Source organism: Oncorhynchus masou, chromosome 17 (genome assembly GCF_036934945.1).
Source record: "Oncorhynchus masou masou isolate Uvic2021 chromosome 17, UVic_Omas_1.1, whole genome shotgun sequence".
Taxonomy (NCBI): Eukaryota; Metazoa; Chordata; class Actinopteri; order Salmoniformes; family Salmonidae; genus Oncorhynchus; species Oncorhynchus masou.
The window spans coordinates 8,210,634-8,351,661 of NC_088228.1; the positions used below are offsets into that span (position 1 = coordinate 8,210,634).

The following is a 141,028-nucleotide window of genomic DNA, read 5'->3' on the forward strand; positions in this document are numbered from 1 at the left end:
GCTGCAGAAGATGACGAGGCTGCAGCGGAGTTGGTGGCAGAGCCCGAGAGTCCTGGGACAGAAGTTGGACCACCTAACAACTGGCAACCTTGTGCCACGTGGATGGGAGGAGTGCCAGGCACTTCAGGGCACAGTGGGAAACAAGGGAGAGACGGGAGAGATGGGCATGATAGCCCACGAGGAGAGAAAGGAGATACAGGTAAGACTGTGCTGCTACCAGGTACATCTTCTAAAGTTCACAGTAAATCTAATCACAGTAACCCACAATGACTTACTTGTCATTTTTATCCATGAGGCACAGTCAATTAACATCAATACAGACATCTGTGAGGTTCTGTGTTATGCACTATAGCCCGTTACCATGTCATATGTGATTGAATATTATCTTCTTGCGTCGAGCAATCCCGGATCCGGGATCCTATTTATAGCCTCAAGCTCATTAGCATAACGCAACGTTAACTATTCATGAAAATCGCAAATGAAATGAAATAAATATTTTTGCTCTCAAGCTTAGACTTTTGTTAACAACACTGTCATCTCAGATTTTCAAAATATGCTTTCCAACCATAGCTAAACAAGCATTTGTGTAAGAGTATTGATTGCTAGCATAGCTATAAGCCTAGAATTCAGCCAGCAACATTTTCACAAAAACAAGAAAACCATTCAAATAAAATCATTTACCTTTGAAGAACTTCAGATGTTTTCAATGAGGAGACTCTCAGTGAGATAGCAAATGTTCAGTTTTTCAAAAAATATTATTTGTGTAGGACAAATCGCTCCGTTTTGTTCACGTTTGGCTATGAAAAAAACCTGTATCCAGTTATAGCCTCAAGCTCATTAGCATAACGTAACGTTAACTATTTATGAAAATCGCAAATGAAATGAATGTGCTAGCTCTCAAGCTAGGAGGAGACTTCGCTCTGTTGAACTTTGTAGATGCTGAGGTTATGCAGGTCTTGAAGGGAGATATTGAGACTAGGGTAGGTTGCATCATCTTTTTCCTGATTGCTCTATAGGCCTCCGTTGCCCATTGACTGGTCTGAGGGGGGAGGGGTAACAAGTTGTTTCTTACATTATTATATTTTCAAAAAGATGCACTGAATATTTTTAACTTCTCAAATGTGGGTTTTAAAATGTTGGTTCTATATCTATTGGATTCTAGCATTTAAGAGACATTAATGCAATACTATATTATATAGTATACAATTGAATAACAAAGTTGTGCACAGAAATAGCTTATGACCTAGATGGCTTTACGACTGTGTCACATCATATGGGGGCAGTGTCTGTGAAAGAAAAAATGTGTTACAGTAAAAATGAAGTCAGCTATGCTTTCTTTGTCAGATAGCCATTTTGCATCGTAGTGGTTTGTAAACAAGATTAGCAACGGAGTTTTACTTTGCTGATAAAATAGGGACATGGCAGGTTTGAGCAAGTATCCCCAACACTTCGGGAGAGTGTGACAGGCCAGTCACCCTTCAGACATTTGGTGGATCCCATTTAGCCAACCAGTCGGTTACGGTTTGTCAGTAGTATATCCTATTTCTGGTTTGATGACCATACAGCTGTGCTAAGGGGAATTACAGCCCTCCCTTCCCCTTACGCCTAGCCTGGCTGAAAAGTATCATGAGAATATTTATTTGGAAATCAACTCTACGGAGAAAAGAGACAGAATCTAAAAGCTGTAATGTACAATATCAACATTCAGTTATCTTTCTCAAAAAATAAAGTTAATTGGCAGATGCAATCCCCAAACTGACAACATCTTCATTCTAATAAAACCCTGCTCAGAAGTTTAGCTGTGCCTGTCTCTATGACAACACTGAGGCTGAAATAGAAACTGGAGATCGGTGTAAACTACTGTACTGTGTGCAGTAGCTTCTAGCAGTGACCTGGGTAATCTACCTCCAGGTCTAGAGTCAATGGGTGAGCATGTACATTGCATCACTTGCTCGTGGACCAATTAGAACTAAGCTATGTTCATTCTGGAGAATCTATCGTGCTAAGACTAAATAGTAATGAAACAACATCATGATGCTCTTGGCCACTTAAACGGTCAGACTAGTCAGGCACACAGTAGCAATAGATGTGTGTGCTAAGAAATAACTGCCTTATGGAGATTTGTGGAGACAACTGCCTTGTTCAGGGACGTGATATCAAATACTGATATACAGTTGAAGTCAGAAGTTTACATACACCTCAGCCAAATACATTTAAACTCAGTTTTGCACTATTCCTGACATTTAATCCTAGTTTTAGGTCTGTTTTAGGTTAGTTAGGATCACCACTTTATTTTAAGAATATGAAATGTCAGAATAATATTAGAGAAAATGATTTATTTCAGCTTTTATTTCTTTCATCACATTCCCAGTGGGTCAGAAGTTTACATATGCTCAATTAGTATTTGGTAGCATTGACTTTAAATTGTTTAACTGGGGTCAAATGTTTCGGGTAGCCTTACACAAGCTTCCCACAATAAGTTGGGTGAATTTGTGCCCACATTTTCTATAGGATGGAGGTCAGGACTTTGTGATGGCCACTCCAATACTTTGACTTTGTGGTCCTTTTTGTCAATTTTTTTTTGTCAAAACTTTGGAAGTATGCTTGTGGTCAGTGTCCATTTGGAAGACCCATTTGTGACCAAGCTTTAACTTCCTGACTGATGTCTTGAGATGTTGCTTCAATATATCCATATAATATTAATTCCTCATGATGCCATCTATTTTGTGAAATGCACCAGTACCTCCTGCAGCAGAGCACCCGCACAACATGATGCTGCCACCCCTGTGCTTCACGGTTGGGATGGTGTTCTTCGGCACGCAAGCCTCCCCCTTTTTCCTCCAAACATAACAATGGTAATTATGGCCAAACAGTTATATTTTTGTTTCATCAGACCAGAGGACGTTTCTCCAAAAAGTACGATCTTTCTCCCCATGTGGAGTTGCAAACCGTAGTCTGGCTTTTTATGGCGGTTTTGGTGCAATGGCCTCTTCCTTGCTGAGTGGCCATTCAGGTCATGTCGATATAGGACTCGTTTTGCTGTGGATATAGATACTTTTGTAACCGTTTCCTACGGGTTTCTTCAGAAAGTACCTTTGCAGTTGTTCTGGGATTGATATGCACTATTCGCACCAATGTACAGTCACCTCTAGGAGACAGAACGCGTCTCCACCCTGAGCGGTATGACGGCCAGGGTGTTTATACTTGCGTACCATTGTTTGTACAGATGAATATGGTACCTTCAGGCGTTTGGAATTTGCTCCCAAGGATGAACCATACTTGTGGTCTACAATTTATTTGAGGTATTGGCTGATTTCTTTTGATTTTCCCATGATGTCAAGCAAAGAGGCACTTAGTTTGAAGGTAGGACTTGAAATACATCCACAGGTACACCTCCAATTGATTCAAATGATGTCAATTAGCCCATCAGAAATTTCTAAAGCCATGACATCATTTTCTGGAATTTTACAAGCTGTTTAAAGGCACAGTTAACTTAGTGTAAATAAACTTCTGACCCACTGGAATTGTGATACAGAGAAATAATCTGTCTGTAAACAATTGTTGGAAAAATTACTTGTGTCATGCAAAACTATAGTTAACACAATTTGTGGAGTGGTGAAAAAACAATTTTTAATGACCTAAGTGTATGTTAACTTCCCACTTCAAATGTTTTTGACTGGGTTTCCTATGTGTTGGTTTTCTAGTTGACAGACACTTATTGATTGATAAGAAACCAGACCAATGACAGAAGTTACATTTAGGTCATTAAGCAAACGTTCTCATCCAGAGCAATTTACAGGAGCAAATAGGGTTAAGTGCCTAGCTGAAGGGCACATCAACAGATTTCTATTCCAGTCGGCTCAGAGACTCGAACCAGTGACCTTTCCCCGATGCTGATCTTAACACCTGCCTATCAAGGCCCCACTGGTAAATTAATTCTCCATCTCCTGTTTGATGTTCTACGTCGCCACCCACGTTATCCTAATGTTGCTAATGCAATTGTGACGATCAAAGACCATTGAAATGTGAACATGACTATTTTATGCCTCACCACAGTTCTCTTAAAATGCCATAGCTCCTTACAATAACAAATGGTAGAAAATACAGAATTGCTGGTGAATGTGCAGTATTCACACCCCTGGACTTTTTTCACATTGTGTTGTGTTACAGAATGAATATAAAATGGATTAAATGTAAATGTTTTATCACTGGCTTACACACAATACCCCATAACGTCTAAGTGGAATTATTTACAAAAAATATATAAAATTAAAATGTATAAAGAATGAAAAGCTTAAATGTCTTGAGTCATTAAGTATTCAAACCTTTTGTTATGGCTTAAATACATCATAACATAATGTGGAGTAAGTCTAGGAGTATGACTACTTTCTGAAGGCACTGTTAATTAAATGCTTATGAAATAATCTCATATTCAATGCCACCATCACATCATTAATAAAGGGGAACTATTCATGCATGTGTCCACTGATTGGATTTATAAGAATATTTGGAAGATAAATACACAAAGCAGAGAAAGAGGACGAGAGGACAATACAGTACTAGAGGTTAGGAGGACAATACAGTACTAACGATCAATGTAAATTGTGTTTTTTCTGTAATGGGGAATTATTGATTAATGGGTCAGAGACATGGGAGGAATTTGTCTATACAGTGAGCCTGAAATAGGATACTTATTTGGCCATTGGCCCAGTTTTATTGCAAGGACTTCTAATTGGTCAACCACAGGCTAGGGCTGAGTTATAAAACTAGATCCTGTCCCTTTGTTCTGTGGAGAGAATCACTGGGGACAGGGGAGCATGAACATCTACCTCTCTGCATGGATTCGCCCTCTTTGGATAAGAATAAACCTTTTTTCCTCCCCCTGATTTTCTTTGGGGTCTGTGTTATTGAAGAGTAACAAACTGCTAATATATTCATACTGTATTTCCTGAATAAAACCACACATTTAAATTCTGAGGAACATCACAATGCAAACCACGTGATGAGCTCACAGTTTAATCAGATGGAAATCAGCAGTGAAAGAGCAGGAATCAAGTCTATTCAGTAACTATGCTAAATGTGGGCCTCCCGAGTGGAGCAGCAGTCTAAGGCACTACATAGTAGTGGTAGAGGTGTCACTACAGACCCGGGTTGGTCCCAGGCTCTGTCGCAGCCGGCCGTGACCAGGAAACCCATGAAGTGGTGCATAATTGGCCCAGCGTTAGGGAAGGGTTTGGCCGGCCGGGACGTCCTTGTCCCATCGTGTTCTAGCGTCTCCTTGTGGTGGGCCGGGCTCCTGCAGGCTGACTTCGGTCGCCAGTTGTATGGTGTTACCGCCGACACATTGGTACAGCTGGCTTCCGGGTTATGCAGCGCGGCTTGGCAGAGTGGTGTTTCGGAGGACGCATGGCTCTCGACCTTCACCTCTCCTAAGTCTGTACGGGAGTTGCAGTAATGGGACAAGACTAACTACCAATTTGATAAATTAAACAAAATAATAAAATACGCAACATTTTCACAGAACAAAAAATGTAAAACGCAACATGCAACAATTAAATTCATTAAGCCCAAAATCTATGGATTTCACCTCACTGGGAATACATATATGCTGTGCGAAGTTGCTGAATATTGGCGGGAACTGGAACACGCTATCGTACACATCGATTCAGAGCATCCCAAACATGTCAATGGGTGACATGTCTGGTGAGTATGCAGGCCATGGAAGAGCTAGGACATTTTCAGCTTCCAGGTATTGTGTACAGATCCTTGCGACATGGGACCATGCATTATCAAACTCAAACATGAGGTGGTGGTGGATGAACGGCACGTCAAGGGGCCTCAGGATCTCGCCACGGTATCTGTGCATTCAACTTGCCATTGATAAAATGCAATTGTGTTCTTTGTCAGTAGCTAATGCCTGCCCATACCATAACCCCACCACGGGGCACTCTGTTCACAACGTTGACATCAGAAAACCCACTCTCCTACACACCATAAACACCGTCTGCCATCTGCCCGGTACAGTTGAAACCGGGATTCATCCGTGAAGAGCACTTCTCCAGCATGGCAGTGGCTACAACACCAAACTGCAGTCAGGTCAAGAGCCTGTTGAGGACGAGCACGCGGGTGAGCTTCACTGAGACGGTTTCTGACAGTCTGTACAGAAATTCTTCGGGTTGTGCAAACCCAGTTTCATCAGCTGTCCGGGTGGCTGGTCTCAAACGATCCTGCAGGTAAGGAAGACAGATGTGGAGGTCCTGGGCTGGAGTGGTTACACGTGGTCTGCGGTTGTGAGGCCAGTTGGACGTACTGCCAAATTCTCTAAAACGACATTCCTTCAGTCAGCATGCCAATTGTACGTTCCCTCAAAATTTGAGACATCTGTGGCAGTCTTGTGTGACAGAACCATACATTTTAGTGGCCTTTTGTCCCCAACGTAAGGAGCACCTGTGTAATGATCTTCTTGATATGCCAAACTTGTCAGGTGGATTTAATTATCTTGGCAAAGGAGAAATGCTCACTAACAGGGATGTAAAATTTTTGCACAACATTTGAATAAAATATGCATTTTGTGTTTTTCAGCTCATGAAACATTGGACCAACACTTTACATTTATATTTTTGTTCAGTGTAAATTAAAAGCCTCCAAGAGAATCTAGGAGACAATGAAAGACAAGGTCATTGCTATTGCTAGCTCAATATTGCCATCTTGTGTCCAACGAATGGATCAATTGGGCGTCATGTCATTTTAAACTGGCACAACTGTGCTTCTTATGCACTTTGCAGCATTACCAATATGCTGAATTAATGCAGCAATCCCATTTGAATGACAAACATGTTTACACCATACAGTAATACAAGTGACATTGTGCAATGTCAGTTGGAGGCAAGGCAGTGTTGTTTTTCAGTCACCATCTCTGGAACAATGCAACAGCTTCACTGAAAACGTCAGTATAAAAAGTGATAACAGTGATAGCCAACAGGCAAAAATGAGAATATCAAAAGATGTGGTAGAATAATGTATTTTATTCTCATATACTTTTAAGAAATAATATACAAAGCTATGGTCGCCCCATCCTCACAAAAACCTCTTAATCCCCAACTATCGGATAAGTGAGTTCTCCAGTTCTGAAGACCAAAGTTTTGGCCGGTACAGTAGGTCACTGATTGGTCGGAGAAGTCTGAGGATGGAGTAGCTAAGTCTGTGGATATGAAAGAGTGAGACAGCATTGTTGTGTAAAATAGTTACGTTTAATTACTGAGGCCTAAAAAAAAGTTTAACTTCAGTAAGACAAATGTAGCGAACGTTAACTACAGACTCCATTTAACTAGTGCTGTACTGGATTAGCTGGTATAGCCAAGAGAAAGGTGAGTCCCATGAACATAAGATCATCTCCACCCTCTCTTCCATCATCTTCACAAGAACGCAATTAATAATGTGCAACAATAATTTAGGTTTACATAACCACGTGAAACTAAAGACCCCTTTTTCACAATCGAGAGAAACTGCACATAAGGAATTAATTACTCAAGATGAAGACAAAACAGACAAGCTTACAAAACAAAAAAACATCAAACGTTCAGCAGAAGAGGGGGAAAATTATCAAGTACAGATGAAAGGGAGGGGAAGGGGCTTCTGATGCAGAGGTCATGGACGACGAGAACGCTGCCCTTTATCGCATGATCCCATTGGGGGTTCGTGATAGGAACTGGGAGGTGACCTAAAGGTTACGCCATGGGACAGTATGTTCTGAGAAGTATCCTGGCCCAACGTAAGAGGGGTCACAGGTAACTAAGTCTACAGACTATTCCCATCCAGGGGGGAGGGAGCGTGGACCGACACAGACATCTCATGTCAAGCATCTAAGAATCTTTGTCGGCTCACATTTTAAAAAGTACTCAGCGAACTGGGACTGCTAAATTCAGGATTCCTCACTGAATAGAAGCAACTGTATGAGTCTGGAAGGAATCAAAGTTGGCTTTTAAGAATACGCTGTTAACCTGTGGGCTGTTCGATATCCTATCTGCAATGTGATGCACCACTTCAAGTCTATGCTGAAGAAGTGTTGGCGTTTGAGTCTTCCTGGAATCAGTTGGTGATTCATACATCTCAAGTCAATCGGAGTCCCTTCAGTTCCCTCAACTTCAGTTAAGCCACAAGTCTGAGGAGAAAAAGATGCATTCCCAACCAAAACTGGCTATCAACCGCAACAAACACAGTCCAACAGCTTCTCAAATCCAAAAGGACGCCAGCCGAGTTTATCAGGTAACAAAAAAGGTATGACCTGTAGGTTTCTCAGAATCCACTGGTTTGGGTGTCCATGAAAAGCTCAACACGGCTTCTGTATTATTTTAGCCTGCGGTTTCATAGAACAATTTACATCTTGGATGCCTAGACAAAATCTACACTTTTTCAGGGGCTTGGGCAGTGGTACGCTTCATTGCGTAACCCATGACGTCTTCAACAGGCCCAGTCTCTTGTCCGTATCCTCAGACACCCTCTGGTTCATGACGGTACGGACGTGTTCAGACTGGGGCACATGGGGCATAGAGGACCGCGTTGCAGGCTTCGCCCGCAGCCTAAAGCGGTTCACCGTCTTTCATCTCCCACACAGGTTCTCAGACCATGTAAGAGTTCTGGTTCTTCAGCTTGTCCAGTTCTTTGCTCTGCTGTCTCAGGAACAGTATTCTGGGAGAAAATGGACAGTTTTAAGAAAATAAGCAATTTATTGTGAAGACGCATTCCTAGTGTGTGTGTGTGTGTGTTTGTCCTGTTCTCACCTCTGTTCCCGCAGCGTGGCCTGGATCTCACACACTCTGACTAAAGATCGGAGGTTTTTCAGTTCGGTGCAGATCTCAGACATGTAGAGACTGCCCATGTTGTGGGCATCCTCCCGTAACCGTGCTGCCTGAAAGAGAAAGGCAGAACCGGGTGAGGGGTTGCATCAAAACACACATCAACAACCTTAAAGCAGTGAGGTCAAATTTCAGAGAAAAACATTAATTTTTAATTAGCCATCTTCAGAAGGAAATATTTATCAGAAATGTATTTTAGTACTGGTTAGTCAGAGCACCAAGAAGGCTCCTGCCTAGAGTCCTAGGCCTACCTAATGGTTCCATAACCGGCTATAAATGTGTACAAAAGTTTAAGTGGGCATGCCTTGTCTGTGTGCCCCGAGGCTTACTCTCCCACTTTCTGACCAGCCAGCGGCAGCGTTGGTTGGTGGTTCAGCTCTTTATAGTAGAGGCGAGGGCTAAATATTGACTAGAACTAAAAAGGATTAGGGTCCCTCATCTGTCCACCAGGTCTCCATTAGCAACAGCAAACCAAACAACAGAATCCAACCACCACATGGCATCCCAAACAGAATCCATCCACCACATGGCATCCCAAACCAAACAGAATCCAACCACCACATGGCATCCCAAACCAAACAGAATCCAACCACCACATGGCATCCCAAACCAAACAGAATCCAACCACCACATGGCATCCCAAACCAAACAGAATCCAACCACCACATGGCATCCCAAACCAAACAGAATCCAACCACCACATGGCATCCCAAACCAAACAGTGAGCTTAGCCACGCCCTCTCTTTTATCAACTTCAAACAGGAAATGGCCTGGGTGGCCTTGGATGTGTAGCTACTGCCATCTAAGGGTACAACATTTGATTGTATGATAGTGCAGTCTACACTAAATGTAATTTTTTTTTAAAACTGCTGTTTCGTAATAATATGCACACAAATGGATTACATGCATATATCCTACTACCATCAAGGCGTGACTAGTCCAAGTCGTAATTCAACAGTAGCAGCTTCTGTGTATCACGGTTATATCAAAACAGTGTGGTAGTATTTTGGTAATGACTATTTAACCCATTAGTCATACAGTTGACAGACATCCAGACAGAAAAACGACTAACTCGACGTTCACTCATGAAGATCACCCCATTATGCACCCAAATACCTTATTCTACCATCTACTAGAAACTGTTTTGAGTTGAACGCACAAATTCCTTTCTAAACAACTAACTCAACATTGAATGAGCAAAACCCATTGTCCCCACTTCACAGTGGAGGTCCTACCTGCTTCTCGATGTGCTCTGCGGGCCAGTTCTGGATGTGCCTGACGAGGTTCTCGTCAAAGTGAGAGGCCAGCGAGGGAGTGAAGGAGCCGGGAGTGCTGGTGAGGCCTGAGGCAGCGTTGGGAACAGAGTGGCCGCCGGTGGAGTTGCTGTTAGGTCCTGGTGGCGGACTCCCCTGACTGCTGGACGAGAGAGACAGCAGAGAAGTATAAGTTGAGATGTACTTGTGTTGATTGGATAAGATGCTACTATCATAGGGCTTTCATATACACAACCCTTCCAGACATAGACAAGTACATCTCAACTAGGTCAGGGACACAGAGGTATGTGACATTAGGAATAAGGACATTTGTCCACACTCATCCAGTGATACTATTCTTCTGACAAGGGCACAAAACGGGATTGCTGTACTTCCATTTCATAAGGCTATGTATATTGTGGAGGCATACAAGTAATGCGCCGTGTCTACTAAGAACCATTCAACAAATCAAATTTTATTGGTCACCTACACGTGTTTGGCAGATGTTATTGCGAGTGTAGCGAAATGCTTATGTTTCTAGCTCCGACACTGCAGTAATATCTAACAATTTCACAACAATACACACAAATCTAAGTAAAGGAATTCAAAAAATATATATGGATGAACAATGTTAGAGCGGCATAGATTAAGATACAGTAGAATAGAATACAGTATATACATATGAGATGAGTAATGCAGAATACGTAAATATTATTCAAGTTGCAAGTGATTTCAAGTCTATGTACATAGGGCAGCAGCCTCTAATGTGTTCGTTCTGTACCTCCGCTGTTGGAGAGTTCTGGGGTCCTCTGGACGTTTCTCTGCTGAAGCCTGCTGAGAAATTGGTCCTGGTTTCACTGGGGTAACCTGCAGAGAGACAAAATAAGAAAGAAAATTAAAAGCAAGCAAGAGGGAAGGTGGGGGGGGAGAAAGACAAACACAGATCACAGGGTTAAAATGACAAAACCATACACCTCGATCATAACAATATCATTGGACAAGCTTAGAGTTTCCGTGGAGGTGCTGACCTTTGGTTGGGAGGTGGCGGGTGGCATACCGAGCAGGGGTTTCTGGGTAAGGAGGTTGGTCTGGGGCGTGCCATTCCTGGGCGACACGTATGAGCGGGGCGAGGAGGCGTCCGACGTTAGTGATATGGGCGACTGACTTGCCTGCAGGGCCGCTATTGGTTCGTGTCCAGGAGGCGAATAAGACAAAGGTACTATTTTTAATGAGAACAGCCTTAATCTCACATACACAAAGGGCATAACTACATCATAAATATGCCTAGAAAGACATGAGTCATTCTAAAGGTTGCTTTTTTTCTTATGCATCCAACACTACTGAAAAGCAGTGGCTATCGTTGCTTAGAGGACTACCCTGGTTAAATACATCCATAGCCAAATGTGATAGATTATTCAACAACAAAAATTAGCAGACGCTGCCCTGAACTGAACGATGCCCATACATCTTCTTGAAAGACATTGGTCAAATCTTCAGTTAAAGCTTTCAACAATAACAGCTACCCTGAAAATATCCAATAGGAGAATCCTCCCAACAATAACAGCTACCCTGAAAATATCCAATAGGAGAATCCGCCCAACAAGAGCTACCCTGAAAATATCCAATAGGAGAATTCTCCCAACAATAAGAGCTAACCTGAAAATATCCAATAGGAGAATCCGCCCAACAAGAGCTACCCTGAAAATATCCAATAGGAGAATTCTCCCAACAATAACAGCTACCCTGAAAATATCCAATAGGAGAATCCTCCCAACAAGAGCTACCCTGAAAATATCCAATAGGAGAATTCTCCCAACAATAACAGCTACCCTGAAAATATCCAATAGGAGAATCCTCCCAACAATAACAGCTACCCTGAAAATATCCAATAGGAGAATCCGCCCAACAAGAGCTACCCTGAAAATATCCAATAGGAGAATTCTCCCAACAATAAGAGCTAACCTGAAAATATCCAATAGGAGAATCCGCCCAACAATAACAGCTAGCCTGAAAATATCCAATAGGGGGATTTTCCCAACAATAACAGCTACCCTGAAAATATCCAATAGGAGAATCCTCCCAACAATAACAGCTACCCTGAAAATATCCAATAGGAGAATCCTCCCAACAATAACAGCTACCCTGAAAATATCCAATAGAAATACATTGGGAGGATTTGCCTATCTGAATAGAAGTGTAATTCTATATATCCTAGTTCTATACATCAACCAGGAGACACTGGAATGAAAAACCATTCTAACAGAGAGAGAGAGAGAGAGAGAGAGATCAAAAAAAGGTGATGACGTGTGACAGCAGCCATACCTTGGTTGGAGTGTTGAGCAGCTTGGGAAAGAAGAGCAGTGATGTTGAAAGCAGACGGTCCAGCAGTGAGGAGTTTATGAAGCATAGACTGCAAGGAAGCTTGAGTAACAGCAGCCGCGAGGACTAGAGGAGAAAAACAACACAGGACAATGAGAAACACACACACAGATACAGGTACCCATATGCGTGTTATGTATGTAACACAAACAGACCAGTCCATACATGAATATCAAGAGAGACGGGTTGTTGAGTGACAGTGATTTTCAAAATGGCAGCATTATACAATAATCAATTGTAGAAAATAGGTGAGCAGACATGATATTGGACTTTTACCCTACGAGGGGAACAATGAGACAAATCAGTTGTACTGGCTTTGAGGTCCAGAGTTGAGTTTGAGGGATATAGGCTACGCAAATCTGTCATTGAATGGGTAGTTTAATGAGATGATTTTATGTTCACAACCCATGTGGTCGACGAGAAGCGATTTTTTCAGAATCGCCCATGCACAAGAATAGGACCCACAAATCCCTTCCCTCAATTGAGTTACTCCTTTTACCTCGATATGGTGAATTAAGCCTATTCAATATCTGCTCCTGTCTGAGTAACAGAAACTTTATGAATCAAACCCAATGAGATGTCTTCCTGAAATATCAGACTGAGGATCAAAACGATTGTGGCCTAGATAGTGTACAGCTAGGGACCGACAGATGCATGTTCGGATAGATGGTGTACAGCTAGGGACCGACAGATGCATGTTCGGCTAGATGGTGTACAGCTAGGGACCGACAGATGCATGTTCGGCTAGATGGTGTACAGCTAGGGGCCGACAGATGCATGTTCGGATAGATGGTGTACAGCTAGGGACCGACAGATGCATGTTCGGCTAGATGGTGTACAGCTAGGGACCGACAGATGCATGTTCGGATAGATGGTGTACAGCTAGGGACCGACAGATGCATGTTCGGATAGATGGTGTACAGCTAGGGACCGACAGATGCATGTTCGGATAGATGGTGTACAGCTAGGGACCGACAGATGCATGTTCGGATAGATGGTGTACAGCTAGGGGCCGACAGATGCATGTTGGGCTAGATGGTGTACAGCTAGGGGCCGACAGATGCATGTTGGGCTAGATGGTGTACAGCTAGGGACCGACAGATGCATGTTCGGATAGATGGTGTACAGCTAGGGGCCGACAGATGCATGTTCGGATAGATGGTGTACAGCTAGGGACCGACAGATGCATGTTCGGCTAGATGGTGTACAGCTAGGGACCGACAGATGCATGTTCGGATAGATGGTGTACAGCTAGGGACCGACAGATGCATGTTCGGATAGATGGTGTACAGCTAGGGACCGACAGATGCATGTTCGGATAGATGGTGTACAGCTAGGGACCGACAGATGCATGTTCGGATAGATGGTGTACAGCTAGGGGCCGACAGATGCATGTTGGGCTAGATGGTGTACAGCTAGGGGCCGACAGATGCATGTTGGGCTAGATGGTGTACAGCTAGGGACCGACAGATGCATGTTCGGATAGATGGTGTACAGCTAGGGGCCGACAGATGCATGTTCGGATAGATGGTGTACAGCTAGGGGCCGACAGATGCATGTTGGGCTAGATGGTGTACAGCTAGGGGCCGACAGATGCATGTTGGGCTAGATGGTGTACAGCTAGGGACCGACAGATGCATGTTCGGATAGATGGTGTACAGCTAGGGGCCGACAGATGCATGTTGGACTAGATGGTGTACAGCTAGGGGCCGACAGATGCATGTTGGGCTAGATAGTGTACAGCTAGGGACCGACAGATGCATGTTCGGATAGATGGTGTACAGCTAGGGGCCGACAGATGCATGTTGGGCTAGATGGTGTACAGCTAGGGGCCGACAGATGCATGTTCGGATAGATGGTGTACAGCTAGGGGCCGACAGATGCATGTTGGGCTAGATGGTGTACAGCTAGGGGCCGACAGATGCATGTTGGGCTAGATGGTGTACAGCTAGGGGCCGACAGATGCATGTTGGGCTAGATGGTGTACAGCTAGGGACCGACAGATGCATGTTCGGATAGATGGTGTACAGCTAGGGGCCGACAGATGCATGTTGGGCTAGATGGTGTACAGCTAGGGGCCGACAGATGCATGCTCGGCTAGATGGTGTACAGCTAGGGGCCGACAGATGCATGTTGGGCTAGATGGTGTACAGCTAGGGACCGACAGTTGCATGTTCGGATAGATAGTGTACAGCTAGGGGCCGACAGATGCATGTTCGGCTAGATGGTGTACAGCTAGGGGCCGACAGATGCATGTTCGGCTAGATGGTGTACAGCTAGGGGCCGACAGATGCATGTTGGGCTAGATGGTGTACAGCTAGGGGCCGACAGATGCATGCTCGGCTAGATGGTGTACAGCTAGGGGCCGACAGATGCATGTTGGGCTAGATGGTGTACAGCTAGGGAACGACAGTTGCGTGTTCGAGTCGCGGACAACTGTAGTCTTTTAGCTTCTCCTAACCTGCAGCTTTTGTTCTCCTAACCTGCTATGAAAAGACCCGTCTGAAGCCAAACCCACTGGCTCTGTTGTACTATGATCACTTCAGACATCAGAAAATCCAAATCTGTGTTTCACATCTCAGTATAGCAAAGGCTTTTTTCAATACCTATGCTGCATCAAGTTACAACGATCACACCATACTCCAGAGTTGACCTTTGAACCCCAAGTCATATTTTCAGGCAGAGCTTATTTGGACCCAGGTCTGCTAAAGCTCAAGAAGGAGAAATGTGGTGTTGGGCGACTCACCCTCATTGATCTTGGCCATGTCCATGCTGCCATTGCTCATCTGCAGGGTGGCCTGCAGCGCTGGGAGGAGCTGCCGCAGGAGGGCGGGGTCTTGGAGCAGGCCCGAGGCCTGAGATTGGACAGAGGGGGACACGGGGACCATGGAGGAGGATGAGGAAGGGGTGGGGTTAGAGCCAGAGGCTTGGTTCAGGCCCGGATTGATGGAGGAAGATGACTGGGAAGGAGCAGTGTTGGAGGACGACTTGTCCCCTGATGTACTCTCTGTGGAGGGAAAGGAAGAACAGGACTGAAGAGACTGGCTTGATAGACAGGATGCACCTCTCTGTGGTTCAGACTGACTTGCTGTACTCATCTCCATTTTGTTCATTGAAAAGGTGATAGCCATAACGCATACAGTTGTCAAGTCTTTTCAGATCAGTGCAGAGGAAGGAGAGGACGAGGAAATAAGTCACTTCTTACCATCGACACGCGGCCAAATTCAAAGACAGTAGATGATTTCACATTTCACAAAGGTATAGTCATACTATAACAACAAAAAAGTTTTATTTAAAAAGAGGCAAACATCAAAATCCAGATGTGGTTAGTGTATCTGAATCTTAGACAACAACTCCCATAAACGACCCCCTCTGTAGATTTCATACTTACTTGTGGTGGCTGTGTCCACAGACTCTCGTCTGTAGTCCCGGTCTTTAGGGAACGTGTTGGACTCCCTCTTAGACGGGTCTTTTTGCCTTTGCTCTCTGGACACAACGAAATACAGAAACTGAAGGTCATTGTCAGGATTATGTTTAATTACACAGTGTAATTGCTGGTTGAATTCAGTATGGCAGTCTTAATTCCAGAACCTGTACTCTACCAATCTAAGTTATGGGACCTTTCAGAATGTTCAATCGATGAGGTTCAGAAATAGGGAATATTGGACCATATTGGACTGTATTGCGATTTAAGGTAGAAACGGAAGAGTTTAAGCTAAAGAGAAGAAGAGTATGATGTTTATGAGTGAGACCTTTTTTTCCCCATTGGTCGAGGCCTTACCTCTCCAGCCAGTCTTTGGGCTTCTCCCACTGAGAGACCTCAGTCCTGCAGTTGTAGTAGTACTTCTTGCCCGAGGAGCTGATGTGCTCCGACCAGTCGTCTGCAGGCTCATGAGGCTGAGGGAAGAAGGCACAATATAAAGGTCAACTAACTTAACACTAGCGTAGGTTTTGGGTTCAAGTAGGCTTACATTTGGAAAATCAGGATAAAGGCTAGTAATCAGATTCTAATGTGAAAACCGGTGTGGGAGATACAGGGGCTTGTAAGTAAGCATTTCACTGTAAGGTCGCCTGTGACTAATAAAATTTGATTTGACTTGCTCAATAATTGATTGATTCGACTTGCTATTAATAAAAGCAAGCTGATCCTGCACACTTTTTAGGCTAGTCTGCCTCAGTCAAATGTGGATGTCAGGGTGTATGTCTATATTCTGAAACTCCCGCATATCTGTGTTACCCTGCCTATATAGAGGACAGATTTACACCTGGGGCTATGAGGATGTGTCCTACAAGGCTAGCAGTGATACTTGGCTACTGGGCCACTTCAGGTCCATTCACCAGGTAATTTCTTGACACAAGTGTATGCTGAGCTAACCCTTCAGTTCCCGAGGCTGATAACTCAATGCGAAAGTAACTCAAGTCCATTGTTTCTCTGCAGATGGGGGAGGGGTTTGTTTCTGGTTGTGAATGTAGGCAATAACAACAACAAAAAAACTCTTTTTGTGAGCTGAAAAAAAGTCTCTCTTGATAGATTATCATGAGGATGGATGGAGACAAACACCAGAGAATAATCATCCTTCACACAACATCCTGACAGAGAGCCGATTGACATAAGTTGTCACACAAAACTTAACTGTAAAGAAGCAGAGTTTGTCCTGTGGCTTAGAGACCCATGTTAGAACCCCAGCCTGGTGGATGCCTACTTTCAGTAATCACTGGTTCAAGTACAACGACGTATCTTACTGTGTCTGACGCCTTGCTTTGATTTGAGTGCGAGTTGGAGCTGTGGTTGTGAGAATTCTCTTGCGGAGAGCAGCTGGTCCCTTTAAAAGAAATTATATGATGAGAACATTTACGAAGGAGACCACACTATTAGCAACCATAGACATGACAGGTTAGGCTACCCCCTATCTATTGAACAAAAGATGTTTGCAATACCATGGCATTTACAGCAGCTTTCCATTTCATGAAGCACCAAGGTACAGTATGTCAAAAATGTATACTTTAGTGCCCAAAAGAATCATAGTAATGTAGCTAGCCTAGGTGCACTACGGTTTGGTCATTCTACAATACTCTCATCTGACAAGACAACGTCGAGTTAAAAAAGCCCCTTGTGGAACATAACTTTCATGTTAATCTTGCTTTGACATCTGTGTACAGACTTGACCAACAGTTGTGTGTGGATATCTTCAGTCATGAATTGGGCCTTACAGACTCAATGTCTTGTTGTACACAAGTAGCTATGCATGTTTTGAGCAGGTGTCATGTATGCGGAAGTAGTCCAAGAGCTCTCAATAGCCCAATTTACAGTGTAAATCAACAGTTTGATGTAGGCTATTTCTAGCCTGGACCCAGATATGGTGGTGCTGTATAGCCAACTCCTATGGTTGTTTGGCATAACAAGGCCCACAGGAATTGGCTAAACAACATAAACATATCTAGGACCAGGCTAGGATACCTGAACTGGCTAATCAAAAGCAAGCTTCTCTGTGCACACAAGCAAAAACATGAAAGTAATATTACCAAAATACAGAGAAAAAGTTTCTTTTGCTAGGTTCTTTCTTTTTGGGCTTACCACCATCTTGGCCTCGGAGTGTGTGAAATGTTTTTGTTTTGCTGTGTCCGTCACTGTGCTTATTGACTGGACTTTCATCAGAGTGTCGGAGCATTTTGTAGGGTGGTGTAGGATCTGACAACCCATCTCGCATTTTATCGTGACGGTGAAGGGTGGTAGATTGACTCTTGGGCTGGGATTTGTGTGTCTGCAATACATATAGGCTTGTGTCAGTCAACATAGCAATTCAACGTTCTCTTTATGGATGGACACCTTTCCACCCACTGACATATGATACTGTAGGCCTACTTCCTACTCTTGACATTGATTGTGCTGTACTTTCCATTCCTGCCTAGCTATGTATGCACAACCGTTTGTAACGTTGTTTCTTGCACAGCTAGCTAACTAGCTTCCTTAACCCACTTATTTTTTGTCTACATTTTTCAATTTCTTGTACTGCAATTTGAGCCATTTTACGTATTCTAAGTTACTACAATGGTTACTACATCCATCCTTTGTGCAGTATTCACACCATCAACATAGATAGCTAATATATTAGATCGTTATGCTCCGTTGGTTATCTAACTGGCTATCAAGGACTGTATTTAAGTTAGCTAGCTATCGCGTAAAAATAAACATAGCTAGCTAACGTTAGTTGGCTAACAACTAGCTGGCTAATGTTACGCCAGGTGAAATACAGTCGGCAGCTAGCTTGTTGGTTAACTATAAGTTATTGTTCAGCATTAGTTAGCTAGGTAATTTACCTAACTAGTTGTAGCCCAACTTGTGTTCACTGACGTTAAGGTAATTTTTCCAAATCCTGAACCAAGGCTTTTGAGTTGCAAAACTAAAAGCCAGCTAAAGGCCTGCATGGCTTACGAGTTAACGTACGTTAGCTAGCTAACACACTTGCTAACTACGTAGCTAGCTAACGTGCTATATTCACTTGCTTTACCTGATAGGGTTGTGAATCCCTTCGGTCGGTACACCTGAAATATAGACAGAACAAAGTTAGCTAGCTATAGGCACACATTTGAAATGTTGATGCTGCATTTTTTTTAAATTATACTAGCTAACTAGTTAGCCACTGTAGCTACTGACGTTAGTTACCTAGCGACAACGTAGTTCGCTAGTTGTAACTAACTAGCTAGATAAATGAAAACCTTAGCTACATAGCTAACATTATGTCAAGGGAAGGGTAGAGCTGTCAAAGAGAAGTGACAAAATGTATTGTCGTTTACCCATCGCTGAGTCTCGGTTGTTTCCTTGTATGCATTACCATCAATGCCGTGTTGATGTGTGTGTGCGCGAAGGGGGTGAACTATTGACAACAAAATAGTATTATCGTCTTCAGTTAATTTATCTTGGTGATGTCTTGGTAATTAGTTAGCCAGCTGGGAAGGCCAGCAACTAGATTTGCACAGTGGATAGCTATGTTGGCCTTTGGTCCATTATTTGCTCGCCTAAACTGCACAATCTCTTCTGTGCAGTGCCAGTGAAAGGAAACAGGCGTAGCAATGAAATCAGCCCCGCCTCCACAGACTTAGCTATTTCCGGGATACTCCCTTGTCGAAAAAGGTTCGCAAACCCTTCAGCTAATCAATGATTTGCAATGCAGTCAGACGAATTGCAGTGGTTGAAATAACAACAAAGCCCATCTCTGAGAATGCACATGGCCGATGACTTTTGATGATTGAAAAAGTATTGATACAAAGGGTAGTATAGGTCTTTGCACTTTCCCTGCACCGGCCTAGTATGTTGGATAGTCTAAAGTTAAACAACTCAAAGGGCCCAATGCAACATGACAGAATTATAAACCAACCCCTAGTCTCTAACCTAGTGTTTTTCATTCTTCCATGGACTGTGCACAGTACTACCCATTATAACTAATCAAAGTATTGCAAGTTAATTGAATTTCATAGCACTAGGCTGAGACAAAAGCCCACATACACTGGCCCTTCGGTACCAGTAAGAACACAGCCCGGAGAGCCTATTTTTTGATTGACCCTGTTCTGGATAACCTACTGATCAGGATCGATGCTGTATTTCTGTATCCTTGTCTGTCTGTATAGGACTAATGATGAGGCGACATCAGACCATCCCTTTATCTGGCATTGATTACCAATGCCTAGTCTAGTCCACTCAGGTCTGAAGGAACCAACGACATACAACTGATTGGAAAACTTTTAAGGGGAAGGAAACTGGTGATAGTCGCATTGGGCCAATACTGTCTGGTTCAGACCGGCTCATTGCTTTTACTTGTATTTTTGCCTCCTATTCTGTTTGCATGTGGCTGTTCAAATGGACCCCCACCTTCTCGCTGGTGAGTGTTACCTTATTTGGACTGTGCTGAGCTTGCTGAATTGCATATTGACAGCAACTTTATTTACCATTATTTTAATCCTACTATTGCTCTAGAGAATTAAAAAACAAACAAATGAATTAATATTAATGACGAATAAATGCTGCACTTTAGACACGAACAGTATGCAGCTAGTCTGATTTATTAAGCACAATTTCTTAGTTTTTCCTATTCTCTTTAAATTATTAAGTAATTTTTTGGGGCCACCTAATACAATAGTTATCTTTTAATTGTTAACTTTAAATCACAAATGGACTAAGTTGCATATTAGTCAGCTGTTTAGGAATATAGGTCTTCAGCCTGTATACTTGCTTTCATGTATTCCACAGATGTTGATTGATCTGTCTCAGTGTACAATCAACCAGTGATGCCATATGAAGGACAGAAACGCTATGATTCCATGGTGAGAGCAGACTTCTATAATTGGGTCAGAGTGAACGTACACTTCAATGACATGACACCATGTGGACTGTAGACAGATTGAGGACTATTGAAAGACTTGCTTTCAATGAGGCCATGCTTACACAGACAGAGTAGTTATTTTTTCTTCACTAATTGGTCTTTTGACCAATCAGCTCTGAAGAAGATCTGATGTATAAACAGATCTGATGTGATTGGTCAAAATACCAATTAGTGTGAAAAAAATATCAGAATTGGGCTGCCTGTGTGAACCCAGCCTTAGAGTTACAGATCGATAACTCACATTTCTATCTGAAATCAGTCGGGTACCACACAAAACAAAATAATAGACCTGCAAAACAGGACATGTCCCATAGGGCAGCGCACAATTGGCCCAGCGTCGTCCGGGTTTGGCCGAGGTAGGCCGTCATTGTAAATAATAATTTGTTCTTAGCTGACTTACCTAGTTAAATAAAGGTTCAATTTAAAAAAAAGTTTAAAAAAGAACATGTCATTGCCTATCTTATCCACTTGGTGGCAGCAGTACCATACAAAGGAACACGACTTCGGATGACAGCTGTTTCCTTTCATTTTTCTACTCCTTCAAGATCGTCGGACACTTCATTACACATCTGACGCTGAGACTTCACAGAACAGGACAGGTTCACCGTATGCTCCAGTAAATGTCATCTCTGATAAGAGGTCAAATCATAATTCTGTTGTCTTTTGTTTAGGAATGACGTGCCAGCCAATGCAACTATCCAAGTTGGTCAACCAGTACATATCTAATACCAATTGACAATGAAAAAACTTGCCTTGATAGAAAATAAAGGGATGAGTGAATACAGCCAAATGTCAAGACTGCATGTAGATATCAACATTCTCACCAAGCTATCTTTCCACAGACAAGGTGTATTGCTGAGTCTTTCCATTGGACCAATAGGTACGTTTGGAGGAGAGTCTTTTTGTGATGGAGTGACCTGTGACCTGCACAGCATTAATATTTATTAAAGTCAGACTAGACCAGTGTGTGTAAAGGAAGACATTGAAGACTAATTTGGCATACTGACATGTAGATGTCATAAGATGGTATGTCTGGGAATACCTTACATGGGCTCCCCTAGCTGATGTTTTCACCACACTCTTGGTTTGACCTCTGACACCTTTTGACTCCTCCATCATGACCCTTGACCTTGTCCTCTGCTCTGATGGGTTATTTAAGCCCCTCCCACTGACCCTCTTGTAAATGGAGGGAGAGGAGTGTGTGTGTGCGTGTGTAACTCTTCTCTCCTTTGCTTCACGTGTGTTTGAACTGCTGTCCTTGGTGATCTCTGGGATGAAACCTATAATGGACAGAAATGAGGACATTGCGTTTCTAAAAAAGGTGATCATGCAAAAGGAGATTCCACCAACTGGTCAAGGTGAAACTGGCTTTATCTACTGTGATGTCACGGCAATGCTACAGTTATGATATACTAATGATATCTGAGGACGTTTATCATGTACAATTACCATATGTCATAGTGTGTAGTTATGAAAACGCAAGAGGGATGCACTGGGTAGTATTCACTAGGAACCAACTCAGGCTGAAACGGGGAGGGACTACGCTTTTTGCTGCGGTGTGCACAGTGTACATCCCTCTTGGATTTCCACAACTACACGCTATGACCTACTACTATAATAATGAATAGGACAGACGTCTGTGATGTACTGTAATGGTACCCCCACCGCCACAGCCTGAATCTGGCTTGGAAAAAGGATTGGATAATATAGAGACAGAAAGATTTTGTACAGGAGTACAAGTGTCTCCACACTGTTTATCATTGACTATGTCACTATTACCTATCTGAGGCAAAGCTTTGTTTTAAAGGGATATTATTTATTCTATACAGAGTAAAATCATGGCAGACCGTTTTCAGCATTAAGATAATTCATTTCACCCCAATGGGTCATGTTTCAGTTTGGCTACAATTGATGTCAACTCTAACATAAAGTGACACTGAATATTCCCACTCTCCCATAATCCTCTTTTTTCTTTTACCACCTACACTTTAACTCTCAACCCTTCTCCTGTTTATACTCCTTTAATTCTCAACCCTACTCCTGTTTATACTCATTTAACTCTCAACCCTACTCCTGTTTCCACTCCTTTAACTCTCAATCCTACTCCTGTTTCTTAAGTACCTTCTCCATATATCTCACTGCTCCGCTGTTCTGTAGTTTGTCCCTTGTGGGCACCCAAACTTGTTTCTAACATGCGCAGAGTTCAGTAAACATGTGGAAAAGATAGATGCTGTCAATACCTACTCATTTAATTTCACTAAGGTTCCAATAACCCCCTTGTCCTTGTTCATCCTCTCTTTTCCCATCCCATGTTCTCCTCCCATTCCCCTTACTCTGTTAGACAGCCACTCCAGGCCTGGTTTAAATCATCAATGTCTCCTGAAGCCAATGCTGCCTTTGATGAAAATTGTCTCTCACAAAATCTGGCACACTGCAAAATCTTAAATGAAATCATGTGATTGTCAGTCTTCGAACAGTTAGTTTAATGTATGCTTGGGGGCAGTTTTTTGACGCCTGGATGAGAAACGTTCCCAAAGTAAACTGCCTGTTACTCAGGCCCAGAAACTCGGATATGCATATAAATGGTAGATTTGGATAGAACACACTCTAAAGTTTCCAAAACTGTTAAGATATTGTCTCTGAGTATAACAGAACTGATTTGAAAACCTGAGGACAATTTATCCAGGAGGTGGGATTTTTTGAAGTGGGTAGTTTTCAATTGAATGCCTATTGAGTTTCTAATGGGTGAGGACCCAGATTGCAGTTCCTATGGCTACCACTAGATGTCACCAGTCTTTAGACATTGTTTCAGGCTTGTTTTCTGAAAAATGAAGAAGAATGAGACCTTGCTGTCAGTGGACTGAGGAAGCATGCAGTGCTGGTTTGCGCGCGTGACAGAGTGCCCTCCCTTCGTTGTTTTTCATTTCTATTGAATACGCAATTGTACGGTTGAAAATGTATCGATTATTTAGACAATTGACAACGTGAGGATTAATTATGAACATCGTTTCAACAAACTTTGCCGGTACTATAAGGATGTATTCGTCTGCATGATTTGACCTCCTTTGAGCCAGTGTATTACTGAAGACAATGCGCCAACAAAACAGAGTTTTTGGGATATAAAGAGGGACTTTCTCGAACAAAACAAACAATTTTTGTGGAGCTGGGACTCTTGTGACTGCATCCAGATTAAGATCTTCGAAGGTAAGTGACTAATTTTATCGCTATTTATGACTTTCGTGACTCGTCTACTTGGTTGGAATATGTTTGTATGCTTTTGTAAGTGGGGCGCTGTCCTCAGATAATGGCATGGTATGCTTTCGCAGGAAATCCTATTTGAAATGTGACAAAGCGGCTGGGTGAACAAGAAGTTAATCTTTAAACCGATGTATAACATTTGTATTTTTGTGAATGTTTATATTGACTATTTCTGTATTTTGAATTTGGCGCTCTTCAATTTCACCGAATGTTGTCGAGGTCGGTTGCTTGCAGAACACCTGCGCCAGAGAGGTTCAACCTGGAGGTTCAAAAATCCTAAAGTCTTCAGACTAAGCTGTTTTGGCTCTGGGGGTGGATTGTCCACAGGTGAAGATGTCATGGAAAATGGAAGTACAGAAAGACTGCCTCCTGAAGGAAGGTGAACATTAAAGCAACGCCCAAACAGGGACTTGAACCCTGGACCCTCAGATTAAAAGTCTGATGCTCTACCAACTGAGCTATCTGGGCTCTGCATTTGCTTATTTTCATACACTTAACCTGCCGGGCAGAGGCACGTGGTGATGGGGGTGGCAATGTCAGATGGTTAATTTCCCCAGAGAACCAGGCCTCCATTCCAAATTATACAGTCATTGAAATCTGAACTAGGCATCCTCTCCAAAGATGTGAAATGTCAAAGACCTCGTGGCGCAATGGTAGCGCGTCTGACTCCAGATCAGAAGGTTGCGTGTTCAACTCACGTCGTGGTCATGGTTTTTATGTGCGCAATCTCTGCCTTCTTTACTCAGTGAATCAGCACAAGTTCCAATGTGGCTTTACAGTACTGATCTCGCACGGAAACGAACAAACCAATGCTGCCTTTGATGAAAATTGTCTCTCACAAAATCTGGCACACTGCAAAATCCTAAATGAAATCATGTGATTGTCAGTCTTCGAACAGTTAGTTTAATGTATGCTTGGGGGCAGTTTTTTGACGCCTGGATGAGAAACGTTCCCAAAGTAAACTGCCTGTTACTCAGGCCCAGAAACTCGGATATGCATATAAATGGTAGATTTGGATAGAACACACTCTAAAGTTTCCAAAACTGTTAAGATATTGTCTCTGAGTATAACAGAACTGATTTGGCAGGCGAAAACCTGAGGACAATTTATCCAGGAGGTGGGATTTTTTGAAGTGGGTAGTTTTCAATTGAATGCCCATTGAGTTTCTAATGGGTTCGGACCCAGATTGCAGTTCCTATGGCTACAACTAGATGTCACCAGTCTTTAGACATTGTTTCAGGCTTGTTTTCTGAAAAATGAAGAAGAATGAGACCTTGCTGTCAGTGGACTGAGGAAGCATGCAGTGCTGGTTTGCGCGCGTGACAGAGTGCCCTCCCTTCGTTGTTTTTCATTTCTATTGAATACGCAATTGTACGGTTGAAAATGTATCGATTATTTAGACAATTGACAACGTGAGGATTAATTATGAACATCGTTTCAACAAACTTTGCCGGTACTATAAGGATGTATTCGTCTGCATGATTTGACCTCCTTTGAGCCAGTGTATTACTGAAGACAATGCGCCAACAAAACAGAGTTTTTGGGATATAAAGAGGGACTTTCTCGAACAAAACAAACAATTTTTGTGGAGCTGGGACTCTTGTGACTGCATCCAGATTAAGATCTTCGAAGGTAAGTGACTAATTTTATCGCTATTTATGACTTTCGTGACTCGTCTACTTGGTTGGAATATGTTTGTATGCTTTTGTAAGTGGGGCGCTGTCCTCAGATAATGGCATGGTATGCTTTCGCAGGAAATCTATTTGAAAGTGACAAAGCGGCTGGGTGAACAAGAAGTTAATCTTTAAACCGATGTATAACATTTGTATTTTTGTGAATGTTTATATTGACTATTTCTGTATTTTGAATTTGGCGCTCTTCAATTTCACCGAATGTTGTCGAGGTCGGTTGCTTGCAGAACACCTGCGCCAGAGAGGTTCAACCTGGAGGTTCAGATTAAAAATCCTAAAGTCTTCAGACTAAGCTGTTTTGGCTCTGGGGGTGGATTGTCCACAGGTGAAGATGTCATGGAAAATGGAAGTACAGAAAGACTGCCTCCTGAAGGAAGGTGAACATTAAAGCAACGCCCAAACAGGGACTTGAACCCTGGACCCTCAGATTAAAAGTCTGATGCTCTACCAACTGAGCTATCTGGGCTCTGCATTTGCTTATTTTCATACACTTAACCTGCCGGGCAGAGGCACGTGGTGATGGGGGTGGCAATGTCAGATGGTTAATTTCCCCAGAGAACCAGGCCTCCATTCCAAATTATACAGTCATCGAAATCTGAACTAGGCATCCTCTCCAAAGATGTGAAATGTCAAAGACCTCGTGGCGCAATGGTAGCGCGTCTGACTCCAGATCAGAAGGTTGCGTGTTCAACTCACGTCGTGGTCATGGTTTTTATGTGCGCAATCTCTGCCTTCTTTACTCAGTGAATCAGCACAAGTTCCAATGTGGCTTTACAGTACTGATCTCGCACGGAAACGAACAAACCAATGCTGCCTTTGATGAAAATTGTCTCTCACAAAATCTGGCACACTGCAAAATCCTAAATGAAATCATGTGATTGTCAGTCTTCGAACAGTTAGTTTAATGTATGCTTGGGGGCAGTTTTTTGACGCCTGGATGAGAAACGTTCCCAAAGTAAACTGCCTGTTACTCAGGCCCAGAAACTCGGATATGCATATAAATGGTAGATTTGGATAGAACACACTCTAAAGTTTCCAAAACTGTTAAGATATTGTCTCTGAGTATAACAGAACTGATTTGGCAGGCGAAAACCTGAGGACAATTTATCCAGGAGGTGGGATTTTTTTGAAGTGGGTAGTTTTCAATTGAATGCCCATTGAGTTTCTAATGGGTTCGGACCCAGATTGCAGTTCCTATGGCTACAACTAGATGTCACCAGTCTTTAGACATTGTTTCAGGCTTGTTTTCTGAAAAATGAAGAAGAATGAGACCTTGCTGTCAGTGGACTGAGGAAGCATGCAGTGCTGGTTTGCGCGCGTGACAGAGTGCCCTCCCTTCGTTGTTTTTCATTTCTATTGAATACGCAATTGTACGGTTGAAAATGTATCGATTATTTAGACAATTGACAACGTGAGGATTAATTATGAACATCGTTTCAACAAACTTTGCCGGTACTATAAGGATGTATTCGTCTGCATGATTTGACCTCCTTTGAGCCAGTGTATTACTGAAGACAATGCGCCAACAAAACAGAGTTTTTGGGATATAAAGAGGGACTTTCTCGAACAAAACAAACTATTTTTGTGGAGCTGGGACTCTTGTGACTGCATCCAGATTAAGATCTTCGAAGGTAAGTGACTAATTTTATCACTATTTATGACTTTCGTGACTCGTCTACTTGGTTGGAATATGTTTGTATGCTTTTGTAAGTGGGGCGCTGTCCTCAGATAATGGCATGGTATGCTTTCGCAGGAAATCCTATTTGAAATGTGACAAAGCGGCTGGGTGAACAAGAAGTTAATCTTTAAACCGATGTATAACATTTGTATTTTTGTGAATGTTTATATTGACTATTTCTGTATTTTGAATTTGGCGCTCTTCAATTTCACCGAATGTTGTCGAGGTCGGTTGCTTGCAGAACACCTGCGCCAGAGAGGTTCAACCTGGAGGTTCAGATTAAAAATCCTAAAGTCTTCAGACTAAGCTGTTTTGGCTCTGGGGGTGGATTGTCCACAGGTGAAGATGTCATGGAAAATGGAAGTACAGAAAGACTGCCTCCTGAAGGAAGGTGAACATTAAAGCAACGCCCAAACAGGGACTTGAACCCTGGACCCTCAGATTAAAAGTCTGATGCTCTACCAACTGAGCTATCTGGGCTCTGCATTTGCTTATTTTCATACACTTAACCTGCCGGGCAGAGGCACGTGGTGATGGGGGTGGCAATGTCAGATGGTTAATTTCCCCAGAGAACCAGGCCTCCATTCCAAATTATACAGTCATCGAAATCTGAACTAGGCATCCTCTCCAAAGATGTGAAATGTCAAAGACCTCGTGGCGCAATGGTAGCGCGTCTGACTCCAGATCAGAAGGTTGCGTGTTCAACTCACGTCGTGGTCATGGTTTTTATGTGCGCAATCTCTGCCTTCTTTACTCAGTGAATCAGCACAAGTTCCAATGTGGCTTTACAGTACTGATCTCGCACGGAAACGAACAAACCAATGCTGCCTTTGATGAAAATTGTCTCTCACAAAATCTGGCACACTGCAAAATCCTAAATGAAATCATGTGATTGTCAGTCTTCGAACAGTTAGTTTAATGTATGCTTGGGGGCAGTTTTTTGACGCCTGGATGAGAAACGTTCCCAAAGTAAACTGCCTGTTACTCAGGCCCAGAAACTCGGATATGCATATAAATGGTAGATTTGGATAGAACACACTCTAAAGTTTCCAAAACTGTTAAGATATTGTCTCTGAGTATAACAGAACTGATTTGGCAGGCGAAAACCTGAGGACAATTTATCCAGGAGGTGGGATTTTTTGAAGTGGGTAGTTTTCAATTGAATGCCCATTGAGTTTCTAATGGGTTCGGACCCAGATTGCAGTTCCTATGGCTACAACTAGATGTCACCAGTCTTTAGACATTGTTTCAGGCTTGTTTTCTGAAAAATGAAGAAGAATGAGACCTTGCTGTCAGTGGACTGAGGAAGCATGCAGTGCTGGTTTGCGCGCGTGACAGAGTGCCCTCCCTTCGTTGTTTTTCATTTCTATTGAATACGCAATTGTACGGTTGAAAATGTATCGATTATTTAGACAATTGACAACGTGAGGATTAATTATGAACATCGTTTCAACAAACTTTGCCGGTACTATAAGGATGTATTCGTCTGCATGATTTGACCTCCTTTGAGCCAGTGTATTACTGAAGACAATGCGCCAACAAAACAGAGTTTTTGGGATATAAAAGGGACTTTCTCGAACAAAACAAACTATTTTTGTGGAGCTGGGACTCTTGTGACTGCATCCAGATTAAGATCTTCGAAGGTAAGTGACTAATTTTATCACTATTTATGACTTTCGTGACTCGTCTACTTGGTTGGAATATGTTTGTATGCTTTTGTAAGTGGGGCGCTGTCCTCAGATAATGGCATGGTATGCTTTCGCAGGAAATCCTATTTGAAATGTGACAAAGCGGCTGGGTGAACAAGAAGTTAATCTTTAAACCGATGTATAACATTTGTATTTTTGTGAATGTTTATATTGACTATTTCTGTATTTTGAATTTGGCGCTCTTCAATTTCACCGAATGTTGTCGAGGTCGGTTGCTTGCAGAACACCTGCGCCAGAGAGGTTCAACCTGGAGGTTCAGATTAAAAATCCTAAAGTCTTCAGACTAAGCTGTTTTGGCTCTGGGGGTGGATTGTCCACAGGTGAAGATGTCATGGAAAATGGAAGTACAGAAAGACTGCCTCCTGAAGGAAGGTGAACATTAAAGCAACGCCCAAACAGGGACTTGAACCCTGGACCCTCAGATTAAAAGTCTGATGCTCTACCAACTGAGCTATCTGGGCTCTGCATTTGCTTATTTTCATACACTTAACCTGCCGGGCAGAGGCACGTGGTGATGGGGGTGGCAATGTCAGATGGTTAATTTCCCCAGAGAACCAGGCCTCCATTCCAAATTATACAGTCATCGAAATCTGAACTAGGCATCCTCTCCAAAGATGTGAAATGTCAAAGACCTCGTGGCGCAATGGTAGCGCGTCTGACTCCAGATCAGAAGGTTGCGTGTTCAACTCACGTCGTGGTCATGGTTTTTATGTGCGCAATCTCTGCCTTCTTTACTCAGTGAATCAGCACAAGTTCCAATGTGGCTTTACAGTACTGATCTCGCACGGAAACGAACAAACCAATGCTGCCTTTGATGAAAATTGTCTCTCACAAAATCTGGCACACTGCAAAATCCTAAATGAAATCATGTGATTGTCAGTCTTCGAACAGTTAGTTTAATGTATGCTTGGGGGCAGTTTTTTGACGCCTGGATGAGAAACGTTCCCAAAGTAAACTGCCTGTTACTCAGGCCCAGAAACTCGGATATGCATATAAATGGTAGATTTGGATAGAACACACTCTAAAGTTTCCAAAACTGTTAAGATATTGTCTCTGAGTATAACAGAACTGATTTGGCAGGCGAAAACCTGAGGACAATTTATCCAGGAGGTGGGATTTTTTTGAAGTGGGTAGTTTTCAATTGAATGCCCATTGAGTTTCTAATGGGTTCGGACCCAGATTGCAGTTCCTATGGCTACAACTAGATGTCACCAGTCTTTAGACATTGTTTCAGGCTTGTTTTCTGAAAAATGAAGAAGAATGAGACCTTGCTGTCAGTGGACTGAGGAAGCATGCAGTGCTGGTTTGCGCGCGTGACAGAGTGCCCTCCCTTCGTTGTTTTTCATTTCTATTGAATACGCAATTGTACGGTTGAAAATGTATCGATTATTTAGACAATTGACAACGTGAGGATTAATTATGAACATCGTTTCAACAAACTTTGCCGGTACTATAAGGATGTATTCGTCTGCATGATTTGACCTCCTTTGAGCCAGTGTATTACTGAAGACAATGCGCCAACAAAACAGAGTTTTTGGGATATAAAGAGGGACTTTCTCGAACAAAACAAACTATTTTTGTGGAGCTGGGACTCTTGTGACTGCATCCAGATTAAGATCTTCGAAGGTAAGTGACTAATTTTATCACTATTTATGACTTTCGTGACTCGTCTACTTGGTTGGAATATGTTTGTATGCTTTTGAAGTGGGGCGCTGTCCTCAGATAATGGCATGGTATGCTTTCGCAGGAAATCCTATTTGAAATGTGACAAAGCGGCTGGGTGAACAAGAAGTTAATCTTTAAACCGATGTATAACATTTGTATTTTTGTGAATGTTTATATTGACTATTTCTGTATTTTGAATTTGGCGCTCTTCAATTTCACCGAATGTTGTCGAGGTCGGTTGCTTGCAGAACACCTGCGCCAGAGAGGTTCAACCTGGAGGTTCAGATTAAAAATCCTAAAGTCTTCAGACTAAGCTGTTTTGGCTCTGGGGGTGGATTGTCCACAGGTGAAGATGTCATGGAAAATGGAAGTACAGAAAGACTGCCTCCTGAAGGAAGGTGAACATTAAAGCAACGCCCAAACAGGGACTTGAACCCTGGACCCTCAGATTAAAAGTCTGATGCTCTACCAACTGAGCTATCTGGGCTCTGCATTTGCTTATTTTCATACACTTAACCTGCCGGGCAGAGGCACGTGTGATGGGGGTGGCAATGTCAGATGGTTAATTTCCCCAGAGAACCAGGCCTCCATTCCAAATTATACAGTCATCGAAATCTGAACTAGGCATCCTCTCCAAAGATGTGAAATGTCAAAGACCTCGTGGCGCAATGGTAGCGCGTCTGACTCCAGATCAGAAGGTTGCGTGTTCAACTCACGTCGTGGTCATGGTTTTTATGTGCGCAATCTCTGCCTTCTTTACTCAGTGAATCAGCACAAGTTCCAATGTGGCTTTACAGTACTGATCTCGCACGGAAACGAACAAACCAATGCTGCCTTTGATGAAAATTGTCTCTCACAAAATCTGGCACACTGCAAAATCCTAAATGAAATCATGTGATTGTCAGTCTTCGAACAGTTAGTTTAATGTATGCTTGGGGGCAGTTTTTTGACGCCTGGATGAGAAACGTTCCCAAAGTAAACTGCCTGTTACTCAGGCCCAGAAACTCGGATATGCATATAAATGGTAGATTTGGATAGAACACACTCTAAAGTTTCCAAAACTGTTAAGATATTGTCTCTGAGTATAACAGAACTGATTTGGCAGGCGAAAACCTGAGGACAATTTATCCAGGAGGTGGGATTTTTTTGAAGTGGGTAGTTTTCAATTGAATGCCCATTGAGTTTCTAATGGGTTCGGACCCAGATTGCAGTTCCTATGGCTACAACTAGATGTCACCAGTCTTTAGACATTGTTTCAGGCTTGTTTTCTGAAAAATGAAGAAGAATGAGACCTTGCTGTCAGTGGACTGAGGAAGCATGCAGTGCTGGTTTGCGCGCGTGACAGAGTGCCCTCCCTTCGTTGTTTTTCATTTCTATTGAATACGCAATTGTACGGTTGAAAATGTATCGATTATTTAGACAATTGACAACGTGAGGATTAATTATGAACATCGTTTCAACAAACTTTGCCGGTACTATAAGGATGTATTCGTCTGCATGATTTGACCTCCTTTGAGCCAGTGTATTACTGAAGACAATGCGCCAACAAAACAGAGTTTTTGGGATATAAAGAGGGACTTTCTCGAACAAAACAAACTATTTTTGTGGAGCTGGGACTCTTGTGACTGCATCCAGATTAAGATCTTCGAAGGTAAGTGACTAATTTTATCACTATTTATGACTTTCGTGACTCGTCTACTTGGTTGGAATATGTTTGTATGCTTTTGTAAGTGGGGCGCTGTCCTCAGATAATGGCATGGTATGCTTTCGCAGGAAATCCTATTTGAAATGTGACAAAGCGGCTGGGTGAACAAGAAGTTAATCTTTAAACCGATGTATAACATTTGTATTTTTGTGAATGTTTATATTGACTATTTCTGTATTTTGAATTTGGCGCTCTTCAATTTCACCGAATGTTGTCGAGGTCGGTTGCTTGCAGAACACCTGCGCCAGAGAGGTTCAACCTGGAGGTTCAGATTAAAAATCCTAAAGTCTTCAGACTAAGCTGTTTTGGCTCTGGGGGTGGATTGTCCACAGGTGAAGATGTCATGGAAAATGGAAGTACAGAAAGACTGCCTCCTGAAGGAAGGTGAACATTAAAGCAACGCCCAAACAGGGACTTGAACCCTGGACCCTCAGATTAAAAGTCTGATGCTCTACCAACTGAGCTATCTGGGCTCTGCATTTGCTTATTTTCATACACTTAACCTGCCGGGCAGAGGCACGTGGTGATGGGGGTGGCAATGTCAGATGGTTAATTTCCCCAGAGAACCAGGCCTCCATTCCAAATTATACAGTCATCGAAATCTGAACTAGGCATCCTCTCCAAAGATGTGAAATGTCAAAGACCTCGTGGCGCAATGGTAGCGCGTCTGACTCCAGATCAGAAGGTTGCGTGTTCAACTCACGTCGTGGTCATGGTTTTTATGTGCGCAATCTCTGCCTTCTTTACTCAGTGAATCAGCACAAGTTCCAATGTGGCTTTACAGTACTGATCTCGCACGGAAACGAACAAACCAATGCTGCCTTTGATGAAAATTGTCTCTCACAAAATCTGGCACACTGCAAAATCCTAAATGAAATCATGTGATTGTCAGTCTTCGAACAGTTAGTTTAATGTATGCTTGGGGGCAGTTTTTTGACGCCTGGATGAGAAACGTTCCCAAAGTAAACTGCCTGTTACTCAGGCCCAGAAACTCGGATATGCATATAAATGGTAGATTTGGATAGAACACACTCTAAAGTTTCCAAAACTGTTAAGATATTGTCTCTGAGTATAACAGAACTGATTTGGCAGGCGAAAACCTGAGGACAATTTATCCAGGAGGTGGGATTTTTTGAAGTGGGTAGTTTTCAATTGAATGCCCATTGAGTTTCTAATGGGTTCGGACCCAGATTGCAGTTCCTATGGCTACAACTAGATGTCACCAGTCTTTAGACATTGTTTCAGGCTTGTTTTCTGAAAAATGAAGAAGAATGAGACCTTGCTGTCAGTGGACTGAGGAAGCATGCAGTGCTGGTTTGCGCGCGTGACAGAGTGCCCTCCCTCGTTGTTTTTCATTTCTATTGAATACGCAATTGTACGGTTGAAAATGTATCGATTATTTAGACAATTGACAACGTGAGGATTAATTATGAACATCGTTTCAACAAACTTTGCCGGTACTATAAGGATGTATTCGTCTGCATGATTTGACCTCCTTTGAGCCAGTGTATTACTGAAGACAATGCGCCAACAAAACAGAGTTTTTGGGATATAAAGAGGGACTTTCTCGAACAAAACAAACTATTTTTGTGGAGCTGGGACTCTTGTGACTGCATCCAGATTAAGATCTTCGAAGGTAAGTGACTAATTTTATCACTATTTATGACTTTCGTGACTCGTCTACTTGGTTGGAATATGTTTGTATGCTTTTGTAAGTGGGGCGCTGTCCTCAGATAATGGCATGGTATGCTTTCGCAGGAAATCCTATTTGAAATGTGACAAAGCGGCTGGGTGAACAAGAAGTTAATCTTTAAACCGATGTATAACATTTGTATTTTTGTGAATGTTTATATTGACTATTTCTGTATTTTGAATTTGGCGCTCTTCAATTTCACCGAATGTTGTCGAGGTCGGTTGCTTGCAGAACACCTGCGCCAGAGAGGTTCAACCTGGAGGTTCAGATTAAAAATCCTAAAGTCTTCAGACTAAGCTGTTTTGGCTCTGGGGGTGGATTGTCCACAGGTGAAGATGTCATGGAAAATGGAAGTACAGAAAGACTGCCTCCTGAAGGAAGGTGAACATTAAAGCAACGCCCAAACAGGGACTTGAACCCTGGACCCTCAGATTAAAAGTCTGATGCTCTACCAACTGAGCTATCTGGGCTCTGCATTTGCTTATTTTCATACACTTAACCTGCCGGGCAGAGGCACGTGGTGATGGGGGTGGCAATGTCAGATGGTTAATTTCCCCAGAGAACCAGGCCTCCATTCCAAATTATACAGTCATCGAAATCTGAACTAGGCATCCTCTCCAAAGATGTGAAATGTCAAAGACCTCGTGGCGCAATGGTAGCGCGTCTGACTCCAGATCAGAAGGTTGCGTGTTCAACTCACGTCGTGGTCATGGTTTTTATGTGCGCAATCTCTGCCTTCTTTACTCAGTGAATCAGCACAAGTTCCAATGTGGCTTTACAGTACTGATCTCGCACGGAAACGAACAAACCAATGCTGCCTTTGATGAAAATTGTCTCTCACAAAATCTGGCACACTGCAAAATCCTAAATGAAATCATGTGATTGTCAGTCTTCGAACAGTTAGTTTAATGTATGCTTGGGGGCAGTTTTTTGACGCCTGGATGAGAAACGTTCCCAAAGTAAACTGCCTGTTACTCAGGCCCAGAAACTCGGATATGCATATAAATGGTAGATTTGGATAGAACACACTCTAAAGTTTCCAAAACTGTTAAGATATTGTCTCTGAGTATAACAGAACTGATTTGGCAGGCGAAAACCTGAGGACAATTTATCCAGGAGGTGGGATTTTTTGAAGTGGGTAGTTTTCAATTGAATGCCCATTGAGTTTCTAATGGGTTCGGACCCAGATTGCAGTTCCTATGGCTACAACTAGATGTCACCAGTCTTTAGACATTGTTTCAGGCTTGTTTTCTGAAAAATGAAGAAGAATGAGACCTTGCTGTCAGTGGACTGAGGAAGCATGCAGTGCTGGTTTGCGCGCGTGACAGAGTGCCCTCCCTTCGTTGTTTTTCATTTCTATTGAATACGCAATTGTACGGTTGAAAATGTATCGATTATTTAGACAATTGACAACGTGAGGATTAATTATGAACATCGTTTCAACAAACTTTGCCGGTACTATAAGGATGTATTCGTCTGCATGATTTGACCTCCTTTGAGCCAGTGTATTACTGAAGACAATGCGCCAACAAAACAGAGTTTTTGGGATATAAAGAGGGACTTTCTCGAACAAAACAAACTATTTTTGTGGAGCTGGGACTCTTGTGACTGCATCCAGATTAAGATCTTCGAAGGTAAGTGACTAATTTTATCACTATTTATGACTTTCGTGACTCGTCTACTTGGTTGGAATATGTTTGTATGCTTTTGTAAGTGGGGCGCTGTCCTCAGATAATGGCATGGTATGCTTTCGCAGGAAATCCTATTTGAAATGTGACAAAGCGGCTGGGTGAACAAGAAGTTAATCTTTAAACCGATGTATAACATTTGTATTTTTGTGAATGTTTATATTGACTATTTCTGTATTTTGAATTTGGCGCTCTTCAATTTCACCGAATGTTGTCGAGGTCGGTTGCTTGCAGAACACCTGCGCCAGAGAGGTTCAACCTGGAGGTTCAGATTAAAAATCCTAAAGTCTTCAGACTAAGCTGTTTTGGCTCTGGGGGTGGATTGTCCACAGGTGAAGATGTCATGGAAAATGGAAGTACAGAAAGACTGCCTCCTGAAGGAAGGTGAACATTAAAGCAACGCCCAAACAGGGACTTGAACCCTGGACCCTCAGATTAAAAGTCTGATGCTCTACCAACTGAGCTATCTGGGCTCTGCATTTGCTTATTTTCATACACTTAACCTGCCGGGCAGAGGCACGTGGTGATGGGGGTGGCAATGTCAGATGGTTAATTTCCCCAGAGAACCAGGCCTCCATTCCAAATTATACAGTCATCGAAATCTGAACTAGGCATCCTCTCCAAAGATGTGAAATGTCAAAGACCTCGTGGCGCAATGGTAGCGCGTCTGACTCCAGATCAGAAGGTTGCGTGTTCAACTCACGTCGTGGTCATGGTTTTTATGTGCGCAATCTCTGCCTTCTTTACTCAGTGAATCAGCACAAGTTCCAATGTGGCTTTACAGTACTGATCTCGCACGGAAACGAACAAACCAATGCTGCCTTTGATGAAAATTGTCTCTCACAAAATCTGGCACACTGCAAAATCCTAAATGAAATCATGTGATTGTCAGTCTTCGAACAGTTAGTTTAATGTATGCTTGGGGGCAGTTTTTTGACGCCTGGATGAGAAACGTTCCCAAAGTAAACTGCCTGTTACTCAGGCCCAGAAACTCGGATATGCATATAAATGGTAGATTTGGATAGAACACACTCTAAAGTTTCCAAAACTGTTAAGATATTGTCTCTGAGTATAACAGAACTGATTTGGCAGGCGAAAACCTGAGGACAATTTATCCAGGAGGTGGGATTTTTTGAAGTGGGTAGTTTTCAATTGAATGCCCATTGAGTTTCTAATGGGTTCGGACCCAGATTGCAGTTCCTATGGCTACAACTAGATGTCACCAGTCTTTAGACATTGTTTCAGGCTTGTTTTCTGAAAAATGAAGAAGAATGAGACCTTGCTGTCAGTGGACTGAGGAAGCATGCAGTGCTGGTTTGCGCGCGTGACAGAGTGCCCTCCCTTCGTTGTTTTTCATTTCTATTGAATACGCAATTGTACGGTTGAAAATGTATCGATTATTTAGACAATTGACAACGTGAGGATTAATTATGAACATCGTTTCAACAAACTTTGCCGGTACTATAAGGATGTATTCGTCTGCATGATTTGACCTCCTTTGAGCCAGTGTATTACTGAAGACAATGCGCCAACAAAACAGAGTTTTTGGGATATAAAGAGGGACTTTCTCGAACAAAACAAACTATTTTTGTGGAGCTGGGACTCTTGTGACTGCATCCAGATTAAGATCTTCGAAGGTAAGTGACTAATTTTATCACTATTTATGACTTTCGTGACTCGTCTACTTGGTTGGAATATGTTTGTATGCTTTTGTAAGTGGGGCGCTGTCCTCAGATAATGGCATGGTATGCTTTCGCAGGAAATCCTATTTGAAATGTGACAAAGCGGCTGGGTGAACAAGAAGTTAATCTTTAAACCGATGTATAACATTTGTATTTTTGTGAATGTTTATATTGACTATTTCTGTATTTTGAATTTGGCGCTCTTCAATTTCACCGAATGTTGTCGAGGTCGGTTGCTTGCAGAACACCTGCGCCAGAGAGGTTCAACCTGGAGGTTCAGATTAAAAATCCTAAAGTCTTCAGACTAAGCTGTTTTGGCTCTGGGGGTGGATTGTCCACAGGTGAAGATGTCATGGAAAATGGAAGTACAGAAAGACTGCCTCCTGAAGGAAGGTGAACATTAAAGCAACGCCCAAACAGGGACTTGAACCCTGGACCCTCAGATTAAAAGTCTGATGCTCTACCAACTGAGCTATCTGGGCTCTGCATTTGCTTATTTTCATACACTTAACCTGCCGGGCAGAGGCACGTGGTGATGGGGGTGGCAATGTCAGATGGTTAATTTCCCCAGAGAACCAGGCCTCCATTCCAAATTATACAGTCATCGAAATCTGAACTAGGCATCCTCTCCAAAGATGTGAAATGTCAAAGACCTCGTGGCGCAATGGTAGCGCGTCTGACTCCAGATCAGAAGGTTGCGTGTTCAACTCACGTCGTGGTCATGGTTTTTATGTGCGCAATCTCTGCCTTCTTTACTCAGTGAATCAGCACAAGTTCCAATGTGGCTTTACAGTACTGATCTCGCACGGAAACGAACAAACCAATGCTGCCTTTGATGAAAATTGTCTCTCACAAAATCTGGCACACTGCAAAATCCTAAATGAAATCATGTGATTGTCAGTCTTCGAACAGTTAGTTTAATGTATGCTTGGGGGCAGTTTTTTGACGCCTGGATGAGAAACGTTCCCAAAGTAAACTGCCTGTTACTCAGGCCCAGAAACTCGGATATGCATATAAATGGTAGATTTGGATAGAACACACTCTAAAGTTTCCAAAACTGTTAAGATATTGTCTCTGAGTATAACAGAACTGATTTGGCAGGCGAAAACCTGAGGACAATTTATCCAGGAGGTGGGATTTTTTTGAAGTGGGTAGTTTTCAATTGAATGCCCATTGAGTTTCTAATGGGTTCGGACCCAGATTGCAGTTCCTATGGCTACAACTAGATGTCACCAGTCTTTAGACATTGTTTCAGGCTTGTTTTCTGAAAAATGAAGAAGAATGAGACCTTGCTGTCAGTGGACTGAGGAAGCATGCAGTGCTGGTTTGCGCGCGTGACAGAGTGCCCTCCCTTCGTTGTTTTTCATTTCTATTGAATACGCAATTGTACGGTTGAAAATGTATCGATTATTTAGACAATTGACAACGTGAGGATTAATTATGAACATCGTTTCAACAAACTTTGCCGGTACTATAAGGATGTATTCGTCTGCATGATTTGACCTCCTTTGAGCCAGTGTATTACTGAAGACAATGCGCCAACAAAACAGAGTTTTTGGGATATAAAGAGGGACTTTCTCGAACAAAACAAACTATTTTTGTGGAGCTGGGACTCTTGTGACTGCATCCAGATTAAGATCTTCGAAGGTAAGTGACTAATTTTATCACTATTTATGACTTTCGTGACTCGTCTACTTGGTTGGAATATGTTTGTATGCTTTTGTAAGTGGGGCGCTGTCCTCAGATAATGGCATGGTATGCTTTCGCAGGAAATCCTATTTGAAATGTGACAAAGCGGCTGGGTGAACAAGAAGTTAATCTTTAAACCGATGTATAACATTTGTATTTTTGTGAATGTTTATATTGACTATTTCTGTATTTTGAATTTGGCGCTCTTCAATTTCACCGAATGTTGTCGAGGTCGGTTGCTTGCAGAACACCTGCGCCAGAGAGGTTCAACCTGGAGGTTCAGATTAAAAATCCTAAAGTCTTCAGACTAAGCTGTTTTGGCTCTGGGGGTGGATTGTCCACAGGTGAAGATGTCATGGAAAATGGAAGTACAGAAAGACTGCCTCCTGAAGGAAGGTGAACATTAAAGCAACGCCCAAACAGGGACTTGAACCCTGGACCCTCAGATTAAAAGTCTGATGCTCTACCAACTGAGCTATCTGGGCTCTGCATTTGCTTATTTTCATACACTTAACCTGCCGGGCAGAGGCACGTGGTGATGGGGGTGGCAATGTCAGATGGTTAATTTCCCCAGAGAACCAGGCCTCCATTCCAAATTATACAGTCATCGAAATCTGAACTAGGCATCCTCTCCAAAGATGTGAAATGTCAAAGACCTCGTGGCGCAATGGTAGCGCGTCTGACTCCAGATCAGAAGGTTGCGTGTTCAACTCACGTCGTGGTCATGGTTTTTATGTGCGCAATCTCTGCCTTCTTTACTCAGTGAATCAGCACAAGTTCCAATGTGGCTTTACAGTACTGATCTCGCACGGAAACGAACAAACCAATGCTGCCTTTGATGAAAATTGTCTCTCACAAAATCTGGCACACTGCAAAATCCTAAATGAAATCATGTGATTGTCAGTCTTCGAACAGTTAGTTTAATGTATGCTTGGGGGCAGTTTTTTGACGCCTGGATGAGAAACGTTCCCAAAGTAAACTGCCTGTTACTCAGGCCCAGAAACTCGGATATGCATATAAATGGTAGATTTGGATAGAACACACTCTAAAGTTTCCAAAACTGTTAAGATATTGTCTCTGAGTATAACAGAACTGATTTGGCAGGCGAAAACCTGAGGACAATTTATCCAGGAGGTGGGATTTTTTGAAGTGGGTAGTTTTCAATTGAATGCCCATTGAGTTTCTAATGGGTTCGGACCCAGATTGCAGTTCCTATGGCTACAACTAGATGTCACCAGTCTTTAGACATTGTTTCAGGCTTGTTTTCTGAAAAATGAAGAAGAATGAGACCTTGCTGTCAGTGGACTGAGGAAGCATGCAGTGCTGGTTTGCGCGCGTGACAGAGTGCCCTCCCTTCGTTGTTTTTCATTTCTATTGAATACGCAATTGTACGGTTGAAAATGTATCGATTATTTAGACAATTGACAACGTGAGGATTAATTATGAACATCGTTTCAACAAACTTTGCCGGTACTATAAGGATGTATTCGTCTGCATGATTTGACCTCCTTTGAGCCAGTGTATTACTGAAGACAATGCGCCAACAAAACAGAGTTTTTGGGATATAAAGAGGGACTTTCTCGAACAAAACAAACTATTTTTGTGGAGCTGGGACTCTTGTGACTGCATCCAGATTAAGATCTTCGAAGGTAAGTGACTAATTTTATCACTATTTATGACTTTCGTGACTCGTCTACTTGGTTGGAATATGTTTGTATGCTTTTGTAAGTGGGGCGCTGTCCTCAGATAATGGCATGGTATGCTTTCGCAGGAAATCCTATTTGAAATGTGACAAAGCGGCTGGGTGAACAAGAAGTTAATCTTTAAACCGATGTATAACATTTGTATTTTTGTGAATGTTTATATTGACTATTTCTGTATTTTGAATTTGGCGCTCTTCAATTTCACCGAATGTTGTCGAGGTCGGTTGCTTGCAGAACACCTGCGCCAGAGAGGTTCAACCTGGAGGTTCAGATTAAAAATCCTAAAGTCTTCAGACTAAGCTGTTTTGGCTCTGGGGGTGGATTGTCCACAGGTGAAGATGTCATGGAAAATGGAAGTACAGAAAGACTGCCTCCTGAAGGAAGGTGAACATTAAAGCAACGCCCAAACAGGGACTTGAACCCTGGACCCTCAGATTAAAAGTCTGATGCTCTACCAACTGAGCTATCTGGGCTCTGCATTTGCTTATTTTCATACACTTAACCTGCCGGGCAGAGGCACGTGGTGATGGGGGTGGCAATGTCAGATGGTTAATTTCCCCAGAGAACCAGGCCTCCATTCCAAATTATACAGTCATCGAAATCTGAACTAGGCATCCTCTCCAAAGATGTGAAATGTCAAAGACCTCGTGGCGCAATGGTAGCGCGTCTGACTCCAGATCAGAAGGTTGCGTGTTCAACTCACGTCGTGGTCATGGTTTTTATGTGCGCAATCTCTGCCTTCTTTACTCAGTGAATCAGCACAAGTTCCAATGTGGCTTTACAGTACTGATCTCGCACGGAAACGAACAAACCAATGCTGCCTTTGATGAAAATTGTCTCTCACAAAATCTGGCACACTGCAAAATCCTAAATGAAATCATGTGATTGTCAGTCTTCGAACAGTTAGTTTAATGTATGCTTGGGGGCAGTTTTTTGACGCCTGGATGAGAAACGTTCCCAAAGTAAACTGCCTGTTACTCAGGCCCAGAAACTCGGATATGCATATAAATGGTAGATTTGGATAGAACACACTCTAAAGTTTCCAAAACTGTTAAGATATTGTCTCTGAGTATAACAGAACTGATTTGGCAGGCGAAAACCTGAGGACAATTTATCCAGGAGGTGGGATTTTTTGAAGTGGGTAGTTTTCAATTGAATGCCCATTGAGTTTCTAATGGGTTCGGACCCAGATTGCAGTTCCTATGGCTACAACTAGATGTCACCAGTCTTTAGACATTGTTTCAGGCTTGTTTTCTGAAAAATGAAGAAGAATGAGACCTTGCTGTCAGTGGACTGAGGAAGCATGCAGTGCTGGTTTGCGCGCGTGACAGAGTGCCCTCCCTTCGTTGTTTTTCATTTCTATTGAATACGCAATTGTACGGTTGAAAATGTATCGATTATTTAGACAATTGACAACGTGAGGATTAATTATGAACATCGTTTCAACAAACTTTGCCGGTACTATAAGGATGTATTCGTCTGCATGATTTGACCTCCTTTGAGCCAGTGTATTACTGAAGACAATGCGCCAACAAAACAGAGTTTTTGGGATATAAAGAGGGACTTTCTCGAACAAAACAAACTATTTTTGTGGAGCTGGGACTCTTGTGACTGCATCCAGATTAAGATCTTCGAAGGTAAGTGACTAATTTTATCACTATTTATGACTTTCGTGACTCGTCTACTTGGTTGGAATATGTTTGTATGCTTTTGTAAGTGGGGCGCTGTCCTCAGATAATGGCATGGTATGCTTTCGCAGGAAATCCTATTTGAAATGTGACAAAGCGGCTGGGTGAACAAGAAGTTAATCTTTAAACCGATGTATAACATTTGTATTTTTGTGAATGTTTATATTGACTATTTCTGTATTTTGAATTTGGCGCTCTTCAATTTCACCGAATGTTGTCGAGGTCGGTTGCTTGCAGAACACCTGCGCCAGAGAGGTTCAACCTGGAGGTTCAGATTAAAAATCCTAAAGTCTTCAGACTAAGCTGTTTTGGCTCTGGGGGTGGATTGTCCACAGGTGAAGATGTCATGGAAAATGGAAGTACAGAAAGACTGCCTCCTGAAGGAAGGTGAACATTAAAGCAACGCCCAAACAGGGACTTGAACCCTGGACCCTCAGATTAAAAGTCTGATGCTCTACCAACTGAGCTATCTGGGCTCTGCATTTGCTTATTTTCATACACTTAACCTGCCGGGCAGAGGCACGTGGTGATGGGGGTGGCAATGTCAGATGGTTAATTTCCCCAGAGAACCAGGCCTCCATTCCAAATTATACAGTCATCGAAATCTGAACTAGGCATCCTCTCCAAAGATGTGAAATGTCAAAGACCTCGTGGCGCAATGGTAGCGCGTCTGACTCCAGATCAGAAGGTTGCGTGTTCAACTCACGTCGTGGTCATGGTTTTTATGTGCGCAATCTCTGCCTTCTTTACTCAGTGAATCAGCACAAGTTCCAATGTGGCTTTACAGTACTGATCTCGCACGGAAACGAACAAACCAATGCTGCCTTTGATGAAAATTGTCTCTCACAAAATCTGGCACACTGCAAAATCCTAAATGAAATCATGTGATTGTCAGTCTTCGAACAGTTAGTTTAATGTATGCTTGGGGGCAGTTTTTTGACGCCTGGATGAGAAACGTTCCCAAAGTAAACTGCCTGTTACTCAGGCCCAGAAACTCGGATATGCATATAAATGGTAGATTTGGATAGAACACACTCTAAAGTTTCCAAAACTGTTAAGATATTGTCTCTGAGTATAACAGAACTGATTTGGCAGGCGAAAACCTGAGGACAATTTATCCAGGAGGTGGGATTTTTTGAAGTGGGTAGTTTTCAATTGAATGCCCATTGAGTTTCTAATGGGTTCGGACCCAGATTGCAGTTCCTATGGCTACAACTAGATGTCACCAGTCTTTAGACATTGTTTCAGGCTTGTTTTCTGAAAAATGAAGAAGAATGAGACCTTGCTGTCAGTGGACTGAGGAAGCATGCAGTGCTGGTTTGCGCGCGTGACAGAGTGCCCTCCCTTCGTTGTTTTTCATTTCTATTGAATACGCAATTGTACGGTTGAAAATGTATCGATTATTTAGACAATTGACAACGTGAGGATTAATTATGAACATCGTTTCAACAAACTTTGCCGGTACTATAAGGATGTATTCGTCTGCATGATTTGACCTCCTTTGAGCCAGTGTATTACTGAAGACAATGCGCCAACAAAACAGAGTTTTTGGGATATAAAGAGGGACTTTCTCGAACAAAACAAACTATTTTTGTGGAGCTGGGACTCTTGTGACTGCATCCAGATTAAGATCTTCGAAGGTAAGTGACTAATTTTATCACTATTTATGACTTTCGTGACTCGTCTACTTGGTTGGAATATGTTTGTATGCTTTTGTAAGTGGGGCGCTGTCCTCAGATAATGGCATGGTATGCTTTCGCAGGAAATCCTATTTGAAATGTGACAAAGCGGCTGGGTGAACAAGAAGTTAATCTTTAAACCGATGTATAACATTTGTATTTTTGTGAATGTTTATATTGACTATTTCTGTATTTTGAATTTGGCGCTCTTCAATTTCACCGAATGTTGTCGAGGTCGGTTGCTTGCAGAACACCTGCGCCAGAGAGGTTCAACCTGGAGGTTCAGATTAAAAATCCTAAAGTCTTCAGACTAAGCTGTTTTGGCTCTGGGGGTGGATTGTCCACAGGTGAAGATGTCATGGAAAATGGAAGTACAGAAAGACTGCCTCCTGAAGGAAGGTGAACATTAAAGCAACGCCCAAACAGGGACTTGAACCCTGGACCCTCAGATTAAAAGTCTGATGCTCTACCAACTGAGCTATCTGGGCTCTGCATTTGCTTATTTTCATACACTTAACCTGCCGGGCAGAGGCACGTGGTGATGGGGGTGGCAATGTCAGATGGTTAATTTCCCCAGAGAACCAGGCCTCCATTCCAAATTATACAGTCATCGAAATCTGAACTAGGCATCCTCTCCAAAGATGTGAAATGTCAAAGACCTCGTGGCGCAATGGTAGCGCGTCTGACTCCAGATCAGAAGGTTGCGTGTTCAACTCACGTCGTGGTCATGGTTTTTATGTGCGCAATCTCTGCCTTCTTTACTCAGTGAATCAGCACAAGTTCCAATGTGGCTTTACAGTACTGATCTCGCACGGAAACGAACAAACCAATGCTGCCTTTGATGAAAATTGTCTCTCACAAAATCTGGCACACTGCAAAATCCTAAATGAAATCATGTGATTGTCAGTCTTCGAACAGTTAGTTTAATGTATGCTTGGGGGCAGTTTTTTGACGCCTGGATGAGAAACGTTCCCAAAGTAAACTGCCTGTTACTCAGGCCCAGAAACTCGGATATGCATATAAATGGTAGATTTGGATAGAACACACTCTAAAGTTTCCAAAACTGTTAAGATATTGTCTCTGAGTATAACAGAACTGATTTGGCAGGCGAAAACCTGAGGACAATTTATCCAGGAGGTGGGATTTTTTTGAAGTGGGTAGTTTTCAATTGAATGCCCATTGAGTTTCTAATGGGTTCGGACCCAGATTGCAGTTCCTATGGCTACAACTAGATGTCACCAGTCTTTAGACATTGTTTCAGGCTTGTTTTCTGAAAAATGAAGAAGAATGAGACCTTGCTGTCAGTGGACTGAGGAAGCATGCAGTGCTGGTTTGCGCGCGTGACAGAGTGCCCTCCCTTCGTTGTTTTTCATTTCTATTGAATACGCAATTGTACGGTTGAAAATGTATCGATTATTTAGACAATTGACAACGTGAGGATTAATTATGAACATCGTTTCAACAAACTTTGCCGGTACTATAAGGATGTATTCGTCTGCATGATTTGACCTCCTTTGAGCCAGTGTATTACTGAAGACAATGCGCCAACAAAACAGAGTTTTTGGGATATAAAGAGGGACTTTCTCGAACAAAACAAACTATTTTTGTGGAGCTGGGACTCTTGTGACTGCATCCAGATTAAGATCTTCGAAGGTAAGTGACTAATTTTATCACTATTTATGACTTTCGTGACTCGTCTACTTGGTTGGAATATGTTTGTATGCTTTTGTAAGTGGGGCGCTGTCCTCAGATAATGGCATGGTATGCTTTCGCAGGAAATCCTATTTGAAATGTGACAAAGCGGCTGGGTGAACAAGAAGTTAATCTTTAAACCGATGTATAACATTTGTATTTTTGTGAATGTTTATATTGACTATTTCTGTATTTTGAATTTGGCGCTCTTCAATTTCACCGAATGTTGTCGAGGTCGGTTGCTTGCAGAACACCTGCGCCAGAGAGGTTCAACCTGGAGGTTCAGATTAAAAATCCTAAAGTCTTCAGACTAAGCTGTTTGGCTCTGGGGGTGGATTGTCCACAGGTGAAGATGTCATGGAAAATGGAAGTACAGAAAGACTGCCTCCTGAAGGAAGGTGAACATTAAAGCAACGCCCAAACAGGGACTTGAACCCTGGACCCTCAGATTAAAAGTCTGATGCTCTACCAACTGAGCTATCTGGGCTCTGCATTTGCTTATTTTCATACACTTAACCTGCCGGGCAGAGGCACGTGGTGATGGGGGTGGCAATGTCAGATGGTTAATTTCCCCAGAGAACCAGGCCTCCATTCCAAATTATACAGTCATCGAAATCTGAACTAGGCATCCTCTCCAAAGATGTGAAATGTCAAAGACCTCGTGGCGCAATGGTAGCGCGTCTGACTCCAGATCAGAAGGTTGCGTGTTCAACTCACGTCGTGGTCATGGTTTTTATGTGCGCAATCTCTGCCTTCTTTACTCAGTGAATCAGCACAAGTTCCAATGTGGCTTTACAGTACTGATCTCGCACGGAAACGAACAAACCAATGCTGCCTTTGATGAAAATTGTCTCTCACAAAATCTGGCACACTGCAAAATCTTAAATGAAATCATGTGATTGTCAGTCTTCGAACAGTTAGTTTAATGTATGCTTGGGGGCAGTTTTTTGACGCCTGGATGAGAAACGTTCCCAAAGTAAACTGCCTGTTACTCAGGCCCAGAAACTCAGATATGCATATAAATGGTAGATTTGGATAGAACACACTCTAAAGTTTCCAAAACTGTTAAGATATTGTCTCTGAGTATAACAGAACTGATTTGGCAGGCGAAAACCTGAGGACAATTTATCCAGGAGGTGGGATTTTTTTGAAGTGGGTAGTTTTCAATTGAATGCCCATTGAGTTTCTAATGGGTTCGGACCCAGATTGCAGTTCCTATGGCTACAACTAGATGTCACCAGTCTTTAGACATTGTTTCAGGCTTGTTTTCTGAAAAATGAAGAAGAATGAGACCTTGCTGTCAGTGGACTGAGGAAGCATGCAGTGCTGGTTTGCGCGCGTGACAGAGTGCCCTCCCTTCGTTGTTTTTCATTTCTATTGAATACGCAATTGTACGGTTGAAAATGTATCGATTATTTAGACAATTGACAACGTGAGGATTAATTATGAACATCGTTTCAACAAACTTTGCCGGTACTATAAGGATGTATTCGTCTGCATGATTTGACCTCCTTTGAGCCAGTGTATTACTGAAGACAATGCGCCAACAAAACAGAGTTTTTGGGATATAAAGAGGGACTTTCTCGAACAAAACAAACTATTTTTGTGGAGCTGGGACTCTTGTGACTGCATCCAGATTAAGATCTTCGAAGGTAAGTGACTAATTTTATCACTATTTATGACTTTCGTGACTCGTCTACTTGGTTGGAATATGTTTGTATGCTTTTGTAAGTGGGGCGCTGTCCTCAGATAATGGCATGGTATGCTTTCGCAGGAAATCCTATTTGAAATGTGACAAAGCGGCTGGGTGAACAAGAAGTTAATCTTTAAACCGATGTATAACATTTGTATTTTTGTGAATGTTTATATTGACTATTTCTGTATTTTGAATTTGGCGCTCTTCAATTTCACCGAATGTTGTCGAGGTCGGTTGCTTGCAGAACACCTGCGCCAGAGAGGTTCAACCTGGAGGTTCAGATTAAAAATCCTAAAGTCTTCAGACTAAGCTGTTTTGGCTCTGGGGGTGGATTGTCCACAGGTGAAGATGTCATGGAAAATGGAAGTACAGAAAGACTGCCTCCTGAAGGAAGGTGAACATTAAAGCAACGCCCAAACAGGGACTTGAACCCTGGACCCTCAGATTAAAAGTCTGATGCTCTACCAACTGAGCTATCTGGGCTCTGCATTTGCTTATTTTCATACACTTAACCTGCCGGGCAGAGGCACGTGGTGATGGGGGTGGCAATGTCAGATGGTTAATTTCCCCAGAGAACCAGGCCTCCATTCCAAATTATACAGTCATCGAAATCTGAACTAGGCATCCTCTCCAAAGATGTGAAATGTCAAAGACCTCGTGGCGCAATGGTAGCGCGTCTGACTCCAGATCAGAAGGTTGCGTGTTCAACTCACGTCGTGGTCATGGTTTTTATGTGCGCAATCTCTGCCTTCTTTACTCAGTGAATCAGCACAAGTTCCAATGTGGCTTTACAGTACTGATCTCGCACGGAAACGAACAAACCAATGCTGCCTTTGATGAAAATTGTCTCTCACAAAATCTGGCACACTGCAAAATCCTAAATGAAATCATGTGATTGTCAGTCTTCGAACAGTTAGTTTAATGTATGCTTGGGGGCAGTTTTTTGACGCCTGGATGAGAAACGTTCCCAAAGTAAACTGCCTGTTACTCAGGCCCAGAAACTCGGATATGCATATAAATGGTAGATTTGGATAGAACACACTCTAAAGTTTCCAAAACTGTTAAGATATTGTCTCTGAGTATAACAGAACTGATTTGGCAGGCGAAAACCTGAGGACAATTTATCCAGGAGGTGGGATTTTTTGAAGTGGGTAGTTTTCAATTGAATGCCCATTGAGTTTCTAATGGGTTCGGACCCAGATTGCAGTTCCTATGGCTACAACTAGATGTCACCAGTCTTTAGACATTGTTTCAGGCTTGTTTTCTGAAAAATGAAGAAGAATGAGACCTTGCTGTCAGTGGACTGAGGAAGCATGCAGTGCTGGTTTGCGCGCGTGACAGAGTGCCCTCCCTTCGTTGTTTTTCATTTCTATTGAATACGCAATTGTACGGTTGAAAATGTATCGATTATTTAGACAATTGACAACGTGAGGATTAATTATGAACATCGTTTCAACAAACTTTGCCGGTACTATAAGGATGTATTCGTCTGCATGATTTGACCTCCTTTGAGCCAGTGTATTACTGAAGACAATGCGCCAACAAAACAGAGTTTTTGGGATATAAAGAGGGACTTTCTCGAACAAAACAAACTATTTTTGTGGAGCTGGGACTCTTGTGACTGCATCCAGATTAAGATCTTCGAAGGTAAGTGACTAATTTTATCACTATTTATGACTTTCGTGACTCGTCTACTTGGTTGGAATATGTTTGTATGCTTTTGTAAGTGGGGCGCTGTCCTCAGATAATGGCATGGTATGCTTTCGCAGGAAATCCTATTTGAAATGTGACAAAGCGGCTGGGTGAACAAGAAGTTAATCTTTAAACCGATGTATAACATTTGTATTTTTGTGAATGTTTATATTGACTATTTCTGTATTTTGAATTTGGCGCTCTTCAATTTCACCGAATGTTGTCGAGGTCGGTTGCTTGCAGAACACCTGCGCCAGAGAGGTTCAACCTGGAGGTTCAGATTAAAAATCCTAAAGTCTTCAGACTAAGCTGTTTTGGCTCTGGGGGTGGATTGTCCACAGGTGAAGATGTCATGGAAAATGGAAGTACAGAAAGACTGCCTCCTGAAGGAAGGTGAACATTAAAGCAACGCCCAAACAGGGACTTGAACCCTGGACCCTCAGATTAAAAGTCTGATGCTCTACCAACTGAGCTATCTGGGCTCTGCATTTGCTTATTTTCATACACTTAACCTGCCGGGCAGAGGCACGTGGTGATGGGGGTGGCAATGTCAGATGGTTAATTTCCCCAGAGAACCAGGCCTCCATTCCAAATTATACAGTCATCGAAATCTGAACTAGGCATCCTCTCCAAAGATGTGAAATGTCAAAGACCTCGTGGCGCAATGGTAGCGCGTCTGACTCCAGATCAGAAGGTTGCGTGTTCAACTCACGTCGTGGTCATGGTTTTTATGTGCGCAATCTCTGCCTTCTTTACTCAGTGAATCAGCACAAGTTCCAATGTGGCTTTACAGTACTGATCTCGCACGGAAACGAACAAACCAATGCTGCCTTTGATGAAAATTGTCTCTCACAAAATCTGGCACACTGCAAAATCCTAAATGAAATCATGTGATTGTCAGTCTTCGAACAGTTAGTTTAATGTATGCTTGGGGGCAGTTTTTTGACGCCTGGATGAGAAACGTTCCCAAAGTAAACTGCCTGTTACTCAGGCCCAGAAACTCGGATATGCATATAAATGGTAGATTTGGATAGAACACACTCTAAAGTTTCCAAAACTGTTAAGATATTGTCTCTGAGTATAACAGAACTGATTTGGCAGGCGAAAACCTGAGGACAATTTATCCAGGAGGTGGGATTTTTTGAAGTGGGTAGTTTTCAATTGAATGCCCATTGAGTTTCTAATGGGTTCGGACCCAGATTGCAGTTCCTATGGCTACAACTAGATGTCACCAGTCTTTAGACATTGTTTCAGGCTTGTTTTCTGAAAAATGAAGAAGAATGAGACCTTGCTGTCAGTGGACTGAGGAAGCATGCAGTGCTGGTTTGCGCGCGTGACAGAGTGCCCTCCCTTCGTTGTTTTTCATTTCTATTGAATACGCAATTGTACGGTTGAAAATGTATCGATTATTTAGACAATTGACAACGTGAGGATTAATTATGAACATCGTTTCAACAAACTTTGCCGGTACTATAAGGATGTATTCGTCTGCATGATTTGACCTCCTTTGAGCCAGTGTATTACTGAAGACAATGCGCCAACAAAACAGAGTTTTTGGGATATAAAGAGGGACTTTCTCGAACAAAACAAACTATTTTTGTGGAGCTGGGACTCTTGTGACTGCATCCAGATTAAGATCTTCGAAGGTAAGTGACTAATTTTATCACTATTTATGACTTTCGTGACTCGTCTACTTGGTTGGAATATGTTTGTATGCTTTTGTAAGTGGGGCGCTGTCCTCAGATAATGGCATGGTATGCTTTCGCAGGAAATCCTATTTGAAATGTGACAAAGCGGCTGGGTGAACAAGAAGTTAATCTTTAAACCGATGTATAACATTTGTATTTTTGTGAATGTTTATATTGACTATTTCTGTATTTTGAATTTGGCGCTCTTCAATTTCACCGAATGTTGTCGAGGTCGGTTGCTTGCAGAACACCTGCGCCAGAGAGGTTCAACCTGGAGGTTCAGATTAAAAATCCTAAAGTCTTCAGACTAAGCTGTTTTGGCTCTGGGGGTGGATTGTCCACAGGTGAAGATGTCATGGAAAATGGAAGTACAGAAAGACTGCCTCCTGAAGGAAGGTGAACATTAAAGCAACGCCCAAACAGGGACTTGAACCCTGGACCCTCAGATTAAAAGTCTGATGCTCTACCAACTGAGCTATCTGGGCTCTGCATTTGCTTATTTTCATACACTTAACCTGCCGGGCAGAGGCACGTGGTGATGGGGGTGGCAATGTCAGATGGTTAATTTCCCCAGAGAACCAGGCCTCCATTCCAAATTATACAGTCATCGAAATCTGAACTAGGCATCCTCTCCAAAGATGTGAAATGTCAAAGACCTCGTGGCGCAATGGTAGCGCGTCTGACTCCAGATCAGAAGGTTGCGTGTTCAACTCACGTCGTGGTCATGGTTTTTATGTGCGCAATCTCTGCCTTCTTTACTCAGTGAATCAGCACAAGTTCCAATGTGGCTTTACAGTACTGATCTCGCACGGAAACGAACAAACCAATGCTGCCTTTGATGAAAATTGTCTCTCACAAAATCTGGCACACTGCAAAATCTTAAATGAAATCATGTGATTGTCAGTCTTCGAACAGTTAGTTTAATGTATGCTTGGGGGCAGTTTTTTGACGCCTGGATGAGAAACGTTCCCAAAGTAAACTGCCTGTTACTCAGGCCCAGAAACTCAGATATGCATATAAATGGTAGATTTGGATAGAACACACTCTAAAGTTTCCAAAACTGTTAAGATATTGTCTCTGAGTATAACAGAACTGATTTGGCAGGCGAAAACCTGAGGACAATTTATCCAGGAGGTGGGATTTTTTGAAGTGGGTAGTTTTCAATTGAATGCCCATTGAGTTTCTAATGGGTTCGGACCCAGATTGCAGTTCCTATGGCTACAACTAGATGTCACCAGTCTTTAGACATTGTTTCAGGCTTGTTTTCTGAAAAATGAAGAAGAATGAGACCTTGCTGTCAGTGGACTGAGGAAGCATGCAGTGCTGGTTTGCGCGCGTGACAGAGTGCCCTCCCTTCGTTGTTTTTCATTTCTATTGAATACGCAATTGTACGGTTGAAAATGTATCGATTATTTAGACAATTGACAACGTGAGGATTAATTATGAACATCGTTTCAACAAACTTTGCCGGTACTATAAGGATGTATTCGTCTGCATGATTTGACCTCCTTTGAGCCAGTGTATTACTGAAGACAATGCGCCAACAAAACAGAGTTTTTGGGATATAAAGAGGGACTTTCTCGAACAAAACAAACTATTTTTGTGGAGCTGGGACTCTTGTGACTGCATCCAGATTAAGATCTTCGAAGGTAAGTGACTAATTTTATCACTATTTATGACTTTCGTGACTCGTCTACTTGGTTGGAATATGTTTGTATGCTTTTGTAAGTGGGGCGCTGTCCTCAGATAATGGCATGTATGCTTTCGCAGGAAATCCTATTTGAAATGTGACAAAGCGGCTGGGTGAACAAGAAGTTAATCTTTAAACCGATGTATAACATTTGTATTTTTGTGAATGTTTATATTGACTATTTCTGTATTTTGAATTTGGCGCTCTTCAATTTCACCGAATGTTGTCGAGGTCGGTTGCTTGCAGAACACCTGCGCCAGAGAGGTTCAACCTGGAGGTTCAGATTAAAAATCCTAAAGTCTTCAGACTAAGCTGTTTTGGCTCTGGGGGTGGATTGTCCACAGGTGAAGATGTCATGGAAAATGGAAGTACAGAAAGACTGCCTCCTGAAGGAAGGTGAACATTAAAGCAACGCCCAAACAGGGACTTGAACCCTGGACCCTCAGATTAAAAGTCTGATGCTCTACCAACTGAGCTATCTGGGCTCTGCATTTGCTTATTTTCATACACTTAACCTGCCGGGCAGAGGCACGTGGTGATGGGGGTGGCAATGTCAGATGGTTAATTTCCCCAGAGAACCAGGCCTCCATTCCAAATTATACAGTCATCGAAATCTGAACTAGGCATCCTCTCCAAAGATGTGAAATGTCAAAGACCTCGTGGCGCAATGGTAGCGCGTCTGACTCCAGATCAGAAGGTTGCGTGTTCAACTCACGTCGTGGTCATGGTTTTTATGTGCGCAATCTCTGCCTTCTTTACTCAGTGAATCAGCACAAGTTCCAATGTGGCTTTACAGTACTGATCTCGCACGGAAACGAACAAACCAATGCTGCCTTTGATGAAAATTGTCTCTCACAAAATCTGGCACACTGCAAAATCCTAAATGAAATCATGTGATTGTCAGTCTTCGAACAGTTAGTTTAATGTATGCTTGGGGGCAGTTTTTTGACGCCTGGATGAGAAACGTTCCCAAAGTAAACTGCCTGTTACTCAGGCCCAGAAACTCGGATATGCATATAAATGGTAGATTTGGATAGAACACACTCTAAAGTTTCCAAAACTGTTAAGATATTGTCTCTGAGTATAACAGAACTGATTTGGCAGGCGAAAACCTGAGGACAATTTATCCAGGAGGTGGGATTTTTTTGAAGTGGGTAGTTTTCAATTGAATGCCCATTGAGTTTCTAATGGGTTCGGACCCAGATTGCAGTTCCTATGGCTACAACTAGATGTCACCAGTCTTTAGACATTGTTTCAGGCTTGTTTTCTGAAAAATGAAGAAGAATGAGACCTTGCTGTCAGTGGACTGAGGAAGCATGCAGTGCTGGTTTGCGCGCGTGACAGAGTGCCCTCCCTTCGTTGTTTTTCATTTCTATTGAATACGCAATTGTACGGTTGAAAATGTATCGATTATTTAGACAATTGACAACGTGAGGATTAATTATGAACATCGTTTCAACAAACTTTGCCGGTACTATAAGGATGTATTCGTCTGCATGATTTGACCTCCTTTGAGCCAGTGTATTACTGAAGACAATGCGCCAACAAAACAGAGTTTTTGGGATATAAAGAGGGACTTTCTCGAACAAAACAAACTATTTTTGTGGAGCTGGGACTCTTGTGACTGCATCCAGATTAAGATCTTCGAAGGTAAGTGACTAATTTTATCACTATTTATGACTTTCGTGACTCGTCTACTTGGTTGGAATATGTTTGTATGCTTTTGTAAGTGGGGCGCTGTCCTCAGATAATGGCATGGTATGCTTTCGCAGGAAATCCTATTTGAAATGTGACAAAGCGGCTGGGTGAACAAGAAGTTAATCTTTAAACCGATGTATAACATTTGTATTTTTGTGAATGTTTATATTGACTATTTCTGTATTTTGAATTTGGCGCTCTTCAATTTCACCGAATGTTGTCGAGGTCGGTTGCTTGCAGAACACCTGCGCCAGAGAGGTTCAGATTAAAAATCCTAAAGTCTTCAGACTAAGCTGTTTTGGCTCTGGGGGTGGATTGTCCACAGGTGAAGATGTCATGGAAAATGGAAGTACAGAAAGACTGCCTCCTGAAGGAAGGTGAACATTAAAGCAACGCCCAAACAGGGACTTGAACCCTGGACCCTCAGATTAAAAGTCTGATGCTCTACCAACTGAGCTATCTGGGCTCTGCATTTGCTTATTTTCATACACTTAACCTGCCGGGCAGAGGCACGTGGTGATGGGGGTGGCAATGTCAGATGGTTAATTTCCCCAGAGAACCAGGCCTCCATTCCAAATTATACAGTCATCGAAATCTGAACTAGGCATCCTCTCCAAAGATGTGAAATGTCAAAGACCTCGTGGCGCAATGGTAGCGCGTCTGACTCCAGATCAGAAGGTTGCGTGTTCAACTCACGTCGTGGTCATGGTTTTTATGTGCGCAATCTCTGCCTTCTTTACTCAGTGAATCAGCACAAGTTCCAATGTGGCTTTACAGTACTGATCTCGCACGGAAACGAACAAACCAATGCTGCCTTTGATGAAAATTGTCTCTCACAAAATCTGGCACACTGCAAAATCCTAAATGAAATCATGTGATTGTCAGTCTTCGAACAGTTAGTTTAATGTATGCTTGGGGGCAGTTTTTTGACGCCTGGATGAGAAACGTTCCCAAAGTAAACTGCCTGTTACTCAGGCCCAGAAACTCGGATATGCATATAAATGGTAGATTTGGATAGAACACACTCTAAAGTTTCCAAAACTGTTAAGATATTGTCTCTGAGTATAACAGAACTGATTTGGCAGGCGAAAACCTGAGGACAATTTATCCAGGAGGTGGGATTTTTTGAAGTGGGTAGTTTTCAATTGAATGCCCATTGAGTTTCTAATGGGTTCGGACCCAGATTGCAGTTCCTATGGCTACAACTAGATGTCACCAGTCTTTAGACATTGTTTCAGGCTTGTTTTCTGAAAAATGAAGAAGAATGAGACCTTGCTGTCAGTGGACTGAGGAAGCATGCAGTGCTGGTTTGCGCGCGTGACAGAGTGCCCTCCCTTCGTTGTTTTTCATTTCTATTGAATACGCAATTGTACGGTTGAAAATGTATCGATTATTTAGACAATTGACAACGTGAGGATTAATTATGAACATCGTTTCAACAAACTTTGCCGGTACTATAAGGATGTATTCGTCTGCATGATTTGACCTCCTTTGAGCCAGTGTATTACTGAAGACAATGCGCCAACAAAACAGAGTTTTTGGGATATAAAGAGGGACTTTCTCGAACAAAACAAACTATTTTTGTGGAGCTGGGACTCTTGTGACTGCATCCAGATTAAGATCTTCGAAGGTAAGTGACTAATTTTATCACTATTTATGACTTTCGTGACTCGTCTACTTGGTTGGAATATGTTTGTATGCTTTTGTAAGTGGGGCGCTGTCCTCAGATAATGGCATGGTATGCTTTCGCAGGAAATCCTATTTGAAATGTGACAAAGCGGCTGGGTGAACAAGAAGTTAATCTTTAAACCGATGTATAACATTTGTATTTTTGTGAATGTTTATATTGACTATTTCTGTATTTTGAATTTGGCGCTCTTCAATTTCACCGAATGTTGTCGAGGTCGGTTGCTTGCAGAACACCTGCGCCAGAGAGGTTCAACCTGGAGGTTCAGATTAAAAATCCTAAAGTCTTCAGACTAAGCTGTTTTGGCTCTGGGGGTGGATTGTCCACAGGTGAAGATGTCATGGAAAATGGAAGTACAGAAAGACTGCCTCCTGAAGGAAGGTGAACATTAAAGCAACGCCCAAACAGGGACTTGAACCCTGGACCCTCAGATTAAAAGTCTGATGCTCTACCAACTGAGCTATCTGGGCTCTGCATTTGCTTATTTTCATACACTTAACCTGCCGGGCAGAGGCACGTGGTGATGGGGGTGGCAATGTCAGATGGTTAATTTCCCCAGAGAACCAGGCCTCCATTCCAAATTATACAGTCATCGAAATCTGAACTAGGCATCCTCTCCAAAGATGTGAAATGTCAAAGACCTCGTGGCGCAATGGTAGCGCGTCTGACTCCAGATCAGAAGGTTGCGTGTTCAACTCACGTCGTGGTCATGGTTTTTATGTGCGCAATCTCTGCCTTCTTTACTCAGTGAATCAGCACAAGTTCCAATGTGGCTTTACAGTACTGATCTCGCACGGAAACGAACAAACCAATGCTGCCTTTGATGAAAATTGTCTCTCACAAAATCTGGCACACTGCAAAATCCTAAATGAAATCATGTGATTGTCAGTCTTCGAACAGTTAGTTTAATGTATGCTTGGGGGCAGTTTTTTGACGCCTGGATGAGAAACGTTCCCAAAGTAAACTGCCTGTTACTCAGGCCCAGAAACTCGGATATGCATATAAATGGTAGATTTGGATAGAACACACTCTAAAGTTTCCAAAACTGTTAAGATATTGTCTCTGAGTATAACAGAACTGATTTGGCAGGCGAAAACCTGAGGACAATTTATCCAGGAGGTGGGATTTTTTGAAGTGGGTAGTTTTCAATTGAATGCCCATTGAGTTTCTAATGGGTTCGGACCCAGATTGCAGTTCCTATGGCTACAACTAGATGTCACCAGTCTTTAGACATTGTTTCAGGCTTGTTTTCTGAAAAATGAAGAAGAATGAGACCTTGCTGTCAGTGGACTGAGGAAGCATGCAGTGCTGGTTTGCGCGCGTGACAGAGTGCCCTCCCTTCGTTGTTTTTCATTTCTATTGAATACGCAATTGTACGGTTGAAAATGTATCGATTATTTAGACAATTGACAACGTGAGGATTAATTATGAACATCGTTTCAACAAACTTTGCCGGTACTATAAGGATGTATTCGTCTGCATGATTTGACCTCCTTTGAGCCAGTGTATTACTGAAGACAATGCGCCAACAAAACAGAGTTTTTGGGATATAAAGAGGGACTTTCTCGAACAAAACAAACTATTTTTGTGGAGCTGGGACTCTTGTGACTGCATCCAGATTAAGATCTTCGAAGGTAAGTGACTAATTTTATCACTATTTATGACTTTCGTGACTCGTCTACTTGGTTGGAATATGTTTGTATGCTTTTGTAAGTGGGGCGCTGTCCTCAGATAATGGCATGGTATGCTTTCGCAGGAAATCCTATTTGAAATGTGACAAAGCGGCTGGGTGAACAAGAAGTTAATCTTTAAACCGATGTATAACATTTGTATTTTTGTGAATGTTTATATTGACTATTTCTGTATTTTGAATTTGGCGCTCTTCAATTTCACCGAATGTTGTCGAGGTCGGTTGCTTGCAGAACACCTGCGCCAGAGAGGTTCAGATTAAAAATCCTAAAGTCTTCAGACTAAGCTGTTTTGGCTCTGGGGGTGGATTGTCCACAGGTGAAGATGTCATGGAAAATGGAAGTACAGAAAGACTGCCTCCTGAAGGAAGGTGAACATTAAAGCAACGCCCAAACAGGGACTTGAACCCTGGACCCTCAGATTAAAAGTCTGATGCTCTACCAACTGAGCTATCTGGGCTCTGCATTTGCTTATTTTCATACACTTAACCTGCCGGGCAGAGGCACGTGGTGATGGGGGTGGCAATGTCAGATGGTTAATTTCCCCAGAGAACCAGGCCTCCATTCCAAATTATACAGTCATCGAAATCTGAACTAGGCATCCTCTCCAAAGATGTGAAATGTCAAAGACCTCGTGGCGCAATGGTAGCGCGTCTGACTCCAGATCAGAAGGTTGCGTGTTCAACTCACGTCGTGGTCATGGTTTTTATGTGCGCAATCTCTGCCTTCTTTACTCAGTGAATCAGCACAAGTTCCAATGTGGCTTTACAGTACTGATCTCGCACGGAAACGAACAAACCAATGCTGCCTTTGATGAAAATTGTCTCTCACAAAATCTGGCACACTGCAAAATCCTAAATGAAATCATGTGATTGTCAGTCTTCGAACAGTTAGTTTAATGTATGCTTGGGGGCAGTTTTTTGACGCCTGGATGAGAAACGTTCCCAAAGTAAACTGCCTGTTACTCAGGCCCAGAAACTCGGATATGCATATAAATGGTAGATTTGGATAGAACACACTCTAAAGTTTCCAAAACTGTTAAGATATTGTCTCTGAGTATAACAGAACTGATTTGGCAGGCGAAAACCTGAGGACAATTTATCCAGGAGGTGGGATTTTTTGAAGTGGGTAGTTTTCAATTGAATGCCCATTGAGTTTCTAATGGGTTCGGACCCAGATTGCAGTTCCTATGGCTACAACTAGATGTCACCAGTCTTTAGACATTGTTTCAGGCTTGTTTTCTGAAAAATGAAGAAGAATGAGACCTTGCTGTCAGTGGACTGAGGAAGCATGCAGTGCTGGTTTGCGCGCGTGACAGAGTGCCCTCCCTTCGTTGTTTTTCATTTCTATTGAATACGCAATTGTACGGTTGAAAATGTATCGATTATTTAGACAATTGACAACGTGAGGATTAATTATGAACATCGTTTCAACAAACTTTGCCGGTACTATAAGGATGTATTCGTCTGCATGATTTGACCTCCTTTGAGCCAGTGTATTACTGAAGACAATGCGCCAACAAAACAGAGTTTTTGGGATATAAAGAGGGACTTTCTCGAACAAAACAAACTATTTTTGTGGAGCTGGGACTCTTGTGACTGCATCCAGATTAAGATCTTCGAAGGTAAGTGACTAATTTTATCACTATTTATGACTTTCGTGACTCGTCTACTTGGTTGGAATATGTTTGTATGCTTTTGTAAGTGGGGCGCTGTCCTCAGATAATGGCATGGTATGCTTTCGCAGGAAATCCTATTTGAAATGTGACAAAGCGGCTGGGTGAACAAGAAGTTAATCTTTAAACCGATGTATAACATTTGTATTTTTGTGAATGTTTATATTGACTATTTCTGTATTTTGAATTTGGCGCTCTTCAATTTCACCGAATGTTGTCGAGGTCGGTTGCTTGCAGAACACCTGCGCCAGAGAGGTTCAACCTGGAGGTTCAGATTAAAAATCCTAAAGTCTTCAGACTAAGCTGTTTTGGCTCTGGGGGTGGATTGTCCACAGGTGAAGATGTCATGGAAAATGGAAGTACAGAAAGACTGCCTCCTGAAGGAAGGTGAACATTAAAGCAACGCCCAAACAGGGACTTGAACCCTGGACCCTCAGATTAAAAGTCTGATGCTCTACCAACTGAGCTATCTGGGCTCTGCATTTGCTTATTTTCATACACTTAACCTGCCGGGCAGAGGCACGTGGTGATGGGGGTGGCAATGTCAGATGGTTAATTTCCCCAGAGAACCAGGCCTCCATTCCAAATTATACAGTCATCGAAATCTGAACTAGGCATCCTCTCCAAAGATGTGAAATGTCAAAGACCTCGTGGCGCAATGGTAGCGCGTCTGACTCCAGATCAGAAGGTTGCGTGTTCAACTCACGTCGTGGTCATGGTTTTTATGTGCGCAATCTCTGCCTTCTTTACTCAGTGAATCAGCACAAGTTCCAATGTGGCTTTACAGTACTGATCTCGCACGGAAACGAACAAACCAATGCTGCCTTTGATGAAAATTGTCTCTCACAAAATCTGGCACACTGCAAAATCCTAAATGAAATCATGTGATTGTCAGTCTTCGAACAGTTAGTTTAATGTATGCTTGGGGGCAGTTTTTTGACGCCTGGATGAGAAACGTTCCCAAAGTAAACTGCCTGTTACTCAGGCCCAGAAACTCGGATATGCATATAAATGGTAGATTTGGATAGAACACACTCTAAAGTTTCCAAAACTGTTAAGATATTGTCTCTGAGTATAACAGAACTGATTTGGCAGGCGAAAACCTGAGGACAATTTATCCAGGAGGTGGGATTTTTTGAAGTGGGTAGTTTTCAATTGAATGCCCATTGAGTTTCTAATGGGTTCGGACCCAGATTGCAGTTCCTATGGCTACAACTAGATGTCACCAGTCTTTAGACATTGTTTCAGGCTTGTTTTCTGAAAAATGAAGAAGAATGAGACCTTGCTGTCAGTGGACTGAGGAAGCATGCAGTGCTGGTTTGCGCGCGTGACAGAGTGCCCTCCCTTCGTTGTTTTTCATTTCTATTGAATACGCAATTGTACGGTTGAAAATGTATCGATTATTTAGACAATTGACAACGTGAGGATTAATTATGAACATCGTTTCAACAAACTTTGCCGGTACTATAAGGATGTATTCGTCTGCATGATTTGACCTCCTTTGAGCCAGTGTATTACTGAAGACAATGCGCCAACAAAACAGAGTTTTTGGGATATAAAGAGGGACTTTCTCGAACAAAACAAACTATTTTTGTGGAGCTGGGACTCTTGTGACTGCATCCAGATTAAGATCTTCGAAGGTAAGTGACTAATTTTATCACTATTTATGACTTTCGTGACTCGTCTACTTGGTTGGAATATGTTTGTATGCTTTTGTAAGTGGGGCGCTGTCCTCAGATAATGGCATGGTATGCTTTCGCAGGAAATCCTATTTGAAATGTGACAAAGCGGCTGGGTGAACAAGAAGTTAATCTTTAAACCGATGTATAACATTTGTATTTTTGTGAATGTTTATATTGACTATTTCTGTATTTTGAATTTGGCGCTCTTCAATTTCACCGAATGTTGTCGAGGTCGGTTGCTTGCAGAACACCTGCGCCAGAGAGGTTCAACCTGGAGGTTCAGATTAAAAATCCTAAAGTCTTCAGACTAAGCTGTTTTGGCTCTGGGGGTGGATTGTCCACAGGTGAAGATGTCATGGAAAATGGAAGTACAGAAAGACTGCCTCCTGAAGGAAGGTGAACATTAAAGCAACGCCCAAACAGGGACTTGAACCCTGGACCCTCAGATTAAAAGTCTGATGCTCTACCAACTGAGCTATCTGGGCTCTGCATTTGCTTATTTTCATACACTTAACCTGCCGGGCAGAGGCACGTGGTGATGGGGGTGGCAATGTCAGATGGTTAATTTCCCCAGAGAACCAGGCCTCCATTCCAAATTATACAGTCATCGAAATCTGAACTAGGCATCCTCTCCAAAGATGTGAAATGTCAAAGACCTCGTGGCGCAATGGTAGCGCGTCTGACTCCAGATCAGAAGGTTGCGTGTTCAACTCACGTCGTGGTCATGGTTTTTATGTGCGCAATCTCTGCCTTCTTTACTCAGTGAATCAGCACAAGTTCCAATGTGGCTTTACAGTACTGATCTCGCACGGAAACGAACAAACCAATGCTGCCTTTGATGAAAATTGTCTCTCACAAAATCTGGCACACTGCAAAATCCTAAATGAAATCATGTGATTGTCAGTCTTCGAACAGTTAGTTTAATGTATGCTTGGGGGCAGTTTTTTGACGCCTGGATGAGAAACGTTCCCAAAGTAAACTGCCTGTTACTCAGGCCCAGAAACTCGGATATGCATATAAATGGTAGATTTGGATAGAACACACTCTAAAGTTTCCAAAACTGTTAAGATATTGTCTCTGAGTATAACAGAACTGATTTGGCAGGCGAAAACCTGAGGACAATTTATCCAGGAGGTGGGATTTTTTGAAGTGGGTAGTTTTCAATTGAATGCCCATTGAGTTTCTAATGGGTTCGGACCCAGATTGCAGTTCCTATGGCTACAACTAGATGTCACCAGTCTTTAGACATTGTTTCAGGCTTGTTTTCTGAAAAATGAAGAAGAATGAGACCTTGCTGTCAGTGGACTGAGGAAGCATGCAGTGCTGGTTTGCGCGCGTGACAGAGTGCCCTCCCTTCGTTGTTTTTCATTTCTATTGAATACGCAATTGTACGGTTGAAAATGTATCGATTATTTAGACAATTGACAACGTGAGGATTAATTATGAACATCGTTTCAACAAACTTTGCCGGTACTATAAGGATGTATTCGTCTGCATGATTTGACCTCCTTTGAGCCAGTGTATTACTGAAGACAATGCGCCAACAAAACAGAGTTTTTGGGATATAAAGAGGGACTTTCTCGAACAAAACAAACTATTTTTGTGGAGCTGGGACTCTTGTGACTGCATCCAGATTAAGATCTTCGAAGGTAAGTGACTAATTTTATCACTATTTATGACTTTCGTGACTCGTCTACTTGGTTGGAATATGTTTGTATGCTTTTGTAAGTGGGGCGCTGTCCTCAGATAATGGCATGGTATGCTTTCGCAGGAAATCCTATTTGAAATGTGACAAAGCGGCTGGGTGAACAAGAAGTTAATCTTTAAACCGATGTATAACATTTGTATTTTTGTGAATGTTTATATTGACTATTTCTGTATTTTGAATTTGGCGCTCTTCAATTTCACCGAATGTTGTCGAGGTCGGTTGCTTGCAGAACACCTGCGCCAGAGAGGTTCAACCTGGAGGTTCAGATTAAAAATCCTAAAGTCTTCAGACTAAGCTGTTTTGGCTCTGGGGGTGGATTGTCCACAGGTGAAGATGTCATGGAAAATGGAAGTACAGAAAGACTGCCTCCTGAAGGAAGGTGAACATTAAAGCAACGCCCAAACAGGGACTTGAACCCTGGACCCTCAGATTAAAAGTCTGATGCTCTACCAACTGAGCTATCTGGGCTCTGCATTTGCTTATTTTCATACACTTAACCTGCCGGGCAGAGGCACGTGGTGATGGGGGTGGCAATGTCAGATGGTTAATTTCCCCAGAGAACCAGGCCTCCATTCCAAATTATACAGTCATCGAAATCTGAACTAGGCATCCTCTCCAAAGATGTGAAATGTCAAAGACCTCGTGGCGCAATGGTAGCGCGTCTGACTCCAGATCAGAAGGTTGCGTGTTCAACTCACGTCGTGGTCATGGTTTTTATGTGCGCAATCTCTGCCTTCTTTACTCAGTGAATCAGCACAAGTTCCAATGTGGCTTTACAGTACTGATCTCGCACGGAAACGAACAAACCAATGCTGCCTTTGATGAAAATTGTCTCTCACAAAATCTGGCACACTGCAAAATCCTAAATGAAATCATGTGATTGTCAGTCTTCGAACAGTTAGTTTAATGTATGCTTGGGGGCAGTTTTTTGACGCCTGGATGAGAAACGTTCCCAAAGTAAACTGCCTGTTACTCAGGCCCAGAAACTCGGATATGCATATAAATGGTAGATTTGGATAGAACACACTCTAAAGTTTCCAAAACTGTTAAGATATTGTCTCTGAGTATAACAGAACTGATTTGGCAGGCGAAAACCTGAGGACAATTTATCCAGGAGGTGGGATTTTTTTGAAGTGGGTAGTTTTCAATTGAATGCCCATTGAGTTTCTAATGGGTTCGGACCCAGATTGCAGTTCCTATGGCTACAACTAGATGTCACCAGTCTTTAGACATTGTTTCAGGCTTGTTTTCTGAAAAATGAAGAAGAATGAGACCTTGCTGTCAGTGGACTGAGGAAGCATGCAGTGCTGGTTTGCGCGCGTGACAGAGTGCCCTCCCTTCGTTGTTTTTCATTTCTATTGAATACGCAATTGTACGGTTGAAAATGTATCGATTATTTAGACAATTGACAACGTGAGGATTAATTATGAACATCGTTTCAACAAACTTTGCCGGTACTATAAGGATGTATTCGTCTGCATGATTTGACCTCCTTTGAGCCAGTGTATTACTGAAGACAATGCGCCAACAAAACAGAGTTTTTGGGATATAAAGAGGGACTTTCTCGAACAAAACAAACAATTTTTGTGGAGCTGGGACTCTTGTGACTGCATCCAGATTAAGATCTTCGAAGGTAAGTGACTAATTTTATCGCTATTTATGACTTTCGTGACTCGTCTACTTGGTTGGAATATGTTTGTATGCTTTTGTAAGTGGGGCGCTGTCCTCAGATAATGGCATGGTATGCTTTCGCAGGAAATCCTATTTGAAATGTGACAAAGCGGCTGGGTGAACAAGAAGTTAATCTTTAAACCGATGTATAACATTTGTATTTTTGTGAATGTTTATATTGACTATTTCTGTATTTTGAATTTGGCGCTCTTCAATTTCACCGAATGTTGTCGAGGTCGGTTGCTTGCAGAACACCTGCGCCAGAGAGGTTCAACCTGGAGGTTCAGATTAAAAATCCTAAAGTCTTCAGACTAAGCTGTTTTGGCTCTGGGGGTGGATTGTCCACAGGTGAAGATGTCATGGAAAATGGAAGTACAGAAAGACTGCCTCCTGAAGGAAGGTGAACATTAAAGCAACGCCCAAACAGGGACTTGAACCCTGGACCCTCAGATTAAAAGTCTGATGCTCTACCAACTGAGCTATCTGGGCTCTGCATTTGCTTATTTTCATACACTTAACCTGCCGGGCAGAGGCACGTGGTGATGGGGGTGGCAATGTCAGATGGTTAATTTCCCCAGAGAACCAGGCCTCCATTCCAAATTATACAGTCATCGAAATCTGAACTAGGCATCCTCTCCAAAGATGTGAAATGTCAAAGACCTCGTGGCGCAATGGTAGCGCGTCTGACTCCAGATCAGAAGGTTGCGTGTTCAACTCACGTCGTGGTCATGGTTTTTATGTGCGCAATCTCTGCCTTCTTTACTCAGTGAATCAGCACAAGTTCCAATGTGGCTTTACAGTACTGATCTCGCACGGAAACGAACAAACCAATGCTGCCTTTGATGAAAATTGTCTCTCACAAAATCTGGCACACTGCAAAATCCTAAATGAAATCATGTGATTGTCAGTCTTCGAACAGTTAGTTTAATGTATGCTTGGGGGCAGTTTTTTGACGCCTGGATGAGAAACGTTCCCAAAGTAAACTGCCTGTTACTCAGGCCCAGAAACTCGGATATGCATATAAATGGTAGATTTGGATAGAACACACTCTAAAGTTTCCAAAACTGTTAAGATATTGTCTCTGAGTATAACAGAACTGATTTGGCAGGCGAAAACCTGAGGACAATTTATCCAGGAGGTGGGATTTTTTTGAAGTGGGTAGTTTTCAATTGAATGCCCATTGAGTTTCTAATGGGTTCGGACCCAGATTGCAGTTCCTATGGCTACAACTAGATGTCACCAGTCTTTAGACATTGTTTCAGGCTTGTTTTCTGAAAAATGAAGAAGAATGAGACCTTGCTGTCAGTGGACTGAGGAAGCATGCAGTGCTGGTTTGCGCGCGTGACAGAGTGCCCTCCCTTCGTTGTTTTTCATTTCTATTGAATACGCAATTGTACGGTTGAAAATGTATCGATTATTTAGACAATTGACAACGTGAGGATTAATTATGAACATCGTTTCAACAAACTTTGCCGGTACTATAAGGATGTATTCGTCTGCATGATTTGACCTCCTTTGAGCCAGTGTATTACTGAAGACAATGCGCCAACAAAACAGAGTTTTTGGGATATAAAGAGGGACTTTCTCGAACAAAACAAACAATTTTTGTGGAGCTGGGACTCTTGTGACTGCATCCAGATTAAGATCTTCGAAGGTAAGTGACTAATTTTATCACTATTTATGACTTTCGTGACTCGTCTACTTGGTTGGAATATGTTTGTATGCTTTTGTAAGTGGGGCGCTGTCCTCAGATAATGGCATGGTATGCTTTCGCAGGAAATCCTATTTGAAATGTGACAAAGCAGCTGGGTGAACAAGAAGTTAATCTTTAAACCGATGTATAACATTTGTATTTTTGTGAATGTTCATATTGACTATTTCTGTATTTTGAATTTGGCGCTCTTCAATTTCACAGGATGTTGTCGAGGTCGGTTGCTTGCAGAACACCTGCGCCAGAGAGGTTCAACCTGGAGGTTCAGATTAAAAATCCTAAAGTCTTCAGACTAAGCTGTTTTGGCTCTGGGGGTGGATTGTCCACAGGTGAAGATGTCATGGAAAAAGGAAGTACAGAAAGACTGCCTCCTGAAGGAAGGTGAACATTAAAGCAACACCCAAACAGGGACTTGAACCCTGGACCCTCAGATTAAAAGTCAGATGCTCTTCGTTGTTTTTCATTTCTATTGAATACGCAATTGTACGGTTGAAAATGTATCGATTATTTAGACAAAAGTGTGATTGACAGACAATGTTAATGTTGCTGTTACTGTTAAATTTCAAATCAAATCAAAGTTGATTTGTCACGTGTGCCGAATACAGTGAAATGCTTACTTACAGTCTAACCAATAGTGTGAGACAAAGGTGTGCGTGTGTGTAAGTAACGAACTGAAACAACAGTAAAAAGACATTTGAGAAATATATATTAGCAAGGCAATATACAGACACCAGTTCGTCAGGCTGATTGAAGCAGTATGGTTAAAGTGACTATGCATATATAATGAACAGAGAGTAGCAGAAGCGTAAAAGACAGGTTGGTGGGGGGGGGGGCACACAATGCAAATTATCCAGGCAACCATCTGATTACCTGTTCAGGAGTCTTATGGCTTGTGGATAAAAACTGTTGAGAAGCCTTTTTGTCCTAGACTTGGCACTCCGGGACCGCTTGCCATGCGGTAGTAGAGAGAACAGTCTATGACTGGGGTGGCTGGGGTCTTTGACAATTTTTAGGGCCTTCCTCTGACACCGCCTGGTGTAGAGGTCTTGGATGGCAGGCAGCTTTGCCCCAGTGATGTACTGGGCCGTACGCACTACCCTCTGTAATGCCTTGCGGTAGGAGGCCGAGCAATTGCCGTACCAGGCTGTGATGCAACCTGTCAGGATGCTCTCGATGTTGCGGCTGTAGAACCTTTTGAGGATCTCAGGACCCATACCAAATCTTTTGAGTTTCCTGAGGGGGAATAGGCTTTGTCGTGCCCTCTTCACGACTGTCTTGGTGTGTTTGGACCATTCTAGTTTGTTGTTGATATGGACACCATGAAATTTGAAGCTCTCAACCTGCTCCATTACAGCCCCGTCAATGAGAATGGGGGCGTGCTCGGGGCTCCTTTTCCTGTAGTCCACAATCATCTCCTTTGTCTTGGTTACGTTGAGGTATAGTTTGTTATTCTGGCACAACCCGGCCAGGTCTCTGACCTCCTCCCTATAGGCTGTCTCGTCATTGTCGGTGATCAGGCCTACCACTGTTGTGTCGTCAGCAAACTTAATGATGGCCATAAGAGTCCTGAGACTCCCCACCAACCCGTCTTTTCCGCTGCTGCTACTCTCTGTTTATCTTATATGCATAGTCACTTTAAATATATGTTAATGTACATGCTACCTCAATATTACCTGTTGTTCTGCCCCTGAACAGGCATTTAACCCACTGTTCCTAGGCTGTCATTGAAAATAAGAATTTGTTCTTAACTGACTTGCCTAGTTAAATAAAGGTAAAAAATAAATAAATAAAATAAAATTGGCCCGACCAACCAGTGCTCCCGCACATTGGATAACAGGGCTATATGCATTATGTCCACACACACATGCCTTTTTCTTTTTTCTTTTTTTCCCGCACCATTGGTTAGAGCCTGTATGCAAGCATTTCACTGTAAGGTCTACAGCTGTTGTATTCAGCGCACGTGACAAATAAACTTGGATTTGATCTGGTCAAAAGGACTGTGAGGATTAGAAGACTGGTCAAAAGGACTGTGAGGATTAGAAGACTAGTCAAAAGGAAACTGTGAGGATTAGAAGACTGGTCCATCATGGGCATATAGCTAAGTACTAGATTGAGATTTCAAATTTGGATTGTACTCATGTTGTATTTGGCATTGTCCTTTGTGAGTAATTCTATGAACACTGATAATTTCAGAAAAACAAATCAGAATGACATTTTATAACCGATACTTGACTGCCACAGTGATAGGTCTGATACTTGTCTGATCAGCAGTGCAACAATATGGGACATGCTGAATTTTAAAGCCATGGAGAATTGCTTTTAAGAACAGTCCTATTGTCAATTAACTGTAGCTTAGTCTCGTTACAGCCTTAGTAGCTGGTTTAGTTCTTGGTGCTGAGATTATAGTCGCACAACCTACTCTATTCCATGGAAGCCACACAAGTGAAGGTGTAGTCAGGACAAAAGATGGAAAGACAACATACGGAACAGGGTTCTAGAAAACCCTGGATCACCTTTGGGGCTGCAGTCTCTCCAATCTCAGGCTTTGGAGAGTCAATTCTTCCATATCTTTGCTGCCATATATCTACAGTGACACATTGTAGAGTTACAACATTCTTGTGAGTGTGTGTGTGTGTGTCTGTTTGCATGAGTGTGTGTGTGCGTGTGCGTGCGTGTGTGTTTACGTGTGTGTGTGTGTGTGTGCATGTGCGTGTGTGTAAACGATCGAGGTTGGATGGTGTTTTCAGACAATAATAGAAAACATAGCTTTATACAGGCTGATTGGTATAACCAACCTTAAATGGAACGTTAGGACTGACCTTTTTTGACCGGGTCTGTTTTTATTGATGCAATATGCCGCCATTTTTCCGAGCCGTAATGCAAAGTGCTTCATCCTAGCGTGACCTGATTGTAGGTAACGACATGAGATGCTGTGTTTCCATTGATAACATCTGGTGAAAACACTGTGGAATAACCTCTCCAGCTGTGTGATTCTGTCTGTCACACACTGCCAAAATGGTTTTGTCTCAAACAAATTGGCTGGAATTAAGTGACATTTACGGCCAGGGTAATAGCATCAATATTCATGGACCAGGGTAATATCATCAATATTTATTTATAATATTTATTTATTTATTTAGACGTTTGCTTATTGGGAGCAGCAAATGGTGAGCAGACTTGCATCTCTATCTTTCTGGCCCTCACTTTTTCATTCCCTATCCCTCTCTCTCTCTCTGTAGCTCTCTGTAGCTCTCTCCATCTCTCTGTATCTCTCTATCTCTCTCTCTCTCTCTCTCTCTCTCTGTAGCTCTCTCTCTCACCCTCTGTATCTCTCTCTGTTTCTCTCTCTCTGTATCACTCTCTGTAGCTCTCTCACTCTGTTTCTCTCTCTCTCTGTATTACTCTCTGTATCACTCTCTCTCTCTGTATCACTCTCTGTATCTCTCTCTGTAGCTCTCTGTATCTCTCTCTGTATCACTCTCTGTATCCCTCTCTCTGTATCTCTCTCTATATACAGTGGGGCAAAAAAGTATTTAGTCAGCCACCAATTGTGCAAGTTCTCCCACTTAAAAAGATGAGAGGTTTTCTGGATTTTTTTTCTAATTTTGTCTGTCATTGTAATGCTCCGGGTGTTGTGGGTGTGGAGTCAAATGCAGGAGACAGAGAGTTCAATGCTGTGCGTCTTTAATAGCACCAACGCACCACAGGGTGCTCACAATAGTTACGTTCCCAAACACAGGGAATCAAAATGTACAACGGAAAAAATCACGACCAGGCACTAACACGTACCTCTACAACAGAGCCGAAGGTTACACTGAAATAATCCCGCACAACAACCAGGCGGGCCGGCTGTCTAATAAAGACAAACTAATTAAACATAAACAGGTGCTACCACTAAACATACAAGGAGGGGGAGGAAAGACAATCAGTGGCAACTAATAGGCCGGTGACGACGACCGCCGAGCGCCACCAGCCCGGGAAAGGGAACCACCCTCGGTCGGACTCGTGACAGTCATAGTTGAAGTGTACCTATGGTGAAAATTACAGGCCTCTCTCATCTTTTTAAGTGGGTGAACTTGCACAATTGGTGGCTGACTAAATACTTTTTTGCCCCACTGTATATCCCTCTCTCTGTAGCTCTCTCTGTAGCTCTCTCTCTACAGCTCTCTCTCTCTGTATCTTTCTCTGTATCTCTCTCTCCCTCCTTCTCTCTCTGTATCTCTCTCTCTCTCTCTCTCTCTCTCTCTCTCTCTCTCTGTAGCTCAATTCAATTCCATGTAAGGGCTTTCTTGGCATGGGAAAAATATGTTTACATTGCCAAAGCAAGTAAAATCTTGCTGCTGTGATGGCACACTGTGGTATTTCACCTGATAGATATGGGAGTTCATCATAATTTGATTTGTTTTTGAAGTCTTTGTGGGTCTGTGTAATCTGAGGGAAATATGTGTCTGGCCTGTCTTCTGGCCTGCACCTGCCTGTCTTATCTTGAGAGCCAGGTCTGCCTACGGCGGCCTTTCTCAATAGCAAGGCTATGCTCACTGAGTCAGTACATAGTCAAAACCTTCTTAAGTTTGGGTCAGTCACAGTGGTCAGGTATTCTGCCACTGTACTCTCTGTTTAGGGACAAATAGCATTCTAGTTTGGTATGTTTTTTTGTAAATTCCAATGTGTCAAGTAATTATGTTTTTGTTTTCTCATCATTTGGTTGCGTCCAATTGGGTTATTGTCCTGGGGCTCTGTGGGGTCTATTTGTGTTTGTGAACAGAGCCCCAGGACCAGCTTGCTTAGGGAACCTTTCTCCAGGTTAATCTCTCCGTAGATGATGGCTTTGTTATGAGAGGTTTGGGAATCAATTATTTTTAGGTGGTTATAGAATTTAACTGCTCTTTTCTAGATTTTGATAATTAGCGGGTATCGGACTAATTCTGCTCTGCATGCATTATTTGGTGTTTTACATAGTACACAAAGGATATTTTTGAGGAATTCTGCATGCAGAGTCTTAATTTGGTGTTGGTCCCACTTTGTGAATTATTGGTTGGTGAGTGGACCCCAGACCTCACAACCATAAAGGGCAATGGGTTTTACAACTGATTCAAGTATTTTAAGCCAGATCCTAATTGGTATGTCAAATGTTATGTTCCTGGTGGCATAGAAGGCCCTTCTTGTCTTGTCTCTCAGATCGTTCACAGTTTTGTGGAAGTTACCTGTGCTCTAGGGCAACGGTATCTAGATGGAATTTGTATTCGTGGTCCTGGTCCATTATTTTTGTCTTACTGAGACTTACTGTCAGGGCCCAGGTATGACAGAATATATGCAGAAGATCTAGGTGTTGCTGTAGGCCCTCCTTGGTTGGGGACAGAAGTACCAGATCATCAGCAAACAGTAGACATTTGACTTCTGATTCTAGTAGGGTGAGGGCGGGTGCTGCAGACTGTTCTAGTGCCCTCACCAATTCTTTGATATATATGTTGAAGAGGGTGGGGCTTAAGCTGCATCCCTGTCTCACCCCACGGCCCTGTGGAAAGAAATGTGTGTTTTTTTGCCAATTTTAACCACACACTTGTTGTTTGTGTACATGGATTTTATAATGTTGTATGTTTTCCCCCCATCACCACTTTCCATCAGTTTGTATAGCAGACCCTCAGTGGTTTATCCATACATCTACGTTTTGGATAGATAACTCTTCGTGTTGTTGTTTGTTTAGAGCTTTCCAAATTTCCCAGAAGTGGGTAGATTCTATGGATTTTTCAGTTACATTGAGCTGATTTGAGCTGTTCCTTCTTTTTCCATAGTGTATTTCTGTATTGTTTTTGTGATTCACCATAGTGAAGGAGTAGACTCAGGTATTCTGGGTCTCTATGTTTTTGGTTGGACAGGATTCTCAATTTCTTTCTTAGGTTTTTGCATTCCTCATTAAACCATTTGTCATTGTTATTCATTATCATAGGTTGTCTGCTTAAGATTTTTATATTTGATAGAGCATCTGAGAGGTCAAATATACTGTTTAGGTTTTCTACTGCCAAGTTTACACCTTCAGTATTACAGTGACATCACAGACAAACTGAATTGGTCCACCCACACAGACAGCATCGTGAAGAAGGCGCAGCACCAAAAGCACTCACAAACTTCTACAGATGCACAATCGAGAGCATCCTGGTGGGCTGTATCACCGCCTGGTACGGCGGCCATAAAGATCATCAAGGACAACAACCACCCGAGCCACTGCCTGTTCACCCCGCTATCATCCAGAAGGCGAGGTCAGTACCTGGGACCGAGAGACTGAAAAACAGCTTCTATCTCAAGGCCATCAGACTGTTAAACAGCAACCACTAACATTGAGTGGCTGCTGCCAACACACTGACTCAACTCCAGCCACTTTAATAATGGGAATTGATGGGAAATGATGTAAAATATATCACTAGCCACTTTAAACAATGCTACCTAATATAATGTTTACATACCCTACATTATTCATCTCATATGTATACGTATATACTGTACTCTATATCATCTACTGCATCTTTATGTAAAACATGTATCACTAGCCACTTTAACTATGCCACTTTGTTTACATACTCATCTCATATGTATATACTGTACTCGATACCATCTACTGTATCTTGCCTATGCTGCTCTGTACCATCACTCATTCATATATCTTTATGTACATATTCTTTATCCCCTTACACTTGTGTATAAGACAGTAGTTTTGGAATTGTTAGTTAGATTACTTGTTGGTTATTACTGCATTGTCGGAACTAGAAGCACAAGCATTTCGCTACGCTCGCATTAACATCTGCTAACCATGTGTATGTGACAAATAAAATTTGATTTGATTTGAAACCTCTCTCTTTCTCATCCTCCAGTTTCCTTCTCTCTCGCTCCAGTTTCCTTCTCCCTCCCTTTTCCTGATCTCTCTTTCTCTCTCTCTCTCCTGTGGCCTGCTCTCTCTCTCTCTCTCTACAGTTTCCTGCTCTCTCTCTCTCTCGTTTCCTGCTCTCCCTCTCTCTCTCTTGTTTCCTGCTCTGCCTCTCCCTCTCTCTCTCTCTCTCTCGTTTCCTGCTCTCTCTTTCTCTCTCTCTCTCTCTCTCTCTCTGTTGCTCTCTCTCTCTGTAGCTCTCTCTCGCTCTCTCACTCTCTCTCTGTAGCTCTCTCTCTCTCTCGCTCTCTCTCGCTCCCTCTCTCTGTAGCTCGCTCTCTCTCTCTCTCTCTGTAGCTCTCTCTCTCTCTGTAGCTCTCTCTCTCTCTCTGTAGCTCTCTCTCTCTCTCTCTCTGTAGCTCTCTCTCTCGCGCTCTCTCTCTCTCTTTCTGTAGCTCTCTCTCTCTCTGTAGCTCTCTCTCTCTCTCTGTAGCTCTCTCTCGCTCTCTCTCTCTCTCTCTCTCTCTCTCTCTCTCTCTCTCTCTCTCACTCGCTCTCCCATGTCCTGCTCTCTCTATCTATCCAGTGGTGCAGACTATGGAGCTATTACTGGAATCCACATCGGTGAGATGTTACGTTTTCCCCATCCCTAACCCTGGAAAAGGTATCAACTCCTTACTCTCAATAAGATCCAGACACGGAATGTAAAGACCATGCAGGGTCTGAACCAGAAACGAACTGGAATCAGAAATCGACCCGGACATCGGCCCATTTTTAGACAGGCCCAAATATGTACCAGCCCGTCTGGCATTTGCCCGAACTTCCATATGGCAGCTCTATTTACAAATCAGATTATTCAATCAGTATGTGGTCCAAAGAGCTATAGAGGAAGCCGAGGAAAGCCAACGAGGTTTGAACAGCCAGATATCATTTATCCCATTTCTCAAGATCCCTTCAATGTGTTTGATGTGTGTGTGTGTGTGTGTGTGTGTGTGTGTGTGTGTGTGTGTGTGTGTGTGTGTGTGTGTGTGTGTGTGTGTGTGTGTGTGTGTGTGTGTGTGTGTGTGTGTGTGTGTGTGTGTGTGTGTGTGTGTGTGTGTGTGTGTGTGTGTGTGTGAGACAGAGATAGTTAATCCAAACTTAAAATGCATTTCCCAGAAGGAGTAGTCGAAACCATGGGTGTCTGATCATTGTTCAGGGTCACAGGTGCATTATTAGGTTTCAAGCAGCAAGATCACGAGAATAATAGATACCCACATATTTGAATAGATACCCACATATTTGAATAGATACCCACATATTTGAATAGATACCCACATATTTGAATAGATACCCGCGTATTTGAATAGATACCCGCGTATTTGAATAGATACCCGCGTAGTTGAATAGATACCCACATATATGAATAGATACCCACATGCAGTGGGGCAAAAAAGTATTTAGTCAGCCTCCAATTGTGCAATTCTCCCACTTAAAAAGATGGGTCTGTTTCTCATGGCTCGGGCTATGCCCCTTAGTTCCAGTGAAGGGAAATCTTAACACTACAGCGTATTTGACAATATACCAGTATTTATGCATGGACCGGTTAGTTTTTTAACTTTACCTTCTATAATGCTATTTTAATGTTTGGTTTGTTAAATGTGATAGTCCGTGTGTAACATCCATTTTTATAGTTTATACTCCGCTACTTGAGTCATCGTCATCGTCATCTCTCTCTCTCTCTCTCTCTCTCTCTCTCTCTCTCTCTCTCTCTCTCTCTCTCTCTCTCTCTCTCTCTCTCTCTCTTTCTCTCTTTCTCTCTCTCTTTCTCTCTCTCTCTCCACACAGACATAGTCCCACCCCTTGTCACTCAAGGAGCGCATTAGTTGTTGCTTGACCACGAGGCACTTGCTTTCAGTCTGCATGTTCAATGCAGCACATGCAACAATGTTTTTGTTAATCTACAAGCATCCTATAATTACAATATTAGTTTGTCTTTCTTACATCTGCAAACAGCTAGTTTGTATTTTCTTCGCAAGTTAAGCTAAATCATGTTAGCCACCAATGCTAATCGCTAGTTAGCTAGCTAAAATAAAAGTACTGAGTCAAGAGTAAACGGAGCTAGCTAATACAGCCTGATTCCAATACTGGTGAAGGCTTAAATCAGCATGTTGTTTGTGCAACAGTATCTTCTATATCAAAGAGGAATAGGCGAAGCATGAATATGTTGGCTATATGAATTAAGATTAAATGTAGCCTAAGATTATAGGGTCCCCTAAGAAACACTGAACATCACTGGTTCCTACCCTGTCACGATAGCTCGTCCGTGACATTTCATTCGTTGTCATGTCAAACAACACTGTAATCAAAGTGCCCACTATTATTTATATTCTAACTATAGAATTATAATAAACATTCTATTTCCATGATTCCAAAAGTTCACCCAAGGGTTTTGATCTAAATCGCAATTGCAACATTTGGTTAAAAATAAGGCCTAGTATTTTTTGCCCGTATCGTGGCAGTGTGGAAATGATCTCAAATGAGTGCAGGAAATGCAGGAAATTATTTTAGGTTGAAGTTGAATTGAACAGTATAAACCAATCAGAATGGAGAAAGACCCATTGAAATAATGTAGAATATATGTGTTGCCACCCTAAGGTCACTACTCATAAAGCAAATTTAGAACTTTTATTAATCAAAAACATAAAATACTGTGATATTATATTCTGGCCATATGGCCCAGCCCTAGCTACTGCATACAATGACATTCTAGACAATTCTGTGCTTCCAACTTTGTGGCAACAGTTTAGGGAAGATCCCTTTCCTGTTTCAGCATGACAATGCCGCCATGCACAATACGAGGTCCATCAGAAATCGTTTTGTCGAGATCAGTGTGGAAGAACTTGACTGGTCTGCACAGAGCCCTGACCTCAAGCTTCTACGGTCGTCTTCAGTGTTTAAATCTTATCTCATCTTATCTCATTGGTCTGGTCATACTTTAGGTGTTGATCACCTTTTCCTGTCTGTTTCCATAGCTGCCATCATTCTTACATTACACTCTGATGTACACTGAGTGGACAAAACATTAAGAACACCTGTTCTTTCCATGACATATTTTCACCAACTACTTGCTCCCGAGTGGTGCAGCGGTCCTAAGGCACTGCACCTCGGTGCAAGAGGTGTCACTATAATTCCTGGTTCGAATCCAGGCTGAATCACATCTGACCGTGATTGGGAGTAGCATAGGGTGGCACACAATTGGCTCAGCCGTCATTGTAAATAAGCATTTGTTCTTAACCGACTTGCCTAGTTAAATGAATAAAAATTAAACATGTAAATACACTGAGTGGACAAAACATTAAGGACAACCTGCTCTTTCCACGATATGGACTATCCAGGTGAAAGCTATTATCCCTTATTGATGTCACTTCTTAAATGGACTTCAATCAGTATCGATAAAGGGGAGGAGGCAGGTTAAATAAGGATTTTTAAGCCTAGAAACAATTTAAATATGGATTGGGTATGTGTGCCATTCAGAGGGTGAATTGGCAAGACAAGATTGAAGTGCCTTTGAACGGGGTATGGTAGTAGGTGCCAGGCACACCGGTTTAAGTGTGTCAAGAACTGCAACGCTGCTGGGTTTTTCACACTCAACAGTTTCCCATGTGCATCAACAATGGTCCACCACCCAAAAAAAAGACATCCAGCAAACTTGACACCACTGTGGGAAGCATTGGAGTTGTCATGGGCCAGCATCCCTGTGGAATGTGGAGTCCATGCATGCCACAAAGGATTGAGGCTGTACTGAGTGCCAAAGGGCATGCAACTCAATACTAGGAAGGTGTTCCTAATGTTTTGTACACTCGGTGTATAGTTTTAGCTCTGGTCAGATCCAAAAGCACTCGCTTTCTCTCCTTTCATACTAATGCAAACATACAGACAGATGACATACTGTACTGAGGAGACCACCTTCAGAGTTTTCCTATGGCCTGAAGCTATTCTGGTCGATGTATCTTTTACCATGTCTCTCCTTATGGGGTTCAGGCAAAGGCTTTGCTATGTCATCTTTATTGTCCCGGTCGTAACCGGATAGAGGACAGGCGGTCTTTTGTGTCACATACAGACAGAATCATTTACTTTTGAGCCCGTCTGGGGGCGCTAGATGGGCTGTGTTTGCACTTTTGGGACTATCCCGTTGGTTCCATTGTGCCAGACAAGCTCAATCAAGTGCAGTTTCTGCAAGAAAACAATTACTATTTGAACCCAGTTCTTGGCTGGACTTGTGAATAAGATTACAGATAATGACAGGCGAGCTATTCATCCAGACATAAGGGATGAAAAAAAGAAATAAAAAGTTTGAATCCAGACTTCACCCTGTAATTGAGTTGGACTCCACTCTATCCAACAGTTTCTGTTTAATGCCATGTCATGTAGACTCCATCCATAGCCAGAAGTCATCAGTGGGGAGGGAGATGTATGAGCCATGTTTATCTGCTATGGTTTTCATTTAGATATTTATTAGCGGATACAGACACACACTCTTTTCTCTCTTTCTCTCTCTCTCTCTCTCTCTCTCTCTCTTCCAAAGTAAATTCTTGGTGCTATAAATTTCCAGAACAGACAAGCTCATTTTACTATGAATCAGATAGGGGAGTGAAGTGTGTGTGTCTCTCTCTCGCTCTCTCCCTCTTTAGAAAACATACAAATATGTCGGTGCAATCTTAGAGTTAATCGTTTTAAAATGTGATTATACTATATTTAGAAAGCATATAAATAATTTCAAGCCTTATTCATACAGTTTTGTTTCAGCAATTTCTAACTAACTACCAGAAAGGTTGGATTTTAACATTTCTTAGAGAATGCAGCATGATTAGTTATTGTTTATTGCCCTCTCATGATAAATAATTACTTCCTGGGATTACATAGATTACATTTTCAATTACATTTAACTGGTTTAACCAACAGTGCATAATTGTATACTAGGTGCAATGCTACCACGTGAAGGGAAAGATTATTTGTTCCATTTCACAAAATACTTGGATAAGACACATTCGGGCCTCCAGTTATTGAAAATTAAAACACGCAGGTGGTTCCCATTTAAAGTGCAACATGGGAGATTAGACAAAACGCTACCATTCCAATATTTTTGGAACAGTCAGGGCTCTGCTGTGTGTTAGTCAAAGAGGAGCAGTTATCCTGATATTCCAATGTTTTCATGGCATTACTCTCCCTAATCCTGAACCAGGACAGGAAATCAACAAAGGAGGGGGAATGTGGTGTTCCCTGGGACGGATTCCCATTTTCCCATCCTCTTTTAGTTACAACTGGCACTGTAGCACGCAAGTATAAGGGTTGATAGTTCATTCAAACCCAAAACTGGTAGCAAGCGTTAGGAAGATAGAGGTTTTCCTAATCAGGAATTACATATTATTAAACCTTAAAAGATAAGTTAAGGGATGGGTAGCGTCAAGAAGTTAAAGGAATAGTTCAGCGATTTGACATGTTTTTTTTGTCTATGGACAAGGAGTGACTTTATGGACTCTCTATGGACAAGGAGCCACTTTTACAACATTATAATTTTTGTCAATCTCAGCCATTTAGCATGCACAAAAGTATCCCTTCTAAGTTGATATTTGTTTGTCTCAATTTAACTCAAATAGTGTCCCATATTTAATGTATGTAGTTCTGTCCATGAGCCGTTCTTGTCTAATGATGTTCTGTATTATGTCATTCTGTATTACGTTTGGTGTTTTTGTGTGGACCCCAGGAAGAGTAGCTGCTGCTTTTTGCTTTTGCAACAGCTAATGGGGATTCTAATAAAATACCTGTATCTCAGGTTTCTAGAGTGTGGGGAGCACAGAGGGAACTACTACGAGACAATTCTGGAGTCGGTGCACAGGCCTGTGGTGGGCAAGGTGTGCTTCTGGACGTTGCAGCGTCATGTGAGTGAGAGGCCAGCAGGCCAATCACAATCCGAGACCAGTAAATGACAGATCAAGGAGGTAATTCATTTGATAGAGATGTACTGGTCTTATTTATTGGACATCAGGCCAAATGTGTTCTGCTTCTGGTGCTTTACAGTTTTTTCCAACTGCTTACACATAAAATCTTTTCATGTCACACGATTTTTGAAGCCTCTCACTCAAACTGCAGAACTACACACCAAATATCCAAAACCATAAGCTATTTCTCAGCCTTTGACTCAGTTGTCAATTGCATAAACACTTTTTTCAAAACACTACACACAATTCTCTACCTAAAACACAAAAATCTAACAGGAAGTGACTTGCTTTCCTTTTCCAAACTCAACCAATCAAAATGCTACACTTATTCACCAGGTCACACACACACTCCTCACATGTGCAAACACTAATAGCTTAACTGATCACTAACCAATCACTGCTTTACTGTAGTATAGGCCTATAAATAGGTCAAAGGTCAGATTACCTGTTTTGAACAATGGATGCCAACAATGGACAGAGAGCAAGAGGAGTAGGAGGGAGAGGAAGAGGAAGAAGAGGACGAGGGCAAAGAAGAGGAAGGAGAGGCATCTCTGATGAGATTAGGGCAACACTTGTTGATCATGTGATCAACCACGGTTTGACCATGAGAGAGGCTGGACTGAGAGTGCAGCCCAACTTGAGTCGATTTACAGTGGCGTCCATAATTCGAACCTTCAGAAATGAGAACAGGTATGCAACTATCTAATGACTATTTTAGCATTACAGTAATGTACTGTAAAACACGTATGACTGCAGAGTATTGCATAAACATGTGTAACTCTAAGCCATCCATTTACTGCACTGCATTGAATGAATGAGGTTGGTTATCATGCTGTACTACATTGAATGAATGAGGTTGGTTATCATGCTGTACTACATTGAATGAATGAGGTTGGTTATTATGCTGTACTACATGTTTTTTGTACATTGTTTACAGTTCCTATGCTGAACACATACTGTGTTTGAATTCTGTACAGAGTGGAAAGGCAAAGACATTTTTTATTTATTTATTTATTTCACCTTTATTTAACCAGGTAGGCAAGTTGAGAACACCTTTATTTAACCAGGTAGGCAAGTTGAGAACACCTTTATTTAACCAGGTAGGCAAGTTGAGAACACCTTTATTTAACCAGGTAGGCAAGTTGAGAACAAGTTCTCATTTACAATTGCGACCTGGCCAGGATAAAGCAAAACAGTTCGACACGTACAACGACACAGAGTTACACATGGGGTAAAACAAACATACAGTCAATAATACAGTATAAACAAGTCTATATATGATGTGAGCAAATGAGGTGAGATAAGGGAGGTAAAGGCAAAAAAAGGCCATGGTGGCAAAGTAAATACAATATAGCAAGTAAAACACTGGAATGGTAGATTTGCAATGGAAGAATGTGCAAAGTAGAAATAAAAATAATGGGGTGCAACGGAGCAAAATAAATTAATTAAATACAGTAGGGAAAGAGGTAGTTGTTTGGGCTAAAATATAGGTGGGCTATGTACAGGTGCAGTAATCTGTGAGCTGCTCTGACAGTCGGTGCTTAAAGCTAGTGAGGGAGATAAGTGTTTCCAGTTTCAGAGATTTTTGTAGTTCGTTCCAGTCATTGGCAGCAGAGAACTGGAAGGAGAGGCGGCCAAAGAAAGAATTGGTTTTGGGGGTGACTAGAGAGATATACCTGCTGGAGCGTTTGCTACAGGCGGGAGATGCTATGGTGACCAGCGAGCTGAGATAAGAGGGGACTTTACCTAGCAGGGTCTTGTAGATGACATGGAGCCAGTGGGTTTGGCGACGAGTATGAAGCCCCAGCCAACGAGAGCGTACAGGTCGCAATCTTGGGTAATATATGGGGCTTTGGTGACAAAACGGATTGCACTGTGATAGACTGCATCCAATTTGTTGAGTAGGGTATTGGAGGATATTTTGTAAATGACATCGCCAAATTCGAGGATTGGTAGGATGGTCAGTTTTACAAGGGTATGTTTGGCAGCATGAGTGAAGGATGCTTTGTTGTGAAATAGGAAGCCAATTCTAGATTTAACTTTGAAAGGAGAGTTTACAGTCTAACCAGACACCTAAGTATTTGTAGTTGTCCACGTATTCTAAGTCGGAGCCGTCCAGAGTAGTGATGTTGGACAGGCGGGCAGGTGCGGGTAGCGATCGGTTGAAGAGCATGCATTTAGTTTTACTTGTATTTAAGAGCAATTGGAGGCCACGGAAGGAGAGTTGTATGGCATTGAAGCTTGCCTGGAGGGTTGTTAACACAGTGTCCAAAGAAGGGCCAGAAGTATACATCATGGAGGACGAGGACGCTTGTTTACAGAAGTACAAGAGACTGCAATTAAAAATATGGTTTTGGCCAACAATGCAATTAGGATTCGAGAGATAAGAGAGCATATCTTGAATAATGACACCATATTTAACAACATCAATGCTGTAATCCTGTCGACCATACAACGCATCCTCCAACTGCACCGAGTGACGATGAAACAACTTTACAAGGTGCCATTTGAGACAAACTCTGACAGAGTCAAGAATATGCGACATGACTTTGTAAAGGTATGTATGCAACACTACTTCCAGTACTTCAGACATACCATATTTACTCATCTGTATATCCTTTTGTCTGTTACAGAGAGTATTGGAGCTGGATGCCCATGTAATTCGCCATGAATTTATTTATGTGGATGAGGTTGGCTTCAACCTCACCAAAACCAGGCGCCGCGGAAGAAATGTAATAGGACAGAGGGCAACTACCAATGTCCCTGGACAGCGTGGGGGTAATATAACTATGTGTGCTGCCATCACTCAAAACGGGGTCCTCCATCACAATGCCACACTGGGTCCGTACAACACCGGCCATATGCTCAACTTTTCTGGATGCAATTTACACAATGCTTGTCCCTGATCCAGATCAGGAGCCTGCTAGATTTGTGGTTTTATGGGACAATGTTAGTTTTCACCGGGCTGTTCTGGTCCAAAACTGGTTTGCCACCCATCCACAATTTGTAGTTTTGTACCTACCCCGATTTTCACCTTTTCTTAAATCCCATAGAGGAATTCTTCTCAGCCTGGCACTGGAAAGTGTATGATCGCCAACCCTATGCCCGCATGCCGCTTCTCCAGGCAATGGAGGACGCATGTGGGGACATAGAGGTTGCCTCTGTCCAAGGTTGGATAGGCCATGCTAGGAGATACTTCCCCCGATGTTTGGCAAGAGAAAACGTATCTTGTGATGTGGACGAAGTATTGTGGCCAGACTCAGGCCGGAGAAGAGATGAATCGAAGCGTAGCTTCTTTACGTCTTTCGGATGGGACGTTAAGCAGGTGTCCTGACTCTCTGTGGTCACCATAGATCCCATGGCACTTATCGTAAGAGTAGGGGTGTTAACCCCGGTGTCCCGGCTAAATTCCCATCTGGCCTTCATACCATCATGGCCAACTAATAATCCCCAGCTTCCAATTGGCTCGTTCATCCCCCCTCCTCTCCCCTGTAACTATTCCTCAGGTCGTTAATGTAAATGAGAATGTGTTCTCAGTCAACTTACCTGGTATAATAAGGGTTAATAATTTGAAGATATGATAGGCTCGGCAGAAGCCAATAACAGCCAGTAAGGCCACCTATTGGAGGAGGTTGTCAACGGCGAGGACGCCATGGTAATTCCAAGATCTGAGGGAGGAGCTGGAAAAGCTTGCGACTGAGGAGCCTCAGTGGACTCCTGTGGAATGGACAGAACACAGAGACCTTGTGCTGAACCTGGACATTACATGTCTGATTCACAATCTAGGATGGGACCTGAACCGTACTGCAGCTGGCTCTGATATTTTATTTTCACATTGTCCTTTCCAGCACAGTTCCAACAACTTTGATGGATGCTTAGCCAGGCCAGGTTAGTACAGCTACTATGCTTGGCTTGGCCCTATAGTGGGAATCAGCCAACAGAGACTGATTAAATGCAGGGAGAGTGCAATATGCATCCATTCTATCCTTCATAAGTAAAGAAATAATAAATAAATATGACTGATAAATTGTAGATGGCCTCCAACTGTTGTCAACATTGAGAGTGGTTACATTTATCCAGCCCCATTCCTCAGCTGTTTACCCACAAAAAAAGTGGCTGGGTGACCACTTTGTTGCCGTTTGAATCGTAGATTGCCCCTTTAAACTGGACTAAGACTCTCCTGCCAAAACAGAGGATATGTCATGGAACACGGTCACACCCGTGGAAGGAGTACAGACCTTTAAAGGGAAACAGACAAAGCAGAACAAATAGTGCAGTACATTCTCTGATTCATCAGGCTAAATGTAACATAATATGATGATTATGTACTGTATGTGTGCAGTGTGAAATAACAAGTCCAGCTTCAGGTTAGTCACAGAGCACGGCTCTTAACGAACTATAGGAATGCAGATCTCTATGCCTCCTGTCTGAACATAGTACTTACATAGACATAAACAGTGCTATCGCCTGTGTGCCTGATTTTTATTTTCTTGAAATTGGCATTTCTACATTGGCAACAAGGGTCGAAAACATTACACATTTCCAAAAGCTTGTGGCCACACAGACCTTCTCCCTGCCAAGTTACAAACAGGAGCGTGTAATTACTTTGACAGCTGCACAACCTCAATTAAACTCGCAATGTATCCCAGAGCAAATATTACACAGACCCTCACCACATATAAAACGAGAAAACAGTGCACAGAAGTGTAGTCAACACTTAATTTCGGTGAAACTAAATGAATTGAAGACAGTATTTCGACGGGGAAACGTTAGCAAGGAAACATGGATGGATATGCATGAAGCAAATTCATTGCATCTGTTGGGTCAGTGTCAAATCTTGTAATAGCAACTGAATTGTAAGGATGTTGTGGTAGGAGTGGTTGAATGTGAAAGGATTGGAAAGATTACTGTGAATGGAAGGTGTATGTTAATGTGTAAAGTTAAGCAACCGTATGATTTAAACGTTGCAAAAGTGTGGATAAAAAAAAAGGTCCACGATTACAGAGGATGTGAAAATGGTCATTAGTGACACATCATTGACAAACATCACCGTATACAGTTATAATTACAGGATTTCACAGCTAATGAGCAGAATGACATAAACCACACAACACCCCCCAGTAAATCTTTCTGGAAATCGATTTAATGGATGCATTCCTTTACAGGGGAATTTCCATCCTCTTCTGGACCATACTGTCAATGGGGTGTGAAAGAGCGTAAATGTGTCCATCACGTCTTCAAGAGGAAACCGGCGTGATGAAAAGTGAACGTAGTGATGTGTTTCCTGGGGATTCAGGCTCTAGAGAGTTATTAGAGAACTCACTAAAGAGACGAGATGGCATTAGACTGAGAAGACCAAATCACGGACGTTACTTTACAGCAGGCCATTGGTCATACTCACTTAGGAGTTAGCAATTTAGTAAGTTAGTATTTGATTGTTTGATGAAAATATGTCTGAATTGTCCAGAGGCAATATAATAAAAAATATTCTAAAACATTTTACAAATACAACATATTATGAATCTGTTTTCAGCACTTTCAGTAACAATCACAGTTGATAAGCATTTATGCAAAACAGCATGGTCCAAGTTGTTTAACAGTATGGGTGGGTTCATTTTGGAGATGACAGACAGATAGGGTCTGAGGGTGCATGAGGGGAGTGCCTCTGTGTAGGTATATTCACACAATGGAGAATTTGGAGTAGAATTTACAAAGAGAAGGGGAAATTACAAGAGGAAGGCTTTATTCAAAGGTCATATCAATCCTGGCGCTTTAGGAGGGAAACATGGTAACTATTTCCATGGGAAATGACGTGTTAACGTAAACTAGGGAAAATTGTTACAGGCTTACTGTTGGACATTTTCAACGGCTAACTGATTTGATTATGGTTTATTGTTCATATTCTTGCCGACCGTCCAATTGATGTAGACTTTAGGACACTGTCTGTGGCAGCCTTGCTGCAAGACACCAGCCATGGATCCATCCAGCGTGACAATATAATTTTATAATCGCACTGAGCATCCACAGGCACCCTCTGACATCATAACAATCCTATTAAAAATAGTGTAACGATTCAATGAAAATCCTTCTATTCTGTGTTTACAGTGGCTCGCAGTTCACGTATGGTCCATTTTAAAGAAGTACTATGAAGGAATGTCCAGGGTAACACTTTATTTAAAGCATCCAGGTATACTGCTTTATAACTTGTTATAAACATGTATGAGCCTTATAAAGTACACTGATTATAATAACCATCGATTTGCACAATAAAATCGATTCACAACTTAAAAGTTAAATATACAATTAAATATACACTAACAATATTTACCAAGCTAAAAGTATACAATGTCATGTGGTCGTCCCACCTAACTATCTTAAGATGAATGCACTAACTGTAAGTTGCTCTGGATAAGAGTGTCTGCTAAATTACTAAAATGTCAAATGTAAAAATTTTATTTGAGGATGCAAATCGTAAACCTAGCTTTGAGCAGCCATGAACGGGGTTCACAGGATGACAGAAAGGACACAAGATCAGTTGAATAACAAAGTAAGAACTCCATCATGTAGGAACTATCATCCGTTATGTTCAATCAGCGAAAACATGACCATGTTTATCTCTCAATACCACAAGGATGACGCAAGTGAGGTTAAGTCTAGTGCGGTAAGTTGGTTATGTTTGGATGCAGCAGGTCATCAATCTTAAAGTCATTACTTAATGTATTGACTTTATATACCAATTCTGGGGTCAATTTGACCAATGGTTTATGGTTAGACTTGTAAAAAAAAAATCAGCATTAGTGTATTAGACTTTATTTTGTCTAAATATGTTCGTTTCAATAAATTGCAGTTGGTACACTGCACATTCCAAAAGAGTTCCAAAACATGTGAATACATTCAGACAGCTGTAATACGCTAACTGTGCAAGCAGCAGGACTTCCGTTTTTTAATTTTCCCAAATAAAATATACATTTTCACTATGCTCAGGCCTCATAATAGAGCAACAATGTGTGTTTATACAGATCTACTGTACAAGATATTTTACATTTTTGTTTGCATCATTTAAATCTGATATTCATTCGCATGAGACAAAGTCCACCTGATCAATAATTATCGCTCTAGCATCCTATGGTGCCACTAGTCCCAATGACATCTATAGCGCCAACAACTGGTCTGGTGCAGCCAACTAAAGTTGCAGTGAGTTTAAATTCACACAGCTTCATATACATAAGGTTTACATACACAAATTTCATGGCACCATGTCCATCGGTTCAGTTCTTATAGTCCTGGTGGGATATGGTGCCATCTAGTGGTGTAGCATAGCCGACATTGAATGCAGCAACTAATAATTCTCAAATTCAATAGAGGCTAATTTACTGAGCACATTCGGAAAGTATTCAGACCCTTTGACTTTTTCCACATTTTGTTACGTTACAGCCATATTCTAAAATGGATTAAATTGCTTTTTCCCCCTCATAGATCTACACACAATACCACATAGTAACAAAGCAAAAACAGTTTTTTAGAACTTTTTGTAAATGTATACAAAACCCATATACACACACACACACACACACACACATACACACACACACACACACACACACACACACACACACACACACACACACACACACACACACACACACACACACACACAAACATACATATATACACACACACACACATACATACATACACACACACACACACACACACACACACACACACACACACACACACACACACACACACACACACACACACACACACACACACACATACGACACACAAACAAACACACACACACACACACACACATAATTCCACACACACATACTAATACATACAAACACACACACACACACACACACACACACACACATATATAATTCCACACACATACTAATACATACACTCTACACACACACAACACACACATATACACATACACACACACACACATACTAACACATGCACTCTACACACATATATATACACACACATACACACACACATACACTCTACACACACATATACACACACACACACATATACACACATATACACACACATACACAGACACACATATGCACACACACACAAACACACATACACATATACACACACATATACACATTACACACACACACACACATACACCACACACACACACACACACACACACACACACACACACACACACACACACACACACACACACACACAAACATACATATATACACACACACACACACACACACACATACACACACACATACTAACACATACACTCTACACACACATATATACACACATATACACACACATACACAGACACACATATGCACACACACACAAACACACATACACATATACACACACATATACACATATACACACACACACACACACATACACCACACACACACACACACACACACACACACACACACACAAACATACATATATACACACACACACACACTCACACACACACACACACAATTCCACACACACATACTAATACATACAAACACACACACACACACACACACACACACACACACACACACACACACACACACACACACACACACACACATATATAATTCCACACACACATACTAATACATACACTCTACACACACACAAACACACATATACACCTACACACACACACACACACACATACTAACACATGCACTCTACACACATATATATACACACACATACACACACACATACTAACACATACACTCTACACACACATATACACACACACACACATATACACACACATACACAGACACACATATGCACACACACACAAACACACATACACATATACACATATACACACACACACACACTAACACATACACTGTACACACACATACATACTAACACATACACTCTACACACACACACACATACTAACACATGCACTCTACACACACACACACATACTAACACATGCACTCTACACACACACTCAAACACACACACACACACACACTAACACATGCCCTCTACACACACACATACTAACACATACACTCTACACACACACACACACACACACACACACACACACACACACACACACACACACACTAAATGCTGTGTGGTATTGTGTTATTGTGGATTCTATATTGTTAATTTGTAATAAGATAGTAATAATGCAATTATGTCTTGTTTGATGCATTGTGTTATTTATAATTCAAACAGTTTTAGAAACTTCAGAGTGTTTTCTATCCAATATAGAAAACACTCTGAAGTTTCTAAAACTATTTGAATTATATCTGTGAGTATAACAGAACATATAGAAAACCTGAGAAATTCCACTTCCTGTTTTTTTTCTGGGGGTGGCAGATCTTCAACCAAGCTCTCATTGAAATTACACCGAGATATGGTTGAGTTTTCACTTTCTACGCCTTCCACTAGATGTCAACAGTCAACAGAACTTTGTCTGATGACTCTAATGTGAAGGGGGGTCGAATGACACAGGAAATAATTACCACTGCCACGAGTTGACCATGCATTCACTATGCGCGTTCACAGGGGAAGGACCTGCGTTCCACCGGTCATCTGAAGTCATTCTAATTCTCCGGTTGGAACGTTATTCAAGATATATGTAAACAACATTCTAAATATTGATTCAGTACATCGTTTGACATGTTTCTACTGACTGTTACGGAACTTTTGGACATTTTGTCACGTTATAGTGGACGCGCTTTGTGACTTTGGAATTGTTTACCAAACGCGCTAACCAAAGTAGCTAATTGGACATAAATAACGGACATTTTCGAACAAATCAAGCATTTATTGTGGACCTGGGATTCCTAGGACTGCATTCTGATGAAGTTCATCAAAGGTAAGGAAACATTTATCATGTATTTTCTGGTTTCTTTTGACTCCAACATGGCAGCTAATTTGGCTTCTGTTCTGTGCGCCGTCTCAAATTATTGCATGTGTTGCTTTTCCGTAAACTTTTTTTGAAATCTGACTCAGATTTTTTGATATAAATATGAACTTTATCAAACAAAACATGCACGTATTGTGTAACATGAAGTCCTATGAGTGTCATCTGATGAAGATAATTCAATGTTAGTGATTAATTTTCTTTACTTCTGGTTTTTGTGAATGCTATATTTCGCTGGAAAATGGCTGTGCTTATTGTGGTTTGGTGGAGACCGAACAAAATCGTTTGTAGTGCTTTCGCTAAAAAGCCTATTTGAAATCGGCCACTTTGGTGGGATTAACAACGAGAATAGCTTTAAAATTATATAAAACACATGTATGTTTTAGGAATTGTAATTATGAGATTTCTGTGGTTTGAATTTGGCGCCCTCTATTTTCACTGGTAGTTGTCATATTGATCCCGGTATTGGAATTGCAGCCATAACAAGTTAACCCTGTTTGGACCCCCCGGGAATGCACATACTGAAGCAATAGATTTCACAGCAAGAATAGAGGGCAGTTGGACATGTTTCATCTCAATTCATTTTTAGAATTCCCATTCAATGCACTGTTGACACAACAATGGAACAGGATATGTCTGAAAAGCACTTAGAACATACCGGCGGTTCGAGAAAGTAGAGAAACCTGATCCGTTTTTTTTTATTGTGGAAGATAACATCTCCAAGCTACCTAAATGAGACAAAGTCAATAACCCACTGTTTTTTATTCTACAGGTCCCCAAGCTACTGAGTGAAGAAAGAGCAGTGTAATGCATCACTGAGGGATATGACTTTATGAGCTGTGATACCATGTGCTGAAATATTCTCGCACCACCGCTAAGGAATGCATTTGTGGAATTCATGGTACCTGTTGGGAGAAGCTGCATGTGTTTTTCAGCTTTGAGATGATTAAACCGAACTTCTGTTGCTGCTGAATGTTGTGTGTGGTTGAGCGTCACGGGAAGAGTACATTAGTGTACCTATATTATGACGTGTGTTACGAAGCAGCCGTTTCACGTCAGCTGTAGTAGGACAAGTAGTATACAGACAGTGACGTTGTTTTGGTAATAAGATTTGACCGAGTTACAGTTCATATTAGGAAATCAGTCAATTGAAATAAATTCATTAGGTCCTAATCTATGGATTTCACATGGCTGGGAATACAGATACAGTGGGGCAAAAAAGTATTTAGTCAGCCACCAATTGTGCAAGTTCTCCCACTTAAAAAGATGAGAGAGGCCTGTAATTTTCATACGAGGTACACTTGAACTATGACAGACAAAATTAGGAAAAATTATCCAGAAAATCACATTGTAGGATTTTTTATGAATTCATTTGCAAATTGTGGTGGAAAATAAGTATTAAGTATCACAGTATCGCTGTGCATTCAAATTGCCATCGATAAAATGCAATTGTGTTCCTTGTCCGTAGCTTATGCCTGCCCATACCACAACCCCATTGCTGTCACGATCGTCGTCAGGGTGGAAATGACCAGACCAAGGTGCAGCATTCTTTTTTATTTATAAATTTCGCCAACAAAACTAAGAATAAGGAAACGACCGTGACGCTTAATTCGGCTATACAGGCCACTAAACAAAGACAACTATCCACAACTAAGGTGGCAAAACAGGCTGCCTAAATATGATTCCCAATCAGAGACAACGATAGAAAGCTGTCCCTGATTGAGAACCATACCCGGCCAAAACATAGAAACAGAAAACATAGAAATAAAGAAACTACAATGCCCACCCTAGTCACACCCTGGCCTAACCAAAATAGAGAATAAACGCCTCTCTATGGCCAGGACGTGACAACCGCCACCATGGGGCACTATGTTCACAACGTTGACATCAGCAAACCACTTGCCCACACGACGCCATACGTCTGCAGTTGTCAGGCCGGTTGAGTGTACTGCCAAATTCTCTAAAACAACATTGGAGGTGGCTTATGGTAGAGAAATTAACATTGAATTATCTGGCAACAGCTCTTGTGGACATTCCTGCAGTCAGCATGCACCCTCAAAACCTGAGAAATCTGTTGCATCGTGTTGTGTGACAAAACTGCACATTTCAGAGTGACCTTTTATTGTCTCCAGGACAAGGTGCACCTGTGTAATGATCAAGCTGTTTAATCATCTTCTTGGTATACCACACCTGAAACATGGGACCAAACACTTTACATGTTGCGTTTATATATTTTTTCAGTGTATATTATCGAAGTAAAACTGCAGTAGAAGGTATGCACTGTCTGCGATATAGACTCGAAATTGAGAACAACACATTCTCTCCTTGTGTTGGGGAGTATTTGAAGGCACATATTTGACTGTTTTTCATTGGAGGGATTGTGCTGGGCACAGAGCCTGAAAAGTTTCATAAAGCAACCGTCAAAAGCCTTTTGTCAGAGTTAGTTTTAATCATTCCCACAGTTGACTATCGATTAAAGTGTTTCATTTCTTTGCTCACTTCCATTTATTTATTTATTTATAAATTTCTCTCTCTCTCTCTCTCTCTCTCTCTCTCTCTCTCTCTTTCTCTCTCTCTCTCTCTCATTTATTCATTCATTTAGGTTGGGGTGCACTGATATTGTAAAACAACATATTATTTGTCAAATGTCTGGTAACACTTTACATTTGAAGTTACTCTGTCCTGTGTAGTAACACCGCGGTTAAATAGTACTTTAGTTACAAGTTGGAATTAGGAATAATCGCCTATTAGTGTCACACCCTGACCATAGTTTGCTTTGTATGTTTATATGTTTTGTTTGGTCAGGGTGTGATCTGAGTGGGCATTCTATGTTGTGTGTCTAGTTTGTCTGTTTCTGTGTTTGGCCTGATATGGTTCTCAATCAGAGGCAGGTGTTAGTCGTTGTCTCTGATTGGGAACCATATTTAGGTGCCTGTTTGGTGTTGGGTTTTGTGGGTGATTGTTCCTGTCCTTATGTCTGTTAGTTTGCACCAGTATTAGACTGGTTTGGTTTTTGTGTATTGTTTTTTTCGTATTGATTCGTGTTTTCTTCAGTTTCATTAAACATGGATCGCAATAGCCACGCCGCATTTTGGTCTGACTCTCTTTCAACTATCGAAAACCGTGACAATTAGTCTTACAACAACCGCTCATCTCTGTTGCTATGTAATTACTGTGGGACTGTCACATGTTACTCTTAAGTTGTTACTAAGTGCAATTATGGTTTATTTTCTACTGTCTTCCTTTTGAATCCCTAACCGAACTAACTCACTCTAAGAAGGATCTACGTTGACCGTCAGTTACAGACAACAACTATATTATCTGCTGACATGGCAGTTGTGGAATACCACATGGTTTCATGATCCTCACGAAGTAAATATCGGGTGCAGGTGTCAGACGACTAAAGGCATTCTTAACTTCTTAGAGGCTCATTTATTAGAGACTCATTTATTAGAGACTCATTTATTAGAGGCTCATTTATTAGAGGCTCATTTATTAGAGGCTAATTTATTAGAGGCTCATTTATTAGAGACTCATTTATTAGAGGCTCATTTATTAGAGGCTCATTTATTAGAGGCTAATATATTAGAGGCTCATTTATTAGAGACTCATTTATTAGAGACTCATTTATTAGAGGCTCATTTATTAGATGCTCATTTATTAGAGGCTCATTTATTAGAGGCTAATATATTAGAGGCTAATTTATTAGAGGCTAATTCATTGAGTCCGTATGCATATATAGGTACAGTGAAGCCATATTTGAATGCAGCAAAATGTATACATAATTATATATAAATATTTATAAATATATATTGGGTGCATGTGTCAGACAACTAAAGCATCAGAACATTGGGATCTCTTACAAATGTAAATAAAAAGCTCAAGAGTGAAGTGCCTAAAATGTGCTGATCCTCGTCACGGTCCCCATCACAATACAGCTCTTGTTACATGGTATTCATCTCTAGTCTTGGTACTACTAGAATACTGCTCTTGTTACATGGTATTCATCTCTAGTCTTGGTACTACTAGAATACTGCTCTTGTTACATGGTATTCATCACTTGCCTTGGTACTACTGGAATAAAATGAGCAGCTCCCTCCACCGAGCAGAGAGATCTCTTGACTTGTAATTGGATGCTGAAAAGAGCTAGAGACAGCCAGTTAGACGCAAGAAAGCAGGTTACTTGAATTCCCCAAAGAAGCCTAAGCAGATTCCACATGTTCATCCATCCTCCACTCTACAGACAACACCCTCTCATTGGTAAAGTCAAGACTGGCATCAGTGACTGATTCCTAAAGGGCTAGTTCCAACGGGCTCTTCCAGATGGGCTGTCGTTTGGCTCGATTGGCTTAAGTTTTGAGCGCACCGAGACTTTGGGTTACTTCCTCTGCTCACATACATCACAGTGTGGATGGGAAGTTACTGCATCTATTCGCATTTGAACTTCTGCAGTTGCGCCTCGAAAGATGAACAAGATACTTGTCAAGAGGTCAAATCAATACAAGATTTTGGAGGAACACAGGAGTGAGGAGGAGAGATGCAATGTGGACTGTCTGGTAACAGATGAACAGCATATAGACTTACTGTGCCAAGATGCAATAGAAGACAACCCTGTTGTAGACAGGAGGTACGGGTAAGCACCTTTTCTCTTATTTTTTTTGTCAAATACAGCACAACTTACTAAAGGTAAAAGTAAAACCCACATTGAAATCTTCATTGCAGTCCTATATTTGTATTTTTTTTAATACAAAAGACAGTGTTGATATTTTATTGAATATATATAAAATTGTCTGTAATATGTAACGCTGCAAAAATATATGTAAAAGAAAACTGAGATATATGATAACATTACTTATTCAGATTGAGGGGAAATAGATGATCAAACGTTCGAATTGATTGGGAGAACCGGGTTATATCTGCAGAACAAGAACACTACTTTAATTATTAAGGAACCTGACCCACATATTCCCATCACTGAGAGCCTACTTTCGGTAGCTTCCACAGCCCAACAGTGACACCTATGGATCATGTAACCAACAATACATACTCAGGCACGATTTATTACTGAAAGTGAAAACATTAACGATGACTGTATTACAGTAAAAGTTGCTCATTATGATTTGATTGGTATAAAAGACTATTTAGGATTTCTATCATGTTGATGCCAGATGGGCTGGTCATTTTTTTGCCCAGTTTGCCTGTCCACAGAACATTGGGGGTTTTGTACAGAACAATCATTATTTGGCTAATAATGTGGGCCTCAAGAAAAAAAACTGGCCGGTGTGGAGACCTGTATGGAGATTTTTTGGTTCGTTGCCAGTGTAAATAATGCCCAGGTTGTATTCTGGTCCTAGTCCGTCCCTGAACTATCAGGTATAGCAACCCTATCCTTGCAATAACTATGACATGATGACAACTCATCTACCGTCAGAGAATGATCAATTTTTTAAATCATATATCACCTCAACACAGGGCTAGTCTGGGTGGGGTCAAAGTTCGCTACAAGCGGCAGGCACTTCAGGACATGGCGAGGCCGCTGAAGCAGTGGCTGTACCAACACAGGGACAACCCCTACCCCACCAAGACAGAGAAGACCCTGCTCGCCCTGGGGTCCCACATGACTTTAGTACAGGTGAGCAGAGACGTGACTTTAGTACAGGGGTACTGAGACGTGACTTTAGTACAGGGGAACTGAGACGTGACTTTAGTACAGGGGAACTGAGATGTGACTTTAGTACAGGGGAACTAAGATGTGACTTTAGTACAGGGGTACTGAGACGTGACTTTAGTACAAGGGAACTGAGACGGGACTTTAGTACAGGGGAACTGAGACGTGACTTTAGTACAGGGGAACTGAGACGTTACTTTAGTACAGGGGAACAGAGACGTGACTTTAGTACAGGGGAACTGAGACGTGACTTTAGTACAAGGGAACTGAGACGTGACTTTAGTACAAGGGAACTGAGACGTGACTTTAGTACAGGGGAACTGAGACGTGACTTTAGTACAGGTGAGCAGAGACGTGACTTTAGTACAGGGGAACTGAGACGTTACTTTAGTACAGGGGAACAGAGACGTGACTTTAGTACAGGGGAACTGAGACGTGACTTTAGTACAAGGGAACTGAGACGTGACTTTAGTACAAGGGAACTGAGACGTGACTTTAGTACAGGGGAACTGAGACGTGACTTTAGTACAGGTGAGCAGAGACGTGACTTTAGTACAGGGGAACTGAGACGGGACTTTAGTACAGGGGAACTGAGACGTGACTTTAGTACAGGGGAACTGAGATGTGACTTTAGTACAGGGGAACTAAGATGTGACTTTAGTACAGGGGAACTGAGACGTGACTTTAGTACAGGGGAACTGAGACGTGACTTTAGTACAGGGGTACTGAGACGTGACTTTAGTACAGGGGAACTAAGATGTGACTTTAGTACAGGTGAGCAGAGACGTGACTTTAGTACAGGGGAACTGAGACGGGACTTTAGTACAGGGGAACTGAGACGTGACTTTAGTACAGGGGAACTGAGACGTGACTTTAGTACAGGGGAACTGAGACGTGACTTTAGTACAGGGGAACTGAGACGTGACTTTAGTACAGGGGAACTGAGACGTGACTTTAGTACAGGGGAACTGAGACGTGACTTTAGTACAGGGGAACTGAGACGTTACTTTAGTACAGGGGAACTGAGACGTGACTTTAGTACAGGTGAGCAGAGACGTGACTTTAGTACAGGGGAACTGAGATGTGACTTTAGTACAGGTGAGCAGAGACGTGACTTTAGTACAGGGGAACTGAGACGTGACTTTAGTACAGGGGAACTGAGACGTTACTTTAGTACAGGGGAACTGAGACGGGACTTTAGTACAGGGGAACTGAGACGTGACTTTAGTACAGGGGAACTGAGACGGGACTTTAGTACAGGGGAACAGAGATGTGACTTTAGTACAGGGGAACTGAGACGTGACTTTAGTACAGGGGAACTGAGACCGGACTTTAGTACAGGGGAACTGAGACGTGACTTTAGTACAGGGGAGCAGAGACGTGACTTTAGTACAGGGGAACTGAGACGTGACTTTAGTACAGGGGAACTGAGACCGGACTTTAGTACAGGGGAACTGAGACGTGACTTTAGTACAGGGGAGCAGAGACGTGACTTTAGTACAGGGGAACTGAGACGTGACTTTAGTACAGGGGAGCAGAGACGTGACTTTAGTACAGGGGAACTGAGACGGGACTTTAGTACAGGGGAACAGAGGTATGTTAGTCATTCATCGATCATGTGGTTGAACCATGGAAGTAGAAGTAGAAACCAGTCAGTAAAAAAACATATTTGTTGACCAGTTGAAGATCCTGAATTCCTGAATTCCTCTTTCTCTTTATGCTGCAGGTCTCAAACTGGTTTGCCAATGCCCGGCGGAGGCTGAAGAACACAGTGAGACAGCCAGACCTGAGTTGGGCTCTACGTATCAAACTCTACAACAAATACGTTCAGGGCAACGCTGAGAGACTTAGTGTCAGCAGTGATGACACCAACTCTGAGGGTAAGAGGGGCTGCGGGTAGACTAAGCGAGATTAGAGCTGGGGATATAATTCCAACAAATATGCGTTACACATATCAACACTGCAATTGTGAAATCAACTCTAAAAGTGTTCATTGTAACACTCATAAACTAATGTCCTGTACCACACAGAGTTAATGTTTTGCTTAAGAAAGTGTTAGGGATTTAACACTTTTAAAGAGTTTCTGTAACTCTGTAAAAAGTTGACAATTAACACTGGCCAATACTGTTATACAAAAACAACTGTCTCTGAGTAATTTTGTTAATAAGTAATAGAGTTGATTACCTTTCAACAAATAAAATGTTATTTGTCATATGCTTCGTAGACAACAGCTGTAGACTAACAGTGAAATGCTTATTTCACGGGTACTTTTCCAACAACGCAGAGTTAAAGATAAGGTACAAACTAAAATAAATAAAGACCAGAGTTTCTTTGTGTCCGCAGAGAGTAAACCGCAAAAATGGAAGAGGCAAGTGGAAGGTGGGAAAAGTAAGGAACTTGCCTATTGGCCTTGGTTTTAAAGACCGAAATTGGTTAAAGAAAATTGGGATAAATAAAAAAGAATACCAGTTTAATTTAAGGACCAAAACATTTACAGCTGTGCCATACAGATAGCAAAATAGTTGGGAAGAGATTTTTCAATGTACCAATTGAAAAGTCATAGTCAGTCGATCAATGATATAATAATACTTTTAGCAAAAATAATTATCTTTAATTTACAATCTGTAAAAAACTATGAGAATAAAAAGGTTCAGAACTTTCACAGCACAGTTGAAAAATATGTGGCAAATATAAATAAACACTGGATGGTGTTGGGGGGGTCGATGAGAGGGGTTGAGTGGATCGATGAGAGGGGTTGAGTGGATCGATGAGAGGGGTTGAGTGGATCGATGAGAGGGGTTGAGAGGGGTTGAGTGGATCGATGAGGGGTTGAGTGGATCGATGAGAGGGGTTGAGTGGATCGATGAGAGGGGTTGAGTGGAGCGATGAGAGGGGTTGAGTGGAGCGATGAGAGGGGTTGAGTGGATCGATGAGAGGGGTTGAGTGGATCGATGAGAGGGGTTGAGTGGAGCGATGAGAGGGGTTGAGTGGATCGATGAGAGGGGTTGAGTGGATCGATGAGAGGGGTTGAGTGGATCGATGAGAGGGGTTGAGTGGGTCGATGAGAGGGGTTGAGTGGAGCGATGAGAGGGGTTGAGTGGATCGATGAGAGGGGTTGAGTGGATCGATGAGAGGGGTTGAGTGGATCGATGAGAGGGGTTGAGTGGGAGCGATGAGAGGGGTTGAGTGGAGCGATGAGAGGGGTTGAGTGGATCGATGAGAGGGGTTGAGTGGAGCGATGAGAGGGGTTGAGTGGATCGATGAGAGGGGTTGAGTGGAGCGATGAGAGGGGTTGAGTGGAGCGATGAGAGGGGTTGAGTGGATCGATGAGAGGGGTTGAGTGGAGCAATGAGAGGGGTTGAGTGGATCGATGAAAGGGGTTGAGTGGATCGATGAGAGGGGTTGAGTGGAGCGATGACAGGGGTTGAGTGGAGCTGAAGGGTGGGTGTAATGGGTCCTATGTCCTATGACTAATCAACATACCTTTACTCAAAATGTCAAATATACAAAGTAACAAATACACGCACACCATGACAGAATGAAAATACAATAAACAATTTTTCTAAAAAAAAACATGGGGGAATAGAGGGTTAAATAATGAACAAGTAATTGTGGGATTGAAATCAGGTGTGTAAAACAAAGACAAAACAAATGGAAAATGAAAAGTGGATCGGCGGTGGCTAGAAAGCCGGTGACGTCGACCGCCGAACGAACAAGGAGAGGGACCGACTTCGGCGGAAGTAGTACAGTGGAAATAAAACAAAACAAGATAAGTAATGTAAAATATGCTGTGTCCATAAAATGTATATAGGTAGGGTTAGGGGAAAATAAACAAAAATATATTTAAAAAAAGATCAAATCAAATCATATTTGTCACATAAATGTGTTTAGCAGGTTATTGCAGGTGTAGTGAAAAGCTTGTGTTTCTAGCTCAGTGCAGTAATATCTAACAAGTAATATCTAACAATTTTACAACAATACACACAAATCTAAAGTAAAGTAATGGAATTAAGAATATATAAATATTGGGCAAGCAATATCAGAGTGGCATAGACTAAGATACAGTTGAATAGGATAGAATACAGTATATAGATTTAAGATGAGGAATGCAAGATATGTAAACATTATTAAAGTGACTAGTGTTCCATTATTAAAGTGGCCAGTGATTTCAAGTCTATGTATATAGGGCTGCAGCCTCTAATGTGCTAGTGATGGCTATTTAGTCTGATGGCCTTGAGATAGAAGTTGCTTTTCAGTCTCTCGGTCCCAGCTTTGATGCACCTGTACTGACCTCGCCTTCTGGATGATAGCGGGGTGAACAGGCAGTGGCTTGGGAATTGTTGTCCTTGATGATCTTTTTGGATTTCCTGTGACATTGGGTTCTTTAGGTGTCCTGGAGGGCAGGTAGATTGCCCCAGGGATGCGTCGGGCAGACCACACCACCCTCCGGAGAGCCCTGCAGTTGTGGGCGGTGCAGTTGCTGTACCCGGTGGTGATACAGCCTGACAGGATGCTCTCAATTGTGCATCAGTAAATGTTTGTGAGGGTTTTAGGTGCCAAGCCAAATTGTGCGTTCTTCACCACACTGTCTGTGTGGGTGGAATATTTCAGTTTTTCAGTGATGTGTACGCCGAGGAACTTGACACGTGTGTGTGTGTGTGTGTATATATATGTGTATGTGTGTATATATTTACATATTTACATAAAAATATATAAGGGAATTGGAAATTATGCAGACAATTATCTATCTACAATATTAAACCTGATTTATTCCCCCCCCACCCAAAAAAAGAAAGATATCCTGGCTCTTTTGGAGACCAATTGATGGAGGCCAATGTTTTTTTGTTTACCCCCATGTTGCAGACGACGAACGTCCCTTACAAACTCCAGCAAATCAATCAGAGATCTCCAGGCCCTCCCTCAAGAGTGTCATCAAACAGGAGAAAAGGACTGATCCCGCCTATGGTGACGACTACATCTCTCCACCGCCCAAGTACAAGAGCAGCTTGCTGAAACGGTACCTTAACGACACCCTACGACACGTAATGGCGACCACTGATGACGTCACAAAGTCCCGCCGCAGGAACCACTCAGGGTCGTTCAGCTCCAACGAGTGTGACGATGACCTTGTCTCGCCCTCTTCCTCCGAGGCAGAGACACGCTTTGTCTACCCTATGTGTAAGAGATCACACATTCCTCATTATATTGTGACACTTTACTTGAAAACTCCAACCATAAGCACAACCTAAGACACGGCATACGCAGACATACCAGCTAATGTACAGTGGCAAGAAAAAGTATGTGAACCCTTTGGAAATACCTGGGTTTCTGCATAAATTGGTCATAACATTTGAGGGCAGGCCAACTCTAACCAGCATCTCCAATCTTGTCTCATTGATTGAACTCCAGGTTAGCTGACTCCTGACTCCAATTAGCTTTTGGAGAAGTCATTAGCATAGGGGTTCACATACTTTTTCTAACCTACACTGTGAATTTATTAATTATGTATTCAATGTAGACAAGAAAAATACAACAATGTGTGTGTTATTAGTTTAAGCACACTGTTTGTCTATTGTTGTGATTTAGACTAAGATCAGATCAAATTTTATGACCAATTTATGCAGAAATCCAGGTAATTCCAAAGGGTTCACATACATTTTCTTGCCACTGTATGTTTATATATCGACTGGACACGGTCCTAGGTTCACTTGCTTGGCATAACACTAACCAACTAGTTTACTTCTAATCAAGTTTATTGGTTGGGTGCACAGATTTGCAGAGCGAAATGCTTGTCGGGTTAACGTTTGCCATTTTAGGTTGGCCAAACTTCTGTTCCTTGAGTTGGTCTTATCTGTCAATGTCGAAAGCTTTCACAAGACACAAATAGGCACCTGTTTTAACACCTGTGTGCCCTTCAGGACCTGAAGTAAAGAGAACTGCCTTTATTCAGGTTGACTTGTTAATTGTTTACTCCATGTGTAACTCTGTGTTGTCTGTTCACACTGCTATGCTTTATCTTGGCCAGGTCGCAGTTGTAAATGAGAACTTGTTCTCAACTAGCCTACCTGGTTAAATAAAGGTGAAATAAAATGTAAAAACAAAAAACAAACGTGAAGTTAGGAGAACTGCCTTAATCTGGTTGACAACTCTAAACTCCACAAAAGGTCCTGGAACCAAAGCAACAGCTAATAGGAACTTATGCTGACATTTAAATCCTTTACTTAAAAAATCTGGATCAGTGAATTCCATTATCCATATTCTAGAATGCGTAGTTTCATTGCCATGGTGGAAATGTCAATTCTCAGGGTCAATTAGAGTATATCTGAGATGTTATTGTCCCCAAGGTGAGACGTGAGGACCTTTGCCTAAGTTTCTGGTACAGATGCCGTTTCAGAGTGTTTCTGCTTGGTCCCTGTCACTAAATCACCACAGAGTTCTCCATGGAGGTTGGAACCACTGTATTCACACTCAGAGTTGACAGTATAGTTTCTAATTGTTTATCTCAGAATTGTGACTTAAATTGTTCAATAAAAACACAACAGTTTAACAACAGGAGGTTTTTACTTAATTAAGTCACAAAATACTAAGTTTTAGGGTAGGCTTACAAAAGAAAACAAGAAAGATTTCAGATGTCACAGGCACACTGTGACTGCTTGTGTCCCTGGAGTATTTAGGGGCTGCTTGGCGTGGGAGTGGAAAGAGTAAACTAGTCAATACGCCTATGCTAATTAGTGCTGTTTCTGGGGTGTCCAATATGACGGCAGGTCATCAAACACACTTTATTTGCACTACAAAATAGTCAAAATAAAGAAATTAGTAGGTGCGTCCAAACTTTTGACTGGTACTGTAAATACAATATTGTAATTTCTTTTTAGGAACTCAGTCGGGGTCTCAACTTACTGTTGAGGTGTTAGAATAATAGAATACACCAGGTTCAATTTAGAAATGTGGTTATGCATCAGCAGTCACTCAATTAGCCCATGTCAGCAACAACATTTTAGATTAGCAAGTTATCTAAACTTGTAGTAAACATGGTCGAATTACCGACCAGGGTGGGGCCCATTGATCGTCAGTCATCATATTAAAAACTGCAAACATTTGCCTCCACTCTATGGCAAAATGTGTAGAATTGCAGGAAATTAGTAAAACTGCTAATCTTTCTTTCTGCCACATGGTAAAATGAGTAGAATTGCAGCAAACTTGCTTTAAAAGATAAACATTTTCTCTACGCTCCATGTCAAAATGAGTAGAATTGCAGGAAATTAACTTTTGTTCAAAAAGTTATAAATCTTGGTGGCTTCGTTTCCATCTGTCTCTCAATCGGCAACTGATTTAAATTTTTAGAACCAGGTGATTTGTCTATTTCCAGTGCCAATCAATGTCTGACTAACTTCAGAGGGGATGTGAAAACTAGCAGCTCCTGCATCCCCTTGAAGACCCGGATTGTGCAAAACGACTTTACGAGTTCATGAACTAAGTGGACTTCCATGACCAGAATTGACATTTTATTTTCAGTCAGCCAAGGTATTTTGTATTTGTTGTAGTCAGTTTCCCAGATCAGAATTGGTCTGAGAGGCACTAACATGCTTTTTACAGGTCTTGTAAAAAAAAACACAATTTCAGGAAAACAAATCAAGAATTATTGTAAAATATAAAGAACGCAGAGACAAAAAAAAGCACAGTTCAATTTGCCCATAATGATTTACAGTTGAAGTCAGAAGATTACATACACCTTAGCCAAATACATTTAAACTCAGTTTTTCACAATTCCTGACATTTAATCCTAGTAAAAATTCCCTACACTTAAGCCAGTGAGGATCACCACTTTATTTTAAGAATGTGAAACGTCAGAATAATAGTAGAGAGAATGATTTATTTCAGCTTTTATTTCTTTCATCACATTCCCAGTGGGTCAGAAGTTTACATACACTCAATTAGTATTTGGTAGCATTGCCTTTAAATTGTTTAACTTGGGTCAAACATTTCGGAAAGCCTTCCACAAGCTTCCCACAATAAATTGGGTGAATTTTGGCCCTTTCCTCCTGACAGAGCTGGTGTAACGGAATCAGGTTTCTAGGCCTCCTTTCTCGCACACGCTTTAACAGTTCTGCCCACACATTTTCTATAGGATGGAGGTCAGGGCTTTGTGATGGGCACTCCAATACCTTGACTTTGTTGTCCTTAAACCATTTTGCCACAAATTTAGAATTATGCTTGGGGTCATTGTCCATTTGGAAGACCCATTTTTGACGAAGCTTTAACTTCCTGACTGACATCTTGAGATGTTGCTTCAAAATATCCACATAATTTTCCTACCTCATGATGCCATCTATTTTGTGAAGTGCACCAGTCTTGCAGCAAAGCACCCCCACAACATGATGCTGCCACCCCCATGCTTCACGGTTGGGATGATGTTCTTCGGCATGCAAGCCTCCCACTTTTTCCGACAAACATAACGATGGTCATTACGGCCAAACAGTTCTACTTTTGTTTCATCAGGCCAGAGGACATTTCTCCAAAAAGTATGATATTTGTCCCCATGTGCAGTTACAAACCGTAGACTGGCTTTTTGATGGCGGTTTTGAAACAGTGGCTTCTTCCTTGCTGAATGGCCTTTTAGGTTATGTCGATATAGGACTCGTTTTACTGTAGATATAGATACTTTTATACCAGTTTCCTCCAGCATCTTCACAAGGTCCTTTGCTGTTGTTCTGGGATTGATTTCCACTTTTTGCACCGAAGTACGTTCATCTCTAGGAGACAGAACACCTCTCCTTCCTGAGCGGTATGATGGCTGTGTGGTCCCATGGTGTTTATACTTGCGTGCTATTGTTTGTACAGAGGAACGTGGTACCTTCAGGCGTTTGATGAATGAGACTTGTAGAGGTCTACAAAAAAATTTGAGGTCTTGGCTGATTTCTTTTGATTTTCCCTTGATGTCAAGCAAAGAGGCACTGAGTTTTAAGGTAGGACTTGAAATACATCCACAGGTACACATAGAACACCTCCAATTTACTCAAATGATGTCAATTTGCCTATCAGAAGCTTCTAAAGCCATGACATAATTTTCTGGAATTTTCCAAGCTGTTTAAAGGCACAGTCAACTTAGTGTATGTAAACTTCTGACCCACTGGAATTGTGATACAGTGAATTATAAGTGAAATAATCTGTCTGTAAACAATTGTTGGAAAAATTACTTGTATCATGCACAAAGTAGATGTCCTAACCGACTTGTCAAAACTATAGTTTGTTAACAAGACATTTGTGGAGTGATTGAAAAACGAGTTTTCATGACTCCAACCTATGTGTATGTAAACTTCCGACTTCAACTGTACATGTACATTTTGATTTAGTGCTGAGTTTTCCAGAATAATTACTATTTTCCTTGGTAAAATGAAATGTCAGAACCACCAAAAAAGATTAGAGACATTCAGTAGCAAAATGTGAAAGAGGCCAGACGATTTATTGTCTAACTGTAGTTGATTTTGGCCCGGACCTTGCTATAGAAATCGGAATCTGAGATGTTTCAGGCAGTGCGTTTTGAAAGCGGCATTTTGTGTGCTCGCAATTGGCCTCTAATTTTCTTGCTCATAGCTCCCTGAAGAAACATGGCTCTTGACACGCCTGACTCGACTCAACATAACAGAGAGCCCGTTCTGCTGTGTTCACATGAGAAATGTGTGTGCAAACATGCAAATTACACACTATTTCTTACGCATTTATAAACTAAATCATCAAAATGTATGATAACAACCCAAACAGTACACAAAGTGTGTTTGGTAGATTGAAAATCCAACATTTGAGCTCATATTTTCCGTAAGATTTAAGTTTCAACCTGGGACGTATTCATTTCACCAATTCTGTTGCAGAACGGAAACAAATGGAACGGGGAGTGATCTATGTACCTGAATTTGTCCAATAGAAACTCTTGTTTTGCTCCGTTTGGTTTTTAAACTGTAAAAGTTTCCGTAATGAATACACCCCTGGCAACGACACTGTTCTCTGTTCAACGACACCGTTCCATCTGTTCAACGACACCGTTCCATCTGTTCAACGACACCTTTCCATCTGTTCAACGACACCGTTCCACCTGTTCGACGACACCGTTCCATCGATTCAACGACACTGTTCCACCTGTTCGACAACACCATTCGATCTGTTCAACGACACCGTTCCATCTGTTCAACGACACCGTTCCATCTGTTCAACGACACCGTTCCACCTGTTCGACGACACCTTTCCATCTGTTCGACGACACCGTTCCATCTGTTCAACGACACCGTTCCACCTGTTCGACGACACCGTTCCATCTGTTCGACGACACCTTTCCACCTGTTCAACGACACCGTTCCACCTGTTCAATGACACCGTTCCATCTGTTCAACGACACCTTTCCATCTGTTCAATTACACCGTTCCACCTGTTCGATGACACCGTTCCACCTGTTCAACGACACCGTTCCATCTGTTCAACGACACCGTTCTCTGTTCAACGACACCTTTCCACCTGTTCGACGACACCGTTCCATCTGTTCATCGACACCTTTCCATCTGTTCAACGACACCGTTCCATCTGTTCAACGACACCGTTCCACCTGTTCGACGACACCGTTCCATCTGTTCAACGACACCTTTCCATCTGTTCAACGACACCGTTCTCTGTTCAACGACACCTTTCCACCTGTTCGACGACACTGTTCCAAAAGCACTTCAAATCCAAAGAACCCAAGGTGAGATAGCCATCAAAACACTGTGATTGAATCAGTTTAGGGCATGACAGGAACCAAACACACCCAGAAGGAGAGACACTGCCACTAAAGATCCATAGAGGGAGTATTACATGTCGCTTATTCACACAATACTCTAATGCACATTCCTATGATCTTGGATGTACTGCAGTTGAAACAAAGGCAGAGGAAGGAATAAAAAAACAAACAGCCAAATAACAGTCAAACGAACTCTGGAGACCTGGAAACACAGCGTCTGTGTTCATGACACCGCACAGATATCGGATTTTTCCATCTCAAAGGCAGAGGAGAAACATAATTGCATTTGTTTTGGCCGGAGTGCCTAAGAGCAGCTAGACTAGAGTACTTCAGTGAGTTAGGGCCCTCTGGGGCAGTTAAAGTTCACACACACACATGCAAATACTGTAAAGCAAACACACACACACACACACACACACACACACACACACACACACACACACACACACACACACACACACACACACACACACACACACATGCAAATACTATAATGCACACACACACGCACAAACAAGCACACGCACGCACACACGCACACACACGCAAATACTGTAATGCATACAAAACACACACACGTAAATATTGGAAAACACGACGTAGACAGTCACATAGATATGAAAATACATATATGTGAAGTACAGGTTCTGGAAAACTCCCGTCTCCAGTTTCCATACGTTTCTGCACAATACATTTAATTTAGTATTTCTTTTGTCTCTCTATGTTTTTCAGACATGATGGACTTTGCATCAACTAGATGTGACAGGTATGTTTGTTTATGGAACTCTTCCACGTCAGCATGTCTTTAACGTGAGTGAAAGACTTCTAGCTGCACAAGGATGCAGACATATTCACTTTTCAAATCATTCATTAACATGTAATAATGTGGCTTTCTCTTCTGGCATGCCCACATCGGGAGGAGCAAATAATGACAGTCTAGGCAGATGCATTTCTGTCGTCTGTAGGTAGAAAGTCTCCCTGTTGTGTATGTCGATTTCATCCTGGGGAGTGTACCATACAGTCTTTAAATCTCCGCCTGGGCTCTCCTTTATGTCTTTTGCAGTGATGGGAAGAGTGAAAGAGGCCAGCGGAGGGAGGTGGCAGAGTGGAGGGAGATCCACGCTGCCATGGCTCTCTCTAACTTGGCCCAGGGGCAGAGCTGCGCCACAGGGCCCACCACCACCAGCTGTGCCACAGGACCCTCCTCCACCACCAGCTGCGCCACAGGGCCCACCACCACCAGCTGCGCCACAGGGCCCTCCTCCACCACCAGCTGCGCCACAGGGCCCACCCCCACCAGTTGCATCATTCAGAAGTCGTCCCACATCTCCGAGATAAAGACTGTCAAAGTGGTCTAGACACTGATCACTCAATGTCTAGACACTATTTCCCTCTAGGCGCAGATCTAGGATCAGCTTCTCCTCCAATCCTATCCTTAATAATTAGCGAGGAAAATGCAAAACTGAACCAAGATCAGCGTCTAGGGGCATCTTCAACCTACACCGTCTGGACCACGGCCAATCTGGTCACTTGAATCAATTTGAATTACAACCTGTTAATTATATTATACGTTTTTACAACCTACAATGTTAAATTGTGGTAAAAAAAAAATATATATATATGCAATTTTCAAGACTTTCAACACAAGTGTAGAGGGAATGCAGTAAAAAAAAAGTGTTGACCAACTTTGCAAAGTTACCTACTCTGTCAAAGTGTTTCAACAATTTCGATTTTGATGTGAGAGGAATCTGAAAGGACAAATTGCTACCTTGATGTAAATGTAAATATTTTTTTATTTAATCTTTATTTAACTTGGCATGTCAGTTAAGAACAAATTCTTATTTACAATGATGGGCTACCAGGGAACAGTGGGTAAACTGCCTTGTTCAAGGGTAGAATATGACAGATTGCTTTTACCTTGTCAACTCGGGGATCCAATCTAGCAACCTTTTGGTTACTGGCCCAACGTTCTAACCACTAGGCTACCTGACGCCCAAATATTAGATAAATAGCGTTGTAGCAGTATTGTAAAATAATGTGGCATCGAAGTCATGATAGAATTTCGTAGCACATTTCAGAGCAAAAATAGAACTGAGGATTTTTTCAATACTAAAGACCAGTTTTCACCATGAGGTGAACCCCCCCCTTTGGTAGTCTCACCTCATGGTCTGGTTATGGAGTAAAGGCGTCCAGCACCAAACAAAATACAGCACCAAACATCTTAGTAATTGCGTGACTACGATCTCCACGGCAAACACGGCAAAATCAATGACCGATTTCTTGAGTTACTGTTTCTTAGATTCATTCTGACTCTTTTTAGGAAGTGTATATTGGCTACAGCTTCTCAAAATGGCCAAACAGTACTATTTTCTCATTTTTCAAGCGAAGGTCTTCAGTGAGTTTACGAGCACACTCGTTTTGGTTAGCCTAGCCGACTTTGGCTAGCCACCAGTCGAACTGAAGCACGTCCAAGTACCACATGGCTTTAAATATGCTGAAAAGTGGAGCAGAGACAATGTTGTGCCAACCTGATTCTTGCTTCTTTGGAATGCTGCTGGCTCCTTCTTCCATGACAGACAGTTCTACCAGATAACCTACAGTGCCTTCAGAAAGTATTCATACCCATTGACTTGTTCCACATTTTGTTGTGTTACAGCCTGAATACAAAACGGATTAAAAAAAAAAAATCTCTCACCCATCTACACACAATACCCCATAATGACAAAGATAAAATATATATTTTTTGAAATGTCTACAAATGAAACTCAGAAATCTAATTTACATAAGTATTAAGACACATAAGACACTTCAAATTGTGCTCAGGTGAATCCAATTTCCTTTGAGATCTCATTACAACTTGGGAGTCTACCTGTGGCCAATTTAACTGGTTGGACATGACTTAGAAAGAAACACCCCTGTATATATAAGGTCTCACAGTTGACAGTGCATGTCAAAGCAGAAACTATATCATGAAGTCCAAGGAACTGTCCGTAGATCTCCCAGATAGAATTGTGATGAGGGAAGGGTATAAAACAATTTCTAGAATGTCGAAAATCTCCAAGAGCACAGTGGTGTCTATCATTGGGAAATTGAAAAAATATGAAACAACCCAGAATCTGCCTAGAGCTGGCTGGACAACCAAGCAAGAAGGACCTTGGTCAGGGAGGTGACCAAGAACCCAATGACCACTCTGACAGAACTACAGCGTTCCTTGGCTGAGATGGGAGAACCTGCCAAAAGGACAACAGCCTCTACAACATTTCAACAATCTAGGCTTTCTGGGAAAGTGGCCAGATGGAAGCCACTATTGAGAAAAAGGCACATGACAGCACGCCTGGAGTTTGAGGCTAAAAAAGGCATGTGAAGGACTGAGATCATAAGACAAAAGATTCTCTGGCTTGAAAGCAAAGTGCCTGGAAAAAAAACAGGCACAGCTCATCACCCGTCTAACACCATCCCTACTGTGAAGCATGGTGGTGGTAGCATTATTCTATGGGGATGCTTTTCACTGGCAGGGACTTGGGAGACTGGTAAGAATTTTAAAAAAAACTATAAATGAATAGTGCCAAATACAGGAAAATCCTTGATGAGAACCTGCTTCAGAGTGCAAATGACCTTAGACTGGGGTGAAGATTTACGTTCCAACAGGACAATGACAGCAAGCATACAGCCAAAGCAATGAAGCAATGCTGGAATGGCTTCAGAACAAGAATGTGAAAGTCCTTGAGTGACCCAGCCAAAGCCCAAACTTCAATCCCATTGAAAATCTGTGGAAAGATTTAAAGATTGCTGTTCACTGACACTTCCCATCTAATTTAACAGAGCTTGAGAAAAATCTCCAAGGAAGAATGGGAGGAAAATCCCCAAATTCAGATGTGCAAAGTTGATACAGACATACCCCAGAAGTCTCAAAGCTGATACAGACATACCCCAGACGACCCAAAGCAGTAATCGTAGCCAAAGGTGCTTCTAAAAAACGATTGACTCAGGGGTGTGAATACTTATGTAAATGTGATTATCTTTATTTAACATTTTCAAAAACTTCTAAAAACATGTTTTCACTTTGGCATTATTGGCTATTGTGTGTAGATGGGTGAGAGAGAGAAAAAAATGGATTGAATATATTTTGAATTCAGGCTGTAACACGACAACATGTGGAAGAAGTCAAAGGGTAATGAATCCTTTCTGAAGGAACTGTATACTACATGGTTAACAAGTCTCATTCATTCACCACTTCCTGCCTTATAGTATTTCTATCGGATTGTAATGTTTGAGCGATAAAAAAAATGACATGGGGGTGGGGGGGGGGGGGGGGTGTCAATGTGTGTATTTCTTTATTGTAACCGTGAGATATATTTGATTACATGAGAAACTGTGTTTTTGACGATTGACTATTTAAGACAAATTCTCAATTCTCAAAAATTCTCAATGACTTGTTATATTCACTTTAAAAAAAAGACTGGATTTGTATCCTAAGGTATAAATATTATCACAACATAGCGGTGGAAATACTTTTTGAAATAATACATTTGATTAAATAAATGTGAAACATGTTCAACTTCTCTTGCTAATCCTATCCCACGAGGCTATACCTCACTAAAAATGATGAATTTATTTATTTTTGCTCAGAAACCACTTATGTCTTGGTCTTATAGAGTTTTAAGGCTGCACAACCATACATCTGCTAGTTAAACTGTTGTTTTATCACTGTATTGGCCATCTGACAGAGTGGACTTATCATGATGCATTTTGGGGACGTTCTCCTGACACTGAACATACGCACACGATCATACATTGGGCTCTGAGACGATACCCTAAAACACAGCTTAGTAGCATCCCACTGGCCCCTTTCGCATGCTTTGGTGACATCATGAGTAGTGTGTTCAAAGTCTTGCATGTTGAGCTAGATCCGTAGAAGTTTCTCAGGAAAGTCTCTCACGTCTATCCAATGAGTGGACAAAACATTATGAACACTTCTCTTTCCATGACATAGACTGACCAGGTGAAAGCTATGATCCCTTATTGGTGTCACTTGTTAAATCCACTTCAATCAGTGTAGATGAAGAGGAGGAGACATGTTAAAGAAGGATTTTTAAGCCTGGAGACATGGATTGTGTATGTGTGCCATTCAGGGGGTGAATGTGCAAGACAACATATTTAAGTGCCTTTGAACAGGGTATGGAAGTAGGTGCCAGGTGCACCAGGTTTGTGACAAGAACTGCAATGCTGCTGGATTTCTTGCTCAACAGTTTCAAATCAAATAACATTCTGAATGTTCCCGTGTGTGTCAAGAATGGTCCACCACCTAAAGGACATCCAGCCAACTTGACACATGGGCCAGCACCCCTGTGGAACACTTTTGATACCTTGTAGAGTCCATGCCCTGATGAATTCATGCTGTAGTTTGGTTAGGTATAGCTAACATTGACATTCAATACAGTTCAACAAATAAAAGGACCTTTGGACTGTATTAAAGATATGATTACCATAAGAAAGCAAATAGTTAAAGAATACCGGTATGCGCATTCCCACAAACATTCAGCTCGTAAAAATAGCCTATTGCAGTAGAGAAACAGTGCTCTCGAGGCAACTCGAACACCAAACTAAAAACCAGAACATTTCTTCCCGTTGTCTTTTATTTCAGTTTGAAATAATACAAACTGTCCATGTCATGACCGAGCACAACACCACTTACAAGTGTCATTTGAATGTTATGGTATAGATATTCATAAGGTGATTCAGATGGAAAACAAGCCCACTTTTTAAAAAAGGTCAGACAAAAACTGAAGACACAACAAATAAAACAGGATAATTATTTAAAATTCAAATAGCAAAACATGCAACCAACATAATGTATATCTTGCTACAGATATACAGACTGAAATCTGTCTCGACAATGAGTTTTTGCATGTACGTGTAGTGTGACATGACTGTGTGTAATATGTTACGGAGGGCACCATTTAACAACAGACATGAGAGAAACCTGTTGGGCTGATCCATGTAAATGCATCCCTTCTCCAGACCACGGGATACACTGAACATCCATAAGCATGCTTGAACTAACGTTATGTAATAAGAAGGCGTGCTTGATTGAAAAGTCAGAATGAAACCAAGTTTGATTTCTTTTTGTAAGAGAAAAAAATAACTTTATTTTGCATTAGATTTAATAAACTGTTAACTTTTTCCCCCCCTTCAACTTGAGCCAGTAACAGCTATGGATAAGCACATCACTAGGCTGTATCAAGGCCACCTGGACTGTTGTTACGAAGACGTAAAACATTGCATGCATGTTCCCACATCAGGAAATAAAAAGTGGAAGAAAATATAAAATATTTAACAGCTTGGAATAGAGAAATCACCAAGTAAATAAAATGGAAGGGGATAAAAATAATTTACAATTGGTTGTCAACCAGTGGGATACGTTTGAAGCGTACACACTTCTTCCACGTTAAATGGATGTCTGTCTATGACTAGGCGCACAATGCGTGGTGATGAACGCCTGTCAGCTGTTACGAAGTGCTTATGGGGTGGGGGTGGGGGGGGGTGTTATAGGCCTACAAAACACTAGCTAGGACAAAGTGAAGGCGCGTGGAAGGTCTGAAGCCCCACCCCTCATTGAAGGACTCTACCTTCATCTATTGGTCCTACGGTAACCATAGTTAAGGCATGCAGATCTACTCATCGAGTAGAAAACGACATAAATAGCAAATGTATTTGCGGTATAACTTGGTGGGTATTTGACATGACGCAATGATCCTATTCATAACGGATTGCATAAACGTGTAGCAGAAGTTACTAAATATATTGTAGAGAAGACATTCCCCGTTTCACCATGATGTGATCGACAAGACGTATAAGTCACTTGGTGTGGTTAACAAACTTGATAGATAAAACAAAATGTACCTCCTTTAAGCGTGATATTTTACACATGATGAAAATCAACTGTGTTCTCAACACGACGCACTGTGACAACTGGCTGGCGGTACAGGAAGAGTGCAAACCGCAAAGTCCCTTTGTACCGAGACATCGGAAAGTGCAGATGAACCCTTGCCGTGACTCAGTATATAAACACACACAGTACATTAACGGACTCTTAATATCCTTCTCAGGTTCAGGTTTCCAGTATGCCATTTGGGTTGGTTCCAGGTTTACAGTACGGAACAATATCCTCCACAGCCTCCAGCCCCGCGCTGCTCCTGGTCCCCCAGCTGAACACCCTGGGGCTGGGCATTGCTTTCCCAAAGCCCTGGAGTCTGGAGAATCTTCTCCACCAGCTCCTCGAAGGCACACTGGACACCATCCCGCGTTTTAGCACTGGCCTCTAGCAAAGTGGAAGGGCACATTAGTGTGATATTTGTGTTAAGGGGGATGCAACAACAACAAAAACTCACTTCAAAACTATTTCAGGGTCTGTTTTGAATAAAATGGGAGCAAAAGTGACAGTGGGTATACGTTTTCAGACCATTTCAGTTCCAAGTCCCAGTAGCTGATTGTTTTAATGCATCAAAATATGTGCATGACAAGTGCCATTACAACATCGGACTGGGATGGATTCCTTCACCACGAGAGTGATGTCTGATTCACCCAGTCCATACATGAAGGTCATTTTCTAAGGAGATATCTTTACTCTGTTGATTTTCTGACATATGATGATCTTGATTTGGGAAATTTAGATTGACATGTGTAGACATACACATTTAGCGTTCATAAAATATGAATGTTCACATCAAGAAAAAGTTGTGTGTGTGTGTGTGTGTACACACACACACTGGGCACTGTGTAGCCTACACGGCACATAGAAACAAAAACATTACCCTTTTCCATAAACCCTTTTCAAAACCTTTAATTTAGTCATTCTAAAATGGAAAGTCTTCAGAAATGCTATAACCTAATTTCAGGAGGCGATTGGAGCTGGGAAATAGAAACACATGTAGACATGAGGTTTGATAGATGATTGACTGCAGATTTGCGATCGTAATCCAGTTCTCCTGGAAGGGCTGCATCCTTCAGTGTTGTGCTGACAGTGGAGATTAGGAATGTCAAATGGAGAGTTACAGGATGACATCTGTGCCCGAATTCAAGAGTCTGCACACTTGTTGTAAAAGCAAGTCTTCAACTGGTATTTACTCACCAAACGGTGAAAGAAATCTTTAAGTAGTGGACCCCATTAACTTGAGTATCCGGGTTATTTTACTCAGACGCCCAGCTATTTTTACAAAGACCCAAGAACTTACCAATAAAAAGCATGGAGTGTTTCCTTGCGAACTTAAGACCTTCGTTTCGGTCAACTACACGGTTTTCCTGAAACAAAAAAAACAGAACTGTCAAATTCAACAATGGGTTCACATAACAGGTGTTAGCCTGTCAGCCTGTGGAATGTGTGACGACATCAGGTACAATACCAGCAACACGAAACATTGCTAAGTGATATGACTTTATTTGTTGCATTTGTTGCATCCAACACTGGAGACAATGGCAGCTAGGTGACAATATAAGAGAAGCGCAGCTGAAAAGACAAATTCATGCCGGACAGGTATGACCCACAATGCACTGGGACACCCACCTCCTTATCAATCTTGTTCCCAACCAGCATTTTGACGAGGTCGTTCCGTGTGCAGTACGTCTCCAGTTCGTTCAGCCAGTTCTCCAGCCTCGTGAACGTGTCACGTTTAGTGACATCGTACACTAACAGCAAAAAAGAGGAGATTAACAGTGTCTGTACCTTATCCATATCTACAATTAAAATGTGATATACAAACGCAGGGGGGGTGGGGGGGGTACTGAAATCATACTGTGGAGGTCCACAGTACTAGAGGTTCAGAATTGAGAATGTGAGTTGAATAGAGTATTTGAAATAGGCAGGGACTTCTCAGAATATGACTGCTTTGTAATTTTACATCATAATGTCTAAGATCGTATGGCCAGGAGGAACCTGACCCTAGAGCAGAATGTTTAGTACATACGGCTCCAGACGTGAAAATATATGTTCCTCACTGTTGGTCAAACAAACACTCACCCAGTATGACTCCCTGTGCACCACGGTAGTAGCTGGGCGTCAGGGTCCGGAACCTCTCCTGTCCGGCTGTGTCCTAACAGGCCCAAAAGTCAACAACAACAACCGGCGTCAATGAGAGAAAGCAGTGTGTTAATTTTCAGCACTGAACACAGAAACTGTTACCCATGCCATGCCAGCGTCAAGAGGAATTCACTTCGTAGAGAGTATCAACATGCAGCATTATGGATAGGAATTATAACAACCTTTTCAATTAGTTTATGAAATTGTATTTTTTTTTTTTTTTGATGAGTCACAATTATCAAAATTTGATGAGACTATGAAGAGCTTCACATTTAGTAAATACTAAAACATGTCAATCTTCCCAGGTCCTGCCAGGGTCGTGGATTTCACTTTGGGAGGCCAACCTTCCGCTGTCATAGCTTCTCTATGTGACACATTAGACAATAGCACCATCTCATGGTGCAATCCCATGGTGCTTGCAGCCCTATCCTTGAACAAGCTGTTCTACGGTGCCTTCAGAAAGGAGGAGTCACACCTTAACTTCTTCCACATTTTGTCGTGTTACAAGGTGATAAATGGTTGTCAACCATCTACACTATCTTGTATTCAAGTATTCAACCCCCTGAGTCAACACATGTTAGAGCCACCTTTGGCAGTGATTACAGCTGTGAGTCTTTCTGGGTAAAGTCTCTCAGAGCTTTCCACACCTGGATTGTACAATATTTGCACATTATTTTTATTTTTTAAATTAAACAGGCAGTTAACCCACTGTTCCTAAGCCATCATTGAAAATAAGAATTTGTTCTTAACTGACTTGCCTAGTTAAATAAAGGTAAAATAAAAAAAACAGAGATGAGTCATTCAAAAATCATTTTAAACAATATTATTGCACACAGAGTGAGTCCACGCAACATATTGTGACTTGTTAAGCAAATGTTTATTCCTGAGCTGATTTAGGCTTGCTATAACAAATGGGTTGAATACTTAATGACTCACATAATTCCACTTTGACATTATTTAGTAGGCTAGTGACAAAGTATCAATTTAAAACTCAGGCTGTAACACAAAATGTGTAAAAGGTCAAGGGGTGTGAATACTTTCGGAAGGCACTGTATGTAGTTCTTCTGAAATAGAACATATTGGGATGTGTTCAGGAGGCAGGAAAGGAACAAACGTTCTGAAACTTAGGAGGTAACCTATCTGAATGTACAACAACATGGACCCAAGGACAGTCATGTTTGCATAAAATAATCAGAAAATGACCATTTGCATTTCAGGTAAAACAACAACCCAATGTCCAACCCCCGGGTCAAACTAGCTAGCAACATCTAGTTAGCCAAACGTCCATTAATGTTTCATATGTATTTTGAACCTGCACCCAAAAGAATTGGTTCAGGGTCATATTTTAACCAGCATGTACTGTTCGCGTCTGGTTTGGACAGACGAAATCCAAATGCGCGTATCGACTCATTTTCAAAACCTTTTTTTGTGCCTGCTGAAACAACCTTAATGTTTGAGCCAAACAAACACATGTTTTTCCAGTGTCTTTTAAAACACCCGAACAAAGTGAATGTTGTTAAACAATGTAATTGTAAACAACAACAAAAACACTGTTTAGCCTCAAAACTAAATTTTGATACCATAGATGGTCAGTCCATAGCTGTGTCTATGATGTTGAGAGTGGATATATTTTTCCATGGCTGAACAAGTATCTGTGCGTTATAAAAACACCCAGAAAGCTCTGATTCAACAAATGTCAAAATATTTGTTTATCACCAAATATGGAGTTTCGTTGAGCAACTATCTTAATTTACTCCCATTACAACTGGTATGTACTTCCAACAAAAAGTTTTAAAAAATAAAAATAATTAAAAACATACTTGCAACTGTGAAAGGTCACAGGTCAGAAGACTACAACAGGCATTGTTCGGTTGCTTGTACAATATTTATTTGGACCTTTGTTGGAAGTACATACCAGCCATAACGGCGTAAATGAAAAACCGCTGCTCAGTGAAACTCCTTATTTGGTGATAAACATATTTTTACATTATAATGCTTGCAGAGCTGGTGAATGAGAGTCTGAGTCAGAGCTTTCTGGGCATTAGAGAGGTCTAAAACACACAGATACTGGTTCACCATCCGTTATTTACCAAAACACTGGCAGGTGGCAGTTTGCACTGCAGACTGTCCCTTTAAGAATGTGAATTTCCTGATGTTCACTTCACAGAGTACGTTGGCCACACCTTAGAAAAATCTACCGAATTACAGTGAAAGAGCTTAGATTTGAATGATGATACATTACATTTTCATACACTTACCCAAATAGCAAGCTTGGCACTATTCCCATCCACTGCAATTGTTTTTACTTTGAAATCCACACCTGTGTCAAAAAGAGGGAGGCAGGAGCAGACTCAAGTGGTGACCCATAAATATGTGAGATATTCCATATTCCATTGTCACATAGGCCTAGCAACGGTGTCAAAACGGCTGTTAAGAGTGGGAATGCTGTGTTTGCCTCTTCCCATTAACAGTGCACTGGGGCATACTCCTTTAGGACTTACCTATGGTTGCTGCCAGGTCTGGGTCAAAAGTATCGTCTGTGAATCTCAGGAGAAGACTGTTTGGGATACAGAGGGGAAACACAACGTCTGAGAGCAGGCATTTTAACACTGACACACCAGATATAGCCTACCTAGCCCACAACCTATGAAAACGATTTAGTTAGCTAACTAACAAGGGCTGGGGTGGGTTTGCCACATACCACCAACTCCAGATAGCTAGCTTGTAGATCGACCGGTATCTGGGCAAACGAGAAGGATGTGACAAGATCTCCTCTGTACCCAGAAAGCTACTCGTCGTTTCGTTTACCCAGCAGATACTGGTTCTACTAGACAAAGATAACTAACACGTAGCTAGCAACTTACCTGCAAATATTTAAATAATCATCAAGTAAGATGATAAAAAAGCAAGTGTAGGAAATATATTTTTATTCCCAATTCAAAAGGACAAACGGATGCAGCTGGTTATACAGCTAGCGTTAGCTAAGAAAAGTTACATAGTGTAGCTAAGGTTAGCTCAAGATAACGTTACTAGGTTAAATAGCCTTCCTGTAATGAGCAAAACTTCAACAACAAAAAATACTATCTTACCTTGACTTGCCGACACCACTCTCACCAATTATCAATATTTTCAAAGTTGTCAACACGTCGTCGTCCATATTTCTAACGTTTTTCTAAGCAGTCTTATAATCAATTTTTGGGGGGTGTTTGTCTGACGTTGACAGTGCGATTTTCGGCTCGGTGTTGTGACCACTACAACAGTAACGAAGCACTTCCGGTTCGTGGTTTTTATTTCTTCCTTCAAAATAATAGTACTATCCTGTGTAAAATGAACACTTCACTAATTGTGAAGGCAAACATGATCGAAAATATGGAAACGTTTCAACATTTATTATAGTATATTAACTTGACTCACACCTTGGTTCCTAGTGAATACACCCCTAGATTTTTCTTATGGAACATGCATATTGCTGTTACAGTGTAGGAACCATAGTTTAGGTCCATATTTACCAGGGGACCCTACTGGTTAACCAGTTTGATGACTATGTTCAGTATTGCCAGTAAAAGGGTGAAGCTAAATCACATGTGTTTATCAGTCAAAGTCTCACTGATATGCATATGAAACATTCTCAGAGTAAATTCAGAAAACTGTGCTGCTGTTTAATATTTAACCTTATTATCATTATAAATGCCCATTTACAAGTCTATAGTTTAGTCTAAACTCCTCTTGCTGTTGCTTGGCACTCAGCATTTAGGAGATAGAAGGGGGGGGTACGACCCTGTGATAGACTAACTTCTGTCTAAGGGGTGTACTTGTACATCAAGCTGCCTCACATTACGGAAACAAGAGATAGACTAGCGTCCTGTCTAGGGGGTGTACTTGCACATCAAGCTGCCTCACACCACAGAAACAGGAGATAGACTCCTGCTCCTATGAGTCGTTCCGACTAGCACAAGCTTAGGCTACCTAATAAAAAGCGAAAGTGGTTAGGGATAATCATTCACCTTTACAATGTAGATGATATTATGTACATGATATTATTTTTAAGTGGGACTAAGGATGTAGTGGGACTAAGGATGTAGTGGGACTAAGATGCTGGGCATGGGTAATAATATAATTCATCCTGACAGGTGTCACAGTCGTCCTCCTCTTCATCTGAAGAGGAGAGGCGAGAAGGATCGGAGGACCAAAATGCGGCGTGGTATGTGTTCATGTTGAATGTTTAATAAAAGAAAGAACTGAACACAGAAACACTATACATTTTTTTTTTTTAAACAACCGTGAAGCTAATGCGAGCTGCGCTGAAACAAGCCATCAACATAGACAATCACCCACAAACAAACAGTGCAACCCAGGCTACCTAAGTATGATTCTCATTCAGAGACAACTAATGACACCTGCCTCTGATTGAGAACCATACTAGGCCGAAACATAGAAATCCCAAATCATAGAAAATCAAACATAGACTGCCCACCCAAATCACGCCCTGACCATACTAAATAAATACAAAACAAAGGAAATAAAGGTCAGAACGTGACAACAAGAAGACTGAAAGAACAAGATTGTTATTCAATAAAGACTTTGTTCTCCATAGAGTCAGCTGGGGATAGAGACAAAGTAGCGTCACAATTCAACGGCTCAGACACGAGAGGTATGTGGCAGGGTCTACAGTCAACCACGGACTACAAAAAAAAACCAGCCCCGTCTCGGACCACGATGTCTCGCACCCAGACAAACTAAACAACTTCTTTGCTCAACTTTGAGGATAATACAGTGCCACCGACACGGCCGGCTACCAAAACCAGCAGGCTCTCCTTCACTGCAGCCAACATGAGTAAAACATTTAAACGTGTTAACCCTTGCAAGGCTGCTGGCCCAGACGGCATCCCTCGCCGTGTTCTTAGAGCATGCGCAGACCATCTGACTGGTGTGTTTACGGACATAATCAATCCTTATCCCAGTCTCCTGTTCCCACATGCTTCAAGAGGGCCACCATTGTTCCTGTTCCCAAGAAAGCTAAGGTAACTGAGCTAAATGACTATCACCCCATAGCACTCACTTCCGTCATCATGAAGTGCTTTGAGAGACTAGTCAAGGACCATATCACCTTCACTCTACCTGACACCCTAGACCCACTCCAATTTTCTTACCGCCCCAATAGGTCCACAGACGACGCAATCGCAATCACACTGCCCTAACTCATTTACATTTACATGTAAGTCATTTAGCAGACACTCTTATCCAGAGCGACTTACAAATTGGTGAATTCACCTTCTGACATCCAGTGGAACAGCCACTTTACAATAGTGCATCTAAATCATTTAAGGGGGGGGGTGAGAAGGATTACTTTATCCTATCCTAGGTATTCCTTGAAGAGGTGGGGTTTCAGGTGTCTCCGGAAGGTGGTGATTGACTCCGCTGTCCTGGCGTCGTGAGGGAGTTTGTTCCACCATTGGGGGGCCAGAGCAGCGAACAGTTTTGACTGGGCTGAGCGGGAACTGTACTTCCTCAGTGGTAGGGAGGCGAGCAGGCCAGAGGTGGATGAACGCAGTGCCCTTGTTTGGGTGTAGGGCCTGATCAGAGCCTGGAGGTACTGCGGTGCCGTTCCCCTCACAGCTCCGTAGGCAAGCACCATGGTCTTGTAGCGGATGCGAGCTTCAACTGGAAGCCAGTGGAGAGAGCGGAGGAGCGGGGTGACGTGAGAGAACTTGGGAAGGTTGAACACCAGACGGGCTGCGGCGTTCTGGATGAGTTGTAGGGGTTTAATGGCACAGGCAGGGAGCCCAGCCAACAGCGAGTTGCAGTAATCCAGACGGGAGATGACAAGTGCCTGGATTAGGACCTGCGCCACTTCCTGTGTGAGGCAGGGTCGTACTCTGCGGATGTTGTAGAGCATGTAGAGCATGAACCTACAGGAACTCATCTGGACAAGGGGAATACCTATGTAAAAATGCTGTTCATCGACTACAGCTCAGCATTTAACACCATAGTACCCTCCAAACTTGTCATTAAGCTCAAGACCCTGGGTCTCGACCCCGCCGTGTGCAACTGGGTCCTGGACTTCCTGACGGACCGCCCCCAGGTGGTGAGGGTAGGAAACAACATCTCCACCCCACTGATCCTCAACACTGGGGCCCCACAAGGGTGCGTTCTCAGCCCTCTCCTGTACTCCCCGTTCACCCATGACTGCGTGGCCATGCACAACTCCAACTCAATCATCAAGTTTGCAGACAACACTACAGTGGTATGCTTGATTACCAACAACGACGAGACGGCCTACAGGGAGGAGGTGAGGGCCCTGGGAGTGTGGTGTCGGGAAAATATCCTCACACCCAGTGTCAACAAAACAAATGAGATGATCGTGGACTTCAGGAAACAGCAGAGGGAGCAGCGCCCATCCACATCAACGGGACAGTAGTGGAGAAGGTGGAAAGTTTCTAGTTCCTCGGCATACACATCACGGACAAACTGAAATGGTCCACTCACACAGACAGTGTGGTAAAGAAGGCTCAGCAGCGCCTCTTCAACCTCAGGAGGCTGAAGAAATTCGGCTTGTTACCAAAAACACTCACAAACTTTTACAGATGCACAATTGAGAGCATCCTGTCGGGCTGTATCACCGCCTGGTACGGCAACTGCTCCGCCCACAACCATAAGGCTCTCCAGAGGGTAGTGAGGTCTGCATCTACTGCATCTTGCCTATGCTGTTTGTCCATCGCTCATCCATATATACATATTCTTATTCATTGCTTTACACTTGTGTGTATATTGTAGTTGTTGTGAAATTGTTAGATCATTTGTTAGATATTACTGCATGGTTGGAACTAGAAGCACAAGCATTTTGCTACACTCACATTAATATCTGTTAACCATGTGTATGTGACAAATAGCATTTGATTTGATTTGATTTGGATGAGTCAGCTGGAAGTCGAGCAGAGAATCCAGGAGAGAGAGAGAAGGGGCAGACGGAACTCCAACAGGCTGTGGAGTCTGTCAATGTGAGGACAGTATTACGGACCAGAGGAGACGCATCATTTCCTTTTCCTGTCAGCCAGGCCTGGCAGCAGAACAAACACACCAGCCAGGCATTTGATCGTCATGAGAGACATGTCAGTGTTTAGTATTGAGAATACATGTTGGGTGTTTAGGTAATAAGCTCTGTGATATTGTGGTATCATATTGCCTAAGAGCTAGATACAAACATATGTCTGTTGGTGATTGTCCTGAATAAATAAGATGTGCCAATTATGTTAATTGTCATATTTGTAATATGGTATGAGGATATGATGATATACGAAATTATTAAACTATGAATTGAGTTATGTATTTTAATATTCACAAGTTACCAATTTCAGTGGCAGTAGAGAATAAAGAATATCTACGATCAATATTCTCTGAAGATTACTCATTATCTTTTTAAATAATCCAGCCCACATATTAGAATATTAAGATAATGTTATTCATCAATACAATCAACATTTTATAATACTAATCGGAATATTGACAATATTTACAGCGATTGTGGTTAGAGTGAGAGAGCAAGCACACTCTCCGATCCCACCGCCCCCCACTGTGGGGAACAAGTAGCCTGGGTATACCAATATGTTTGCGCTAACATTCCACTGCTTGCCACTCCTTGTCATGCCAAACATGAATGTTAGCACAAAACAGGTTGTTGATTTCAGGCTACGGAACAGACTGTCTGGGCTCCAATTTAGAGGGAATGAACTGCTTAACATGGAGCCTTTCTCTTCTCTATCTCTGTCCTGAAAGCACTCTGCACAGGCAGAAGTGGAGGACAAAGAGAGAGAAAGAGAGCTGAAGGACTCCTGGAGCAACTAGAGAAGGAGATAGCTGAGCTAAGGAGTAGAAGTGCTGAGCTGGAGCAGCTCTCACACACACATGATCACATCCATTTCATTCAGCTAACTATACTGCCTTGTTAGAGGTGCTAGTGATATGAAAAATAATTAATAATTGAAAATAAATATTCATTCTCTCAATCTGTTTTGTCTGTCTGTGTTCATGTGCCTGCCTCGCTATTTCTCTCCCTCTCCCTCTCCATTTCTCTCAGTCTCTCCCCCCTTCTCTCCAGGGTTATCAGTCTCTCTCCAGTCACAGTGCACCTTCAGACGTATCCAGCCTCAATGCCTATCCTCATCAGTGCTTTGAAGATGCGAGTGAGGCTGTGTCTTAGCTGAGAGAGAAACTAGAAAATGTCCTTACAGAAGAATGGACAATAATCTCCACTACAGGTGGGTGGAAATGATCCCAAAATGTTAAATAATACTAAAATACAAAAAAATACTAAGGGGGGATTTTATGGAGTTCTCTATTTAGTTCTCTATGGAGTTCTCTATGGAGTTCTCTATAGAGTTCTCTATAGAGTTGTCTATGGAGTTCTTTATGGAGTTCTTTATGTTCTCTATGTAGTTATCTATGGAGTTTTCTATGGATTTCTTTTTGGAGTTCTCTATGGAGTTCTTTATGTTCTCTATGGAGTTCTTTATGTTCTCTATGGAGTTCTTTATGAAGTTCTCTATGAAGTTATTTATGTAGTTCTCTAGGGAGTTCTTTATTTTCTCTATTGAGTTCTTTATGTTCTCTATGGAGTTCTTTATGTTCTCTATGGAGTTCTTTATGTTCTCTAGGGAGTTCTTTATGTTCTCTATGGAGTTCTTTATGAAGTTCTCTATGGAGTTCTCTATGGAGTTTTTTATGTTCTCTGTGGAGTTCTTTATGTTCTATGTTCTCTATGCCCTTATGAATGACGACCGATTTGAGCGTCGAAAAGAAGACTTTTAATTAATGAATTTAAAATACTCATTGTAATAATGGAGTATATATCAAACAAACATTTAATTTCAACCTAAGCCACTGCAGTATCTCAACATCTGTGGCATTATTGATATCAGATCTATTATTTTGTATTTTATAATTTAATTTATATAATATAACATATAATATAATTTCTGCCACTGAAATTAACTTTATTAGACTACATTTTTATTTGAATACAAAATATAAGACAATCCTGAATGGCTCGATTAAGTTTCAAATTTCAAATGTGGACAGTTCAAGAATAATATATGTTTCACTCTTGGGAAGAAATGACCATAGTCCTTTTTCATTAAGCCAAGTTGTAATGAATGGATTACATAAACTAAAAATAAAAAATTCGTAGGTGATCACTAATGAGTTTTCAATGTTTAAAATGTGTAACCCGATGAATCTGCAATAGTCTGCTCAACAAGCAGGCTTTAAGTTAACATGACCTAGCTTAAGCAGGAGCGGTAATATGTTTGCCTATAATGATTGCAATTGAAATCCACAGTGCGTGTGATCTTAGCCTGTATTGGCGGTTTAATGAGAGATCACCTGGCGGTAAAACAGTGAGCAATAATTATTGCAATTTGCCTAAAAAACAACTCTGTTCAGCATGGCACTTACTCCACGTTTGGTATGCATTTCAACCATTTGTATAATTTTGTACCAGTTTCATCGAGGGTCTATTATTTTGAAATGAATCACAGAGATCACTGCCTTATTCTTGCTAGTTCATGCTTTTACTTGCTAAAGTCAGTCAACTTATTTTCTGTTCCCAGAATGCATTGTGAACATCAACAGTCCAAATAAAGTTGCTTACAAAACTTCTGGGCAGACATTGTGCACTGCTGAAGAAAAAAACACAACAGTGCATTAATAACGTAAAAAACAGTCTCAATAGTCGTATCATATGCAAAACGGAGGAGACCCAGTTCAACTATGAGCAGAGTCACTATCCTGGCCTCCACAGCGCTTGTTTTCTCTTGAAAGTCCAGATGAAAGGACAGAGACAATGACCAGCAGAGTGGTAGTGACTGAGGCAAGCTGTTGGCCATTAGGCCTATAGTCTTGTTCGCTTTTTCCTGTTAAAAGAGACAATATGTTTGCTATGTCTTTCAGCCTGGTCTCATAGACTACACGTAACATAATAAATGGAAATCCGGGACACTCAAATTAGTATGATATGCGACGTTTGGGATGGTTACATAACACAAAAGGTTACTGAAGGCAAAAACTAAAGAGGGTGGTTGGTCGGGGTGGATGGGTAATGTGAACGTCGAGTAACCCAAAAGTTTGCATGTTTGAATCTCATCACGTACAACTTTAGCATTTCAGGTCATTAGCAACTTGTCAACTACTTACTTCTTTTAGCTACTTTGCAACTACTTAGCATGTTAGCTAACCATGACCCTAACCTTAACCTTTTTAGCTAAACCTTCCCCTAACATTAATCCTTTAACCTAACTCCTAACTTTATCCCTAACCCCTAGCCTAGCTAACATTAGCCAGCTAGCTAATATTAGCGTTAGCCACCTAGCTAACATATATATAATATATATATATATATATATATATATATATATATATATATATATAGCTAACATATACGTTTTGCAAATTCTTAACATATTGTACGTTGAGCAAATCCGTAACATATTGTACATCATATGAAATGGATGATGGACATCCACAAATTAATACATACCATACGAAACGTAACATCTCATCCTAAATAGAGTGTCTCGGATTGACGTACAGAATAATACGAAATGCTCTGAGACCAGGTTGTGACTTTGGGTATTAATGTGTTTCATCACATAAGGTATTGTGTTGAAAATAAAAACATCTGTTCGCAAAATCCACATTTCAACAAATGCTGTTTTACAGTGAAACAAAGCATTTATGACAAGAATACTGTTGCTGTATAATTAATCAGTGGTGGTATAGTATTACGTGATTAATCTGTAAGGATCCTATAGGGTCAGTTTAGATAAAATAGTACTTCAATAATCCTTTAAAGGGAAAATGTTGTTACACCAGCTAATACATACAGTACAACACCAATAAATACACAAACAAGACATCATCAATGGATATTTCAAAGTAAAATAAAAATGTTAAAAAGCCTCATAGCATAAGGTAAAAAAGGATCTGCGGAAACATTCGGTTTTCTCATAGCTAATATAAATCTGTCTGCCATTCCCCTGCGTTGCCCCAAGCAGATACCATGGTTGGTGTTGGTCTCTATGCTATTGAGCATCTTGAAGATCTGCTTATCCAGAATGGGCTCTACATTGTCCTGGTGGGTGCAGATGGTAGAACCAGTTTTCTTTATGATTTTGTTCAACTTGTTAGCATCATCCGTTGTGATGTTACCACCAGTAGATCATACTGTAGAACAAGACACTAGCCAAAACACTGTTATGCAACATATGGAGCATTTTTAGGCAGACATCAAAGGATCTTAGCATCCTTGAAAATAATAACTTTTTAACATTTATTAAATACTCCTTTCTCGTGATATCCAATTGGTAGTTACAGTCTTGTCCCATCGCTGCAACTCCCGTATGGACCCCACCAATCCGCACTGCTTCTTGGCATGCACCTGGTCCTCCACAAGGAGTAGATAGAGCGCAATGGGACAAGGACTTCCTGGCCGGTCAAACCCTCCCCTTACCCAGACGACGCTGAGCCAATTGTGCGCCGCCTCATGGGTCTCCCAGTTGCAGCCAGCTGCAACATACCCTGGGATCGAACCCGGGTCTGTAGTGATGCCTCTAGCGCCTTCGACCGCTGCACCACTCGGGAGCCCAGAAAAACAATAACCTTTTCTGAGCCTTTTCAAAACCTATGGCGGTGTTCTCCATAATATGGTATATTGTAAACTAGAAGCATATCTTCACAATGCTCGCAACACTGTGGGGTTCATTTATAATGCAAAACAAAATATCATTATGATGGCTAGGGTTGCAAAAATCCAGGAACTTTAAACACATGTCCTGGATTTTCAGAAATCCTGGTTGGATGAGTCGGCATTTCCTGCTTATCCCTCCTGATTCAATGAATCCTCCAACCGGGATTTCAGGAAAACCAGTGAATTTATTGTAGGTTCTAGGAATTTTGCAACCCTTACGATGCTCAGAAACACTTATTTGATTTTGTCAATCAAACAAGCAAATAAATGAATGTCTTTTATCAATAAGAAACCATTCAAATGGCAACACATGGAGTACGATAGTGGAGCCAGAATCACCACTAGAGAGCAGCAAAGGCTTGACTGTTGCTCTGCAGGTTGTGGAGACATGGGACACAGGTAAATACTATTTAAACCTGTATAGGACACAGGTAAATACTATTTGAACCTGTATAGGACACAGGTAAATACTATTTAAACCTGTATAGGACACAGGTAAATACTATTTAAACCTGTATAGGACACAGGTAAATACTATTTAAACCTGTATAGGACACAGGTAAATACTATTTAAACCTGTATAGGACACAGGTAAATACTATTTTAAACCTGTATAGGACACAGGTAAATACTATTTAAACCTGTATAGGACACAGGTAAATACTATTTAAACCTGTACAGGACACAGGTAAATACTATTTAAACCTGTACAGGACACAGGTAAATACTATTTAAACCTGTATAGGACACAGGTAAATACTATTTAAACCAGTATAGGACACAGGTAAATACTATTTTAAACCTGTACAGGACACAGGTAAATACTATTTAAACCTGTATAGGACACAGGTAAATACTATTTAAACCTGTATAGGACACAGGTAAATACTATTTAAACCTGTACAGGACACAGGTAAATACTATTTAAACCTGTATAGGACACAGGTAAATACTATTTTAAACCTGTACAGGACACAGGTAAATACTATTTAAACCTGTATAGGACACAGGTAAATACTATTTTAAACCTGTACAGGACACAGGTAAATACTATTTAAACCTGTATAGGACACAGGTAAATACTATTTTAAACCTGTATAGGACACAGGTAAATACTATTTAAACCTGTACAGGACACAGGTAAATACTATTTAAACCTGTATAGGACACAGGTAAATACTATTTTAAACCTGTATAGGACACAGGTAAATACTATTTAAACCTGTATAGGACACAGGTAAATACTATTTTAAACCTGTACAGGACACAGGTAAATACTATTTAAACCTGTATAGGACACAGGTAAATACTATTTAAACCTGTATAGGACACAGGTAAATACTATTTAAACCTGTATAGGACACAGGTAAATACTATTTAAACCTGTATAGGACACAGGTAAATACTATTTTAAACCTGTATAGGACACAGGTAAATACTATTTAAACCTGTATAGGACACAGGTAAATACTATTTTAAACCTGTACAGGACACAGGTAAATACTATTTAAACCTGTATAGGACACAGGTAAATACTATTTAAACCTGTATAGGACACAGGTAAATACTATTTAAACCTGTACAGGACACAGGTAAATACTATTTAAACCTGTACAGGACACAGGTAAATACTATTTAAACCTGTATAGGACACAGGTAAATACTATTTAAACCTGTATAGGACACAGGTAAATACTATTTAAACCTGTATAGGACACAGGTAGATACTATTTAAACCTGTATAGGACACTTGTAAATACTATTTAAACCTGTACAGCACACAGGTAAATACTATTTAAACCTGTACAGGACACAGGTAAATACTATTTAAACCTGTATAGGACACAGGTAAATACTATTTAAACCTGTACAGGACACAGGTAAATACTATTTAAACCTGTACAGGACACAGGTAAATACTATTTAAACCTGTATAGGACACAAGTAAATACTATTTAAACCTGTATAGGACACAGGTAAATACTATTTAAACCTGTATAGGACACAGGTAAATACTATTTTAAACCTGTATAGGACACAGGTAAATACTATTTAAACCTGTACAGGACACAGGTAAATACTATTTAAACCTGTATAGGACACAGGTAAATACTATTTAAACCTGTACAGGACACAGGTAAATACTATTTAAACCTGTATAGGACACAGGTAAATACTATTTTAAACCTGTATAGGACACAGGTAAATACTATTTAAACCTGTATAGGACACAGGTAAATACTATTTTAAACCTGTACAGGACACAGGTAAATACTATTTAAACCTGTATAGGACACAGGTAAATACTATTTAAACCTGTACAGGACACAGGTAAATACTATTTAAACCTGTATAGGACACAGGTAAATACTATTTAAACCTGTATAGGACACAGGTAGATACTATTTAAACCTGTATAGGACACAGGTAAATACTATTTAAACCTGTATAGGACACACGTAAATACTATTTAAACCTGTACAGGACACAGGTAAATACTATTTAAACCTGTATAGGACACAGGTAAATACTATTTAAACCTGTATAGGACTGTCATGCCCTGACCTTAGAGAGCCTGTTTATTTATCATATTGGTTGGGTCAGGGTGTGATTTGGGTGGGCATTCTATTTCTTTGTTGGACGGTATGGTTCCCAATCAGAGGCAGCTGTCTATCGTTGTCTCTGATTGGGAATCATTCTTAGGCAGCCTGTATTCCACCTGAGTTTTGTGGGATCTTGTTTTTCCGCAGTAGCTGTATAGCCCTGCAGAACTTTACGGTCCTTTATATTTTGCTGTTTTTTTGGTGTTCATTTAATAAAGTATCATGAACAGTTTCCACGCTGCGCTTTGGTCTCACTCATTCAACAACGGACGTAACAAGGACACAGGTAAATACTATTTAACCCTGTATAGGACACAGGTAAATACTATTTAAACCTGTATAGGACACAGGTAAATACTATTTAAACCTGTATAGGACACAGGTAAATACTATTTAAACCTGTACAGGACACAGGTAAATACTATTTAAACCTGTACAGGACACAGGTAAATACTATTTAAACCTGTACAGGACACAGGTAAATACTATTTAAACCTGTACAGGACACAGGTAAATACTATTTAAACCTGTACAGGACACAGGTAAATACTATTTAAACCTGTATAGGACACAGGTAAATACTATTTAAACCTGTATAGGACACAGGTAAATACTATTTAAACCTGTACAGGACACAGGTAAATACTATTTAAACCTGTATAGGACACAGGTAAATACTATTTAAACCTGTATAGGACACAGGTAAATACTGTTTAAACCTGTATAGGACACAGGTAAATACTATTTAAACCTGTATAGGACACAGGTAAATACTATTTAAACCTGTATAGGACACAGGTAAATACTATTTTAAACCTGTACAGGACACAGGTAAATACTATTTAAACCTGTATAGGACACAGGTAAATACTATTTTAAACCTGTATAGGACACAGGTAAATACTATTTAAACCTGTATAGGAAACAGGTAAATACTATTTAAACCTGTATAGGACACAGGTAAATACTATTTTAACCTGTATAGGACACAGGTAAATACTATTTAAACCTGTATAGGACACAGGTAAATACTATTTAAACCTGTATAGGACACAGGTAAATACTATTTAAACCTGTATAGGACACAGGTAAATACTATTTAAACCTGTATAGGACACAGGTAAATACTATTTAAACCTGTACAGGACACAGGTAAATACTATTTAAACCTGTATAGGACACAGGTAAATACTATTTAAACCTGTATAGGACACAGGTAAATACTATTTAAACCTGTATAGGACACAGGTAAATACTATTTAAACCTGTATAGGACACAGGTAAATACTATTTAAACCTGTATAGGACACAGGTAAATACTATTTAAACCTGTATAGGACACATTTAAATACTATTTAAACCTGTACAGGACACAGGTAAATACTATTTAAACCTGTATAGGACACAGGTAAATACTATTTAAACCTGTATAGGACTGTCATGCCCTGACCTTAGAGAGCCTGTTTATTTATCATATTGGTTGGGTCAGGGTGTGATTTGGGTGGGCATTCTATTGCTTTGTTGGACGGTATGGTTCCCAATCAGAGGCAGCTGTCTATCGTTGTCTCTGATTGGGAATCATTCTTAGGCAGCCTGTTTTCCACCTGAGTTTGTGGGATCTTGTTTTTCCGCAGTAGCTGTATAGCCCTGCAGAACTTTACGGTCCTTTATATTTTGCTGTTTTTTTGGTGTTCATTTAATAAAGTATCATGAACAGTTTCCACGCTGCGCTTTGGTCTCACTCATTCAACAACGGACGTAACAAGGACACAGGTAAATACTATTTAAACCTGTATAGGACACAGGTAAATACTATTTAAACCTGTATAGGACACAGGTAAATACTATTTTAAACCTGTATAGGACACAGGTAAATACTATTTAAACCTGTATAGGACACAGGTAAATACTATTTAAACCTGTATAGGACACAGGTAAATACTATTTAAACCTGTACAGGACACAGGTAAATACTATTTAAACCTGTATAGGACACAGGTAAATACTATTTAAACCTGTACAGGACACAGGTAAATACTATTTAAACCTGTATAGGACACAGGTAAATACTATTTAAACCTGTACAGGACACTGGTAAATACTATTTAAACCTAGAACATATCAAAACAATTTAAATAAATACTGTATTTACCAGTGTTCTATACAGGTTTAAATAGTAAAAGAGCAAGTGCGCATGTGTTTGTGTGTGTGTATAAGCCTGTCGTTTGTGTGTCTGTGTTTCGGTTTGGTTTTACTGTCCTTGTGGGGACCAGAAGTCCTCAAAAGGATAGTAAAACAAGGAAGACTTGCAAAGGTGGGGACATTTTGCCATTCCCCACACGGAAAAGGGCTATTTTAGGCTTAGGGGTGAGGTTTAGAAGCTAGGGTTTGGGGTTATGTTTAGGTTTAGGGGTTAAGGAAAATAGGATTTTTGAATGTGAATACATTTTTTTGGTCCCCACAATGATAGTAAAACAAACGTGTGTGTGTGTGTGTGTGGTAGGTAATCTGTCACAGCTGTGAAAGCGGGTGGGTTGTGATGTTGTGCACTTCCAAGTTCTCAGGAGGCCTTTTCTCCTTCAACAAACTGTGATTTTATACCTGTCTGTTCACACTTTAGTCGAGCCAGACTGCTCACGTCACTATTGCACCTCTCAACACTCCACATCACAGCCATCTGTGGGAAGACGGGCCGCTATTTTCAACTGACCTGTATTCTTCCTCTCATACTCCTCACGAAAATTACACATTTCTTGAGTCATTTGATTGACAGTGATATGAAAGGGATTCATTAAGAACGGTGTTCCTGGAACATGTGGACCATGGGCTTCGGTGTGTGTGTGTGTGTGTGTGTGTGTGTGTGCGTGTGTGTGTGTGTGTGTGTGTGTGTGTGTGTGTGTGTGTGTGTGTGTGTGTGTGTGTGTGTGTGTGTGTGTGTGTGTAGGCAGTTGCTTACCAGCGATAAATAGTGTAACTTTTAGGTAAATATTATTATCATCACCTTGCTCCAATCTTTGGTAATACTGTCTAAAGATGTGCGAGTCATGTACTGAAACAGGACACTTCGGCTCAATGTCAGTGACAAGACCCTGATGGTAACAGATCATCTGAAAAGTATAGCCATGGATCGAACAAATGTAAAAATATATATATATTATTATTTAAAAAATGGGCCTTTTGCAAATGAAGCCATTCCACATGAAATAGACTACAGTTCTGCATTATTATTGAAGGCCTAATAAGATGCTGTAGAACTGTAGAGAAGCCTACATTATGTACCTGAACATCTACTCTGTGAAAGTGGAGCCTCAATTTAGTCCGGTAGGGGAGGTAGTGGGACAGTGGGTACCTTCTAATCCACCAATGACTCTGGGAAATTCTACAAAATAATGTCCATTGAGGCTATAAACTTTTGACAACAGATACCATTGTTGATTTGCATAGGTTGGGGTTAGTTTACCTGCAATGCCATAAAAACCCTTTGATGGTTTGGACAGGCAAGTGGCCAGGGAATACAATGAACACATTCAGCAGTCGCTTAAAAGCAAGGTACACCTTGGGGGGATAGCGTGACAGACAGATGGTGTTCTTGCTAAGGTTTTCTGCATCTCTGATGGTGTGGAGGAATTTTCCACTTGCAAAGAAGAACAAAGCAAGGCAAAACAAGAAAATTATCAGAAAATGTCAGTACCAGTCAAAAGTTTAGAAGTATCAACTCATTCAACGGTTTTTCTTTATATTTGACTATTTTCTACTCATTTCTTTGTACTATTTTCTACATTGTAGAATAATAGTGAAGATAACAAAACTATGAAATAACACATATGGAATCATGTAGTAACCAAAAGGGTGTTAAACAAATGTTTGATTTTAGATTCTTCAAAGTAGCCACCCTTTGCCTTGATGACAGCTTTGCACACTCTTGGTATTCTCTCAACCAGCTTCATGAGGAATGCTTTTCTGTAATGTAAACCAAGAACAGGACACTAACATAAGGGAGTATGCCGATACACAACAATACCAATTGATGAGTGAACCTGGGAGAGTGACATATAAAGGGGAGGAAATGATTAAGGTGATGGAGTCCAGGTGTGAATCATAATGATTCACAGGTGTGCGTAATGATGAATACCAGGACCGGTGGGTAGTATTCTGGCGACGCAGGTGGGGAGGAGCAGGAGCGGACGTGACTGATATTCCAACAGTCTTGAAGGAGTTCCCACATATGCTGAGCACTTGTTGGCTGCTTTTCCTTCACTCTCCGGTCCAACACATCCCAAACCATCTCATTTGGGCTGAGGTTGGGTGATTGTGGAGACCAGGTCATCTGATGCAGCACTCCATCACTCTCCTTCTTGGTAAAATAGCCCTTACAAAGCCTGGAGGTGTGTTTTGGGTCATTGTTCTGTTGAAAAACAAATGACAGTCCCACTAAGCGCAAATCAGATGGGATGGTGTAAGCTGCAGTATGCTCTGGTAGCCATGCTGGTCAAGTGTGCCTTGAATTCTAAATAAATCACAGACAGTATCACCAGCAAAGCACCCCCACACCATCACACCTCCCCCTCCATGCTTCACAGTGGGAACTACACATGCGGAGATCATCTATTCACCTACTCTGTGACTCATAAAGACATGGCAGTTGGAAGCAAAAATCTCAAATTCTGACTCATCAGACCGAAGGACAGATTTCCACTGGTCTAATGTCCATTGCTCATGTTTCTTGGCCCAAGCAAGTCTCTTCTTCTGATTGGTGTCCTTTAGTAGAGGTTTCATAGTTTTGATGTCTTCACTATTATTCTATAATGTAAGAAAAACCGTCTCCACGCACCAGGCCTCCAGTGCTCCTTCCCAGCCCGGTATGTCTTGCTCCCCGCACTTGATACACTGCCAATTTTGCAGGTTTTCCTACTCACAAAGCATGTAAAGGTCTGTCATTTTTATCATAGGTACACTTCAACTGTGAGAGACGGAATCTAAAACAAAAATCCAGAAAATCACATTGTATTATTTTTAAGTAATTAATTTGCATTATTAGTACGCAAACACCATGGCCATCATACCACTCAGGAAGGAGACGCGTTCTGTATCCTACAGATGAACGTACGTCAGTGAAAAACGTGCAAATCAAGGGACCTTGTGAAGATCCTGGAGGAAACCGGTACAAAAGTATCTATATCCACAGTAAAATGAGTCCTATAGCCACATAACCTGAAAGGCCACTCAGCAAGGAAGAAGCCACTGCTCCAAAACTTCCAAACTACCGTTTCCAACTGCACATGGAAACAAAAATCATACTTTTTGGAGAAATGTCCTCTAGTCTGATGAAACAAAAATAGAACTGTTTGGCCAAAATGACCATCATTTTTGTTTGGAGGAAAAAGGGGGAGGCTTGCAAGCTGAAGAACATCATCCCAACCGTAAAGCACGGGGGTGGCAGCATCATGTTTTGAGGGTGCTTTGCTGCAGGAGGGACTGGTGCACTTCACAAAATAGATGGCATCATGAGGTAGGAAAATTATGTGGATATATTGAAGCAACATCTCATGATGTCAGTCAGGAAGTTAAAGCTTGGTGGCAAATGGTTCTTCCAAATGGACAATGACCCCAAGCATAATTCCAAAGTTGTGGCAAAATGGCTTAATGACAACAAAATCATGGTATTGGAGTGGCCTTCACAAAGCCCTGACCTCAATCCCATAGAAAATTTGTGGGCAGAACTGAAAAAGTGTGTGCGAGCAAGGAGGCCTACAAGCCTGACTCCGTTACACCAGTTCTGTCAGGAGGAATGGGCACAAATTCACCCAACCTATTGTGGGAAGCTTGTGGAAGGCTACCCAAAATGTTTTACCCAAGCAAAACAATTTTAAAGTCAATGCTACCAAATACTATTTGAGTGTATGTAAACTTCTGACCCACTGGGAATGTGATAAAAGAAATAAAAGCTGAAATAAATCATACTATCTGCTATTATTCTGACATTTAACATTCAACCTCTTGAAGCTAGGGGAACCTATTTTATGTTTGGAAAAATAACGTTCCCAAAGTAAATGGCCTATTTCTCAGGATGCTAGAATATACATATAATTGACAGATTAGGATAGAGAACACTCTAAAGTTTCCATAACTGTCAAAATATTGTCTGTGAGTATAACAGAAATTATATTGCAGGCGAAACCCTGAGGAAAATCCAATCAGGAAGTGCCTCTTATTTTGAAACCCTTCTGTTCCTATGCATGCCTATCCTCCATTTAAAGGGATATCAACCAGATTCCTTTTTCTATGGCTTCCCTAAGGTGTCAACAGTCTTTAGACATAGTTCCAGGCTTTTATTTTGAAAAATAAGCATGAAAGATCACATTGCATAAGTGGATAGGTGGGGGCTCTCAGAGTGAGTTTTTAAGCTACAGAGTAAAGCGGCCATTGTTCCACCCGGTGTTATCGAAAAACCTACACACTCGGTTGATATATAATCAAATATATATTTCAAAAACAACCTGAGGAATGATTATTAAAAAAACGTTTGACATGTTTCTGTGGACATTATGGAGACTATTTGGAATTTCCGTCTGCGTTGTCGTGACCGCTCTTTCCTGTGGATTTCCGAACATAACGCGACAAACAAACAGAGGTATTTTGGGTATAAAAATAATCTTTATGGAACAAAAGGAACATTTGTTGTGTTACTGGGAGTCTCGTGAGTGAAACATCCGAAGATCATCAAAGGTAAATGGTTAATTTGATTGCTTTTCTGATTTTCGTGACCAAGCTTCCTGATGCTAAGTGTACATAATGCTCTGCTAGGCTATCGATAAACTTACACAAACGCTTGGATTGCTTTCGCTGTAAAGCATAATTTCACAACCTGAGACAACAGGTGGATTAACAAAAGGCTAAGCTGTGTTTTGCAATATTGCACTTGTGAATTCATGAATCTGAATATTTTTTTGTAATATTATTTGACTGTGGCGCTATGCTATTCAGCGGTTGCTGACGAAAATGATCCCGCAACAGGGATGGGTAGTGTCAAGAAGTTAAAATAAAGTGGTGATCAGGGAATTGTTACTAGGATTTAAATGTCAGGAATTGTGAAAAACTGAGTTGAAATGTATTTGGCTAAGGTGTATGTAACCTTCTGACTTCAACTGTATATATCTTTTTATAATGGAATCTTTGGAAACTAATGTCACGCCCTGACCTTAGATATCTCTATTTTTCTATATATTTTGGTTAGGTCAGGGTGTGACTAGGGTGGGTACACTAGTTTTGTATGTCTGGGGTTTTTGTATGTCTTGGTTTTTGTATGTCTATATTGGCCTGATATGGTTCCCAATCAGAGACAGCTGTTTATCGTTGTCTCTGATTGGGGATCATATTTAGGTAGCCATTTTCCTCCTTTGTGTGGTGGGATCCTGTCTACAGTAAGTTGCATTTGTGCACACCAGTAGCTTCAGGTTTCGTTTGTGCTTTTGTTGTTTTTGTTTAGTGAGTTTCTCTTTATTAAAATGATGTGGAACTCTATTCACACTGCGCCTTGGTCTCATCATTATAACGAGCTTGACGAAGATCCCACCAACAAAGGACCAAGCAGCGTGCCCAGGAGGAGGAAGTATCCTGGACTTGGGAGGAAATCCCGGCAGGACAGGATCGCCTTCCTTGGCCGGATTCGCCTAGGAGCATGAGAGGACAGCAACGACGTCAGGGAGGTAGGCCACAGAAACCCCAATAATTTTTTTGGGGGGGGAGCACATGGAGCAGTCGGCGAAGTTGAGGGGTGAGTCAGAGACTGTCGAGGAGTTATTGGACAAATTGGAGGAGAGTGAACTGAGGGGAGAGTTAGAGACCTTTGAGGAGTTGTTGATCAAATTGGAGGAGAGTGAAGAGAGAGAGCTGTTGCTTTGGCGTAGTATACACGGCATTCGCCATGACGAGCGTGTTCGCTGTCCAATGTCACCTTGTGCCAGTTCCTCGTACTCATTATGAGAAGTGTGTTAAAGTTCCGGAACAATTGATGCCGGCTATACACACCAGGTCTCCAGTGTACCTTCACAACCCAGTACGTCCTGTGCCGACTCCTCACACTCTCCCTCAAGTGTGCTTTTCCAGTCAGTTGTGTCCTGTGCCAACTGTACCGTTCCCACGCAAAAGGTCTCCAGGGCGCCTCCACAGTTCAGTACATCATGTGCCTCTTCCCCGCAATCTCCCTGAGGTGCGTGTCATCAGCTCGGTGCCACCGGTACCGGTCCCACGCATCAAGCCTCCAGTGCGCCTCTACAGTCCAGAGGTTCCGGGCGACAGTTCCCAGTCCAGAGCTTCTGGACGACAGTTCCCAGTCCAGAACTTCCGGCGACATTTCAAAGTCCGGAACCTCCAACGACGGTCTACAGTCCGGAAACTCCTGAGACGGCGACGATCCACGGTCCAGAGCATCCAGAGACGACGAACTAACTAGCTTCTAATTGGCTCATTCATCCCTTGTAACTATTTCCCAGGTCATTGCTGTAAATGAGAATGGTTTCTCAGTCAACTTACCTGGTAAAATGAAGGTAAAATAAAAAAAATAACAATCACCAAAATAAAAGCTTGGCAGGGAGATTAGAACATTCCAGAAACAATGAATTTATTGAATTGTTATAATGTTTGAGCATTAAAACACATCATTAGCCATGGCAAAATGCATAGCATTTGTTTTAAACTGCAACCTTTTGTCTCAGTTTAAAAAAAATACATTTAGTATCAGTTTTAAATCTCATTTCCTGCAATTCTATGCATTTGTCTATGTAGAATCGCATGAAATTAGTTTAAAAACCGCAACATTTTCTCTCGGCGCCACGGCAAAATTTGTAGAATTTCAGGAAATTAGCTTTCAAACTGCAAAAAATGTCTACCGGCTCCATGGAGAAAACTGTAGTTTTGCAGGAAATTGTCTTAGAAACACAAAAATTCTACTTCGCTGACGGCCCGACCGGGCTCCTGCCACACCCCCTGCCATGCTCACCACATAAACCTCCTTTTGATCAAGAAAAAACCTGAATATGGAATCATATTCATTCATTCATATTCATCTAATACATTAAATTAGCATCTGCTTGATTCCTTGACTTAAGTAAAAATAAATTGGGATGTGCCTCCTCTTAAAACGACATATACAATCCCAATGAGATTAATGAATGTAAATCAAATATAATTATTATGAAGTAAATGTTCAGAAGTCCTACAGAGCAATGCTCCAATTCTGATCAAAACTCCTCTTGCTCTCTTGTCTAAATAACAGATGGAAAGGTGTGTTGATACCCTCTTTTGGCATTTCTGTCAGTAAATAACATTGGCAAACACACTTCCCAGCTCTTTTAATCAAGCCCCTGCAGTTGGACTGGACATAGTGATTGATCACTGTTGAGGGCCTGCTTTGACCGTACCCACCAAAATGAATGTTTGAGAATGTTAACTACAGTACATTGAATTTTATATCCCTGGCTATCTGTGTATGTCCCTTCCTACTTCAAAAATGTGATATACATTACTTATGTATTTTGGTCTACAGGACTGTTGATACAATAAAAAAATATACACGCTAGATAAAAATATTCCTAATAAGTAGATTAAAAAAACGAAATCTAGACCAGGAATCATCAACTAGATTCAGCCGCAGATCAAATTTTTCTTGAGCAGATGGTCAAAGGGTCTGGAACATACAGCGCCTTCGGAAAGTATTCAGACCCCTTGACTTTTTCATTTTGTTACGTTACAGCCTTTATTCTAAAATGTATTGAATAAAAACAATCCTCTACACACAATTCACCATAATGTCATCACAATTCCCCATAATGTCATCACAATTCCCCATAATGACATCACAATTCCCCATAATGACATCACAATTCCCCATAAAGACATCACAATTCCCCATAAAGACATCACAATTCCCCATAATGACATCACAATTCCCCATAATGACATCACAATTCCCCATAATGACATCACAATTCCCCATAATGTCATCACAATTCACCATAATGACATCACAATTCCCCATAATGACATCACAATTCCCCATAATGACATCACAATTCCCCATAATGACATCACAATTCCCCATAATGTCATCACAATTCCCCATAATGTCATCACAATTCCCCATAATGTCATCACAATTCCCCATAATGACATCACAATTCCCCATAATGACATCACAATTCCCCATAATGACATCACAATTCCCCATAATGACATCACAATTCCCCATAATGACATCACAATTCCCCATAATGTCATCACAATTCCCCATAATGACATCACAATTCCCCATAATGACATCACAATTCCCCATAATGTCATCACAATTCCCCATAATGACATCACAATTCCCCATAATGTCATCACAATTCCCCATAATGACTTCACAATTCCCCATAATGACATCACAATTCCCCATAATGACATCACAATTCCCCATAATGTCATCACAATTCCCCATAACGACATCACAATTCCCCATAATGACAAAATGAAAACACATTTTTACAAATGTATTAAAAATAAAAATCTTAAATACCTTATTTACATAAGCAATAAGACCCTTTGCTATGAGACTCAAAATTGAGCTCAAGTAAATCATGTTTCCATTGATCATCCTTGAGATGTTTCTACAACTTGATTGGAGTCCATCTGTGATAAATTCAATTGATTGGACATGATTTGGAAAGGCACACACCTGTCTATATAAGGTCCCACAATTGACCGTGAATGTCAGAGCAAAAACTAAGCCATTACGTTGAAGGAATTGTCCGTAGAGCCCCAAGACGGGATTGTGTCGAGGCACAGATCTGGGGAAGGGTAGCAAAATATTTATGCAGCATTGAAGGTCACCAAGAACACAGTGGCCTCCATCATTCTTAAATGGAAGAAGTTCAGAACCACCAAGACTCTTCCTAGAGCTGGCCGCCTAGCCAAACTGAGCAATCGGGGGAGAAGGGCCTTGTCAGGGAAGTGACCAAGAACCCGATGGTCACTCTGACAGAGCTCTAGAGTTCCCCTGTGGAGATGGGAGAACCTTCCAGAAGGACAACCACCTCTGCAACACCCCACCAATCAGGCCTCTATGGCAGAGTGGCCAGTCGGAAGCTACTACTCTGTAAAAGATACCTGACAGACCATGAGAAACAAGATTCTCTGGTCTGATGAAACCAATATTCAACTCTTTGGCCGGAATGTCAATGTATGGAGGAAACCTGGCACCATCCCTACGGTTAAGCATGGTGGAGGCAGCATCATGCTGTGGGGGTGTTTTTTCAGCGGTAGGGACTGGGAGACGAGTCAGGCTCGAGGCAAAGATGAACGGAGCAATGTACAGAGAGATCCTTGATGAAAACCTGCTCCAGAGCACTCAGGACCTTAGACTAGGATGAAGGTTCACCTTCCAACAGGACAACGATCCTAAGCACACAGCCTAGACAACGCAGGAGTGGCTTCGGGACAAGTCTCTTAATGTCCTTGAGTGGCCAATACAGAGCCCGGACTTGAACCAGAAAGAAAATCTCAGGAGAGACCTGAAAATAGCAGTGCAGCAACGCTCCCCATCCAGCCTAACAGAGCTTGAGAGGATCTGCAGAGAAGAATGGGAGAAACTCCCCAAATACAGGTGTGCCAAGCTTGTAGCGTCATACTCAAGAAGACCCGAGGCTGTAATTGCTGCCGAAGGTGCATCAACAAAATACTGAGTAAAGGGTCTGAATACTTATGTAAATGTTACATTTCCGTTTTTTTTTGTGTTTTTTTAAATAAACTAGCTTTTCTAAAATGCTGATTTTGCTTTGTCATTTTGGGGTTTTGTGTGCAGATGAATGAGAATAAGACTAACGTAACAAAATGTGGAAAAGGTGAAGGGGTCTGAATACTTTGCGAAGGCGCTGTAGATGTGCATCATGTAGATTTGCGTCATATGTGTCGTGCTCAGTATGACGTCTCCTTTGCTGTAAAAGCTGTGCGATGTGTTTACAGCCCTACACCTTATCAATTCGAGGTTTATAATTAAAACAGTGTC

At 41.6% G+C, this 141,028-nt stretch overlaps 3 protein-coding genes and 50 non-coding genes across 54 annotated transcripts; 26 read left to right on the forward strand and 27 right to left on the reverse strand.

Moving 5' to 3' along the window:
• Positions 1–7,005: 7,005 nt before the first annotated feature.
• On the reverse strand, positions 7,006–19,545 carry LOC135558379 (WW domain-containing adapter protein with coiled-coil-like). Of its 2 annotated transcripts, none has more exons than XM_064992140.1 (13): positions 19,283–19,545; positions 18,997–19,030; positions 18,063–18,249; positions 17,231–17,310; positions 16,269–16,384; positions 15,879–15,973; positions 15,234–15,494; positions 12,431–12,553; positions 11,137–11,288; positions 10,890–10,975; positions 10,091–10,268; positions 8,781–8,908; positions 7,006–8,688 (listed from the first exon to the last, which is right to left on the reverse strand). In XM_064992140.1, the coding sequence occupies exons 1-13, from the start codon at positions 19,321–19,323 to the stop codon at positions 8,619–8,621; spliced, it is 1,551 nt and encodes a 516-aa protein (XP_064848212.1). In that variant the 5' UTR covers positions 19,324–19,545; the 3' UTR covers positions 7,006–8,618. The 2 variants fall into 2 exon arrangements, with proteins under 2 accessions (XP_064848212.1, XP_064848210.1); XM_064992138.1 differs by having other exon boundaries at positions 10,091–10,271.
• A 4,973-nt stretch (positions 19,546–24,518) lies between these two features.
• Positions 24,519–24,591, reverse strand: trnak-uuu (transfer RNA lysine (anticodon UUU)). The gene has a single exon. It is a non-coding gene; the product is annotated as a tRNA-Lys (tRNA).
• Positions 24,592–24,759: 168 nt separating this feature from the next.
• On the forward strand, positions 24,760–24,831 carry trnaw-cca (transfer RNA tryptophan (anticodon CCA)). Its single transcript has one exon. It is a non-coding gene; the product is annotated as a tRNA-Trp (tRNA).
• Positions 24,832–26,207: 1,376 nt separating this feature from the next.
• trnak-uuu (transfer RNA lysine (anticodon UUU)) lies at positions 26,208–26,280 on the reverse strand. The gene has a single exon. It is a non-coding gene; the product is annotated as a tRNA-Lys (tRNA).
• A 168-nt stretch (positions 26,281–26,448) lies between these two features.
• trnaw-cca (transfer RNA tryptophan (anticodon CCA)) lies at positions 26,449–26,520 on the forward strand. The gene has a single exon. It is a non-coding gene; the product is annotated as a tRNA-Trp (tRNA).
• A 1,379-nt stretch (positions 26,521–27,899) lies between these two features.
• On the reverse strand, positions 27,900–27,972 carry trnak-uuu (transfer RNA lysine (anticodon UUU)). Its single transcript has one exon. It is a non-coding gene; the product is annotated as a tRNA-Lys (tRNA).
• A 168-nt stretch (positions 27,973–28,140) lies between these two features.
• On the forward strand, positions 28,141–28,212 carry trnaw-cca (transfer RNA tryptophan (anticodon CCA)). The gene has a single exon. It is a non-coding gene; the product is annotated as a tRNA-Trp (tRNA).
• A 1,377-nt stretch (positions 28,213–29,589) lies between these two features.
• Positions 29,590–29,662, reverse strand: trnak-uuu (transfer RNA lysine (anticodon UUU)). Its single transcript has one exon. It is a non-coding gene; the product is annotated as a tRNA-Lys (tRNA).
• Positions 29,663–29,830: 168 nt separating this feature from the next.
• trnaw-cca (transfer RNA tryptophan (anticodon CCA)) lies at positions 29,831–29,902 on the forward strand. Its single transcript has one exon. It is a non-coding gene; the product is annotated as a tRNA-Trp (tRNA).
• Positions 29,903–31,280: 1,378 nt separating this feature from the next.
• trnak-uuu (transfer RNA lysine (anticodon UUU)) lies at positions 31,281–31,353 on the reverse strand. Its single transcript has one exon. It is a non-coding gene; the product is annotated as a tRNA-Lys (tRNA).
• Positions 31,354–31,520: 167 nt separating this feature from the next.
• trnaw-cca (transfer RNA tryptophan (anticodon CCA)) lies at positions 31,521–31,592 on the forward strand. Its single transcript has one exon. It is a non-coding gene; the product is annotated as a tRNA-Trp (tRNA).
• A 1,379-nt stretch (positions 31,593–32,971) lies between these two features.
• Positions 32,972–33,044, reverse strand: trnak-uuu (transfer RNA lysine (anticodon UUU)). The gene has a single exon. It is a non-coding gene; the product is annotated as a tRNA-Lys (tRNA).
• A 168-nt stretch (positions 33,045–33,212) lies between these two features.
• trnaw-cca (transfer RNA tryptophan (anticodon CCA)) lies at positions 33,213–33,284 on the forward strand. Its single transcript has one exon. It is a non-coding gene; the product is annotated as a tRNA-Trp (tRNA).
• A 1,377-nt stretch (positions 33,285–34,661) lies between these two features.
• On the reverse strand, positions 34,662–34,734 carry trnak-uuu (transfer RNA lysine (anticodon UUU)). Its single transcript has one exon. It is a non-coding gene; the product is annotated as a tRNA-Lys (tRNA).
• Positions 34,735–34,902: 168 nt separating this feature from the next.
• trnaw-cca (transfer RNA tryptophan (anticodon CCA)) lies at positions 34,903–34,974 on the forward strand. The gene has a single exon. It is a non-coding gene; the product is annotated as a tRNA-Trp (tRNA).
• A 1,378-nt stretch (positions 34,975–36,352) lies between these two features.
• Positions 36,353–36,425, reverse strand: trnak-uuu (transfer RNA lysine (anticodon UUU)). The gene has a single exon. It is a non-coding gene; the product is annotated as a tRNA-Lys (tRNA).
• Positions 36,426–36,593: 168 nt separating this feature from the next.
• Positions 36,594–36,665, forward strand: trnaw-cca (transfer RNA tryptophan (anticodon CCA)). Its single transcript has one exon. It is a non-coding gene; the product is annotated as a tRNA-Trp (tRNA).
• A 1,378-nt stretch (positions 36,666–38,043) lies between these two features.
• On the reverse strand, positions 38,044–38,116 carry trnak-uuu (transfer RNA lysine (anticodon UUU)). Its single transcript has one exon. It is a non-coding gene; the product is annotated as a tRNA-Lys (tRNA).
• A 168-nt stretch (positions 38,117–38,284) lies between these two features.
• trnaw-cca (transfer RNA tryptophan (anticodon CCA)) lies at positions 38,285–38,356 on the forward strand. The gene has a single exon. It is a non-coding gene; the product is annotated as a tRNA-Trp (tRNA).
• Positions 38,357–39,735: 1,379 nt separating this feature from the next.
• On the reverse strand, positions 39,736–39,808 carry trnak-uuu (transfer RNA lysine (anticodon UUU)). The gene has a single exon. It is a non-coding gene; the product is annotated as a tRNA-Lys (tRNA).
• Positions 39,809–39,976: 168 nt separating this feature from the next.
• trnaw-cca (transfer RNA tryptophan (anticodon CCA)) lies at positions 39,977–40,048 on the forward strand. Its single transcript has one exon. It is a non-coding gene; the product is annotated as a tRNA-Trp (tRNA).
• A 1,378-nt stretch (positions 40,049–41,426) lies between these two features.
• Positions 41,427–41,499, reverse strand: trnak-uuu (transfer RNA lysine (anticodon UUU)). Its single transcript has one exon. It is a non-coding gene; the product is annotated as a tRNA-Lys (tRNA).
• Positions 41,500–41,667: 168 nt separating this feature from the next.
• On the forward strand, positions 41,668–41,739 carry trnaw-cca (transfer RNA tryptophan (anticodon CCA)). The gene has a single exon. It is a non-coding gene; the product is annotated as a tRNA-Trp (tRNA).
• A 1,378-nt stretch (positions 41,740–43,117) lies between these two features.
• On the reverse strand, positions 43,118–43,190 carry trnak-uuu (transfer RNA lysine (anticodon UUU)). The gene has a single exon. It is a non-coding gene; the product is annotated as a tRNA-Lys (tRNA).
• A 168-nt stretch (positions 43,191–43,358) lies between these two features.
• On the forward strand, positions 43,359–43,430 carry trnaw-cca (transfer RNA tryptophan (anticodon CCA)). Its single transcript has one exon. It is a non-coding gene; the product is annotated as a tRNA-Trp (tRNA).
• A 1,378-nt stretch (positions 43,431–44,808) lies between these two features.
• On the reverse strand, positions 44,809–44,881 carry trnak-uuu (transfer RNA lysine (anticodon UUU)). Its single transcript has one exon. It is a non-coding gene; the product is annotated as a tRNA-Lys (tRNA).
• A 168-nt stretch (positions 44,882–45,049) lies between these two features.
• On the forward strand, positions 45,050–45,121 carry trnaw-cca (transfer RNA tryptophan (anticodon CCA)). The gene has a single exon. It is a non-coding gene; the product is annotated as a tRNA-Trp (tRNA).
• A 1,378-nt stretch (positions 45,122–46,499) lies between these two features.
• trnak-uuu (transfer RNA lysine (anticodon UUU)) lies at positions 46,500–46,572 on the reverse strand. The gene has a single exon. It is a non-coding gene; the product is annotated as a tRNA-Lys (tRNA).
• Positions 46,573–46,740: 168 nt separating this feature from the next.
• On the forward strand, positions 46,741–46,812 carry trnaw-cca (transfer RNA tryptophan (anticodon CCA)). The gene has a single exon. It is a non-coding gene; the product is annotated as a tRNA-Trp (tRNA).
• Positions 46,813–48,191: 1,379 nt separating this feature from the next.
• Positions 48,192–48,264, reverse strand: trnak-uuu (transfer RNA lysine (anticodon UUU)). The gene has a single exon. It is a non-coding gene; the product is annotated as a tRNA-Lys (tRNA).
• Positions 48,265–48,432: 168 nt separating this feature from the next.
• On the forward strand, positions 48,433–48,504 carry trnaw-cca (transfer RNA tryptophan (anticodon CCA)). The gene has a single exon. It is a non-coding gene; the product is annotated as a tRNA-Trp (tRNA).
• A 1,378-nt stretch (positions 48,505–49,882) lies between these two features.
• Positions 49,883–49,955, reverse strand: trnak-uuu (transfer RNA lysine (anticodon UUU)). Its single transcript has one exon. It is a non-coding gene; the product is annotated as a tRNA-Lys (tRNA).
• A 168-nt stretch (positions 49,956–50,123) lies between these two features.
• On the forward strand, positions 50,124–50,195 carry trnaw-cca (transfer RNA tryptophan (anticodon CCA)). The gene has a single exon. It is a non-coding gene; the product is annotated as a tRNA-Trp (tRNA).
• Positions 50,196–51,573: 1,378 nt separating this feature from the next.
• On the reverse strand, positions 51,574–51,646 carry trnak-uuu (transfer RNA lysine (anticodon UUU)). The gene has a single exon. It is a non-coding gene; the product is annotated as a tRNA-Lys (tRNA).
• A 168-nt stretch (positions 51,647–51,814) lies between these two features.
• Positions 51,815–51,886, forward strand: trnaw-cca (transfer RNA tryptophan (anticodon CCA)). Its single transcript has one exon. It is a non-coding gene; the product is annotated as a tRNA-Trp (tRNA).
• Positions 51,887–53,263: 1,377 nt separating this feature from the next.
• Positions 53,264–53,336, reverse strand: trnak-uuu (transfer RNA lysine (anticodon UUU)). Its single transcript has one exon. It is a non-coding gene; the product is annotated as a tRNA-Lys (tRNA).
• Positions 53,337–53,504: 168 nt separating this feature from the next.
• trnaw-cca (transfer RNA tryptophan (anticodon CCA)) lies at positions 53,505–53,576 on the forward strand. The gene has a single exon. It is a non-coding gene; the product is annotated as a tRNA-Trp (tRNA).
• A 1,366-nt stretch (positions 53,577–54,942) lies between these two features.
• trnak-uuu (transfer RNA lysine (anticodon UUU)) lies at positions 54,943–55,015 on the reverse strand. Its single transcript has one exon. It is a non-coding gene; the product is annotated as a tRNA-Lys (tRNA).
• A 168-nt stretch (positions 55,016–55,183) lies between these two features.
• Positions 55,184–55,255, forward strand: trnaw-cca (transfer RNA tryptophan (anticodon CCA)). The gene has a single exon. It is a non-coding gene; the product is annotated as a tRNA-Trp (tRNA).
• A 1,378-nt stretch (positions 55,256–56,633) lies between these two features.
• Positions 56,634–56,706, reverse strand: trnak-uuu (transfer RNA lysine (anticodon UUU)). Its single transcript has one exon. It is a non-coding gene; the product is annotated as a tRNA-Lys (tRNA).
• Positions 56,707–56,874: 168 nt separating this feature from the next.
• On the forward strand, positions 56,875–56,946 carry trnaw-cca (transfer RNA tryptophan (anticodon CCA)). The gene has a single exon. It is a non-coding gene; the product is annotated as a tRNA-Trp (tRNA).
• Positions 56,947–58,311: 1,365 nt separating this feature from the next.
• trnak-uuu (transfer RNA lysine (anticodon UUU)) lies at positions 58,312–58,384 on the reverse strand. Its single transcript has one exon. It is a non-coding gene; the product is annotated as a tRNA-Lys (tRNA).
• A 168-nt stretch (positions 58,385–58,552) lies between these two features.
• Positions 58,553–58,624, forward strand: trnaw-cca (transfer RNA tryptophan (anticodon CCA)). Its single transcript has one exon. It is a non-coding gene; the product is annotated as a tRNA-Trp (tRNA).
• A 1,378-nt stretch (positions 58,625–60,002) lies between these two features.
• trnak-uuu (transfer RNA lysine (anticodon UUU)) lies at positions 60,003–60,075 on the reverse strand. The gene has a single exon. It is a non-coding gene; the product is annotated as a tRNA-Lys (tRNA).
• A 168-nt stretch (positions 60,076–60,243) lies between these two features.
• On the forward strand, positions 60,244–60,315 carry trnaw-cca (transfer RNA tryptophan (anticodon CCA)). Its single transcript has one exon. It is a non-coding gene; the product is annotated as a tRNA-Trp (tRNA).
• A 1,378-nt stretch (positions 60,316–61,693) lies between these two features.
• trnak-uuu (transfer RNA lysine (anticodon UUU)) lies at positions 61,694–61,766 on the reverse strand. The gene has a single exon. It is a non-coding gene; the product is annotated as a tRNA-Lys (tRNA).
• Positions 61,767–61,934: 168 nt separating this feature from the next.
• On the forward strand, positions 61,935–62,006 carry trnaw-cca (transfer RNA tryptophan (anticodon CCA)). The gene has a single exon. It is a non-coding gene; the product is annotated as a tRNA-Trp (tRNA).
• Positions 62,007–63,384: 1,378 nt separating this feature from the next.
• Positions 63,385–63,457, reverse strand: trnak-uuu (transfer RNA lysine (anticodon UUU)). The gene has a single exon. It is a non-coding gene; the product is annotated as a tRNA-Lys (tRNA).
• A 168-nt stretch (positions 63,458–63,625) lies between these two features.
• On the forward strand, positions 63,626–63,697 carry trnaw-cca (transfer RNA tryptophan (anticodon CCA)). Its single transcript has one exon. It is a non-coding gene; the product is annotated as a tRNA-Trp (tRNA).
• Positions 63,698–65,076: 1,379 nt separating this feature from the next.
• Positions 65,077–65,149, reverse strand: trnak-uuu (transfer RNA lysine (anticodon UUU)). The gene has a single exon. It is a non-coding gene; the product is annotated as a tRNA-Lys (tRNA).
• A 168-nt stretch (positions 65,150–65,317) lies between these two features.
• On the forward strand, positions 65,318–65,389 carry trnaw-cca (transfer RNA tryptophan (anticodon CCA)). The gene has a single exon. It is a non-coding gene; the product is annotated as a tRNA-Trp (tRNA).
• A 28,210-nt stretch (positions 65,390–93,599) lies between these two features.
• Positions 93,600–106,924, forward strand: LOC135558093 (homeobox protein Mohawk-like). Its single transcript, XM_064991841.1, has 7 exons — positions 93,600–93,766; positions 94,606–94,765; positions 96,528–96,681; positions 99,665–99,979; positions 106,299–106,332; positions 106,630–106,754; positions 106,851–106,924. Exons 1-7 carry the CDS (start codon positions 93,600–93,602, stop codon positions 106,922–106,924), a joined length of 1,029 nt encoding a protein of 342 aa, XP_064847913.1.
• Positions 106,925–111,184: 4,260 nt separating this feature from the next.
• LOC135558380 (ras-related protein Rab-18-B) lies at positions 111,185–117,894 on the reverse strand. The gene is made up of 7 exons (XM_064992141.1): positions 117,732–117,894; positions 117,144–117,199; positions 116,901–116,962; positions 114,583–114,655; positions 114,130–114,251; positions 113,801–113,867; positions 111,185–112,887 (listed from the first exon to the last, which is right to left on the reverse strand). The coding sequence occupies exons 1-7, from the start codon at positions 117,797–117,799 to the stop codon at positions 112,715–112,717; spliced, it is 621 nt and encodes a 206-aa protein (XP_064848213.1). The 5' UTR covers positions 117,800–117,894; the 3' UTR covers positions 111,185–112,714.
• Positions 117,895–141,028: the final 23,134 nt, after the last annotated feature.

What these genes read in the sequence shown, in the direction of transcription:
- LOC135558093 (XM_064991841.1), top strand. Translation starts at nt 93,600, where the DNA reads ATGAACAAGATACTTGTCAAGAGGTCAAATCAATACAAGATTTTGGAG. An exon ending in TGATGACACCAACTCTGAGG is followed by an intron (nt 96,682 to 99,664) that starts GTAAGAGGGGCT and finishes CCCATGTTGCAG; the next exon opens with ACGACGAACGTCCCTTACAA. An exon ending in ACGCTTTGTCTACCCTATGT is followed by an intron (nt 99,980 to 106,298) that starts GTAAGAGATCAC and finishes TATGTTTTTCAG; the next exon opens with ACATGATGGACTTTGCATCA.
- LOC135558379 (XM_064992138.1), bottom strand. Translation starts at nt 19,323, where the DNA reads ATGGTAATGCATACAAGGAAACAACCGAGACTCAGCGATGG. An exon ending in TGTGGACACAGCCACCACAA is followed by an intron (nt 15,495 to 15,878) that starts GTAAGTATGAAA and finishes TTCCCTCCACAG; the next exon opens with AGAGTACATCAGGGGACAAG. An exon ending in GCCACGCTGCGGGAACAGAG is followed by an intron (nt 8,689 to 8,780) that starts GTGAGAACAGGA and finishes ATTTTCTCCCAG; the next exon opens with AATACTGTTCCTGAGACAGC.
- LOC135558380 (XM_064992141.1), bottom strand. Translation starts at nt 117,799, where the DNA reads ATGGACGACGACGTGTTGACAACTTTGAAAATATTGATAATTGGTGAG. An exon ending in GGAACAAGATTGATAAGGAG is followed by an intron (nt 113,868 to 114,129) that starts GTGGGTGTCCCA and finishes TTTTTGTTTCAG; the next exon opens with GAAAACCGTGTAGTTGACCG. An exon ending in ACACTCCATGCTTTTTATTG is followed by an intron (nt 112,888 to 113,800) that starts GTAAGTTCTTGG and finishes CCACTTTGCTAG; the next exon opens with AGGCCAGTGCTAAAACGCGG.